General features: G+C 53.6%; 2 protein-coding genes across 2 annotated transcripts; one reads left to right on the forward strand and one right to left on the reverse strand.

The window, feature by feature from the left end:
* The first annotated feature begins 13300 nt into the window (after positions 1-13300).
* On the forward strand, positions 13301-86377 carry Arhgap23 (Rho GTPase activating protein 23). Its single transcript, XM_026387120.2, has 24 exons — positions 13301-13363; positions 38305-38466; positions 41318-41366; positions 42616-42711; positions 42892-42970; positions 43096-43150; positions 46080-47244; positions 48832-48987; positions 49196-49307; positions 49454-49511; positions 51120-51263; positions 56783-57100; positions 58331-58392; positions 58634-58764; positions 59265-59386; positions 59746-59901; positions 63698-63776; positions 67829-67902; positions 68041-68130; positions 68750-68875; positions 73783-73824; positions 74326-74422; positions 76392-76423; positions 84148-86377. Exons 1-24 carry the CDS (start codon positions 13301-13303, stop codon positions 85174-85176), a joined length of 4497 nt encoding a protein of 1498 aa, XP_026242905.1. The 3' UTR covers positions 85177-86377.
* A 9704-nt stretch (positions 86378-96081) lies between these two features.
* On the reverse strand, positions 96082-119927 carry Srcin1 (SRC kinase signaling inhibitor 1). Its single transcript, XM_077800720.1, has 15 exons — positions 119572-119927; positions 119061-119154; positions 117649-118514; positions 116523-116615; positions 116247-116290; positions 115744-115931; positions 114488-114663; positions 110042-110172; positions 109791-109938; positions 109236-109482; positions 108493-108727; positions 106398-106552; positions 105900-106052; positions 101148-101294; positions 96082-96349 (listed from the first exon to the last, which is right to left on the reverse strand). The coding sequence occupies exons 1-15, from the start codon at positions 119925-119927 to the stop codon at positions 96215-96217; spliced, it is 3168 nt and encodes a 1055-aa protein (XP_077656846.1). The 3' UTR covers positions 96082-96214.
* Between the last annotated feature and the right edge of the window lie 20263 nt (positions 119928-140190).

Raw genomic sequence — 140190 nt, forward strand, 5'->3', positions numbered from 1 at the left:
AGCTCATTGGGGGTCCAGCCTTCCATAAGAGGAAGTACTGCAAGGTTGCACACATCTACACCAAAGGCAGGAGATGATGAATGATCCCATCTCTTAATTTTTTCCAAATATTTGAGAAATATTGCTTAGTCCATTAGTAAAGTTATTCTTCACATGAAAGGAAAATATATTTGGTCTGTTTCTTTTTTTATTATTGGTTATTCAAAACATTACAAAGATTGCAGAATCACATCGGTTACACATCCACATTTTTACATAATGCCATAATAGTAACTGTTGTATTCTGCTACCTTTCCTATCCTCTACTATCCCCCCTCCCCTCCCCTCCCATCTTCTCTCTCTACCCCATCTACTGTAATTCATTTCTCTCATTATTTGGTCTGTTTCAAGAACTCAAATCCATTCCTCGTCTTTAAAGGAACTCTGCTTGTGAAGTTTCCTGTGGTGGTCCTCAGGGTATGTTGATAAAATAGTATTGGGGCTTAGCAATCCAGCCACCATGGCTTTGGCTAGTAGGAGTCTAGTCCTGAGAGCCAGCTAAGCATCTGTGAGGACAGGCTGTCCCTGACCTTGCAAAGCCCAAAACCAGAATTTAGGCCTTGCCATGCAGCAACTACTTCAGAGCTCAGCATACCTGGCTACTGTTGCCACCTCCTCTTTTCTTACACTTCCTAGGCACAGAAAGAGAACCAGGGGGAAGCCAAAGGGAAAGAATGGAGCCTGGCTTCCATAGCCAGGGCCCAGCTCTGCCAGGGTCTGGAAGAGGCCAGTTGGGGGGAGGAGGGGAGGGACAGACATGCTTGCTGGCTGGCACTCTTCTGTCTCCAGTCTCTTTAGTTCAGAACAGACTTCCTCTGAAAGGACAAAGGGCCCCATTGACCCCATAGCCTTGTGACCCCACCCAAGTCTGCCATCCTCTCCCCAGGCAGCCAGCAGGGCCCTTGGGGAGCAAACCGGGGGCATGAGGCTGCTTAGAGGGCAGGCAGGGGAGCTGAGAAAGGGTGCAGCCAGGAGGGCGGGGAAAATAGGAAGTGCATGGGCAGTGCCCACTGGATCCCCATCAGGGGTGGCCAAGTGTGAGGGACTTCTAGGACTCTTGGCTGTAGTCCCAGGAGCAAAGCTGCCAATACCTCACAGAGCCAAAACATGGGAGGACCTGAGGAGTCCAACTTCAGTCCCCAAATGAGCCTCCTGAGAGCTGGGGGCCTCGAGCCCACATTCCTGTCTTCCTGCCTCCAGCTTGCCCCCCACACCCAGCCTATAAAGCCCCCTTTGTCTGGCCTACGGAGGATCTTAACTCTCCCACCCTCTGGTGGCTAAAGAAGAGGCCAGGGCTTGGTGAGAACTGGTGAGGCCACCTTCATGCCAGCCTGAACACTGGCCTGGAAGCTCAGGCGTCCCCAGGGCTGAAGACTTCACCTCTGCCCTGGGCAGCATGCCTGCCTCTCACATGCCTGTTCATGTGATGCCCCTTTCAGTTTTGCCCTGCCCTATCAGGGGCAGGACACAGGAGAAGTGGGCAGTCAGGAGCTACCCTGTTGGGAGCTGTTGGTGGGACAGGGATGCCACTTCCTTGGACTTCATCAGAGAGGCTGCCCCACAATCCTCAAGTCAGGTTCCTCTGGGGTGGATCTGGGGGTTTAAATGCCCCTTCTCCAGTAGTGGATCAACAACAGGTCCATGTCCTCCTCCTGCTTGGCACATGACTGGAATGGTGGGCGACAGGAATCTCTGTTCTTGTTCCCCACCCCCAGGCGAGAGCCTCAGAATACATTTGAATATAAGCTGGACCCTGGCAACAAGGAGTAGCCCTCCCCTTGCTTCACCCAGGAGGGCATACAGTGTCTCCCGGCTGTGGGTGTGCCTTGCTTCTCCCAGACAACCTCTGAAGTGACCTAAGAGACAGTGGGTCTGGGCCATGGGGTCAGCTCTGCCACCCAGCTACTTGGTGACCTTGGACAAGCCCCTTTCTGGCGCCTATAAAATGAAGGGTGGGTTCCTTCTGACTCCGATGACTCTCAGGAATAAGAAGAGGGGCTCCCCTTGAAGAGAGTCTTCTCTCCCCTCCCCCCCGACAGGCACAAGGGTGGAGGCAGCAGGAGCTCTGGACATATGAGGTCGTGCGTGTACTGTGTGTGAGACTGAGCATGTATGACCCCAAGTATGTGAGTGAGTGACAGCGTGTGCTCCTGCGTGCGGGGGCCCCCCCCCCCCGCCCCGGGGTGGGGGAGGGGGCGGGCGGAGGGGCGGGGCCTGCTGGCGGGGCGGGGCCGGGAGGGGGCTCTGGCGGCTGCCACCAGGCGCTCCTTGCGCGCGGTAGCTGGTGCAGCTGCCCCTCCAGGGCGCATGGAGGGGCCGCTGCCCCCTGCGCCCCCGGGGGCCAGCGCGGCGACGACGGCATAGTCGGGCGCAGCATGGAGCAGGTCAGCGCGCGCGGGGCGTGGGTGTCTGTCTGAGAGCAGAGGGCTGCGGGTGTTGTGACCGGGTGAGGGTGGGTGCGCCGACAGCAAGGGGACCCTGCTACATGGGAGGGGTTAGGGCGCGGGAGCTCTGGGTGGGGCCGATGTGACACGGAGCTGGTGAACACACACACACACGCGCGCGCGAACACGCATACACACTCACACACACAGGTGTGTATTCCCCCATCACTGACATTCAGGGTGGCGCGTGCAGAGGGTGCACTTCCCACCCCCTCTTCCCAGAAAGAGAGCACCCTCATTTAGAAGCTCCCATCCCGGTTCGGGAAGGTCCCAGCCCCTGCGCTCCGAACCTAGGCTTGAGGTGGGTGCAGGTTCTACAGAATGAAGGGTGATACCGGGTGGGGGATGGCTACCTGCCATACAACTGCGCTGCCCTCCAGATCCCCCAGTGAGACCTCAAGACACAGCTGCCCCTCCCCCTCCACGTCAAGGGGCTTTTCCCAGCCAGGCTCCCTCCTTCCCAGTTACGGCAGCTGCAGCAGCTGCTGCCACCATTTCATGGCAGTGAGAAGATGGGGTGGGCTGGCTCTTCTCATGCGCCCCAAATACACAACTGCAGTCCCAACCAGGAGGGGGCTGCCTTTCTTTCATGCAGGCACTAAGGGTGCAGAGCTGGGCATAGTGGACCCCCAGTCAGAGTTCTCATCTCTGAAGACAAGCCCAGACAGTCCCCAGGGGTAAGAGGGGGGGGATCTATCTTGGCTTGAAATCTCCTGCTGTAGGAGGACAGCAGATGACAAGGGGCAGAGTGATCTGGCTGCTGCTCCTGGGGTGGCCTTGCTCTCTTCCCAATTTCCACTTGGAAACTGGGGTGGGGTCTGGGGTGATGAAATGGGTTTTTCTGTTACTAGGTGTGCCTTTAAATGCTGAACAGACCCACAACCTCCTCCTTTCCTTGCCCCAAGCTCTTTGAGCGCTGCTTAGCCTAAACTAGTGGCCAGGGTCCCTGGACTCTGGGACCCCTCCCCACCAGAGCTCCTCCTACACAGTGGTAGAGGGAGTTGTGTATAGGATGATAGTAAGGAGCCAGGGGATGGGGTGATCCTAAACTCTGGGGGCTTGGGGAGAGGCACCAGGGAGGCATGAGTGTTCTGGGCATCTTCCCTGAGTTGAGCGAGATGGTTGGGGTGGGGTTGTGGGCTGCTCTAGTCTCCAGGCCTGTTTGGCATCTTGGTCATTAATTTAAATGACCAGTGGCAGCTCCTTGGAATACTAGACCTGGCAGGGGAAAGGGGACTCAGTTCCTCATTTTCTGTTGTGCCATTACTGAGTGGAACACACAAAAGCAAGGGGTGGGGAGTGCCAGATGCCTCTGAGTTGCCTATTATAAAATAATTAATTTTATGTTATGTGACCTTCACCTAAATTTAAAAATCAAAAAAAAAAAAATAGTGAAGTAGGTCTAGGGGCCACCACTGTTTCCTGTCTCCTGTGCCCCGTCATTAGCCTTTACCAGCCTTCCCTACCTGTCCTGGCAGTCAGTCACTTTCCTTTCCCACAGGACAGACCAGGCCAAGCCTGCACCCCCAAGCCCTCCCCTGAGAGGAAAGCCAGGACATCCAGCTCCTGTTTTGGCTCCATCAAGAATCTCTGGGAGCCAGGCACAGTGGTGCACACCTGTAATCCCGGCAGTTTGGGAGGCTGAGACAGCAGAATCACGAGTTCAAATCCAGCCTCAGCTGGAGCTGGGGTTGTGGCTCAGCGGTAGAGTACTTGCCTAGCATGTGTGAGGCCCTGGGTTCAATCCTCAGCACCACACACACATAAATAAGTAAATAAATAAAGGTATTTTGTCCGACTACAAATATTAAATATTTTAATAAAAAAAAAAATCCAGCCTCAGCAACTGCGAAGGCATTAAACAACTCAATGAGACCCTGTCTCTAAATAAGATATAAAATGTGGCTGAGGATGTGGCTCAGTGGTTGAGTGCCCCTGAGTTTAATCCCTAGTACCCAAAAAAAAAAAAAAAAAAAAAAAAAGAATCTCTGGGAGATCAGGCAAAGTGGCTCAGGCCTATAATCCCAGGGACCCAGGAAAATGGCAAATTTGAGGCCAGCTTGGGCAATTTGAGACCCTGTCTCAGAAAAACAAAAACAAACAAAAGGCTGGGGAAGGCTGGGGATGTAGCTGTAGCTCAGTGCTAGAGCATCCCCTGGGTTTAATCCCCAGTACTGAAAAGAAAAAGAAAAAAAAAGTTACCAGGAGGCCTTGGATAGGCATCCCCTTTCCAGATTGCTGTGAAATCCCTGCCAGCTATGCCTAGGTTCTTTTTTTTTTTTTTTTAAAGTGCTAGGGATTTAACCCAGGAGTATTTTACCACTAGGCTATATGCCCAGCCCTTTTTATTTTTTATTTTGAGACAGGGTCTCACTAATTTGCTGAGAGCCTCACTAAATTGATGAGACTGACCTTGAACTTTCTATCCTCCTGCCTCAGTCTCCCTAGTGACTAGGATTACAGGTGTGGGTCACCATGCCTGACTCCCTGCATGTAAATTTTACCTTGATTTAAAAAATAAGAAGGATTTTGATTATCTACATACTTTGGTATGTATGGATGAGGTAAGGTTATGAGAAATGGCTAGAATGTGTGCAGAGGTGATTCCAGTGCAAAATCACACACAGTGGGTCTCCATCTATTCTGTGTCCATGGATTCAACCAACTGCAGATTGAAAATATTAGTAAAAAATTATGTCAGTACTGAACATTAGAATTTCTTTCTCATCATATCTTTTAATTTTTTTTTTAGTTGTAGACAGACACAATACCTTTATTTTATATATTTGTTTTTTTGTGGTGTTGAGGATAGAACCCAAATGCTCAACAACTGAGCTACAACCCCAGCCCTCTCATTATATCTTTTCTGAAAAAAAATTTTTAGTTGCCAGGTGCGATGGTACACGCCTGTAATCCCAGCAGTTCTGGAGGCTGAAGCAGGAGGATCATGAGTTCAAAGCCAGACTCAGCAATGGCAAGGCATTAAGCAACTCATTGAGAGCCTGTCTCTAAATAAAATAGAAATAGAGCTGGGGATGTGGCTCAGTGGTCGAGTGCCCCTGAATTCAATCCTCAGTACTGGGGGAAAAATTAGTTGCAGATGAATATAATACCTTTATTTTATTTATTTATTTTTATGTGGTGTTGAGGATGGAACTCAGTGCCTCACATGTGGTAGGCAAGTGCTCTACCACTGAGCTACAATCCCAGGCCATTGTCATAAACAATACAACAGCTACTTATACAGCATTTACATTTGTTAGGCTTATTTATTTATTTAGGAAATAGGAATTGAACCCAGTGAGCTACATCTCTAGACACTTTTTTTTTTTTTTTTGAGACAAGGTCTCAAGTTGGTTAAGGCCTGGATAAATATCAGAGGCTGCCTCAAATTTGTGATTCTCCTGCTGCAGCCTACTAAATCCATAGGATGATAGGTATGGAACCTCCACTGGGCTGTATTAGGTTTTATAAATAATCTAGAGATTATTTAAAGTACATGGGAGGAAGCTGGGTTTGGTGGCACACATCTGTAATCCCTAGTGGCTTGGGAGGCTGAGGCAAGAGGATTGTGAGTTCAAAGCCAGCCTCAGCAAATTAGTGAGGCCCTAAGCAACTCAATGAGACCCTGTCTCTAAATAAATTTTTTTAAAAGGGTGGGGATGTGGCTCAGTGGTTAAGTGCCCCTGGGTTCAATCCCCAGTACAAATAAAAAAAAAGTATATGGGTCAGGACTGGGACTGTAGCTCAGTGGTAGAGCACCTGCCTCACATGTGTGAGGCCCTGGGTTCGATCCTCAGCACTGCATAAAAATAAATAAAGATATTATGTCCATCTACAATTTAAAAAAAATTTTTTTAAAAGTATGTGGGTAGATATGCAGGTTATTTGCAAATACTACATATGCTCTCCCCCCCTTTTTTTTGGTACCAGGGATTGAACCCGGGGGCGCTTAACCACTGAGCCACATCCCCAGGCCTTCTTATTTTTTGAGACAGGGCCTAGCTAAGTTGCTTAGGGCTTTGCTAAATTGCTGAGACTGGCTTTGAACTTTTGATCCTCTAGTCTCAGCCTCCTGAGCTGCTGGGATTACAGGCGTGCACCACCACACCGGGATCTCTCTGGGTTCTTTCCAGAAGTCCTAGGATAACTCTGAGCACAGTAACCCAGCCTTCCCCCAGCCTGCCCCCTGGATTATGAGGCCCCACAGGTGTTGACTCTGATAATCTACAGTTTAGAGGTGCCAGGCTCCTTTGCTTAAGGCCCTGGAGGACCCCAGCCCTGCGCCTGCTGGTGTTTTCTGATTGTGCTGGCAACATGGTGTGTATGGTGTGCTCTGGAAATCAGAGCTGCTTTTCATGACACTGGGGAAGCTCCTATTTTAAGTTTCCCATGTGCTGAGCCCTCTTGTAAAGCAAAGAATCCTTTTATAGTGCAAGAGCCCTCCCTGATGCGTCTGTATGGTATGTGTGGATTTTGGCATGTAGGGTTTCCTGAAAGGGGGGTATGTCTGGAATCTCTCATGGGGGTTGGAATTGCTGGTGGAGTGGGCACTGGGATGGAAGGGTTCCCCCCATGGTTGGCCCTACCCCTCTTTTCTCCCCATCCAACTCGCATCACTCTGTCCAGGGCTGGCTCAGGGCCAGACAGAGGAGAGGGGAGCAGCTGCTGGGGATTTCCAGAGCTTCCAGGGGGAGGTGGGAGCCACTCCTGTCCTACTTCCTCCCCTCCCCTTCTCTTCCTCTCTTTCCTTCCTCCATGTCCCCCTCTTTTCTCCTCATTCTCTTCTCTCTTCACCTGTCCAGAGGGGCAAAATAGAGAATGGAACAAACTCATCCTATGTGAAGTGATGTATGGGGACTAGGCAGAGTCTGGGGAGGCCAGTAGCAGAAGCAGGAGGAATCAATCCGCACATAGAACCATAAGATCTAGCATCCAGGAGCTGGAAGGGACTATCTGGCCTGACCTCTCCCAGAGGGAACATGTTGTGGTAGAAAGAGCAAAGGCTTAACATCAGACTTTGCTTGAGTCCTGAATCCCAGGTGGGAGATTCTATACAAGTTACTTAACCTCTAAAGATGGTGACGTGTAATAGGTGCTCCACACATTTTGATGCCTTTCCTCTCTATCTTGAGGTTTCTAAACTCCTGCTAGGGAATGTCATGGTCCTCATAGGTCATCATTTAGCCTTGCCTATACATGCTTGCCCATGCAATCCGTATCACTGGCCAGTGGCACATAGGAGCCTGCAGAGATGTAGTCCAAGGTCTTTTCCTCTCTCCAAACCATGACATAGTTTCCCAAAGATGAGTGTCCTGAGGGACAGCATTCCCAAGTGGTGGGGGTGGGGCATCTCTCTTTTGCCTCCTGCCTTGACATAGGACCTGGCTGGGTGTGGCTCACTATCCCAGCTGCCAGCCCGATGGAGCAGCAATCTCTAGTTCCCATTGAGCCAATTGTCCAGAGGTTGCTGGGCTGGGGGATCCCAGAAGTTTGGCAGGTTCCAGTGCCCTTTGGCTCCAAGTAGCCAGAGGGCTACCTGGTGGGTAGGATGGGGATTTTAATTCAGGTCTTTGGACTCTCATTCCAGAGCTCTTTTGATGACACAATAGACCCTTCACCAATTCCTGGGACAGGCCTGACCCCTAACCTCTACCATGCTGCTCTTTGGGCCTTTCCAGGAGTCTCTAGTCTCCCTCTCTAAGGGGTGTTCAGGTAGGATTCCTTTCATGGGACTCTTCAGGGACCTGGCAACAAGAATGAGTGGGGACTAGCATCATCCTGAGTGGACCACTGCCCCACCTAGCACCATTAAGGGTGCTCTATGAAGAACAGTCTATGGGATGCTTGGGGCTGTGCCAGAGCCTGTTTCCTCCTCAACTTCTGACAATTTGCCAATTGGAGGCCTTCATCAAGGTCTAGGTCAAACAAGGTCCTTGCATTCTCCCCTGGCTCCTGGAGGTTTGTTCTTGTTTTGCTTAAACCTTGTACCACCATTAAAGCATCTTCCCTATTATCCTTTGTGGGATTCATTGCCACCACCACCCCCAGAATAGGGGCTCATTGATATACCGGATTCATTAAACTGTCTCCACCACACCACACAGGAATTTGCAAGTAGTAGATGATCAACAATTGTCTTTTGACTTGATTGAACTGGATCCCAACTCTTCTGGAGATGCAAATTGGAGGAGTAGTGTTGCCTTTGGGGAAACAGCAGAGGATCTTGGGGCTCTTCAAGAACAGCTCTCCCCTCTACTCTTGCCCTCCTCTCCTTCTCCACCAGGGGTTGCTCTCTCCCCTTTCCTGGAAGGACCTGTACTATGGCCAGATTTATGGCCCTGTAACCCTCATTCACACATTATAGATATCCCTGACTTACGGTGGTTCAATTTACCACTTTGAGACTTAACAATGGTGAGAAAGCAATACAAATTCAGTGGGAGCCATACTTTGAATTTTGACCTATTACAGGGCTGGTGATATGTGCTACGATCCCAGGCAGCTCCACCATCGGAATGACAAACAGTCTGTAATGTGCTGTGTAGAGAGGTCAGGGGTATTACATGCATTTGTGACTTATGATATTTTCAACTTGTGATGTGTTTATAAGTAGCTTGCAAAATTCCACTATGAAGTGGAGAGCACCTGTCTTGTTCTTCCCTTCAGCTACCAGAGTATAATGAGTCCTTTACCAAATGTGAGCTTCAAATCAGAGGCAGGCTGAGAAGGCCCAGTTGTTTCTATCTTACAGAGGGTGAAACTGAGATTCAGAGAATGTACTTGACCTCAAAGCCAGAGAGCTACCCGGGTGGGTAGGATAGGGATTGGAATTCAAGTCTTTGGACTCTCATTCCAGAGCTCTTTTGATGACACAATAGACCCTTCGCCAATTCCTGGGACAGGCCTGATCCTGACAATGGCTCTGGCCTAGGGATCCCCTAACCTCTACTATGCTGCTCTTTGGGCCTTTGTCTTGCCCACTCCCCTTCCGCCTGTGTCCTCAGGCTCCCACTCAGGTACCTGCCTCTCAACCACTCAAAGAGAAATGTGCCTTGCCTGTGGCTCACCTGCACTTCCGGCTGCCCCTTCCTGCTCCCTCTGTCCTTGGACCCGTTCTACGTCCTCACTCCTGTGGCTCTTATTGAAGTCTGACCTCTGCCCCTACTGACCAGCTGAAGGTACCCTCTCTGCCCAACACTTGCACTGGCTGCTTGCTTCCCCTGGGTCTTTTTCGGTGCTTCCTCCTCTTCTTTCTGTCCCTAAAGGGCTCATGCTCCTCTGGATACTGTCCCATAGCTGGTCTCATTCTTTACTCTCTCAGGAGACTGAGCCACAGCCCTGGTCTCAGACACCAGCGGACTTCCACAGCTGAGCCTCTAGCTCAAGCCTGTCTTCCCTCCAGTGTTTAAGTAGCCAGTTCCTACTCTACCAGCAACTCAGCCTGAAGGTTAAGTGTGGACTTGGAGTCCAAATGCCTGGGTCCAAATCCTGTGTGGACGTGCATTCTCTGGACCTCGGTTTCCTTACCCATAAAATAATATCTATTTCACAGGTTTTTGAAAGGTTTAATTGGAATAATGCATATAAGGACACATCTTAGTACCTGACCTGTTCCCTAGACAGAACAACTTAGACAGCTGGTCTACCTGATATTTACAAGCCGTGAAGTTTTTCTAGACTCTTCCATCTTCTTCCTCCTACCCAATAGGTCACCAAGTCCCAGAAACATTTGGTATTTGTTGTTCTCTGCCTCTTGCCCTGGTGAATCCCCTATCCCCTCTCCTATCTCCTTGCTGGCTGCCCTCTGTTCTGATCGCCATCACATGCCAGAGGGGGCCTGGCACATCTCTGTTTAAAGTCTCTATTCAAACCAGGATAGAATCTAAGAGCCTAGGCGCTCCATAGTCACATCCCGCCTGGCCTGTTTCCTTCCTCATCTCTCCACACTTCCTGCCCACAAGCCTGCTCTCCCCCTGCCTCCCTGCCTTTGTCCATGCCTGCTCCCAGGAGTGCCTTTCTCCCTGTCCCCACCCCACCCCTGACCCATCCACTAAGCTCCAAGGAGCTTAAGGCACTTCCCTGCTGGACCCCGCTCCTGCTTCTCCAGCCTTCCGCCACTCCCCTGGGATCTCACTATAGAGGGGTGATTTGGGAAGACCAGGCCTCAGCTAGGGAGAGAGCTCAGCCCTGTCTCTACATCCCCAGGGACAGCCTGCCCTGCTCCCCTCACTCCCTACTCCCTCCCATAGCAGAGCTCCCAAAATGCTTTCGTGAGATAAGGAGGGTGATAGGCTGGGGTAGGAATTTGGGAAGAGAGGGAATATAGGAGGGTCGTTGCTAAGGGGTATGTTCCACCTTATGTTGGGCTCTATTACCGCAAACCCCAGAGAAAGAGCACACAAGGAGAAAAATGGGTTTTGGGGTGGATGGTAGGATACAAGGAGTGGGACACAGAGTCTGAGGAGCCACAGTGGACAGGAAGGATAGAGCAAGAGGGCCTGGAGTAGATGGATGGGAAGGGCCTGGGCAGGATGGGGGTACAGGTCAAGGTGCAGGAAGAGGTGGGAAGGGCAGCAGGGTGGGGGAGAGTCACAGTTTCTGGGAAGTGGGAGAGGGTGGGGGAGGTATGTGTAGTGCATTGTGGAGGGAGGAATTGGACTGCCGGTCAGCGTGAGCTCATTTCCTCTCATCGCCTCCTGCAGGGTCTGAGGGCATCAGGCCCTGGAAAAAGTGAGCCAGGGGCCCTCCAGGGCTCCCCGCCCCTGCCCCACAACCCACAACATCAGTTCAGTCTGGCTCTCAGATGCCAACCCTCCCCCTTACAGAGACAGCCCTTTGTTTCCATTGGAAAGGACCCCTACATCCAGGAGGTGGCACACCTTGGAGCTACAGGGCAGAAACAGACAGGAACAGGTACTGGGTTGAAGATAATGCAAGAAGATCCAGTAGTGTGATGGTTTACAGTTAGATAGCAGGAAGGACTTTCTAGAAGTGGGAGATACTTCTGGCTGCATAAGACCTTGATGAAAAGGGGTGGAGAAGGAAGAAGAGTCATTAACTGCTCCTCCATCATTAGAAAATTATTTTCTGCTGACTGCAGAAGAATTAAATAAAGCATTTGATTTAAAAACCCGTCAGTATCTCCTTCTTCAGGCTCAAGGGAGGAGGATGGCCTAATTGTTGTCTGCCCTACCCACTACACCTGAATTCTAGACCCTGATCAAGGGGTAAAGGGTGGGGCTCGGGCCTGATCAGTGACCCCCGAGGTGGCGAAGCAATCTCTAAGTCTATTCCTATCTATCATTGGCTTCTGCCTTCTTTTCCTTATAACCTGAGAAAAGGAATACAAGAGACTTTAAAACTGCAAGAAAACATGAAGAGGAGGTCAGTGTAGGCTGTAGCAGGTAAGAAGGGGAAAACTGGAAGTTAGACAGCAGAAAGAATTTTCCAGTACAATGAAGGATGAGCCCCTCCCTGAACTGTCTGGGAATGAGCTGAAGGGGTCCTGTTGGCAGGAGGGGAAAGCTGGCTAAGGGGGCTGGGGATGTGGCTCATGCCGTAGCGGGCTCGCCTGGCATGCGTGCAGCCCAGGTTCGATCCTCAGCACCACATACAAACAAAGATGTTGTGTCTGCTGAAAAACTGAAAAATAAATATTGAAATTCTCTCTCTCTCTGTCTCTCTCTCTCTCTTAAAAAAAAAGAAAGAAAGAAAGAAAAAAAGAAAGAAAGAAAGAAAGAAAGAAAGAAAGCTGGCTAAGACCCAGTATGTCTCATGTCTGTCTGTCTCTCTCCCCCTCTCTTCTCTCTTGTTACCAGGGATGAATAACCTCTGAGCCACATCCCCAGTCCTTTTTATTTTTTATTCGGAGACAGGATCTCGCTAAATTGCTGAGGCTGGCTTTGAATTCATGATTCTACTTCCTTAGTCTCCCAAGCCGCTGGGATTACAGGCGTGTGTCACCTCACCTGGCTCCAGGGCGTCTCTTTGCTCTTTGAGCCCAGCTCAGAGTGAAGTCAGAAAGGGTTCCCTCGCTCGCAGGATCGCCAGCAGAGCAAGTCCGTGGGCAGTCTAGAGCCCAGAACCACAGGACTCGCTTGAGCTGGGCCAATTAGAAGAGTTGATGCACCTGCCACACCCTCTTTTCCAACTTTGTGTCCCCTGCCACTGTGGGATCCTGGCTGGGACTGTGCCTGGAAAGGGACCTTCCCTAGATTGAAGGGCACCCCCGACCAGTGCACCACAACTGTTCTTGTACCTCAATTTCCATGAATCCCTAGAGTGAAGGCTCCCTAATCCTGCATACTCAGATCCAGCGTCGCCTCATCGTTGTCTCTGACTTTGGCGGCCTCTCTCAACTGTCTTACCATTCATGCTTTCTGGATCTCTGTTTCCGTCCATCTTTGGACGCCCGTTTCTCTCTGCTTCCCCCTCCCTCCCTCCCTTTCCCTGTACTAGTTCTAGGTTCAGTGCCCTTGTCCTCTTTCCTGGGTCCGGATCACTGTCTATCTAGGCCGGTCCCCTGGAGGCCGGCACTAGCTGCCTCCCTGGGACCACTTCTCTGGGCCAGGCTGCGTCTGGCCTCTGGCTCCTCCGCCCGCGCAGACCTGGGTCTCAGCCCACTTCACCCTCTGGGGACCCTGAGGAGAGGCTGCGGGTGCGCCCCGTCGAGAGCGCGAGTGGTGGAGAGGAGGGGCGAGGGGGCGGGTTGTGGGGGGGGGAGCTGCACTCGGCCCCGCCCCGGCCCCGCCCCTCCCGGGTCCCGGCCCGCGCCCCCAGCAGTGCCCCGGCCGCAGAGCCGCCGCTGCCACCCGATGAATGGAGTCGCCTTCTGCCTGGTCGGGATCCCGCCGCGTCCGGAGCCCCGGCCTCCCCAGGTGAGGGCGCTGGGCCACCGAAGGGGGCGCGGCCGGGCGAGGCCAGGGAACGGTGGCTGGGCCGGGGTCGCTGCGCCCCCGCTAGGCAGGCACCGCCGGAGGCACACAGTGAGGGCACCGCGGGCACCGCTGAGGGAACTCCGGCTGGTGCGGGCTGGGCAGGGGGTCGGAGGGAGAGCTGCCCCCGGCAGAGGGGCACGAACCAGGGAGCTAGGCAGCGGGCCGGACGGGCCTGGGGCTGCCAGGGCAGGGGCCACTGACCCGGACGGTGGTGCCAGGCCTCCTGCGACCGGGCAGCGGGGGCGGGAGGCCCGCGCCTTTTGTCCAGGTTTTTCAGGCGGGGCGCCTGCCGCCGTTTCCTCTGCCCGAGTTTTCATTTTCCGTTGGCGAGGCCCCGGCACAGCTGGAGGGAGAGGGAGTGGGGGAGGGGGTTCCCGGAGCGGGACGTCCTTGGCCACGGAGGCGGGACACCCCCCTCTTGCTCCCTACTGGGCCGTACCGCACGACGGGCTGCCAGGCTCGGGTCTGCAGCCCTCCTGGGTGCTGGAAAGAGACAGGCCCGGGACCCCCAGTTCTGCAGGCGGGCTGCCCTCCTCTGCTCTCTCCAGCTGGCTGTGGGTGGGTCTGAGCGCGGGGTGCCAGGGGCATTACTCAGCGCTGAGTTGCTTTGCTTGGGTTCTTTCATCTGCCAGCTGCTGAGGCTAGGGAAGGGCCAGCAGGGGCCTCCAGTCCCCATCCCCCCTGTCAGGGCTAGTCCCCGGACCTCTGAGCCTGGCTGCTAGTCGTACTGAAGCATCCCAGCACACCCCCCGCGGCATCCCAAGTTGAAGGGCTGAACGCTGTAGGACAGCAGTTTTTCTGAGCTTGGGATCCAGGTTGGGTCCAGGCACGTTGTGTCCAGGCTGAGACCTCTTCCTTTTTTGATAGGGCTGAAGGCTTAGGGACCTTCCTCTCCAACGCTCCCCACCGTGTTGGCTATGGAATCTGGTGCTTTGTGAACTCTTTCTGTTTTCTAGAACTCCCCTGTTTTCTAGAGCTGTATGTATTCAAGTTCTCACTCAGTCAGCTTCTCTCTTCCCGTCACTCCAGCCGAAGTTTGTTTCCTAATTATAAACTTGAAATTCAGGATGGACAGGGGGTGGGGGTGGAGGTCATTAAGCATGAGTCCCTCGGATTCTCCCCCAACCAACAACACATACTTCATCTCCATCTCCTTGTGTCTCCACCCCCACTGGGCCCAACTGGGGGTGGATGGCTTTTGATCCCACATGGTTCTCCCTTCTGCCAGGGCACCACTCTCAAAAGTGGCCAGCTCTCACAGAGATGTGTTCATCGGTGTGTGCTTTGAATCTTGATTATATAACCAATCATTTCACCTCCCAACATGGCCCAAAATCCCCCAGCCCTGGCTGCCTCTTCAGCTTGCCCACAGTGTGGTTGAGTTTGCCCCAAGGTGGCTGGGAATGCCAGAGTCCATGTCCAAGGCTCTGCCCTCTCCTTGTGAATGATGGGTGCAGTAGATCCCCTTCGTTGAATGCTGGATTCAAGGGCCTAGAACCCCCTGTTAGTGGGCAGAGAAGGTGTTAGTGTCCCATTTTATGGAGAGGGCCTGACCCTAGAGTGACATTGCCTGAGCTGGCATCCACGTTTCCTGATAGTAGTCAGGGCACAAGATGACACCTGAGAGGGAAATTATGAGGGATGTGGCTTTGGGATACCATCTGAGATGGGGCAGGCTTTTGTGAGTCCAGCTCAAGCAGAGGGGCACTGGATCTGGAAAACAGGCCTGTGTGTGACCTGTGTGTGCACAGCCTGGTGGGGCCTTCTGTGTCCCCTTATTCAGGCCAACCCTGAATTTCTGGGGAAGAAGTACAGCATTGTTGTCATAGGTGGGAGTGGGGATAAGGGCGGGTGCTGGTTAGAGCAAGACAGTGCAGGAGTGGTCAGCAGACTGCTCTATTCTTCATTGCAGGGATGCTTAGAATGACTTCTTGTTGTGTAAAGTTAAAAGACTACAAAGCAGGAGATTGGTATAACTTACACTGTGATGGATTGTAGTTAGATACTTGGGAGAACTTCCAGGAAGAGGTTTGTGAGCTATACTTCAGGGAAGTTTCCTCTAGTGTAGTGGACCAGGTGAATTCCTGTGATGTTGGATCCCAATATAGTAATTCAGAGAGATTCATATGGCATGCAGATATATTCTGAGCATATACATCAGTGCCTGGAAAAATGTATTTTAAAGAAAGGGGAGTTGCTTTAGCAGTATAGCTGATAGCTAAGAACAGGATTTATACAGATTGCCTCATTTAATGCTCACAAGAACACCACTAGGGAGATACCATTATCCTCATCTTATAGTACACAGAAGCACAGAGAGCTAATAGCATGGGCCCAGTCTCATTGCTAGTAAGTGGCTGAGCCAGGGTAGGAACCTGAGGATCTGGCTTTAGAGTTCTGCTCTCTCCCTTACTTCCTGGGACCCTCCTTGTCCTGCTGTCACTCCCACCCTGAATCTAGATTCATCTCGGACGCAGCTCAAAATCAAGTCAACCTCTGTCACATTGGACCTTTGTCACTTGTCTTTCTGCCCATCCGTGGGGACAGCAAAGCCCTCTCTGGTTTGCTAGGTGGGGAATCAGCCCATTTACCCCTGTAGCACCCCCGTCCCACACGTGCCCACCCACAGCACTTGGGTCTGGCTCTGTTCATCAACACTTTCCTTCCAAAGGCGCGTCAGCCCTGCTCTGCTGGCCGCAGAGGTTCAAAGGTGAGGTATTGGCTTGGTCAGGGATTTGGACAAAGCCTGGTTTTAATTATCCTGCTCTCTCACCCTCCCCAGAGAACACCATGAATAGGGCCTGTGGGAGCTGGCACTGCCTTTCCCCGGGCACCCCCACCCTCTTCAAACAACCCGCCCTTAGATCCAGGCCCCCTATTTCTTGTGAAATTGTGCCAGCTTGTCAGCAGGGCAGTGCCAGTCTGTACCAGGCGGGCATCTCCTCTCCCACTGCCTCAGTGGGATGTCAGGCTGTGATGGTCCTGGGACTTGACTTTGGGGCAGGTGGGGCATACTCACCACCTGTGGCCAGGACCAAAAGGCCATCGGGTCCAATTTCCCCATGCTGCAGTGAGGAAACTGAGGCCAGAGAGCACCCTTGTCCCTCAGCCCATGGGGGGTGGAGAAGAACCCAGGTCTTCTGATCCCCAGGCTCCAAGGCCAGCCCTCTCCCTTTGTGGTTCTGTCCTCTGTGGCCCCTCCAGTACCAGGTGCTGGGACCGGGCCCTGAGAGGGAGAAGGGAGGGCAGGGAAGAAGCCCCAGTGGACAATGTGTCCTGTTCATCTCTGTGTCCCCAGTTACCAGCATGGTGCCTGGCACAGAGCAGTTCTCCATAAATGTTTGTGAAGTGCGAGTCAGGAATGGCCCCTCCCCTGGCTTCCTGGGGTGCCCAGAGCTGGGCTCTCTCTCTAGCATTGTGACCATTCACTTACATGTCGGTGTCCCCCATCAGACTGGAAAAATAGTAGTAGCGACATGTACATGGTGCTTACCACTAGGTAGGTACGTTACCATCATCCTGTTTGACAGGATGATGAAGAAACTGGCACAAAGAAGTTACATGGCTTCCTAAGACCTCACAACAAGTAAGTGGCAGAGTGAGGACTTGACTGTGCCTCTTGAATGAACATCATTCCAAGTGGCTTCCATGGGTCATGTTTGTCTTGTTGTCCACAGAGGCCTGGCATCCTCCCAGTACTCAGAGAATGTTTGTTGACAGACTGACTGACTGAATTCATGAACAATGGCTCAGTGTATGGCAAAGCCACAGCCTCCTGTAACCTAACCCTTTGGAAGTCAGTGGGCCTGGGATTCTTTTTGTTTTGTTTTTATTTTGGTACTGGGGATAAAACCCCAGGGCACTCTATCATTGAGCTAGTTCCCCAGCCATTTTTACTTTTTCTTTTGAGACAGAGTCTTACTAAGTTGCCTAGGGTGGCCTTGAACTTGTGATCTTCCTGCCTTGGCTCCTGAGTCTCTGGGATGACAGGTGTGAGCTACCGTGCCTGGGGCTGGGGTCTTGGAAGGCTGCCTGGGATGCTTCACTGAGCAAGGAGGGAGGAAGGACTCTCTCCCCTGCCCTTGTTACCTCTGCTCTCCGAGTCTTACAAAAGCCACCCAGGGCTCTCCCAGACTCCTGGCTTCTCTCTTGTTCTTCCCTCATCTCTTCCCCTGAAGTTTTCAGGAGATGGCGCTAACGAATGGGCCTGTGGGAAAAGACCACAGGTTGTATCAAAGAGGCCTTTTCCTTTTTCAGTTCTTTGATCCTGAAATGTTCAGTTTCAACGCATCGCCTTGTGGTGGAAGGTTCTGTCAAGCTGGAGTGGCCTGAGTGGTTTGGGGCAGGGCCTCTCATAGCTGTTAATTCTTTTATTTTATCTTTGTGGTGCTCAGATGGAACCCAGGGCCTTGTAAGTACTGGGCAGGGGCTCTACCACCGAGCCACATCCCCGGCTCATGCCATCAGTTCTCTGTCCTACGTCAGGAGTGCTGGATTTCCAGCCAGCTTCAGTCCTTCAGCTTTAGGCCCAGCGACATCCCCTTCCATCTCCTCCAAGTCTTAACGCACCTGGGCAGGTGCCCTGTTCCTTTTTGCTCCCCACTCACTGGTTTGAATTAACATCAGTCAGTCACTGTCCCCAGGCCACAGTTCATCTGCTGATAAAAGCTGATGGGGATCTGGCAAGGACAAAAATGGGCTGTGATCCAGGCTACCTTCTGACACAGACAGGCCAGCCATGACAGATGAGTGGCCTCCGCCTGGCATGGGAGGCAGGAACACCCTGTGGATGAGTCCTGGGGCCCTACTTCAGCCTGCTGAGGTTCAGATTTCACTCGGGCCCTTTTTCACTGTGTGGCTTTGGACAACTTAATTGTTGTAGCCTCAGTTTTCTTATTTTTTTCCCTTCAGTTCTAGGAATTGAACCCAGGGGTGCTCTACCACTGAACTAGATTCCCAGCCCTTTTAATTTTTATTTTGAGATAGGGTCTTGCTAAATTGTCCAGGCTGGTCTCAAGCTTTCAATCCTCAACCTTCCAAGTCACTGGGATTACAGGCATACGCCACCAAACCCAGCTTAGGCTCAGTTTTCTTATCCCTGAAAAATCCCTCAAAAGCATTGAGGAGCCAGACGAGGTGGCACACGCCAGTAATCCCAGCAACTTGAGAGGCTGAGGCAGGAGGATCACAAGTTCAAGCCTCAGCAACTTAAGTGAGGCCCTAAGCAATTTTAACCCTGTCTTAAAATAAAATGGGGATGGGATGCAACTCAGTGGAAAAAGTACCTTTGGGTTCAATTCCTAGTACCCTCTTCCTCCAAAAAAGAAAATTATCGAGAGGACTAAGTGAGGTAGTACAGCTAATGTGACTGATATTTGGTAAGCTCAAATATTGGTAATGACAGTATTAAAAAATAATCAAAGGATGGAAATAACATCACACTTTTGGTTAATATAAAGGGTCCTTTATGGTCAGAAGAGGAAATGAGCAGGTCCTGGGGGTAGTGAGGCCTCCATCTTTGGAAGTGGGCAAGCTCAGGCTGGACAATGATAAGGACTCTCTACAGAGAGTTCAGGCACTGGGTGAGAGGCTGGGCACAGAAACCCTGAGGTCCCTGCTTCTGACCAGCATTGTGTAATAGGCAGCTGGAGAACTATCTCCTGGTTCTTGCCATTGGGGACCAGGTGGCAAGGGGGACAGACACCCAGCCTCTTGAGGCCTTCTAAGAGTGGCTGCTTTGGTTTGGGCTGGGTGACTCTTCAGAGGAGAGGTAGTCCTAGGAGATGGGTATGGATCTGGTGAGTGGGAGAAGACGGGGTACTATTTCAGGCCTGGAAGGGCTTGGTGGCTGAGGGGCCAAGAGGAACCTGGGTCCAAACCTGGACCCCTGATCCTGAAGTTGGCCCCAAGGCTGCTTTGTTATCCCGTGGGCCCCAAGGGGTTGGGTGCATGGTGGTGGGGATGGGGAAATTAGGAGTCCCCTCTTCCCCACCCCCAGCCTCTCCTGAAGGAGGGACCAGGGCTACTCCCTATGGCAAAGAGCCCGGGCCTGTGAGGAGCGGAACTGGGGAAAGAAAGCCTTCTTATGCCCAGTGCATTTGGGGGCGTCTGAGGGTCGGGGGAACAGTGGGGCCTTTGTCCCCAGCTGCCAGGAATCTGGCCGAGGAGCCAGCCCTAGGTCTGGCTGGGCCTTCCACAAGCAGGTCCTCTTTGAAGTGACCCTTTCAAAGCTCACCCTGAATCTCTGGGAAGAGAGACAAGCTGGGGCAAGGCAAAGGGATGACAGAGCCCCGGTGCTGGCCTCAGTGAGGCCGGCAGGCCAGCAGGAGGCATATGGGTCAGAGGAATGTGGCTGCTGGGGGAACATGTGGGAGCCATGTGGGAGGACAATCCCCCGGGGTCTTGGCCACGTGGTGGTCAGCGTAGGGAAGAGCAGAGTTCATTTTGGCTCTGAGCCTGATTTCTATCAGTGTCCAGTGTGATTCTGTTGATGCTGGGCTCCTGAACTTGCAGCTGCTGCTTCTTGGTTCATGTCCTCAAGGGGCGCAAGAGCTCCTGGAGGAGTTGGGGGACTCGGAGCCCTGGGAGGAGGAGGGTGGGGACCTGGCCCATCTGGATGCTCCTCAGCACCTGGAAAGGGTGATTGAATGGAGACCTCCACCCTCCACCACAGCTTCCTCATTTTCAATGTGGAGAAACTGGATTATTTTGCAAAAGAGAGGGAGGGAAGACGGGGGTCAACCAGAGAGGCCACGTCTTTGTGTATTTCAGCTGGAGGGAGTGGAGACCAGCCTGCCCCTGTCTCCTTATTTGCCCTATAGGGAAACTGGCCCCTATAGAAAGATTAAGCCCAGGGAATGGGGCAGAGGAGAGGGTCAGGCAAAGGTGGAAGGAAAAGAGAACAGCAGGGAGGCAAAGGTCTCTCCATGCTGACCTGCTGGAGGCCAGGAAGAGGGGGATGAAGGAGTAGTTTTCTGTTGGTAGGTTCCCAGAGTTTGAGGAGGAAGGGGACCTCTGGGATTTGGAGCTGAGCAGGGAACAGGGGAGCCTTAGGCAGCCCAGGTGAGAACCCTGCTTCACCCTGATGCTGTTTTCTAGTTCATGCCCCCACAGCCCATCTCTCCTCGGCATCATGATACTGTACAGTCATGCGACATGTCACCTTTCCATCAGTGAGATAATACCGTGTTTGTATGTTGATAGTCCCGTGAGATTATATCACTTGGTGACGTTCCAGATGCCTTGTTTTGTGTAAGTACAGTCTGATGTTCACATGGTGATGAAATCACCCAGTGGTACATTTCCCAGAACATAGCCCCGTCATTAAGTGATGCATGACTGTCCTTGCTGTACTTGGGAAGAGTCTTCTAATCCCCCTTTTGTCTTCCAGAGGCATGTCCCCCCTCCACTGTCCTTCTTCCCCAAGAGTGGGGGAGGAGCTGCTGGCATGAGGGTGGAGGCTTGGGGGGCTGGGGGCTGGCATCTGCGCCCTCCTTAGCTCTAATGAAGCCTAGCCCTGAGCCCCTCCAACCTGCTGCACCTGAGGAGTGTTGCAGGGGCAGCTGAGGTTGGGCCCAGAGCCCCGGGGAGGGGGAACACAGGGAATAAGGCCATACTACCAGGCTGGGGCTGCTGGTGAGAGGGAGAAAGCTCCTCTTCCTTCCCCACTTGGCCTTTTCCTCCTTCAGTGGCTTCCAGAGACTCAGGTCCCCAATGCTAAGGAAAGATTGATCTAAGAGACCAGGTGTGGCCTGGGGGTGCTGAGAACATTCCCAGGCAGGGCTGGTGTAAGGACTCCCTCCTGCTCTCTCCCTAATTCCAGCCAGGGAGTATAGGAGGCAGCAGGGTAGTGTGGGTAAGTCAGTGCCTGAGTCAGCTCTTAGAGCAAAAGGGTCTTTAGTGGGTGGGTGACCTTGACTTCCATCCCCTCCTATTCCAGGTGCTTTCTGGCTCCTGCAGCCTGGATGAATGAGACCCAGCCCTGCCCTCACAGTGTTCCTTTTCTGCTTTTCCTACTGCCCCAAAGCCAGACAAAAACTCTCCACTCAGGCTTTATAAACATGGCTTGCGAGAGTGCTTTTCCACTACCTGCCAATTCAGAATGCTTCCCGGGGCTCCCCTTCCCAAAATGTTCATGTCAGAAAGGTCCCATCTGCCTGGGGAGACAGTCTCAGGGCTGCAGATACAGGCTGCTGTCTTCCTGTGATGTCGTGTGAGCCAGAATATGGTCACAAAATGTTGACTGAAGTTTAAAGATGGAAGCAGAGTCACTGAGTCGAATTGCCATAGAGGTTGGTTAAAAAGCATTTGGTCATATGATTAATCTCCTTTCCTCATCTCCTCTTTCCAAGTCTATATTTAATTTGAGGATCCCCCCGCTCTGTGTTGGAGATCAAACCCAGTGCATTTCACATGCTAGGCAAGTGCTCTGCTTCTGAACTACACTCCCATCCCCCAAGTTGAGAATTCCTTTTTTTTTTTTTTTTTTTAATACCAGGAATTGAACTCAGGAGCACACAACCACTGAGCCACATCACCAGCCCTTTTTTGTATTTTATTTAGAGACAGGGTTTCACTGAGTTACCTAGCACCTCCCTATTACTGAGGCTGGCTTTGAACTCACAATCCTCCTGCCTCAGCCTCCCAAGCAGCTTTGGGATTACAGGCGTGAGCCCCTGTGCCTGGCTCCACATTGAGAATTCTTTAGTGAAACACCTTCTGATCAATGTTCAAGGACCATCATGGGGTGATTACATATTTACAGACGCATGAACAAAGACCTTAAGAGGGTAAATAACTTCAATCAAGGTCATCTGAATTTAAAACCGGGTCCCAGTTAGGTGTAATGGCACACACCTGTAATCCCAACTACTTGGGAGGCTGAGGCAGGAGGATTGTAAATTTGAGGCCAGCCTCAGCAACTCAGTGAGAACTTTTCTCAAAAGGAAAAAATAAAAAGGACTGAGGATATAGTTTAATGATAGAGTGCCCCTGTGTTCGATTTCAAGTACCACAAAAACCAACAAATAAATAAATTCTAAAATGGGATAAAATGAAATAAAACAAAACTGGGCCTTTCTGAATACTAAGCCTGTCCTTGTGGTCTCTGCTCTATTCCTTGATAAGAAAGAACCTGGGAGAACAATGCCCACCCCAAAATGGTGGACCTTCAGATGAGCCCTGAAATTCAAGTAGGGGTGGGCATAATGAAGGAGAGGGGAAGATGTGATCAACGGTGAATGTAGAGTATGATTATGTTCTGCTTCTCTGTGAGTCCATGTGCAGTTTGGGGTTTGCTCTTGAGTAGTATGGAGGACCCCAGGGCTCTATCAGTCATCATGGACTGAGCCCTTCCTACTTTGAGATGCTCCAGCTCTGGGGATAAGAGACTTCACTGAGACGAAGCTTGCCAATGCTTGAGAGATGTTTGCTGGGATGTCCTAACAGACATTAGTAACTTGGCCAAGGACACAGCTAGAAATTGGGACTGAGTTGGAACTCAAACCCAGGTTACTCCTAATCCTCTTTAGGAATCCCCCCACACCCCCCACACTGGAGATTGAACGCTGGATGTCATGCATGCTAATGCGTGCTCTGCCACTGACTATATCCACAGCCCATGTTTAGGAACTTTTTTTTTTCCCCCAGCACTGGCAATTGAACCCGGGGACACTCTACCACTGAGCTATACCCCCCAACCCTCTTTATTGTTTATTTTGAGACAGTTTTGCTAAATTACTTCAGACCTAACTAAGTTTCTGAGGCTGGTCTTGAACTTGTGATCCTCTTGCCTCAATTTCCCAAATGGGCTGGGATCACAGGTGTGCCCTACCACACCTGGCTGTGTTTGGGAACTTTTTTGAGGGCAGTGCGGGATTGAACTCAGGGGCACCACTGAGCCACATCCCCAGCCCTATTTTGTATTTTTTATTTTAGGGGCAGAGTCTCACTGACTTGCTTAGCACCTCCCTTTTGCTGAACCTGGCTTTGAACTCTCAATCCTCCTGCCTAAGCCTCCCAAGCCGCTGGGATTACAGGCGTGTGCCAAGGTGCCTCGCTTGCGTAGGAACTTTTAAACACTATGTTCTACGGTTCCTTTATTTCATGCATGTCTTATCTCTTTGTTCTTTATGAAGTCAGGAGCTGCCTTTATTAATTTTTAAAGTCCTTTGTGGACTGCTGTACTAGGTTTGTTTAGTGACTGCCATGTGCTAGGCATTCAGACTGAGTCCTCTCAAAGATTCCTTTTACAGCTGAGGAGACTGAGGCTTGGAGAGGGAAAAAACTTGACCAGGGTCACCCAGGTGAGACCTGAACTCTGCCTGGATTCTTTGACTTCTTTCCCTAGTGTCCTGTCATGCCCATCCCCTGCCTAGTGCCAGGCCCTTGGTGACACCCAGTCAGTAGACCCAGAATGAGAGGAAGGGGAACATGGCTTTGACATTACTGATTTGTTTGAGGGCACACAAGAGCAGGGCCAGTCGGATTGCGTCTCCTGCTTCTGAGCTCACCGTGTGTCCCATTGTGGTCACTGATGTGGAAAAGGGACCGGGGCAGCTGTGATTTGTCAAGCGCCCAGTTGTGTATCAGAACTGGGAGCTTCAGAAAGTGAGTCTGACTCATGATGCTGGGGGCGGGGGCGGGTCAGGGATGGTGTCCTAAGGAGGCAGAGCCTACTAGGGCACTGACAGAGAGAATGAGGGGATCCCAGAAACCATACTGCATGGTTGGGATTTCAGCCATGAATGACCAGAAGAGATCTCCAGGCTTGGGGAATGCAGCCACGTTGGGGTAGCAGGGCCTTCCTGGTGACCCAGGGCTGGGCACTGCCTTTTGTTGAATGCCAGCTCTGCCCACGTTCCAGGACCGGCAGGGATCCTCCAATCAGAGATGCCTGCAGCTCTTTATTTGTGTCTCATTTGCATGACCACACCCTTCATCCCCCAGCTCAGCTCCGGTCCCCAGAAGTGCGCTTCCTAGGCACCCGGTGCAAAGCCCGCCTGGGAAGGTGGGGTGGGGGCTGCGGGAAGGGCGCCCTGGGCTGGGAGCCTGGCGGCACTATTCATAGCTCAGGGGCCGGCGTACTTCGCATACTTGGCGTTTCTGCCGTCTGGGCGGCTCGTCCTCCTCCCACTCCGCTCCTCTCTCTTCTTTTCCCCTCTCCCCTCCCCGCCGCCACCTTCTCTCCCACCTTGACGCTCTCAGCCAATTTTCTTGAAATCTCAAGTCCTAGCGGCCACATCGTGGCTGAGTGCGCATAAGGAAACCGAGGTCCCAGAGAAGGGAGTGCCTTCGGGCCCCTCCTAGAGGGAGAAACTGGTAGCAGTGAGGCATGAGATGAGGTGGCCAAGAGCCCCGGCCCTGCCAGAGTACCGCACGGAGACACACCTATGTGTCTTCTGTGTCACTAGCTATGGGACTCTGGCAAATTCGTCAGTTTGCGAGTTGGGGAAGCTGTTCAGAAACTGTCAGGCTGAGCGGGTAGGAGATCAGCTAAAGGCAGAGGGGAGCCTGGATGTGGTGGGCAAACCCCGAGTCCCAGGCAGGGTGTGGCATGTTTGAGACCCAGCAAGAACGGCCAGGTGGCTGGAGGGGGCCCCTGGGGTGAGGCACAGAGCTACAGGGGAGAAAGCAGCGGCTCTTCTCTCCCTTGTCCTTACTCCCTCGTTCCAGAACCCCTACTTCTGAACAAGTTCCTGCTGAGGAAGGAGTGGGGGTGCAAAGAGTGGAAGCTCCCTGCTCCAGGTAGACCCTCCTGGGTGCTCCAGGTAGACTCTCCTGGGGAGTCACCTCCCACTGACCGGCTTCTTCATTCCCTTATGTTCAGAAACAGTGTGCTGTGCCCTCCTGTGCTCTGTGCTGGGTCCTTGGCAAAGCAAGCATGGTCCTGGCCTTCCAGGACTCACCGCTGAGGGGGAGATATTGGTCAAATAGCCTCATAAATGCATAAACACTAACGGACATGGTGGCACACACTTGTAATCCCAGCTACTCAGGAGGCTGAGGCAGGAGGGACCATATGTTGAAGAGCAACTTAAAGAGACCCTGTCTCAAAATAAAATAGAACCAGTGCTGGGTGCAATGGTACACACCTGTAATCCCAGAGTCTTGGGAGGCTGAGGCAGGAGGATCACGAGTTCAAAGCCAGCCTCAGCAAAAGTGAGGCACTTAGCAACTCAGTGAGACCCTGTCTCTGAATAAAATACAACATAGAGCTGGGGATGTGGCTTAGTGGCTAAGCACCCTGGGTTCAATCACTGGCACCAAATAATAATATAATAATAAGTAAAAAATAAATTAAATTTAAAAAGAGGGGCTAGGGATAAAACTCAGAGGTAGAGTGCTTATCTAGTGTGCTAGGCTCTGGGTTCAATTTCCAGTACTGGAAAAAAATATGTAAACACTGATAATGAGAGGGTGTGCCAGGACCTAACCTGGTCTGAGGAATTATATCTGGGATGTATTTTTGTATCTCAGCTGTATTTTTGCTGAGAGTTCTAGGTTGGGCAACAGTTAGACTGCCCCTTGGTGAGGTAGGGAAGGAGTTCGAGAAGGTAAAACAGCATTCCAGAAATAACATATGCAAAGGACCTGAGGCTGGAAGGTCTGCCTAGTCCTCACAAGAACTGGAGGAAGCCTGGGTGGCCAGAGCATGGAGGAAGGGGGAGTAGTGGGTGTGGAGGCTGGAGGCGTGTCCCACAGAGCCTGGTAGTCATAATAGTAAAAAAAAAAAAAAAAAAAAAAAAAATCATTGGACTGTCAAAGACCAGAGGGTGTCACACACAGCAGCTTGGTTGGAGTAAGGTGGTGAAGTAAAGAAATACGTGGGCTTGGGAGACATTGGGAAGCAGAGCCTTCCTGATGCTGGGACATAGGACTGGCGCTGTGAACCTCCTCATTTATTAATTCTTAGAATATGTTCCTGGTAATTTGGCCAGGCTGCTGTCCCTGCCTTTATTTGTAATTGAACAAATAAGAAAATCCGTGTGAGCTTGAGTGATGATCTTGATGTCCCACAACCAGAAAAGGAGCAGAGCCAGTAACACTGGCAAGTGTGGCCCTTTCTCAATGCTGGGACAGCAGGCCTTAGCTGCTTCCTATCCTCACCCCTCCATCCCCTGTGGGTGAGCCTGGTGTTCTTACCTAGCCCTGGACTGGGTGGGGGCCAAGAGTTCCAGGCAGTGGGAAGGCTGTTTTAAGAGCCTTCTGCTGTTGACAAGGTAGTGCCTGATACATAGCAAGCACTCGGTTGTCTATTTCTTCTTTTTTGGGGGGGCGGGGGGTGCTGGGATTGAATTTAGGGGCACTCGATCGATCACTGAACCACAGCCCCAATCCTGTTTTGTATTTTATTTAGAGAGGAGCTCACTGAGTTGCTTAGCACCTTGCCATTGCTGAGGCTGGCTTTGAACTTGGGATCCTCCTGCCTCAGCCTCACAAACTGCTGAGATTACAGGCGTGCGTCACCACGCCCACATCAGTTTTCTATCTCTATTGTGCCAGGTATGGGACCAGGCAAGCTGATGCAGGGGTTTGGGTGTGGGCCAGAGATGATGTGTCTGTCCTTTTCTGACGACAGAGCCTAGCCTAGAAGCCATCCCAGCTCCCACCTGCAGAACCACCATCCCCTTTATCTTTTCAGCTGCTTCTGCTGCATCACAGTTTGGATTAGGGGGAGGTTCAATTTATAGGTAGGGCCATGTGTGAAGGGGAACCTGGGCAGGTCAGGCAGAGCTAGGGTGAGGGGGTGGGTGGTTTCAGGGGTGGGGCTGAGAGCCTCTCCCTGCAGGGAGCCCCATGTGCCCTGGGGGAGACTTTCGGAATCTGCTGAAACCTGCCCAGGGAGGGAATGTGGTCTCTGCTTGACTAGGACTGAGCTGAAAGAAACCAGTGGGTGCACCTGTTGCTTCTGACCAGGTGGTCAAATAATAGGAAGAACTTCTCGAGGGGGACCAAAGCATGCTTCACATGCAGAGTTCCCAGTCTCCTCTGAAATGAGACGTCCAGCCTGGGGAATGGATGTGATGATTTTGGATAAGCATCATCACAAGCAATCTCCTGCCTCTGGAAATAACTGCCTCTTGCTCCATCTAGTCTAGACCCTAACAAGGGTCTTTGGCTTCCTCTTCAGTATACCTGGACCAAAGAGAGACCCCAAGTTTCTACAGTTGATCTATGCTTCTGCAGGGGACATATCTCTGTGGGAGGTGGGGAGAGGAGATGCTGGGGCTGAGGGCCTAGAGAATGCCATGTGTGGGGGAAGCACACTCAGGAATGAGGATCCCTTGCTGGAAGGGCAGAAGGTGTACCAGAGTTGGGCCAGCAGGGGGCTCTGTGGCCCACAAACCTGCCCGCCCTACTGGCTGGATGACAAGAATGTATCCTCCAGTGTATGGCAGTTTCCTTGGAGCCTGTGAGGACAGGGACAGGTCTCTGCTGGCACACCCTTTGTGTATAAGGTACAATGGTAACTAAGCTTGTGGGGGGTTGAAACAGATGTGTGTGTGCGCTCCGTGGGTTAGGTCAGGACATGGAAGAGTTTTTATCTCCCTCCACCCAGCTGATGGGTGGTAGGCCCCCATCAGTCCATAGACCTCCTGTGCAGAAGTTCAGATTTCTCCCAGCCTGGGAGCTTCTCCTGAGCAAGGATCCCTAGGACCCTGAAGATGACAATAGGGGCAGTGTGAAGGTGCAGACTGAGGGGTGGGAGGGACAGGTCCTCCAGGCAGGCAGTGTTCAGCTATTCTGGGCAAACTCTGCAGGCAGTGTTCAGCTATCCTGGGCAAACTCTAGGCAGGGCCTGCTCCTGGTGCCAGGCGGAGACCTGTTCATTTGTTCCTACTTCTCCTCCCCCCTGCCCTTTAGTGCTGGGGATCGAACCCAGGGGCACTCTACTACTGAGCTACATCCCTAGCCCTTTATATTTTTTATTTTGAGACAAGGTCTCACTAAGTTGCTCAGGCTGACCTCAAACTTGTGATCTTCCTTCTTCAGCTTCCCAAGTAGCTGGGGTTACAAGTGTGCACCACTGTGGCTTCCTGATTTTTAAAATTATTTATGAATATTTTCTATTATTTATATATTATTTATGAATATGGAATTTACTATTTCACACACACCCCTTTATTTTTTTTAACAGTGCTAGAGATTGAACCCAGAGTCTACATCCTGAGCCTGTTTTTTTTTTTCTTTATAATATATTGTAGTTGGGCACAATACCTTTATTTATTTATTTTTATGTGGTGTTGAGGATTGAACCCAGGGCCTCACATGTGCTAGGCAAGCGCTCTACCACTGAGCCACAGCCCCAGCCCTGTTTTTTTTTAAAAAAAAAAAAAAAAAAAAAACAGGGACTGGGGATGTGGCTCAAGCGGTAGCGTGCTTGCCTGGCATGCGCAGGGCACTGGGTTCGATCCTCAGCACCACATAAAATTAAAAAATAAAGATATTGTGTCCACCTAAAAAAAAAAACTAAAAAATAAGTATTTTTAAAAATTCATTTTTAAGTGTATAGTCATATGGCATTAAGTATATTATGTCATTGTGCAAATGCACCACCATCCATCTCCAGAACTTTTTTTATCTTTCCAAACTGAAATTCTATAACTTTTGATTAGTAAGTCCCCATTCTCCCTTCTCCCAGTCCCTGGCAACCAGCATTCTACTTTCTGTCTCTGTGGATATAAATGTCTCATTAAGTGGAATAGTACAATAATTGTCCTCTTGTGTCTGGCTGATTTCATGTAGTATGATGTGTTCAAGGCTCATCCACATTGAAGCATGTCTCAGAATTTCATTCCTTTCTAAGGCTGAATAATATCCCATTGTATGGCTCTGCCATGTTTCTATCATGTGCACATAACATTTTTGTTTATCTACTTCTCCTTAGAAGTGGAATGGCTGGATCATATGGCAATTCTATATTTAATTTTTCTCCATCCACAGATAATTTTTGAAAATCACATACCACTAGAGCATATCCATTTTTTTTTCTTTTGCAGTACTTGAGATGGAACCCAGGGATGCTCTACCCCTGAGCTATATCCCCAGTCCTTTTTATTTTTTTATTTTAAGATAGGGTCTCGCCAAGCTGACCAGATTGGCCTTGAACTTGTCATCCTCTTGCCTCAGCTTCCTGAGTGGCTAGGATTACAGGTGTGTGCCACTGTACCTTAGCAATCCATTTTTGAAAATCAAACAGCTGTTGTCTTTAGAGATCTGTCGGTACAGTGGAGGGTACAGAGGCCATGCCCTGGAGTGGTCTCCAATCTGGGGGAAAGACATAGGCCATGCATGCCCTCCAGGAGACCCAAGAGTGATGTTTGGTGAGTTGCGAGAGCTCTCATTCTTAGGGAACTCCCAGTCTGAGGGGGGAGGCATAGCCTCTTCCATTTGGGGAGTGCACAGACAGGCCCAGAGACTGAAATTGACATACAGAGGGCCTAAGATTTCCCAGAGACTCCTGGGTGGAGTGAACTGGGGTGGAGAGGGTCTGGGGCGGGCTCTGTCCCATGGCCGCCTGTGGTTGCCCAGCAATGACCCTGGTGTTTACTTTGTGGCTGGCTCCAGGCTCACCCTCTCCTGCAAGTGCTCATTTCCCACCATGAGCAAAGATGCTCCCCTTTGGTCTCCCCTCCCTCGGCGTCCTTCAGGCGGCCACCAGCCCTCCTGTTGGGTGGAGGTCCAGCCAGTCTGGCACTTTTGCCATGCTCCTTGCCTGCTAAGAGCAGCCTTATCCTGAGTTCTCATGTCAGCCCACTCTTCCCACGCTCCCCAAAGGCCTGTAAGCCAGGACTCTGGGTTTGCAGAAGTTCTACTGCTCTGAACAGGAAGCTCCTGAGGATCCGGGTGCTTGGGAGGCATTGGCATGGCAGGAGCCTGTGGGAGCCTGGGATTGGAGGGAGGTGTGGCAATGTCTGTGCCAGTGACTTTGCCTGGGTCTGTGAGTGCCTGGGTGTCTGGATACAAGTGTGACTGGGTGTGAGACAGTGATCATCCAAAAGGCAATCAAAACCCCTGGCATTTGTTAAATCCCTACTATGTGCTCTGGGCCTGCGTGATGGCTTTGACTTAATCCTCCCAATGACCTTTGAGGTGGAAGGCAGCACCATTGCCATTTTATTGGTGAAGAGTCAAGGATCAAGGAGGTTGGGTAACACACCAGGGTCTCACAGCTAGAAGGTGGAGACTGGGACACAGAGACTGGGACATAGGCCCTGGGGTCTTGGACTCCAGAGTACTCCAGAGGCCACTGCTAACCACTATTTGGGATTGTCTCAGCCCTGCCCCAAGATGGTGATGGGATGTCTCACATGATAGGTAACCCCTGCTCAGCCTTCTTTGGCTCTGACCCACTTTGAGGGAGAGGGAGTGGAATGTCACATCCTATCCTAACCCAGGGCAGGAGTAGCCCCAGAAGGGGAGAGCATGGGGTCTGTGGAGACCATTTGAACCATCCACTGCCCACTGGTCAGGCCCAGAGCAGGGTCTCAAGCTCTCATGATGCAGGGTTTTGTGCACATTGAGGCTGCTGGGGAGGCAGGCTTGCTTGGCCGGCTCATCAGCTTGGCCTGTTGGGGCATGTCAGGTGGGAGCCTGTAGCCAGCAGTGCTGGGAACCAGGCATCTGAATGGGGCTAAAGGGTGGAGGAGGGCTGAGGAGGCGGCTGCCCTTGAGGGAGGAGACTGGGGCAGGGGTCAGAAGCGTGGGCAGGAGGGCATGTGCTGGGTATTGCAGGCCTGCATGCTTGGGATGGCACAGCCGGTGGGTTTGCCCTGTCTGTGTGTGAGGTCATGGGGTGGTTAGGAGTTGGTGTTTGGTGGTGTTGGAGACCAGTTGAAGCTTCACCAATTCTGGGTGATTCTTTGGGGATGGGAGTATTGTTGGTCACCTTGTGGTTTGGGGACTACATTCTAGGAGAAGGCGCTGAGCAAGCCAGAGGAAGGAAAAGCAGGCTGAGTTAACCCTGAACCCCTCTCTTCTGCTTCCTGAATCACACTCCCTGTGGCAGTATCAGTTTCCCTTTTTGTCATATCCCTGACCCTCCGGCTCCAGGATGTTCTCCTCCCCTTCCCCAGTTCCCTGTAGCCTGGCTCCCCATGGCAATTGCAGGCTTTGGCTCCTCCAAGCCCCCCTCTCCTGGGAGGCCTGGGCCCACCCTCACACTCTTCCCAGAGGGAAGAGGCCCTGAGCCTGATGGAAGGACTCTCTTGGTGGAGGCCAAAGCAGCTGGCTGGGAGGCCTGAGTCTGGAACTTAAAGACCCCTACAGGTTTTAGGACCTGGAAGACATTCCTGAAAGAACTATAAAAAACTATAAAAAAGAGGGCAGGGACTGAGACTGCCTTAGTCTCCAAGATGTCCCAGCTTCTGACAGGAGCAACACCACTCAAAATGTGATTGAAAGGATTAGCAAGAGGGTGATGGAAAGAGATCTGGGTTAGGGGTTAGAACCCTGGGACAGGATCCCAGCTTCATAAAAGTGAGGCCTTGAACCAATCACTTGTCCTCTTTGAGCCTCAGTTTCTGTAACTAAAAAATGGGTATTAAGAACAATCCCTGGAAATCCAGTGTTTAGAGTACAGGTCAAATGAGAACAAGTGAAAGTAGCTTCCAGTATTAAAGGGTGATATCTCTTTGGGAGATAGGGAAGACCAGCATGGGATGCCTTCCATTTGGGGGTGCAGCCTCTAAGCCACTTCCCAGGGACCCTTAGAAGAAGAGGTTGAACATATTTTGCAAGCTGGACAAACTAGAGGGGGATGGGAGAGACTGCTCAGCTGGATAGTTCCTGATGGGGGGGAGGAAGCTGGGCAGGGTGTGGGGGGAGGACTCGCTGGGCAGGAAGGCTTGGAATAGAATCTCAGCTACGCCTGGTATTTCCCAGCCCTTGGCCCCCTCCCCCATGGCCCTCTGGGGCCCACCCCACATTCCTTTCCCAGAGGAAATGGGGGAGGGAGCTGGCTCCACAGCCCTAGAGGATCATTTATTCAAACCATGTACCATCTTTGAGGCCCTACTGTGTGCACCCACACCCTCCAGAAGGAAGTCCCTGCTGAAGCAGCTGGTTGGAGGAGGTACGGTGCCCTGGGGGAATCTGTTGCTTTCATCGCCAGGCCTTTCTGCCCCTGCCAACTCAGAGGGCAGGAGGTGGACATGGTATATGGCTCATCCGTTCAAGCTCCCCGTAGGCATAGCACAGAAACCCTAGGTCCCCTTTCCACCTCTCTCCTTCCTGCAGCCCCCAGAACCCTCTGCAGTCTTGATAATGTTCTCTAATCTTGAGGCATAAGCAGCACATGTTGGTGCATGGGTCACAAGAGGCGACAGTCCTTCACTTCCTTAGATCTAGGGAATGGATTGCAGCAAGAGAAAAGATGACTGAGGGGCAGGGAGAGGGTGGGGATGGAGATCCTGTGTCTTTGCTGTCCCTGACTACCCTCGATGTCCCTGACTCCGGTCCTTTCCCGCTTGCCCCCTAAGTCTCCTGACTCAGCTGTGGGCAGCCTTGCTCTTCCCGTAGGGCTTCCGCCAGGGTGGGGGTGGGGGTCCAGCTCCTGCATGGGGCCCACAAGCAGCAAACAGGAAACAGGAGAACAAAACCGCTCCCTGGCTGACACAGGGACCGCCCCAGACCTCACCCTCACCCTTCCGCCTCTCTGTCTCCCTCAGTGATCCTACCCACCCCAGGGTCCTCCCTCTATCCCCCTTCCTCTCCCTCCACCTCCCCTCTGCTCCCTCTGTCCCCACTCTCCTCTCTCCCACTGCTCCAAGTTCACCTGCCTCCTTCTCCTCCCTTAGCCCCTCCACCTCCCCTTCCCTTTCTAGACCAAGTACCTCTCACGTGGGCCACCATCCTGGCAGGTCTTCCCTGGAACAGAGGATGACAGGATGGGGGTGGGAAGAGGGAGTCCGACTCTTGGGTTTCCCTTCTGGTAGCTCCTCCCAAAAGGCTCAAGCCTGTGACTCTTCCTCTCAGACTCCTCCTAGATTTGGGAGCCGGGATGGGTTGGAGCCATATCCATTCCCTGGCCATTGGCTAGGATTCCCCAATAAGGCCCAAAATAGAAATGAGTGGCTTTGGGGTTGGTGGCCCTGTACTGTCATAGCAAACAGTGTTCTTGGTTCTTGTTTTCTTCTCTACAAATTGGGCCACAGCAATGGCCCTGGGCCACAGTGAGTGGCTGTAGTGCATGTTGTTTATGAACAGTCAAGTGTGATAGAAATGGTGGTGATGATTCCACACACACCAGCCAAAGCCCCTGCCAGCCCACCCCAAAAAGGGGAAAGGGCCTGGGAAAAGAGAGAGAGCCAGGACAGGGGAGGAGGCCAGGGCCTGGCATTCACATGGGGCTTCTTGTCTGACACATTTGGAAGGTGGGCTAGGGGCCAGCTTGGAGTCCATTGTAGGCTCAGTGGTGGTCCCTCTGCTACAGCTAATGGGCAGGGGTCATAGGGAAGATGCATAGAACAGTTCCCCATGGAAGTGAGGGGGTGGGGGCTCCACTTGTAGCCTTAGGGTGTACCTAATCACTTTGGCATGGGGTGTAGAGTGGGCACAGTGCTCTGTGCTGGGCAGTGTATGTGAGAGACCTGAGTGAAGGTGACAGAGATGCATGGAGGAGTGCGCTCTGCAGGACGTGCCTGTCAACCGGCTGACTGCATGGGGTGGGTAGGTGGGGTCTATGGGGTCTGTTGGGGTCTGGTGTATCTTCAGGAAAATAGTGGGTATGCTGACCAGTGTGTTTCTGTGGGGTATGTGGACAGAGGATATCAGGGGGATAGGTGCGTGGCTCGGCCTGTACGAAGAAGGGAGGATGTTGACGTGTGGTGTGTGCAGCTCTGTGAGGCACCTGCAGTGCACGTGTGAATGTGCTTCTCTTCTCTGGGAGTATGAAGCTGGCTGTGCGTGTGTGTTCTGAAGTGTTCAAGGTGTGTGGTTTGGGTAGTGTGTGAGTTTTTGTGTGCGCGGGAGAGTGTCGACTGTGAGTACGTGCATGCCTGTGCGGGACCGTACAGTGCTTTTGGCGCGTGTGGGTGTGTGAGTGTGTGAGTGTGTGGGTGTGTGGGATCAGGGCGGCCGCGCACAGGGGCCGCCCCGGAGGGGGAGGCGTCTGCCCTGCGCTACTCGCCGGCGTGTCCCAGCTCCGGCGCCTTCAGCGAGGAGGCGCGGGAGGCGCGGCGCCGCTCCAGCCGTCCTGCCGCCATCCGCGCGGGCCGTTCGTCCCCTCGGGGCTCCGGGGCCCCGGGCCCGTGGCTCCGGGGGGCAGGCAGGGACCCCCGGGGTCCGCCTGCCGCCCGGGGGGCCGAGAACGCCTCCCGCTGGGCGCCGAGCAGCGGCCGTGGGGCCCCGCGCGGCACGCCCCGCTCCGGAAGCCAGGCCCGGGGCTCGCTGGGGCCGGGGCGGTGGCCCGGCACGAGGGCCCCCGCTGGCTGCGGCGCTCGTGGGCAATGCCGTGTGGCGCGTGGAGCGCGCGGGGGCCGGGGGCTGGCGCTGGGAGCGCGCCGTCGGTGTGGACTGCAGCGCCCCGGAACCGCGCTGCCTCTGGCTGCCCTACCTCGGCCACAGCGACCGCCGCGCGCCCGGTTCGCGCGGGGCCAGGGTGAGCAGGGTGGGGGACCGGGGCCAGGGCCGATCTTGTCAGGGCTGAGGGGCCAGCGGGTCACCCCCTTCCCTGAGACCTTACAGAGGTGTGCGCCCTGCATTCCGGGATTGAGGTCCTTGGACTGGGGAGTGTTTGAAGAGTTGAGAGATCGGGTGAGAGTGGCAAGGTTAGTGGCGTGGAGCTTTTCCAGAGGTGCTAGATGAGAATCGACAGTGTGGATGGTGGCCTCCAGTTGTCTCAGCCCTTTAGGTTTGCAAGCAGTGGAAGGATGGTAAGGACCTACTTGTCGTAGCGACTACGGGGCATCTAGGAGCGGTCAGTTAGGCACCGCTAACAGTGGTCACCACCCCAATTTCCCCCGAAGGAACCCTGAACACGGGGCACACCGGGGTTTCCTAGTGGGCAAGGAGGTTGAGGTGGCAGAATGGGCCCCAGCAGGTAGTGAGTGCTGTCGGGTGTGAGGCCGGTGGGGCTGGGGGCAGTGTTTCTGATGTCCAGGATCTACCGGGCTGGTAGGGCATGAGTCACAGTGGGCACCATGCCCAGCCTGAATACTGTGCTTTCTGCAATGACCTCTTTATGCTCCTGGGGGGAGGAGCAGGACTCCTGGGTTCTAGTTCCTAGTGTTGCCAACCCACCACTCTTGCACTTGGGTCTAATCTGTAGCCTAGGGCCATCTGCCTTTCTATCATTAGTTGGTATTTCTAGATGTCTCTTTCCTGACATGAGGGTGGCTGTGTTTGGAAATAGATTTGAGCCAGGGGAATTTAATCAGTAGTGTCCCTGGGCCCCCTGAGTGTTTCCCTCTTCTTCTCCCTTGTCTCTGTGGCTGCATTAGAGAGATAGAGTTGGGGTTGTTTGTGAGCAAATTCAATCGCCTTTCTAATTTTCATTGCTGGGTCTTTCTGTTTTTATATCTATCACCTCCCTTCCCCTCAGGATGAGAGCAAGACCCAGTGTTATCCCGGGTCAGAGGGCAGGAGAAGAAATATGTATGTATAATGCATGAAGGATTGCGGTTAAATCTAAGGAAGAACTTCCTATAGGGGAGTTGCCCGTTCTAGCTGGGTCTGTGGTGTCTCCTCTTCAAGCTGGGGTGTGGCAGGGGGATTACTGACATTCCCAGGGGCCTAGTTGGAAGAGGTAGAGGAAGGAGGCCTGGAAGGAAAGAACAGAGGAAAGAGAGAGGCAGAGATAAGGGAGGGGGTGCCAGTTCTGCTTGGGTTAGGAGGGAACTGTGAGAGGAAGGCAAGCCCACTGTCCTGGATTACAGGCAGGTGCCCCCAGGGAGTGGCACCCCCAGGCAGCTGGCAGCTCCAGGCAGGATATGTACAGGGGAAGGGGGGGGGGGCGTGCGGGGACCTGTCCCAGCCACTTCTCATCACCAGGGCAGCTGGTGGCTTAAACCTTAATCCAGGACACTAGCAAAACAATGGGCCCTGCAAACAGCCTCAGCTCTGAGCCTGGGTGAGGGGTGGGCAGGGGGCCCGCCCACACTGGGGAGGAACAGGGGTTTCTGTAGGAGGGGCAGCGAAGGGGCTGGTCCCCCAGGTCCTCTTCTCTCCCTGATCAGTTCCTTGCCAGCTCAGCAGAGATAGGAAATCCAGGGGATTTCAGACAGCAGAATTTCCAAAGAATTTTCTCTTTGTTCCCTGGACCCCCATGGGGTGTGGGAGTCAGTGGAGGAGACCGGGCTTTAGTGACAAGTAGGAGCTGATGGGACACCATTGGATTTCCTGTCTAATTCTGGCTTCCTGTACTGGGGTGGACCAGTTTTTGCTTGGACTCTTCTGGGGATGGGGAGCTCACCACCCCAAGTCTGCGCCAGACTGTATCACATCTCGTATTAGATCACGTGTTAGAAACTCATCCTCCTCGTACCTTCTACCTGGCTCTGTCATCTGGGATAAGGGCTGGGTAGGAGTGCTGGCTGGGCCTCATGGGATGTGTGAACAGGAAGGTGGGTTGAGGCTTGGATGAACTTCTTAGCATACCTGCACTGGGGTAGCAGGTGTTTTGGGGCTTCCTCCAGCTATTGGAAGGGGAGCTTTACAATGAAGTGCAACCTCCTTTCCCCAGAACTGGGGGGCTTCTTTCCTCAGTCCCCAGGCCCCCAGTCTTTCTCCCCTTAGCGCAGGCTCCTGCTAGAGCCAAGGACTACTGAGGATGCTGAGGAGGTCGAGGGCTGCTAAGGGTATGGGGGAGGCTTTTTGCTATTTAGGGCTTTGGCTGAGGGGTGACAGTCAGTTACGGCTGACTGACGAGGGAGGGCGGGCCGGCAGGGGGAGGCCTCCTGGCTTTTCCTGTGACAGCTTCTCCTCGGCTCCCTTCATCTCCATTTGGTCACCCTGTGCAATTTCTCTAATGCTCTCCCATCACCCACTGGTCTCTGTCCAAGAAGAAGACCTGAAGGGAGTCTTTCTCAGACAGTCTGTCCTCCTCTGCCTTCTGCCCCAGAAACAGCCCCTTGTGCTCCACTAAAGCCTTGATTTCAGATCTTGGGGAATCCCAAGTACTTTAGCAGGTTGGAAGAGGGAACCCCCCCTCCGCCTCCGCCACTTTCCTGTGAATAAGCCAGGCCTGTGGGCTGGACTCTGGGACTTCAGGAAGTCCCTTCAGTTGTCTGATGTCCCGTCTGCTCTCTTGCAACTCTTGGTCCTCATGTGTTCCCGAAGCATATGTCTGTGTGTTTGTCTGTGTGTAGGTGTGTCTCTGGGCTTTGTGCATGAGTAAGACTGTGCTTATGTGCCTGTGTGTGTGTCCATGTAAGCATATATGTGTGCTCATCCACGTGTGCATTTGCAAGTGCGCTTGTCTGTGTGTTTGTGGCATGTTCTGTCTGCACAAGCGTATGTGACAGTGTGTGTAGGTGCATGTCTGTGTGTGCCCATGTCTGTGTGTATGTGTGGGTGTGTGAGAGTTGCAACTGTTCAGAGAGCAGCAGACCTCTCCTGCATGGGAAGGCTGTGTGTGCAGCACCTGGTACATAGTAGATGCTCATCAAATGTTTGCTGAACTGAAAGAAGGCCTGGTTTACAGCCAGTTATTCCCCTAGGGGTAAAGGCATCAAGAGGAGGCTGAGGTGAAAACAAGGAAGAACTCTTGAGCTGATGATGGTGGGAGGGGAAGGAGTCAGGGGTAGGAAGAGGTCAGGCAGAAAGGCTCTCTGGGGCTTCAGACCCTGACAAGTCCCTCTCAGGTCCTGGGCTGGAGGCAAGGTGCAGAGGTCTGAAGGCTGGGCATGCAGCACTCATCCTGTCTCCCTGTGCTCCCACAGCTGCCTTTGGGCCCACGAGATGGGTGCTCTCCTGGGCGCCCCCTCCCCTGGCAGGGGCCGAGGACACTGCTGCTGCACAAAAGTCTCCAGGATGGCTTTGGTTTCACCCTGCGCCACTTCATCGTGTACCCACCCGAGTCTGCCGTGCACTGCAGCCTGAAGGTATGCCTAGCTCTCCACTGTCCTCACTGTCCCTGGGAAGCTTGATGGGGGAGAGTGATTCCTTTGCCCACTAGTCCCTCTCAGAGAAGAAGTCTTTCCTGGGACTGCTGACTCCCTTCTGCTGAGGCCTGGGAGGAAGGCTGCTGGGAGGCCGAGCCTGCTGGGGCTGGGACATTTGTACCATGGGACAGTGGTCAGAGCTCCTAACCACTGTGGCCTGGGTCTTCTCAGGAAAAGGGATGGTGGGGAGCCATAATGCTCCCTGTCCTACCCCCAGACCTGGTCTCTGGAAAGTGAAGAAATGCCTTGGGAAGACGGAGTTCCTGGGATTCTTGTTTCTAACCTGGGTCTGCTGTCCCTGTTCCCAGTCTGTGCCATCAAGGAACCTATCTCTCAACACACTTCCTTTTTTGAGGGGGTGGGAACCAGGGATTGAACCCAGAAGTGCTTAACCACATTTGGCCACATTCACATTTTGATGTGGCCAAAGAGCCACATCCTCAGCTCTTTTTTGCATTTTATTTAGAGATAGGATCTTGCTAGTAGCTTAGGATCTTGCTCGTACTTAGGGCTTCGATAAATTGCTGAGGCTGGCTTTGAACTCGTGATCTTCCTGTCTCAGCCTCCCAAACCACTGGGGTTACAGTTGAGTGCCACCATGCTCGCCTGGCTCAACACACTTCTGAGACCCCTCCCAGAGTGCCCCAGACCCATGTTGGCCACAGCTCTATATGCTGGAAAGGGAAGGTGGCACAGGATTTTAGTCCTTGTACAACTCCCAACTCATTGTGGGGTCCAGGCTGTCTCTCCTCCCTGGCTCTTTCTCCTGCAGTAACCTTAGGGCATGTGTTGCCTTGATCACTAGGAGCCCTTCTCACCCTAATATAAATGTCAAGTTCAGAAAACAAGCCCTCTCAGTCCAACCCAAGGCTGAGGACTGAGAGGGAAGGGCCTGGAGAGTGCACAGGAGTGGGGGAAGAGGGTAGATGGTGATCTAGGCAGCAACCAGGGCTCGGCACCAGGGCCCTGCCCCTTCTTCCTCCTCTTTTCTTATAGAGGGGGAGACAGATTTATGTCCAAGTCAATGAACCCCTTTCTCCCCTTCCCCCAGGGCTGAGATCAGCCTGTACAGCTGTTGGGGGCTTCTCCCTTGGGGACCTTGGTCCCACCTGCCAGAGAACTAAGGCATTAGATTTCACTGTGTGCTTCCATGTCTCTGTGCACGCGTGTGAGCATGGTGTGCTGGGCATGGACTTGCACGTGTGTCTCTTGGTATGCGTGTAGGATCTGTGAATCCATGGCATGTGCACATGTCACTGTGTAGCTCTCACTCATGCCTGAATCTGGGGTGCCTGCAGAGCCATTATTGGCTGAAGCTGCGTTGGGCACAGAGGTGGGGGCAATGGTGTGTGGCACTGCTCTATACTTTGAAGCACAAGAACACCAGCCCTGTAATTCCCCAGAACCCCCATCCTTCCTTCCCTTCTTCTTGGCCCCTGCCACCTTCTCCCAGGGGACCCTGTTGAGGGGTGACAGCAGCAGAAGCATGTGCAATAGTCCTTGTGGTGAGCTCTTCCTCCCCTGGAGGAAGACCAGGGGCAGGACCAACGAGGGAGGGCTCCATCCTTTTTCCAGAACCTGCACAGGGCTGGGAGGGGCCCTTGGCCTGGAGGCAGGAGGAGGCCGAGTGCTCCCAACCTTCCTGCTGCTGGCCTGGGAGCCCGCAGGGAGCCCAGCCGTCCAAATGCATCTGTCTGCCTTTGCCACCGGCCCTCTGCTGTCAGCTCACATCAGCTGGCATGCACCCCACCAAGGAGGCAGGGCAGAGGACCTGCTCTCCAGCAGCACCCAGTGGCCTTCCTGTGGCCCACTGTGTCCTGGCTGGGTGCCAGTGAGTCCTGAGTTCCGACTCTGACTCTGCTAGTGAGTTTCTGATTGGCCTTGAACAAGTCACAGCCTGTTGTCTGTCAAATGGGTGTATCTGTGGAGAGTCGGACAAGATGGGGCTGAAGGCTCAATCCAGCTCTGAAATGCCATATTTTGCTGGTTTGGCCTTTCTGACCTCCTTTCCCTCAGTCCTAATTCTTCCCCAAAGCCACTGCCCTGTCACCTCCACAGAATTTGGTTCCCAGGGCCTCCCAGTGGACCCCCAGCACCTAGCTACCAGAATTCTCTGCCCTGCTGGTACCCATTCTCTTCCACAAAAGCACCCTCACCAGTTCCCTCTTCTCACCTTTCAAACCTGAATGTTTTAGTCTGATCTCTGTCACTTGTTGGTATTGACCTTCTCCTTTAACCTGGTGGATCCAGCCCTCACTTGCGCTTGTTGATTCCTGCCACCAAGCATTGCACACTCCATTCCCCTCCCCCAGAACACTTTCTCCCTGCCACTCTCAAAGCTGTCTTAAGATCCCCTCTCCCAGAGAACTGCTAATCAGTCCTTCCTGCTCATTCTGCCCCATTCTCTGAGAGCGATAGCACTGTTTGCACTTGTAACCCCCACTTATCTGTGTCTGCCTGGGTCTTCTGTGTTGAGTGAGTGGAACCTCCTCCCTTGACCTTGGATTTTCCCAAGGGAAGGGGACATGGGTCCCACGTGGATTGGGGTTCCCAGACAGCTAGGATGCTGGGGTTGTGGATTGGCCAGTGCTGGTTTGGCATGTTTCTGGGGAACTTGGCCTGGAAATTGGCGCTCCAGCTGATAGCCCTCCCACCCCCTTGCTGCTGGCTAGTTGAAAGGAGATAAGGGGGAGCTTGGAGGGGCCCACCCAGTGAAGCTGGCCTTCCCCTGTGCTGCTCCTGCTGCTGAGGGCTAAAACCAGGGCCACACCCATTTCTCTGTTCCTTGCAGGAGGAAGAGAATGGAGGTCGAAGACGGGGAGGAGGAGGAGGAGGAGGAGGTAAGGAGGCCTGGGGGCGGGGCTGGCTGGACTCAGCCTCCAACATCTATTTCCCTTCTGTTCCCCGCAGTCCCCCCATCTGCCTCACTTCCACTAATGTTCCCGTCTTTCTCTTTTCCTGTGTTCCTGGCCTGGCCTACTCTGGGTCTCTTCTCCTCCCCCTCTGCCTTCTCTCTTTCCTCATGCTCATCTCCCTGTGGGTCTGTCCCTTCTGCAGACGTCTGATACCGTGGATGGCAGATGGGTACCTGCCACCTAGTCCCTGTCCTCCCTCTAGTTGCTTTCAACACAGACAAAGGCCCAGGTGGGACTGCAGGACCTGGGGACCAGTGGTAGGGTACACCAAGAAAAAGTGCTTCCTTGTGGATAGAGTGAGGTCCTGGAAGGAGGGGCGGGGGGTGAAACCTTTGTTAGATGGGGGCTGAACTCCCTTGCTGTCACGCTTGCTACCCCAAGGGTACCTTGCCAGATTCCAGGCTCCCCCCAGTATTTAAAGCACAACTCCCTAAGCAGGCAAACTTCCTGCCCTGCCCTGGGCTTCTGTGGGCAGCCGTGGGGACACTGTCTTCCTGAGTCAGAAGGAAGACATAGGCTGTGGGGGAGGAGTCAGCTGCTCTAGAACAGGCCTACAAACAGCAGAGAGTGTAGCTGCAGTGCAGCGCCCCCAAGCCCCCAGGGTTCCCAACCCTGGGGAAGGGGTGGTTGGGTGGGAGATGTGTTGGTGTGTTCCTAAGCCTGTGGTGTGGACATTTCTCTGTGTGTGTGTGTGTGTGTGTGTGCGCGCGCGTGTATGCGTGCGTGTCTCCCCTGCCCATATCTTCAGGACCTGATGATGTGGGCCTTTTACACATCACCCTTTGGTTTGTCTTGTGACGTGGGTGTGCGCATGCGCGCGCTGAGGGGAGAGACTCTGTCTCCCTAAGTAGACAGTAGACAGTGGGCTCTGGAAGTTCAAAGACTACATTTCCACTTCCTAGGTAGCTTGGTTTCTAGAACATGATAGAGATGTGGTGGGCATTTAAGGGACTTCTCTATGTGTTCGTGAAAGTTTTCACTCTCCTGCTGCGGCCTCTTGTCTGGCTCTGCATCTGTGGCCCTCTTCACAGTGTCCTGTGGATGTGTGAGTCTGTGTATGCTTGTGTCCATGTGAATGTGATCATTCTCTGAGTGTGTGTCCCCTGTGTGTGTAACTGTGCATGGGTGTGACCTTCAGCAGCCACCCCCAGTTAACCTGGCTGATGCCCACCAGGACCCTCCTCCCGGCACCGCCTGGAGCCCATGGATACCATCTTTGTCAAGAATGTGAAGGATGATGGCCCTGCCCACAGGGCAGGGCTTCGCACAGGTGAGCTGACCTAGTTCCCTGGCTCACTGTACCCTCACTGTGGTTAGGGTGGGATTCTTGGGTCCAAGTTGTTGGGGAGGCCCTGTCCCCCCATTGTCAACCATACCTTGCACAGAGGTAGTCAATGGGGCCATTGATACCCCTTGACTCCTTACACAAGTCCCTACTCCTTGCCCACAGGAGATCGGCTTGTGAAGGTGAATGGGGAAAGTGTCATCGGGAAGACCTACTCCCAGGTCATAGCTCTGATCCAGAATAGGTGAGCATCCCCCGTCTTCCTCCTTCCATAGGAGATTCCAGCCCACCCTACCCCCTTGGTCCTAGTGGGCTAGGAATCCTGTTTTCCCAGATCGTCTTGCCTGACCCTCTGCCCTGTCTCTGTAGTGATGATACCCTGGAACTGTCCATCATGCCCAAGGATGAGGACATCCTCCAGCTGGTGAGTCCTGTGGCTGTGGTCTGCATGGAGGCATCTGAGGCCAGAGGCAGCATATGGTCCTTCTCCTTGGGCCCTCACTCCTGCATTGGCCCCTGTGAAAGACAGAAGGAAACATAGCCTGACATTGCCCAATTGGGGCTGCCAGGCCCATCCCTGGGCTGGGGCTTGTTGTTGCTTCATTCAGGGATGCTCTGAGTAGGGACAGGGGAGGTGCTGGCCTTGGCAGGCAGGATTGCTGCCAGGGTATCTGGAAGGAGGGTGGCCTGGCGGGCTTTGCCAGACTGGCATGTTCTCATTAGCTCCTATGAGAGACGCCTGTTGCCCATGTCCCTCCCTGTCTGGCCCCAAGTGAGAGTATCTCTGTAGGCATTTACACATACACACACCAAATACCCCCCCCCCCCAGTGCGCTTATCACACTCCACCCTTGTCGTGGGCACCATTCATACTCAGGCAGAACATACCAGGTACACAACACAGCTGCACAGTACTACCCTTCCTGTAACACACCATACTTTGCAGTATGCCGTGACACACATGCACCCCTCCAGGCCCAGGCCACAATACAGACAATCCTCAGTGCCACCTCAGTCCACCCTCAACATCACTATCTGCCACAATCCCTCTGCCTAATGCTCAAGACCTCACGACACACTTACTAGCACCTCTGTTCCCTGCGGCACAAACACTGCTGATTATCACAATGTATATATTTGGACTTCTTGCCACCATGACACAAATGCCCACTGGCGTGTTATCACAACATGCATATCCACGAACATGCCCAGCCCACCTCAAGCAACCTGTGTTCAGCAATATTGCAGGATCCAAAATTGACACGCTGAGACTGCTCAGTGGTAGAGTACTTGCCTGGTGTGCTCAAGGTCCTGGGTTCAATCCCCAGCATCTCCCCCTCCACAAGAAATAACATAAAATAAGAAACTCAAAATTTGTACACTGGGGATGTGCATTCTGACCCGTCCCCACCTCAGCGTACCTGGAATGAGTACAACACAGAGCTGGTCACCGTGGGAGATGCTACAGATGCTGCATGGAGCACACCTGGAGTCCTGTGCCCAGAACCCAGGGCAGTCCTCTTTGTCCAGTGCCCAGTTCCCTGGTCTTATGGGTCCCAGCCAGATGCCAACTTGCTTGCCCCTGAGGTCTCTGCCCCCCAGGGGCGGCTGAGGGCCGAGGGCCAAGCTCCAAGGCCTGGGCGCCGCCGTGCTGGCTTCTGCCCTGGACGTGCTCTTATAATCACTGTAATCACAGTGTCACATTTGGCATCATGCCCCTCCGGGAGCCTCCACCCCTGACCTCAATTGTCCCCTTGCTTTTCTTGGGGAAGGGGAGAAAAGAATGGGGTCTCAGAGAGACGGGTGACTCACCCCAAATCTCAGTGGTCCAGCCTCCCCCAGGCTGAGGCGAGACCAGTTTTGAAAGGGCCACAGGGAGGGACCTAGGGGACACCCCCCACTAGCTGGCAGGGGCAAAGAGTGGGAAGTCTTGAGCTCCGCTATCCAGGCTTCAGTGGGCTGGCAGCCCCAGATGTCAGCATCTGGGGGCCTCCACTAGCCGCCCCCATCTCGGCCAACCAGAGGGTGGGGCCCAGGCATTCCTGTGGTTGGGAGCCAAGGCTGGAGGCCAATCAGGCAGCGGCAGCTGCTGACGCCACAGCCAAGCTCGGCCCCTCCACACCCATCCTCCCTCGCTCCCTCCTCCTGCCAGCCCGCCTAGAGAGCCGGTGGGGGCCGGGGAGCCGCCGGCCGGCTGGGAGGGCAGACAGAGGGGACCAGAGCAGCAGCTGTGTGTGTGTGTGGGGGGGTTAGCCAGCCGGGGGGGCGCAGGGCGGGCAGGATGCTGCCGCTGCCGCTGTGATGCAAGGAGCCCCGGGAGCCGGCAGGATGGCAGGAGGGAGAGGTATGTGTGTCCCCAGCCCTGTGTGTGCCGGCTGGAGGGGCTGAGTGTGCGGGGGTGTGGTTAGCTGGTCCTCATCACATGATGTTTGTGTCTGGGACTGGAGGGGTAGTTATGTGTGTGTGTATCTCATTGTGTTGGCTGTGCGAGTGTCTCGGGGTGTGTATCTTCCTGTGTCTCCTTGTGGTGCCGTGTGTGTGTTTGGGTTTGTCCTCCTTTGATAGTTCACCCTGAGATAGGCCCCTGGTCGCTCATCCAGGGCTGGGCTGGGCCAGGGCCACAAGGCTGCTGTCCCTGGGGGCCGCCTCCTTTTTTGGTCGGGCCCAGGCGCCAGCCCTGTCACTCCTCAGCAATGCAGCGTCAGCCTCAGCAACCAGCGCCAAATTCCAGGCCTAGGGGTGGCAGAAGGTGGCCTGAGGCCCCTTAGCCAGTCGGGCTTCTCCTCCAAGCTGGCCTTGAGGGAGCAGGAGATGGGCAAGTTCATCTTTACCCTGGTGGCTTAGGAGCCTTTCCTAGCTCCCCATCCATGGGTTAGAGGGACCTCAGGCTCTCTAGCCTCCACCCACCCGCAGCCCACCCCACCCTGGACACACCCCTCTGCCTGCTTTCTTCCCTGACATCTGCCACCTTGACTAGTGTCTACTGGGGCTTCCCAGCTCCACCCAAGGGGCTGTGGGCATCACTGAACATAAAAGAAGCCGGGAGGAGGCAGTGGCCAGGCTGGTGGGAGGACCCCAGGAAACAGTTTACGGCTAAAGTCTGTCCTCGTCATAAGTCTTAGAGAAATCCCAGCTCTCTCTCTGGAGAGAGTGTGTGTCTCTGTCTCCAAGGCCTCTTCTTTGTCCTCCCTGGGCTCTCAAGCCCACCCTCCTGCTCTTACCCACTCCACATGCCCCTGCTTAGTTCTCTCCCTTCAGTGCCCTTCTGAAGACCTGGACCTCCTAGAGTTGCAGGAGCCCTGCCTAGTGGGACCTGTCTGGCTGTGCTCACCTGCTTCTGTGTCTCTGGCCAGGCCTACTCCCAGGACGCCTACCTGAAGGGGAACGAGCCATATTCTGGAGAGGCCCGAAGCATCCCAGAGCCACCCCCACTCTGCTACCCTCGAAAGACCTACGCCCCACCGGCCCGGGCGTCTGCCTGGGCCACTATGGTGCCTGAGCCCATCTCAGCACTGCCCAGTGACCCTCGGAGTCCTGCTGCCTGGAGCGACCCAGGGCCCCGTGTCCCACCTGCCACCCGTGCCCATCTGGACAACTCTTCCTTGGGGATGAGCCAGCCCCGCCCCAGCCCTGGTGCCTTCCCCCACCTCCCCTCGGAGCCCCGGACATCCCGTGCCTTCCCAGAGCCTGGCAGCCGGGTGCCCCCCAGCAGACTGGAGTGCCAGCAGGCCTTGTCACACTGGCTGTCGAACCAGGTACCCCGCAGGGCGGGGGAGAGACGGTGCCCAGCCATGCCACCCCGGGCCCGCAGTGCCTCCCAGGACCGGTTGGAGGACGTGACTACCCACCGCCCGTGGCCCTGCTCCACCTCCCAGGATGCCTTGAGCCAGCTGGGCCAGGAGGGCTGGCATCGAGCTCGCTCAGATGATTACCTGAGCCGGGCCACCCACTCTGCTGAGGCACTGGGACCAGGAGCACTCGTGTCACCTCGCCTTGAGCGATGTGGCTGGGCTTCCCAGCGTCCATCTGCCCGTACCTCTGCCTGCCCGACTCGGGACCTGTCGGGACCCCAGGCTCCACCCCCACCTGGCCTGCAGGGCCTGGACGACATTGGGTACATTGGGTACCGGAGCTACAGCCCGTCATTCCAGCGCCGGACTGGCCTCCTGCATGCACTCTCCTTCCGGGACTCACCCTTTGGGGGACTGCCCACCTTCAACTTGGCCCAGTCCCCTGCATCGTTCCCACCAGAGGCCTCAGAACCACCCAGGGTTGTCCTGCCAGAACCCCACACCCGGGCCTTGGAGCCTCCTGCTGAGGATCGCCGTGATGAGGTGGTCCTGAGGCAGAAGCCTCCTACGGGCCGCAAGGTCCAGCTGACTCCCGCCAGACAAGTGAACCTTGGATTTGGGGAGGAGTCCCCAGAGCCAGAGGCCAGTGGGCGAGGGGAGCGCCCAGGCAGGAAGGTGACCCCTTTGGCCACTACTGAAGACTCCCTGGCTTCCATCCCCTTCATTGGTGAGTAAGGGTGCGGGCGGCTGTCCGTGTGCTGCTGTACCCCACCCACCTGTCAACCAGGCACAAGGCTCTGGGCTAGGTGCTGATAGGATGTTGTGTTTTCCTGTTCCATCCGTCCATTCAACCCTCTGTCCATCCACTCTTCTGTCATCCTTTTTTCCATTCTACCTCCCATTCATTTATCCTTCCAGCCACAATTCCATCCGCTCTCCCACCTCCCTCCTTCCTTCCATCTGTCTATTATTTCCTTCCCTCCCTCTCTTTCCTGCTCTCATTCATTCATTTGTTCCTTTCTCCTTTTTATCCACTCATTTGCCATTCTTTCCTTGCCCCTCTCTTCCTTCTTGCTTCCATGCTTCCTTTGTATCTTTCATTCTTTGTTCCTCACCTTTACTTTCCAACGAATATTTGTGTCTGGCCCTGAGCTAGGCTCCAGGGTCTCCTGGGGGGCTAGAGGGTCAGACAGAACCAGCCAGAGGTGGGATGGGTGTGGTCTAGGGAGTCCAGGAGGACAGGGAAGGGCTGTGTGGGGTGTGGTAGGCACAGAGAGAATGTTGGAAAAAGGACCTTTTTTTTTTTTTGTACCAGGGGTTTTGAACCCAGGGGCGCTTAACCACTGAGCCACATCCCAGCCCTTTTTTATTGTTTATTTTGAGATTGGTCTCACTAAGTTGCTAAATTGCTGAGGCTGGCTTTGAACTTGAGGTTCTTCTGCCTTAGCCTCCCCAGTCACTGGGATCACAGGTGTGTGTCACCACACCCAGTGGAAAATGGACATTTTGACTAAGATTTGAAGGATGAGGAGTTAAGTGTATGGACGGATGTTCAGGGAGAGAGACGGGAATATGCAAATTCCTCGGGGTGGGAGAGGCAGGATGCTCTTCCTGCAGCCTTCTGGTTCAAGATGTCTTGTCAGTTGTCAGGGCTTGGACTTCACCTTGAGAGCAGGGGAGACACTGAAGTCTACACCCCCATATTGGGAATGGGGGGCAGGAAGAGCAGGAAGTCAGGGACTTTTTGGATATGCCGGGTTGCAGCTGAGGGAGTGAGGGATTAGCGGCCTGAGGCAGGGTGGAGAGATGCCTTCTGTAGCTGTCAGCCAGGGAAGACCGAGGGACTGAGGGCAGCTGTCATATATTCTGGGTCTGATGGAGAGAGACGGCCTCTGCCCTGAGGAGCTCCCAGTATGAGGGGTAGACACACCCCTGACCTGGGGGAGGCACAGTTCATGCTTTCAGAGAGACCCTTAGTCTGATGGGGAGACAGAAGTCCCTGAAGCTTCCACTATGAGAGGGGAATACTGGCTCTGCCCTCAGAACCTGTTCTCAGGAAGTGGCTCATTCCCACCTCAAGGTGTCCTCCATATGAGGCAGAGGCTCAGCCCCTGCTGAGGAGAGAGAGTCCCTAATCGGTCTTGTGGGCCGGTCACCCTGGGCGGTGGGTATGGTGTCAGCACGGCCTGCAGTGCTTGCGGAGCCTGTGAGTGTGCTCTGAGCCTGATGCACAGGGTGCCGGGGTTGAAAAACCAGGGTGGGACAAGCAGGTCAGTCTTCTGCCACCTTCACATTTCCCTTCCTTCATGCACAGATGAGCCCACCAGCCCCAGTATTGACCTCCAGGCCAAGCATGTCCCCGCCTCTGCAGTGGTCTCCAGTGCCATGAACTCAGCCCCTGTCCTGGGCACCAGCCCGTCTTCACCAACCTTCACCTTTGCCCTGGGCCGCCATTACTCCCAGGATTGCAGTGAGTGCTCCCTGCTCCCCGACACCCATCTCCCCAGCTGCTCAGTCCTCGGAGGCCTCTGCTGGGCCTGTGGCCTGGTGTCTGTTCTCTTCCATCTGGGGCCCCATGGGGAGAGTCACCTCCTGGCCTGGCCCAGAAGGGAGGGCTCTAGGGACACTCCCGACCTGCTGCCCCTCTGACCTGAGGCCCCACGTGGGTGGCTTTGCAGGCAGTATCAAGGCTGGCCGCCGTTCCTCATACCTGCTGGCCATCACCACGGAGCGCTCCAAGTCCTGTGATGATGGGCTCAACACCTTCCGCGACGAGGGCCGGGCACTGCGGTGAGGCTTTGTCTAGGTGTGGGTGGGCCGCCACAGCCACCCTGGCCATCTTCTCCTGAGGCTAGACCTTGGGGTCTGGTGGGTGACAAGAGAGCCAGATCCTTCCTGTGCTTCCCACACCTTCACCTTCGATCCTTGTTCCCCAGGCGCCTGCCAAACCGTGTACCCAGCTTGCGGATGCTTCGGAGCTTCTTCACTGATGGGGTGAGCAGCAAGAGTGCGCGTGCGTGTGCGAGGGTGTTGGGGAGGGCTGGAGGCCTTGGCATGGGTTCCAGGCCTGTGCCTCCTGTGACCTGAAATGAGCCACTCTGGTTCCTTGTTCCTTGCTTCCTGCACCCCTGACTGTCCCAGCGCTCATGTGACCCACCCTCCTCGAGCAACGTCATCACTTAACAAGACTGCACCTCCCACCCGAGGACACTGCTCTTGTCATCTCCCTTCCCCCAGAGAGCCCCTTTCTCATCTCCCCTTAACTGTGTGACTCACTTTTTCACTCTCCTCCAGATTTTTTAGGCCTGCTCTGAACTTTCAGCCTCCGCCCCTGGCATTTCACGTCTCCCCTGGTGATACTGTGTTCCTCAGCACTGGGGCATTACCAGTCCCCCCTGTCTTCTTACCTGCTGGGCTCCCAAGCTAGAACACGAGCTCCCAAGGGCAGGGCTTCCTGCTGGGTCCCCCTGTTGCCTGCCACTGTGCCTGCCCAGAGGCACTGCTGTTGTTTTCGTGGTGTCTTCAGGCGACCCAGTGAGATTGATGGAGAGGCTGGAGTCGCCACCCTCTACACCCGGGAAGACAAAGGATCTGGTCTGTTGTGGCTGCTTTTTTAAAATTTTTTTTTATTTTTTGGATACCATGGATTGAACCCAGGGGTGCTGTATCACTGAGTCACATCCCTGGCCTTTATATATATATATATATATATATATATATATATATATATATATATATATATATATATATATTTAGTCATAAATGGACACAACACCTTTATTTTATTTTTATGTGGTGCTGAGGATTGAACCTCGTGCCTTACATGTACTAGGCGAGTACTCTACCACTTGAGCCACATCCCCAGCCCCGTTTTTATTTTTTATTTTGAGGTAGGGACTCTCTAAGTTGCTTAGGGCCTAGCTAAATTGCTGAGGCTGGCTTTGAACTCTTGATCCTCCTGCCTCAGCCTCCTGAGCGGCTGGGTTTACAGGTGTGCGCCACCGTGCCTGATTGTTTATGAACTGGAAAAGCCATTGTGATCTCAAACTCTCGTATCTTTGGTTAGTTCAACACCTTGCAGATATTGCCACCTGGCTTTACTCTTTTATCACTTCCTCAGCTTACTTAACTCTCCCTTGACATGTCACTTCTGATGCTGGAGTCCTGTTGACACTATCGCTTCCTCTGTTTAACTCCTTGTGGACATGGCAACCTGCTCCTCTCACTCAGTTCTTTGTTGATGTTCCCACTTCCCCTGTTTACTTAACTCCTTGTTGACACGATCTCTTCCTCTGTTTCCTTAATTCCTTTTAGGCTGTAAAGTTAAAGGAGGTTCCAGATTGGCTTTTTTAGCGTGGTAAGGCATGTGGTCTGGTGGCGTGTCACACACAGCCTTTCCTCCTTTCTGGCTTCTCCATTACGTCTCATGACCTCAACACAAATGGCCCAGAGAGAGAGGAAGCAAGGCCTCTGGGGTTACAGCACGTCAGAGTGTAACCCGGACATACGCCAGGCCCTAGTGGCTGCAAGTGCTGTATGGGGTTCCTGAGATGCTGGTACTGTGGGAGCCACCCTAAACTGCCCTCTGTTGTGTCCTTGCAGTCTCTGGATAGCTGGGGCACTTCTGAAGATGCTGACGCCCCTTCTAAGCGACACTCAACCTCTGACCTCTCAGATGCAACCTTCAGCGATATCAGAAGAGAAGGCTGGTTGTATTATAAGCAGATCCTCACCAAGAAGGGGAAGGTGAGATGGGCGGAGGAATGAGCTGGGGGCGGATGGAGGCTGGCTCCTGTGGAACTCTCCAGCTCCTCGACACCTACCTGCCCTGCACCACCCTTGGAGCCAGGAAAAAAAAAAAAAAACAGCTTAGATTGTAGCATGAAGGATGAAGGTTAGATGCTGGGAAGGATTCCGGGTGTGGGGGGGTACTTAAAGAACTCATAAAAAAGAGATTAACAGGAGAGGAGGTCTTTGTTGTGGGATGGATCTCATCAAATGATGTACTACCAAAACCATCCTGAACGATCCTTGGTTGGCAGATAACCCTGCAAATGGCCACTGGGGCTCACGAAAAATGAGGAGCCAAGGCCAAGGTGATCCTTATAGGGAAGTTGAGGTCGAGAAGAAAACAGAGGCCAGCCTTTTCAGGGCTTCCTCGGACCTGCAGAGGGTTCAGTCTTTATCTTAAAGGCAATTGAAAATCCCTGGGGCTCTTCAGGGAGGGAGTTGCAGCTTTAAAATGACCGTTTCCTGGGGACAAATAATAGAGGGGCCACCCTGGAGGCAAGAAGACCATTAAAAGCCAACGCAGAGATCCAGGTGAGAGACAGGGGGATACGTACTGGGGGTCTTGGGGAGGTGGTGGGGAGAGTGCTGGAGGGAGAACAGGTAAGAGCCTGAAGAGAGAAGGTGGTTCCCAGCTCCCTGGGGCATGAGCCTAGGTCGGTGCCCTGAGCTGGGAAAAAGCCAGGAGGGAAGGTGGTTTCTGCAGCCCTTAGCTGTCCCTGTAGTCTACCTGCTCACAGCCAGCAGAGTGGTTAGGACAAACCTAGTTTTGACTCTCGATGACACTGCATATTACTCTGAGGGCTTGGGACTCACCCACCTGTGACTCAGTGTCCTCATCTGTAGGTGGAGTTGACAGTAATCTCCACTCCTACATGTGTCGCTGGGGATTAAATGAGCTGATCGAAGTTACGGGTTTACCCAGCACCTGCACCTGGGAGCTGCTGTTCTGCCTTCCTGCCATTACAGGCCTCTCGGTGTCAGAGGGGAAGAGTCCAGGGCCTCTGTGAGTGCCAAAATCCAGGGGTGTTCAAGTCCCTTATATAGAATGGAGTAGTGTCTACATATAACCTACACACATGCTCCCAAACACTTTAAATTCCCTCTAGATGACTTATACCACTTAATACAATATAAATGCTATACAAATAGTTGTTATACTCTAATTGTTTATGGAATAATGACAAGAAAAAAGCCCATACATGTTCAGTATAGACACAGGTTTTCCTTAAATATTGTTGATCCACGGTTGGTTGAATCTTTGGGCATGGAACCTGTGGATATTGAGAGCTGACCGTATTTGAATTTTCCACCCTGCCCCTGGGGATCTTGTGGTCCCTTGGAAAGAGCATGAGCTCTGAGACAGACAGACTCTGAATTTCTGCCCAGCCGTGTTATCAAGCATATGGCTTTGGCACCCCTTTAACTACCCTGTGCCTCCCTTTTCTAATCTGGAAGATGGGGACAGATTATTCTACTCCAAGGGAGATGGTGAGGATGGAGTGTGACGTATGGTCCAGGCAGGTCTGATACTCACTGCCGGTGAGCACTAAGCACCCTCTGCTTGGGGATCTCTGTTGAAGTTCTAGAAATTTAGGGTGAGGGAGCCCTCCCAGCCCTGCCCTCCCAGGGTTCATGACCATCCAGCAGAGAAAACTCATGTTGCCAAATAGTGACAAGTGTCTAGACTGTCAGGATGGGGGGTGTAGAGGCCTCTGCAGGGCAGGGTGGGAGTGGGGGCAGGTTTCCAAAGGGCTGAGACATGAGACATGAATCCATGCTGCAGAGACGGGAGGAGTGGCCTGGGCTTAGACGCCCTCTTGGCAGGTCTGGGGGAGAGGCGGGAGGTGTGCTGGAGCAGGCTGCCTGGAGCGCCCAGGGCAGGAGGTGGGAGATAAGGTGGGGAGTTGGGTGGTTGCCAAAGCACATGGGGCCAGACACCCAGGGAATGCCTGTCTTGGGTTTAAGGTGGGCATGGAGTGGGGAGATAGGGGACATCAGTTGTGTCTGTGACAGGAGACAGTGTTGTTACTGTTATCTAGGTGAGCAAGGGCCCTGTTCGAGTCCAGACATTGGGTCAGGAGGAGGTGACCATTTAGAGAGAGATTCTAAGGGAAGGGTGGCCTGGGCTTGCTGATGGCCTGGATGTGCAGAGGAAGGAGGAGGAGGAGGCAGGTGGCTCCTGGCTTCCTGGCTTGGGCTGTGGGAGAGGTGGAGGGTGTTAGGACCCTCCCCTGAGACACTGGGCATTTGAGGAGCAGGTTTGGGGAAAGGGGTTCTGTTGAGACCATGTGAAGTCTGAGGGCCCTGGGGACACACCCTGGCCGGCCAAGGTATCCTGGGCACAGATGTCCTGGGCACAGAGATTCTTAGGAGACAAGTGACACTGGGGAGGCTCCCCTGGAGAGGGCCTTTGTCTATCCTGTGTACACAGGTGCCTGTGGCAGTAGGAACAGGGAAACAAGGCAGTGGACCCATCTGAGCCTTGAGAGATAGTGGGCGGGGGAGGTGGAGCAGGCCATGGAAACCAGAAAGAGCCAGCAGGATGGCAGTTAGACCAGAGGGGGGACCTGGGAGGGGGCAGGGGCAGCTGTGTGAGGTGAGCAAGAGGAGCTGTGGCGACAAAGCCTTTCAGAAGCCACTTGAGTGTCCTCCTGAAAGCAGCTGGCTCCTCCTCCCAGGTGCTCTGTCCCCAGCTCCAGGGCCCCTGGCAGCCCAGTTTCAGAGTTTCCTGGGCAGGGCTGGGAACTGGCCCCTTCTTGTTCACTGACCAATTCTAGAGGATAGGGGCTTCTAGTCCCTTGTTGGCAAAAACCCAATGTTGCTTGTCTCCTGGGTGTCATGACCTAGCAGTTAGGGGAAGGGTCTTTGAGTCAGCTTCAGGCTTTCCGTCTCTCCGGGGCCTGATGCCATCTGCTCCAGCAATCCCAGCCTCCTCGTGTACCCTCCACCTCACCCGCTCACCAGTTCTCAGCCTCCTGCAGAGACCACTGACTGTCAGTATGGGGAGGGTGTGACACATCCTTAAGCCCTAGAGCTGACATTTGAGCTGGATGTGGCCATGGAGGCTTGTCAGCATAACCCTCAGGTATTCTCAGGGTCACTGGTGCCAGGGAGGGGGCTTGACTTGTCCAAAGTCATCCAGCTGGTTTAGTCCCCTGGTGATGGTGTTGGGGGCGGTCTTGGTTCCACCTCATTCTTAACACTAAAATCCTTCTTGGAGGAGAATTCTGGTAATTTTATTGTTAGGACTGCCATCTCTACTTTGAATATCCCTGTCCTGGCCCAGCAGTGCTGGATGTTGGGCAGGCTTGCAGCTTGGGATCAACCCTAGGGGAGTCACCCTGCCTTGGTCTGATGGAGCACCTGCCCTCAGGCTGTGCCAAGGACCATTGATTTGGTAAATACTGATGAGCACTTGCCCTACATCAAGCCCTGGGCTCTGGGCTCTGGGCTGTGAGGCATGGAGGTGAGGAGTCAGAAGAGCTCCCTGCTCCTTGGAGCTTGCCATTTACCGGAGAAACTGGAAACGAGAATGAGCTGAGATCGGAGTGGGTGCTCAGAGAAAGTGAGTGAGGGGAGATGGTGTGTGTGGGGTGAGTGCCTTTAGAAAAAAAATGGCCAAAGGCGGCCTCATTGAGGAGGCGATGTCTGTTATCTTGGAGCTCAGATCTGAGGGGTGAGAAGGAGGCAGTGACATATGAGAAAAATGAGAAGAAGGGGCCCAGGGAAAAGGAGCTGCCAGTGCAAAAAAGTCCCCCCAAAAGGAAACCAGGACGGCTCACTGTCGAAGCCCTGTGTCTTGTGAGTGGGTTTGGGGGGTGGTAGGACCACACTGCAGAGGACCTTCAGTTTGGTTCAATGCTCTCAGGAGAGAATGTTTTACAAGGAGAGACATCCTTTCCTTCACCTTTGGAAACGACCATGCAGCTAAGGACTACAGAGTGGGCTGAGGAGGTGAGTAGGGCCTGGAAGGTCTTTGTTATGGTCTAGAGGAGAGTTGTTGATGACGTGGACACAGTGGTTGTGGCAAAGGCCATAGCACAAGTCGGGCGCAATGGTGCACACCTGTAGACCCAGCGACTTGGGAGGCTGAGGCAGGAAGTTTGCATGAGCCCTGGAGTTTGAAACCAGCCTTGGCAACATAGTGAGAGCCCCATCTCAAAACGAAGCAAAACAAGCAAACAAACAAAAAAGTGGCGATGTGTGACACTCTGGAAAGCTGAACAGTCGTTCTGATGAGTTGGATGTCAAGGGCGAGGGAAAGGGAGGAGTCAGGGGCAACTCCCAGGTTTCGAGGCAACTGGGTGGATTGACTGAACTGGAAAGATGGGGGCGGGTGGAGAACAGGTTTGAGTGTTTGGGTCACGTGCCCTGTCATAGTGAGCAGGGAGCGTGTGAAGTGCCTGTGGGACTTGTAGGTGGAGACACTGAGTAGGCTGTGGGAAGTTCAGAACCAGGCTGGGGCAGACAGACGGCGGGCCAGGGCTAGACATTTTGGAACCACCATCAACAGATGGACTGGGTTTAAAGCCAGGGCATGGATAGTGGCCCTGTGAGCGGCTTGCAAGGAGAGGAGGGCCCAGGAGAAGCTCAGGAGCTCCTCGTCTGAAGGGCAGGTCTCTACCTTCCATTCTGCTGATATTTGGGCCAGAGACAATGCTTTGTTGTGGGGGGGCTGTCCAGTGCGTGGTGGGGTGCTTAGCAGCATCCTTGGCCTCCACCCACTGAGTGCCATGCCCCTTTCCCCCATATTTGTTCTCCAGACAAATATCCCTGGAGGGTGTGTGATTGCCTTGGTTGAGAACTGAAGGTTTGGAGGATGTGGGGAGGGCCATAGAGGAGCATAAGAAGGAGCCAATAGAATCAGGAAGAACCAGGGAACTTGGTGGTCTCGGATGCCCAGAGAGGCCTTGAGAGGGAAGGCGGGGCCAACAGTGTCAGATGTCACTGACAGGTTAAGACAGGGCTGGCCACAGCGACTGACTGGCCACTTGGTGGTCCTGGGTGACCCTGAGAGCAGCTTTTGGGCAGCGGATACGGAGTGAGGTCTTGAGTGAGAGACAAAGAAGTGGGAAGAGCAGCTCCCCAAGTGTGTGGGCTGCTCTGGACCAGTTTTGCTTTGAAGGGCGGGTGTAAGCGTTGGGGTGTGGACCAGGAATGGCTTGACAAGAATTTTATTTGAGGGTGGTGCTGGGTAGGGGCCTACGTGTCCTTACAGAGCCTGGTATTGGTGTTCTTGTTTAGAGAGGGGGGAGGTTGGGGTCCTGCGAGGGGCTGAGAGCGCTGGGCAGGTGGAGCTGCTGCAGAGTCGCGGGCTGTGGGCGGGAAGCTGCGCAGAGGCAGGCAGGTGGACGGGCCTCCTACTGGGGGTGAGTCGGCCTCCTTCGCAGTCGGCAGCCCCTGCGGCTAGGGGCCGAGGGCAGGCCTGATTCTCACATTTCGCCATCTCTCTCCCACCCCGTGTCTCCCTGCAGAAAGCGGGCAGCGGCCTGCGCCAGTGGAAGCGGGTGTACGCCGCGCTGCGGGCGCGCTCGCTCTCGCTGAGCAAGGAGCGGCGGGAGCCCGGGCCGGCGGCGGCGGGGGCTGCGGCGGCCGGCGCAGGTGAGGACGAGGCGGCGCCCGTCTGCATCGGCTCCTGCCTGGTGGACATCTCCTACAGCGAGACCAAGAGGAGGCACGTGTTCCGGCTGACCACCGCTGACTTCTGTGAATATCTCTTTCAGGCTGAGGACCGGGATGACATGCTGGGCTGGATCAGAGCGATCCGGGAGAACAGCAGGGCCGAGGGCGAGGTGAGGCCCGGGCGCCCCCGCCGGGCCACGAGGGCAGGGCAGGCTGCTTTTCAGTTGCTGTGACCTGGGGTGACCCCTCTGAGCCTCATTCCCTCTCCTGAAAGAGGGGCTAGCAAGCGTCTTCCCCTTGCCCACCTGGGTTTTGGTGTGAGAAGGGCACCAACGGTGGCTCATAGCACCTGGCGTCCTCCTGGGCAGTGACTGGCAGTAGGGAGACTAACAGCAGTGGTGATAGTAATTACTATTATTGTGGGGACCCCCTTGGGCAGCCCCTGGCACAAAGAGAGCAGCTCCCGGCCAATCGCAGCCTGTCTCAGTCGCCTGGGGGCGGAGTCTTATGGAGCGTAGCAGAACAGGTGCTCCTGCGCCAGCAATCGCTCCTCCGCTCCTCCGCAGGGGATGAACAGAGCGACTTTCCATGAGAGGCCAGGAAGCTCAGCTTTTGGTTGCAAGTGGAGAGGGGTTGAGCCTAGCACTTTGGAAGGGATTTTGGGAGAAATCTTGGGATAGCTGTCCTGGGTAGCTATCACCTCTCTCCATGGCCCTGAGCTGGGTCTCCATTCCCCTTGCACCCTTGGGCCAGGTGCCTGGACACTCCTGCCTAGTTAGGTGGGGTTTTAGGCTTTGAGGTAAGGCTAGTCTCTGCCAATACAGAAGTGTGCCTGGAACTGGGTCCAAGTGGCCGTCTGCTTTGGTCATGGGAGAGGGGCATTAGTGCAGAAGGGCCACAGCCTTTCTCACCAAGGACATGTCTTCTTGCTGATTGGCCCTATCCTCCTCAGGAGAGCATCTTTCCTCATGTAGGGAGGGAAGTACCTGGAATCTGGGCCTCTGTTCTGGAGGCCTGGTTGGGCCATCTCCAGCAGGGCACCGTCGGGGGCCCTAAGTCATCTTCATTATGGCAATAGCTGTGCCTCATGGGATGCTGCCTCTGTGCCCACCAGGACTGATGAGTGCCATGTGCACAGTTCTGCACCCAACCCTGATGTGCCTTGTTAGTCCCTCAAGTTTATCACTGAGGTGACTGAGGCTCAGACAAGTGTCATACCCAAGGTCACACAACTGATAGGGGTACCCAGCAGTCCAGCCCTGGTCTTTCTCACTGCAGGGTCTGTGCTGTGTACCTGGAGATAGAGGAGGGGGATGCAAAGCTGAGATAGGGCCAGGAATAAGCCCTAGGGTGGGTGGGCTGTGGGCACTGACGTGGCTACTCTCTCCTCTCTTTCTTAGGACCCTGGCTGTGCCAACCAAGCTCTGATCAGCAAGAAGCTTAATGATTACCGCAAAGTGAGGTGAGGCCCACCCCTCACAAAGTGGTCCCTGCCGGGGTTGGGGTGGGGAACTCCAGGCAGAGGTCATTCTCTGGGCCTACCTCCAAGTTGCAGGCAGGGCATTGAGGGTCTCCAGGGCCCAGACAGGCATGGGTGGATTGGCTCAAATGGATGGGAGGTCCCAAGTGGCCAGAGGCCAGGGTGGGTGACATGCTGGGCCACCCCAAATAAAAATCCCTTATTTTCCCCTTTTCCCTTGCAGCCATAGCTCTGGGCCCAAAGCTGATTCCTCCCCAAAAGGCTCTCGGGGCCTGGGGGGCCTCAAGTCTGAGTTTCTCAAGCAGAGTATGGCACGTGGCCTCAGGACTCAGGACCAACCTGCAGGGAGCAAGGGTAGGAAGGTGGCTGCTGAGAGGGGTGGTGTGTGTGGGGGGCCTGTGGGTCTGCAGGGAGGGGAGGGTGTTCCACGTGTGTCTGAGAGGGCCCAGGGGCTCTCAGAGTTTCAGGGCTGGATCGGCTTGGGCCTCCATAACACGCATGCTAGGTGGGCCTTCCAGCCTCTGCCTGTGTGCCTTTGGAGTGAGAGGCTCACTCTTTCCAGAAGCGGCTTTGGCCATCTTTTTACACTTTTGGGTGTTAGGAAGTTCTTCCTTTGGTCATAACAGAATCTTTGGTTCTTGGTTATACCTCACAGTTTGGTCCTGAGGCCCACAGCAGTCCTTACATGGCCCGGAGCCTCTCTTCTGTGGAATGGGCCTTCTCATCCCCCTCAGCATCCTGGCTGCTTCTGTGATGGAGTCTTCATCATGTCCCAATGTGTGAATGTGACTCTGAGGGCATTTGATCCCCCCTGTGCTCTCCTAGCTCACCCTCTCTCTCTCTGCCTCCCCCAGATGACAATGCTGCTGCCCCCAGAACACCCTGGGGCATCAATATCATCAAGAAGAACAAGAAGGCCACCCCCAGGGCATTTGGGGTCCGGCTGGAGGAGTGCCAGCCAGCGACAGAGAACCAGGTGAGTCCCTTTATGCTTCCAGAGCAGATGGGCTGGGGCAGATCCAGACATAGAGGGCCAAAGTTGCAGGGATCATGAGACCAGCTCTGTACCTCACACAGACATGGCTGGAGAACGGCCCAGAGAGGTCCCCTCCCCATCCTTCAGGAGGGTGCAACAGAGCTAAGGCCCAGCCCTGCTCCTTTTTGGTCTATGGCAAGGCTCTGGCATTACTTCTGGCCTCCACACTGGAGGCAGGAAGGGACTTTCCTCCTGGGGCTCCTGGCAGGCACTCTAGGTCTTGTGCTGCCTCTATTTTAGCTTCCCCATCCCCTCTGGCCACATCCACCCTAACACCTCTGCCATATCCATGTGCCCAGCGTGTCCCCCTGATTGTGGCTGCCTGCTGTCGCATCGTGGAGGCCCGGGGACTGGAGTCCACAGGCATTTATCGGGTGCCTGGCAACAATGCAGTGGTGTCTAGCCTGCAGGAACAGCTCAATCGCGGGCCCAGTGACATCAACCTGCAGGATGAGGTGGGTGCGGATAGAGTGGGTGGGAGTGCTCTGCTGGGGGGTCTGTGGTCTACTGGGCTGTGTTCACTGTACCCTGCCATGTGCCATGGTGGCAGGAGAGGAGCTCCACACAGCTAGCCCTGGGGGACACCTGCCCAAGGCTGAAGCCACACAGAATGCAGTCCTGGCCTGGGAGGCTCTGAGTCAGATTTTCAAAGGTGGCAGTTTTGTCTGAGCCTTTAGGTTTCACTAAAAAGCAGTGAAAACCAGGCAAGGGACATTTCGGTAACAGTGTAGAGTCAGCATTTGCAAGTAACTAGCAAATTCCCTGGGGAGGGGGCAGCTAAGTAAACACTGTAGGCTTTGGTTTCCCTGTCACATAGCTTCCTCCTACTTCTCTACTTCCTCTCCTTTGCAATTTTTTTTTTTTAGATTTCTTTTTTAGTTGTAGATGGACATTATACCTTTATTTTGTTTATATATTTTTTTATGTGGTGCTGAGGCTCAAACCCAGTGCCTCACACATGCTAGGTGAGTGCTCTACCACTGAGCCACAACCCCAGCCCCTCCTTGCAGTCTTTTTAACAATGTAAAAACCATGCTTAGCTCAAGGACCATACAGAAAGGCTGCTGGCTGGATTTAACATCTGGGAGGTGGTTTGCAGACACCTGGCTTAGAGGAAGGGGACCCTTGATGTTTTCAGGATGGTCACTTGGGTGGCTACACCATGGGAAGAGAAGAGAGTGATCTGATGAGATGAGATCAGCCCGGTGTGAATATGGGCATCACTAAGGGTCAGGAGGAAGGGTATTGACAACCGTGCTTAAGAGTCTGTAGCAGGACTGGCAGTTCTCAAATGGTGTTCCCCAGAGTCTTAGGGTTCTTGGAGGTGCCATGGGAGGCCAAGAGTATGTCAGGACCCCTTGTCCTTGCTAGAACTAGAGCTGCCATGCTTTGCTCTGCCTGTTATCTTGAGTTTTCAGGTATGAATTTATTTGACATAAGGAGCTCTGGTAAAAAAAAAAAAAAAAAAAAAAAAAAAGACTTTTTGGAAAACTCTACATCTGGCCAGTGAAATCCCATGAGTCATTTACCTGAATGTCTCCTGTCATACATAAGAGTAGATTGTGGACAAGAGAAAAGGGTGATCTGCCATCGAATCAAAGCATGTGAACAGAGGGCGAAGCTGCTGAGGGCTGGAGCAGGGGCTGAGTCTTCTATCATTTTGTGGTGGTACTGGAGATTGAGCCTAGGTCCTTACACATGCTAGGCAAGTGCTTTACCACTGAGCTACACTCCCAACAATTTTATTTTATTTTGTTACTGGGGATTGAACCCAGGGTGCTTAACCACTGAGCCACCTCCCGAGCCCTTTTTGTATTTTATTTTGAGACAGGGTCTCATTGAGTCGCTTAGAGCCTTGCTAAGTTGCTGAGGCTGGCTTTGAACTTACCATCCTCCTGCCTCAGCCTCCAGATCCAGTGAGATTACAGGTGTGTGCCACTGTGCCCATTCCTTCCCTGGTGCTTAAATTGGGAAGGCACAATTGAGAGTATAATCTGAGCAAAGCCAGTGCTTCAGGACGTGTCTGATGGCTACAAATGTGGAAGACCTGGAGCAGGTGGACAGGGGAAAAGCCCTGATGAGAATGTGGGCATCACTAAGGGTCAGGAGGTCTTGATGGCCTATTTTAGTCAGCTTTTTTGCTGCTGTGACTAGAAGACCCAACCAGAACAATTATAGAGGAGGAAAAGTTTATTGAAGGGCTCACGGTTTCAGAGGTCTCAGTCCATAGACAGCCAGCTCCACTCTTCAGGATTCAAGGTGAGGCAGGACATTGGAAGAGTGTAATGGAGAGAAGCAACTCACATGATGACCTGTAAGCAGAGAGGGAGACTCCTCTCTACAGATACAAAACACACACCCGTAGCCACGTAGCCACGCCCCAAGGAACCACTTCCTCCAGCCACACCCCACTGCCTCCAGCCTCCACTCAGTTAATCCCATCAGGGATCAAGCCACTGATTAGATTAAGGCCATAACCCAATCATTTCTCCTCCAAACCGTCTTTCATTCTAACACATGAGCTTTTGGGGGACACCACACCTAAACCATAATATGGCCCCAGGGGAATGGGGATGAGGGAGCAACTCTAGGAACCGGCTGTGCGAGGGGAAGGAAGGATGACCAGGAATATTAAAAGTTTGAGCTGGGGGTGGAGTCTCTGTCCCTGACAGAAGTGAGCGATGAGCAGCTTTAGACTTTGGAGAGAGGTTGGGTCAAATATGGCCCCATTGGCTTTGGGATGGCAGTAAGTCACCTGCATGGAGTGTCAGCATCATCAGTCCATAGGCTGAGATGGACTGGGGAGTGGCCTGAGTTTATGCTGGGACTGAGTGGGGATGACTAAGGGGACAGGGTGGGCAGCAGGAAGTCTGGGTCTAGCTGAGTGGGGTGGCAGGAGGGGGATGCCCAGGAAGCTGGGGCCGGGGGCACAAGAGGAGTCCTAAGCATCAGCTAAGCTCTTAGACCTGGCAACTGGGAGATGGGAAGAGCCTGCACTCTTATCCCTCCTGGAGCTTGGAATGGGGTGGGCAGGAGCCACGCTGGGTGAGGGTGGACATATGAAAAGCACATCACTCTGCCTCAGCCAGGGAGAGCCGCAGGGCGTGCTGTTTGGTCTTAGACACCGCTGGTGGTGGGGGGTGCTGGAAGTGCCTTGTGTGGAGCTGGTGGGGCGTGTATTGTTTGCAGGACTGTCCGGCATAAGCTGTGGGTCCATTGTGACCAGTGTGTATATATTGTAATGATTGAGTTGTGTCTGTTGAGGGTGCTTTGAACCAGCCCCAGCGAGGTGTGGCTCCTGACTCTGCCGAGGTACAGGGTGATGCCGCCCCCCTGTGGACAGAAGGGGTTGAGACCTCTCCGTTCATTCTATTCAACCATGATCCATTTAGACCAGGGTTTCTCCACCTTGACACAGTTGGCATTTTGGGTAGAATAATCGTTTGTTGGTGAGGTTTCCTTTGCATTGTAGTAAATTTATCGATGTTCTGGGCTTCTATGCACTGGATGTGAGTGGCCACCCCCAAGTCATAAAAACCAAAATGTCTCTGGACTTTGCAAAATTTCTTCAGGGGGCAACATTGCCCCCTGTTTGGATTCCTGTGATCTAGTCAGCTGCTTCCGCTCATTCTTAAGAATAAGGTAGACAGGAGTCCTTGCTCTCACAAAGGACACTGTCCATGGGGAGATAGGCTTGAACAAGGGAGCAAAAACAGAACAATGACAGATTTGGGTAAGTACCATGGGAGAAGCAAAGGTGGGGCTGTGGTCCAATCAGCATGGCAGTGGTGTCCGTGGCTACTTTGGCTGCAGCAGGTAGTCAGGATGAGGAACCAGTCACATACAGAGCAGAGCTTCCAGCTGAGGGAAGAGCAGGTGCAAGGGGCCTGAGGCAGAAAGGAGCCAGGCATGCACTGCTGTGCCATGGATGCTTACCCTTTGGGGAGGAAGGGGTGTCTGAGGATGACTCTTCAGTGGATGGGGGGAGCACTGGGAGACAGGAGCTGATTGGTCCAGCAGGGTGCAGAGAGCAGGCTCTTGCTCACTCTGTTCCTCATGGTGCCTGGCCCAAAGAAGGCCCCTGGTCCTTTCCTTGATGGGCAGTGCTGGTGCAGTGGGCTCACTGGAGCAGGGAGGAGCTGGGGCCAGGTGTGTGCACTGGTGAAAAGGTGTGGGCAGCTGGCCTGAGGGTGTGGGTTTGGGTCCCTGGGGTGGGCCCTCCTGTGGCCTGACATCTTTGCCCCTCCCCAGCGCTGGCAGGACCTCAATGTGATCAGCAGCCTGCTCAAATCCTTCTTCCGAAAACTGCCGGAGCCTCTTTTCACCGATGGTGAGTAGGAGCAGAAGCGGGAGTGGGGGGCAGCAGTTCACCTGCCCTGGGCGCTTTTCAGTTAGAGCTGTGGGTTATAGTCTTTTGATTTAAAAAAAAAAAAAAAGGAAGAAGAAACATGTAAGAAACTTAGCTAGTGCGAAGAGAATCAAGTAACCAGCAGAGGTCCCTGTCCTTCCTGCGCTGCTTTCCCCAGAGGTCACAGCTGATACCCCTTCTGGGCACTTGCTGTGTGCCCACTCCCTATGACAACTCCTGAGCCAGGTCCCGTGGACCGCTTTACACAGGAAGCAGAGGCTCAGAGAGGTAGAACGCCTTCCCAAGGGCACACAGGCCGTCAGGGGCGGAGTCTGCCCCAGCCCAGCTCATGGTCATGAGTCTGTCGTGTTTCCTTCCTGATGGTCTTACTCACATGAGAAAACCCCTAGGCCGCCCTGGTTTTGGAGTCGGAGCTCAGTGGCGTGCTGGTAAGAGTTTCACATCTGGCTTTCCAGGGAAAAGCCTGGGTGGGTCGTATTTTCCTATTACCATGGTGTAAATACTCCCACTGCGGCTCATTTCAAGCCACTGACATGATGTCACCAACAGAATTAGGAAGAGAAGCTCACAATTTGGTCTCAGGATCCGGTGTGAACAGCTGCAGCACACTGTTGATTGAGTTGTTCTTCTTTCTTTTCTTTTTTTGGGATTGAACCTAGGGGTACTTAGCCACTGAGCCACATCCCCAGCCCTTTTTATTATTTTGAGACAGGGTCTTGCTAAGTTGCCTAGGGCCTCGCTAAATTGCTGAGGCTGGCTTTGAACTTGCGATCCTCCTGCCTCGGCCTCCCAAGCCACAGGGATTACAGGTGTGGGCCCCCACACCTGGCTTGAGTTGTTCTTAATAAAAGTAGGGTTGTAATTTGGGGATGCACTGGTGTCACTGCAGAGAGCCCTGCCTCACTCTCCTCCTAAACTACATAGTTTCACATAGTCCGAGTAAACTAAATTCTCTATGGACGGGTAGAGGCAAATATTGTCTTCAAATATTTGCTATTACAAACCCTGCTTCAGTGACTCCTTGAACATGTCCTTGCATGCCTAGATAGATTCCTGGACACAGCATTGCTAGGTCAGTGTCCCTAAAGAGCATTGCAAGCTGATGTGAAATTGCAGAGGAGCCCCTAGTTCCCACCACCACATCCCCACATCCCCATCAACATTGGGTGTTATCAACTTTTTAGTTTTTGTTTTATTTTTGGTAGCACTGGGGATTCAGCCTGGGGCTTCACACATGTTATTATTATTATTTTTTTTAATATTTTATTTATTTATTTATTTATTTATTTATTTTTTTCGGACACAACGTCTTTGTATGTGGTGCTGAAGATCAAGCCCGGGTCTCATGCATGCCAGGCTAGCGCGCTACCACTTGAGCCACATCCCCAGCCCCTCACACATGTTATTATTAATATTTTAAATTTTTGCTAGTCTACAGGAAATAGCATTTCTTTATTCTCATTTTTATTTTCCTCATTACTAGAGAGATTAAATAAATCTCTTCTGTTTTCTTTCTCTTTTTTTTTTTTTTACAGCCCTGAGGATTAAAACCAGGGTCTCACATATTGCTAAGCAAGCACTCTACCACTGAGTTACATCCCTAGCCTTTTTTATTTTTATTTTTTTAAAAGGAAAGGTCAGAAACAATTTATATATAAATACGATTTATTGAGGTGAATCTTTTTGGTGGTGCTGGGGATTGAACCCAGGGCCTTGTGCGTGTGAGGCAAGCACTCTACCAACTGAGTTATAACTCCAGCCCTTATTTTTTATTTTGAAACAGTGTCTTTCTCAGGTGCCAAGGCTGGGATTGAATTTTTGATCTGCCTCAGCCTCCTGAGTAGCTGGGATTACAGGCATGTGCTACTGTGCCTGCCTAAATCTCTTTTTATTAGTTTATTGGCTTTTTTTTGTTTTTGTTTTTTCTGTAATCACTTATCCATATTGCATGCCCAGTTTTCTGTTGGGTTCTCTTTTTTTGGTATTGGCCCATGGGGACAAATTCTTCATATCTTTAGCTTAATCTAATGGGTTTTTGCAAATATTTGCTCTGGTCTGCCATTTCCCTTTAAATCTTTCAGTTTAGAAGCGGGGCGCAGTGGTGCACCCCTGTAACCACAGAGGCTCAGGAGGCTGAAACAGGAGGATGGCAAGTTCAAAGCCAGCCTCAGCAATGGCAAGACGCTAAGCAACTCAGTGAGACCCTGTCTCTAAATAAAATACAAAATAGGGCTGGGGGTGTGGCTCAGTGGTTGAGTGCCCCTGAGTTCAATCCTTGGTACAAAAAAAAAAAAACAAAAAAAAAACAAAAAAAAAAACCTTTCAGTTTAGAACTGAAAACAATTTTTTTTAAAAAGTGTTGAAATCATTCATCTTTTTTAATAGATTCTGCATCCCATGTTTAGGTCTTATGATTGTAAAACTATTTTATTTTTTTTCCTCAATGATCTTTTAATTTACATATTTGACTTTATCAAATAACTTCATTTGTATATTATGTGAGATAGAAATAGACCTCCCCCCAACCGATGATGGCCACTTGTCACGGGGACATTTGTCAACCCCCATCTGATTGCTGCCTTTGTCATGTGAACAGTCCTCCACTGCCTCCTCATCTCCCTGTGTTTTCTGCTGAAGCCCAAAGCTTGTGTACCTGGGATCCACAGGGTGCCTCTGGCCCTCACCATTCTTTTAAAAATTATTATCCTTGGGGCTGGGGTGTGGCTCAAGTGGTAGCGTGCTCACCTAGCATGCATGAGGCACTGGGTTCGATTCTCAGCACCGCATAAAAATAAAATAAAGATGTTGTTTCCACCTAAAAAAAAACTAAAAAATAAAATAAAATAAAAGTTATCCTTGGCACCGGGCACAAGGCTGCATGCCTGTAGTTCTGGCAACTTGGAAGGCTGAGGCAGGAGGATCACAAGTTCAAGGCCAGCCTCAGCAACTTAGGGAAAGCATTTTTTTTTTTTTTTTTTGTCTCAAAAGAAAAAAATAGGGCTGGGGATGTGGCTCAAGCGGTAGCGCGCTCGCCTGGCGTGCGTGCGGCCCGGGTTCGATCCTCAGCACCACATACCAACAAAGATGTTGTGTCCGCCGAGAACTAAAAAATAAATATTAAAAAAATTCTCTCTCTCTCTCTCTCTCTCTCTCTCTCTCTCTCTCTCTCTCCTCTCTCACTCTCTCTTTAAAAAAAAAAAAAAAGAAAAAAAGAAAAACACCTGGGGATGTAACTCAGCATGCCCTTGGGTTCAGTCACTGTTAACACACACACACACACATCTTGTTCTTATCTAGGTGAATGCTATATTATTTTTTGGAGCTAAGGAAGGAACCCAGGCCTTGCACCTGCTGAGCATGCACTGTATCTCCGAGCGACGCCCCTAGCCTCCCTGATGAATTTTAGAATAGACTCACTATGTTCCATTTTTTAAGGTTCCCCATGGACTCTGGGAACTTCAGGAGTTGGGGGACTCCTGATACGGTTTGGGGTGTCTGGAAGCCTCCTCCCCTTTCTTCTGACCTGCTGAATCTTGGTGTCCTTGTCCTACAAACTGAGGCAAGGAACCCTTTCTAATATCAACACGTAGTTCAGGTCTTTATTTTTTGTATTTTGGGGGTGCAGGAGATTTGAGCCCAGGGCCTCAACATGCTAGACAAATGCTTTGCCACAGAGCTACCTCCTCTTCACTTCTTATTTTTGAGACAGGACCTCGCTGAGTTGCCAGACTGGCCTCAAACTTTCAATCCTCCTGTTTCAGCCTCCCAAATTGCTGGGATTATAGGCAAGTGCCACACATCCGAAGCTCAGGTCATATTTCTTCCCACACAAACTCACATGGGCTGTCAGGTCAGTGCACACCTGATTTGGCCCTGGAGCCCCAAGGTGGAACCATGGGCGCAGAGCACGGCCCTCGGGGCAGGGCCTTCTCCGTGGGCTGAAGCAGCTCCTGTCCCCCCTGGCCTGGGGACCGGCCGCCTCCCACCTCTAAGGAGACCTCACTCTTTTCTAGACAAATACAATGACTTCATTGAGGCCAATCGCATTGAGGACTCGAGGGAGCGGATGAAAACCCTGCGGAAGCTGGTGAGGACGGGCTGCCCTTAGGCCAAGGTGACCAAGGGCGGGCAGGGGCCGAGGGGAGAGTCCAGCCTCCCTGGGGTGGGGACAGGTGGGGTGGGGGGGCTGTCACAGCCTGACCCCGGCCCTTCCTCTCCTCCCCAGATCCGGGATCTCCCGGGGCACTACTACGAGACGCTCAAATTTCTCGTGGGCCATCTCAAGACCATTGCGGACCACTCGGAGAAAAACAAGGTGGGCGGGGCTCCAGCACGGCCTGGAGAGAAGAGTAGGACTTCTGGGGTCCCCTGTGCTCTAAGTCCTCCTCCCTACGGCCCTTCTATCCCCCATGCCATCCACTGTATGCCAGCCAGGGCTTTTTCCCCAGAGCGCAGTTTCCCGTCTCTGCAAGTCTTCCAGAAGCCGACAGCCATGGCTCCCCGGGTGTGGTAGAAATGTGTCCTCTAATCTAGCTCAAAGCCTTGCATTGCATTTTTCTAATCAAATTCCTTGTCTTTTGGTTCTGCAGGGGGGAGAATGAGGGGAGTAACAGGATTTTTCCTATTTCTAAAATACCCTTGGGATCTCCCGACATGTCTCCTACTCCAAGGTCCCCCACTGCTGCACTAACCCACTCTGGGTGACCCTGTATAGATGTTCAGGTTGACATTGCTCATGGCTGTTAGGCCTGGGCATGAGTGGGACTGAGATCTGGCCTGCGCGCCACCTGCCAAGCTCCTGTAAGCCCATGCAAGGAGATGTCTAGTCTCAAGATGGGACAGCTCAGGATGGGGCTTAGAGTGAGAGAGGACTGAGAGGTGCTGGGTTCAGAGCTCAGTGCACTGATCCCGGTCTGCTTCCCTCCTCTGCCCAGATGGAGCCCCGGAACCTGGCCCTGGTCTTTGGGCCAACGTTGGTGAGGACATCTGAGGACAATATGACAGATATGGTGACCCACATGCCTGACCGCTACAAGATCGTTGAGACGCTGATCCAGCACGTAAGCAGCCTGTTCTGTGCATGTGCCCTGACAGCGTGGGGACCCGCCATGTCCTGAGCACCTTGCACCTGCCATACTCAGTGGCTGAAGAATATGCGGCTGGGGTGGCGCATGCCTTACCAGCAACGGGATGCAGAACAGGAATGAGTGGTAGAATCCCTACCATTCTGGGTTGTCTGGTCCTCAGCAGGAGGACCAGGAGGCCCCCAGGCCTCCAAGATGCAGTGAGAGGGAGAGGGAGGAGAGGTACAAGGGCCTGGAGGGTACAAGTGATGAATGCAGGAGGGCCTCAGAGGTGCCTGGGAGACACAGGTGCAAAGGCCTCACTTGGGCATCAGAGGCCTGGTCTCTAGTGCTCCAGACCCCCACCGGCCCTGGGGTAAATAAGGAAGAGGCAAATGGGGCAGGGCACATAGGCTTGAAACAGGACCCTGCCCTGGTGCACTGTGTGTTTCCTGCTGACTGACTTCCCTTCTGGCTTCCTGGTGACACCTTGAGCCTGGCCCATGCAGGCTGAAGAACCCAGAGGGGCCAGCAGAGGGCGCAGGAGGCCTTAGTCTTCCACAGCCAAACCCAGAGGCAGCACCACTGGCTTCTGGGGGCTCAGGGATGATTTTATGAATCACTGAAACCAGTGGAGTCTCTGGTCCCTTCTCTGTGCCTGCGCCCGAAATAAGATTGGCAGCTGGTTATCAGAGGAGGTGCAACTAGAACATTCCTGCACTCATAGACACTTTTTGGCTAGGGTCTGGGGTAAGGGGGTGTGCTGGGGATTGAACCCAGGGGCGCTTAACCGCTAAGCCACATCCCCAGCCCTTTTTTATTCTTTATTTTGAGTCAGGGTCTCGCTAAGTTGCTTAGGGCTTCACTCAGCTGTTGAGTCTAGATTTGAACTCCTGATCTTCGTATCTCAGCCTCCCTAGCTGCTGGGATTACTTTAGAGAAGAAAAATCCAGGTCCTGTTACCCCCCATTTAACAGATGAGGAAATGGGCTCAGAGAGGCAGTGCCTGGCTCAAGTTCACACAGTTAATAAGTTTTGGTATTGAATAACACCCCATTGTCTGGATGCACCCTAGTTTGTTTATGCATTCACCTACTGAAGGACATCGGATGAGTCAGCTTTCTGTCACTCTGATGAACATCTGAGATGATTAACTTAGCGAGAGAGAAGCGGGCGGCTCTGTAGCTCCAGTTCACGATGGAGTGGCCCGGCCTGCTCTGGGCCTCTGGCAAAGGCTGGAGAGCTGGGGGCGCAGACTCCCAGGAAGCCAAGAGGCGGGCGAGGAGACAGCCTCCTGGGCTCACAGTCCCCCTAGGGCAAAGCCAGTGACCTAAGGACCTCCCACTAGGTCCCATCACTCCCAGTAGGGCCACCTGGGACCAAGTGGGGACCTCTGGGGGAGGCTTGTCCAAACTGTAGACTCATGGTTGCTTCCAAATTTTGGAAACTTCCTGAGTCTCTGAGATTACAGGCATGCGCCTCCGGCCTGACTTCGTTTGTTGTTGTTTAATATATATATTTTGATTGCCAATGGGCCTTTATTTTATTCATTTATTATGTGCAGTACTGAGAATTGAACTCAGTGCCTCACACATGCTAGGCAGGCGCTTTAACCACTGAGGTCCAGCCCCAGCCCTTCATTGTTGTTTGAATTTGGGTTTCTCTGAAGACCATGATGTAAAGCATCTTTTCACAGCTTATTTAATGTTTTTTTTTTTTTAAAGAGAGAGAGAGAGATAGAGAATTTTAATATTTATTTTTTAGTTTTCGGCGTACACAACATCTTTGTTTGCATGCCAGGCAAGCGCGCTACCTCTTGAGCCACATCCCCAGCCCTTTCACAGCTTATTTACCATCTGTCTTTCTTCTTTGATGAGGTGTTCAAGGTCTTTGGCTAATTTTTTGATCAGGTTGTTTGATTTCTGATTGTTGAGTTTTAAGAGTCCTTTGTTTGGACGACAGTACTTGATCAGATGTAGACTCTGCCGATAATTCTCCCAGTCCGTGACTTGTCTTCTCATCCTCTTAGCTTGTCCTTCACAGAGTTGAAATTTTAATTTTAAAGTTTTATCTCATCAATTATTCTTTCATGGATTATTGTTATATCTAAAAAGTCATTTTATATGCAAAGTCATTGAGGTTTTCCCCTCCACAGATTTTTACCTGTAGCGCTTTCATTGTGATTTAGCTCTAGGTATTTTATAATTACACTATAATTTCCTCTTGAATGCAAAATTACTCCATGGTATCAGTGCTATGTTTCCAGACATGGGAAGTCTTGAGGGGGTGTTTAGGTTTTTCTAACTGTTGTTATTTCTCATTTTATCCCATTATGAGCAGAGAACATAGTCTGTATGATGCTGATTCCTGAGGAGCTATTGAGAGTTCCACTGTGATTGGTTTTGAATGATTTATGTGTGTTCTAGAAGAATATGTTTAGTCATTGAATGAAAGAGTCTAGGTGTGTTCACTAGATGAGACTGTTCATTGTGTTGTCCAGAGCATCTTTCTTCTTATTTTTTTTACCTACCATATTAATTTTTCTAGTCCTTATAGTTCTATGAATTGTTTTTTGATATATATAAAGAGATGTTAGCCAAATGCAGTGGCCCACACCTGTAATCCTAGCAGCTTGGGAGGCTGAGGCAGGAAGTTCACAAGTTCAAAGCCAGCCTCAGCAACTTAGTGAGGCCCTAAGCACCTCAGTGAGACCCTGTTTCTAAAAACAATTAAAAAGAAAGGACTGGAGATGTGGCTCAGTGGTTAACACCTGATATCAATCCCTGGTATGAAAAAAGAGAGAGAGGGCTGGGGTTGTGGCTCAGCAGTAGAGCGCTCGCCTAGCACATGCGAGGCGCTGGGTTCAATCCTCAGCTCAACATAAGAATAGATAGATGAAATAAAGGTATTGTGTCCACCTACAACCAAAAAAACATTTTAAAAAAGAGAGAGAAAAAGATGTTAGATGCATACATGCTATGATTTATTATATTTCTTGATCTATTGTTCCTTTTACCAGTATAGAATATTCTTCTTTGATTCATGACTTTTCATACTTTCTGTGTTGTCGTGTTTAAATGTCTCTTGTAGACTATATGTGGGTATGTTATAAACACACACACGTACTTAATTTAAAAATGTAACCCTTGGTCTCTAACTTTTTATTTATTTATTTTTTTGGTATCAGGGATTCAACCAGGAATGCTTAACCACTGAGCCACATCCCCAGCCCTTTTTAAATTTTTTATTTAGAAACAGGGTCTTTCTCAGTTGCTTAGGGCTTCACTAAATAGCTGAGGCTGGCTTTGAACTTGTGATCCTCCTGCCTCAGCCTCCAGAGCCGCCGGGATTACAGATATGCACCACCATGCTCAACAGTCTCTCACTTTTGATCAATGAATTTAATTCATTTATTTTGTTGTAATTTTTAGACCATTAGTATTTATTTCTGCCATCTTAAATTTTGTTTTCTGTTTACTGTATTTTCATAGTATATTTGTTCATACTATATTTGTTTCTTTACTTGTCTGTCCTTCCTTGTTTTGGATAGACTGAACTATTTATTTTCCTGATATGAAATTATACATTCTATTTTTATTCAGGAAATTACCACCTACTTGTAGAAACCTATACTTAGACTTAATTGTCACTGTCAATTTCCAAAGCTTATCAGTGTCTATGGCTTTCAAGTATAAAAGTCAAGTGCATTACTGTCTGGTCTCCCTTCTGAATTTGAATTCCAGTTGTTGTGCCTGCATTTCATGTGTTTGTATATGTATGTGGATTTCACTGCTTATTTTGATAACAGAACTCTTTTCTATGCTGTTTATTCATCTTTCTCAGAGCTTACTTCTTCAGCCAGGATTTATTTCATTACTTGCTCAAGTACTCAAGAGAATCTTTGTGTAGTGAACTCCCTGATGTCTTAGAATAGCTTTATATTCATGCAAATTTAAATGAAAGTTTGGCAGGGTATAAAAATGATTTTCCTTTAACACAGAGGAAATATTATTTCTTTGTTTTCCTATGTCTATTGCTGCTGAAAGCTTAACATATAGTTGGTCATTTGTAAGCAATCTGATTTTTTTCCCAAAAAATACTTTTAGAAGTTTTTTCTTTAAGATTCTCAAATTTCCCAAGATATATTTAAGTGTGGGGGCTTTTTTGTTTGTTTTTTTCTTGCTAAATGGCCAAGGCTGGCCTTGAGCTTGCCATCCTCCTGTCTCAGCTTCCTGAGTGGCAGGGATTACAGGCATGTGCTAACCAGCTTTTTAGTTTGTTTTGGGGTTTTCTGGTTTGGGTTTTGTTTTGGTTGAAGTGCAGATAGAACCCAGGTCCTTGCATATGCTAGCGCTCTACCACTGAGTTACATCCTCAGCAGGTGTGAGGCCTTTACTTTATCCTCCATCCTGTTACTTGTGAGAAAGCTCTTGCTTTCTTTTTCTGGTCAGGGGACTGAGTTGTCAGCATAGCCTCAGATGGTGCAGGTGGTGTTGGGCACACTCAGCTCCAGCAGCCATGTCTGGCCTTCTACCCCCAGTGGCCCTGGCTGCCACTAGAGGGCTCTGTTGCCCCCCACCCTGACTTCAGGACTGTGTTGAAAAACAGGCAAAAGCAGTGTCCAGGGCCTGTCACCTGTCTGTGGTGGGCCCTCTTCCACCCAAGTCTGAAATTCCCTGCCTGATATACGGGGGTCCTGCCTTTTCTCTCCCTAAGGGTTTCTCACAGTTTGTAGGGTTAGTTTCCAGGATCCACCAACCTCCCTCTGAGCCCTCTCGAGCAGCCAGGCCAGAGGGGCACCTTGCACCAGGTGGGCCCTCGGGCCAGCAGATTGAGGAGCCGGCGTCTCACTGTCTTCCCTCTCCCCATGTTAACTTCATTCCTTCCTTCTTCCTCCTCTGCAGTCAGACTGGTTCTTCAGTGATGACGAGGACAAGGGGGAGAGGGTAAGTGATGTAGAGGGTGGTGGGGCTGCTTTGAGGTGGCCCTAGGGGCTGGGTGGACAGCAAGACTCAAGCAGGGGAAGTGCCTTCCCTGGGGGAATCCCTGGTCTGAGGGAGGAGGCACAGTCCTTGCCTTGGTGAGCCCCCAGTCTGATGGGGGAGAGAGGCCTTGCTCTGGGGAAACCCAGTCCTGGAGCAGAGGTGGTCTCTGCCCTCCAGTCCATTGTGAAAGACTTAGGAAGCTCCAGTCCCGGGGGTGGGGGGTGGGGAGAGAGCTCTTGACCCCAACTGATGGAGCCTTTGGGATTCCACCTTGTTGGCGAAGCACAAAAGGGTCCTGTGGGGACAATAAGGCCTGCTCCTCAAGGCGCCTGCCTAGTGAGGGAGACCCTCCCAGCTGTGCAGAGCCCCAGTCTGATGGGGAGACCTGGGCCCCACCTGCTGAGGGCTCTGAAGTCCAGCCACCTGGGGGCCCGCTGGCTGACCCCTCCCTTCTGTTTACAGACCCCTGTAGATGACAAGGAGCCTCAGTCAGTGCCCAACATCGAGTACCTCCTGCCCAACATTGGCAGGACAGTGCCCCCTGGTGACCCAGGTTCAGGTGAGTGTGGGGCCTGGAGGGGCATGGGGGGTGGGCTCTGCCATCCTGAGGGTCCCAGAAACCTGGCCAGATGCCCCTCTTTCCTGTTCCCACCCTGGAGAGTGGGCTGTGGCCGGCCTTCTCCCTTCTGGGGGCTCCAGCCTCCTGTCGCTCAGCCGCCCCACCGCGGGCTGTGCAGAGGCCGCTCACCCTCCTTGCTGGTCTCTTTCCCGAGCCTTTGATTCCTCAGGGGCCAGCTGTGTGCTTCTGGCAGGTTCCTCTTTTTAATTTTTCTTCCTTTTCTCCTTGCACCCTGCCCCTCCCTCCTCTTTTCCCACACTCTCCTCCCACCCCTCCATCCTGCCCTCTTCTCTTCTCCCGCCTCCCTCCTCCAGCGGACCTGTTGGAAATTTAAAGGGTACAGTGTGGTTTCGCGGCCTCGGTCACTAACAGTGGCGGGTGATTATAAGAAGGCTGGGCAGGCATCGGGGCGGGCAGAAATGACCCTGGCAGTGAGGACCCTACCCCACACACCAGTTGCCCATGCTGGTTCCCAGCCCACCCGTCAGCCCCCAACCCTGCCCTTCCCCCGCTACGCTCCTTCTCTGGGGGAGGAGCTCACCGGGTCAGGACCCTGGCTCCCCCTTACCTGGAAATCTGGCCATCAAGTGGCTGCCCTTCCCAGCTCAGACTGTGGCTGTCTCTCTGTTATCCAACATGAGGGAGACTCGACTGAGGACCCAGCCCAGGGGCCAGTGATGCCCCCAGAAGCCTTTCTATGACTGTAGCTTCCGCCTCCATTTAGGGCTCTGGTCACTTGGTCCCTAAGTCCTGTTTCAGGGCCTCTGTGCCCCTCCTATCAGAGGAGAGATTAATTCCACGCTCAGAAGCAAGTGCATGGCCACTCTCTTCTTGGCTGCAGCCACTGTCTATCTCCTCAACACACACAGCATGTCCCATTCCTGTCCCAGGATGCAGCCCACATAGTCCCAGTTGGGAGAAGGAGATGGGAGGGGCCGGAGGACCTGGTAGGGGGATGGCAGAGGAGCCCCCTGTCTCTTCTAATCACCTGCTGCCGCCGCCCTGTGTGTGTCGCGTGTGGTCAGCCCATCCTGCTCTTCTCACCGTGTGCAGGGGGAGGGGGCTGGGGGACCTCTAACCTGCCTGCCAGAGAGTGTGGATTAACCGCACCTGCCCTCTCCCCACTTGGACCCTGGGAGGCCCTTGGATCAACCCCCTGGCTCTCGCCTTAGAGAGGACACTGCCAGGACTTGTTTCTGGTTTCTTCTCCCCCCCCCCCAGTGATATTAAGGGAGTGGTATCCTAGTCACACAGACATGACTCCAGATGTCAACGGAGACCTTGCCCCAAGGGCAGGTGCACCTTGCACTGGAGGTGGAACCTATCGGGACCTTTACCACCAGCCCATTGTATCCCTGTGTCCCACTCACTTCATTTGCACCCCTTTACTTGGTCATTTAAATGGTCCCTCTTCCTTCTCATGTCCTGGGGGGTGCGGGGCGAAGAGTGGATGTAGGCCCCCACTTTTCTATGCACCGTGTGGTCTCCATTTCTCCAGAGCATCTGTGATTTGCTGTGTTTCTCTGTTGTGGTTTCCATGGACTGCATCTGGTGTTTGGCATTTTCTCTCCAGTGTTTTAGAGTAACAGGGACAGGTGGGGAAGGGGAGCGGAATCGGGCAAAGCACCCCTTTGCCCTTAATCCTGGGCAAAAGAGGAGGGTTCAATGGATGGAAGCCTGATGTCACCTCCTTCCTCTGAAGGAAGTGGTGACTGATATCATTTTTGCTTCATCCTTATCCCATAGAAAATGCCATCAGACTCCATCACACTCCTAAGGCCTGGGGAGATCTCAGGGTTCTGAACTCCCTGGGTTCTGAAGCCTTTGAGGCAAAAGAATTGTGTTCACAAGGCTCGGCCTTCTCTTGCCCCCTCCAACTTTCAGTTTTCTTTGTGTCTCTCACCAGCAGATTCCACCACCTGCAGTTCAGCCAAGTCCAAGGTAAGTGCCCAGGCAATTCTGGGACTTTGACCGCCCCCCACAAACCCATCCGCTGTCTTTTGGTTAAGAGAATTAGAATGGCAGTTAGACCAGGAGGGAAGTGGAAGGTTTCTGGGAAGGAGGGAGGGAAATCCTGAGAGTCCAGGGTGAGCAGAGTAGCCCCACTCCTTGCCATGTTCGGCAAGGCATCTGGTGTAGTAGAAAGATCCGGCTTGGGAGTCCAGCGGCCAAGAGGCAGCGCGCTTCAGTGGTTAGAAGCATAGGCTCTGGATTCAGACAGTCTTAGGTTTTTTGTTTGTTTGTAATATTTTTTTTAGTTGTAGTTGGACACAATTCCTTTTTTTTTTTTTTTTAAGAGAGAGTGGGGGACAGAGAGAGAGAGAGAGAGAATTTTAGTATTTATTTATTTTTTCTTAGTTCTTGGCGGACACAACATCTTTGTTTGTATGTGGTGCTGAGGATTGAACCCGGGCCGCACGCAGCCAGGCGAGCGCGCTACCGCTTGAGCCACATCCCCAGCCCACAATTCCTTTATTTTATTTATTTTTATGTGGTGCTGAGGATTGAACCCAGGGCCTTGCACTTGATAGGCAAGCGCTCTACCGCTGAGGCACAATCCCAGCCCCAGTCTTGGGTTTGAATCCCAACTCTGCTACTTGGTGGTATGGGGATATTAAACAAGTTACTTAATCTTTTTGTGTGTGTGTGTGTGGTCCTGGGGATTGAACCCAGAGCCTTGTGTATACAAGCCAAGATCTCTACCAACTGAGCTATATCCTTAGCTCCTATTTAATCTCTTTCTGATCTTTGGTTTCTCATCTATAAAATGGGCTTAGCAATAACTATGTTTGCTATGATAAATATTCCTTAAGGTCTCTGGGGAGCCTAAAGCAAGCAAAAGGAAAGAATTAACAAAACTAATTAAGAGCAGAAATCAATGAAATTGAAAACAATTGAGAAAAATCAATGAATCCAAAAGTTGGAAATAAATAAATAATTAAATAAGATTAGTAAGCCTCTAGCCAAAGTGACACAATAAAAAGAGGAATGACAGAGCTGAGGATATAGTTCAGTTGGCAGAGTGCTTGCCGTGCAAGCACAAGGCCCTGGGTTCGATCCCCAGCACCACCAAAAAAAAAAAAAAAAGATGAATGACAGAAATTACCAATACCAGGGGTGACATAGGGACATTCCTGCAGACTACCCAGTCATTAAAAGGATAATCAGAAAATACTGTGAGCAACTCTATGCTCTTAAACTCAAAAACTTAGAATAGACCAATTATTTGAAAAATTCAAGCTACCAAACAAAACTCACATAAGAAGAAAGAGATAACCTGAGTAGTCAGACAGCTAGCTTATTAAAGAAATTGAATATATAATCAAAAGCCTTCCAACAAAGAACACTCCAAATCTGGACATGATGGTGCATACCTGTAATCCCAGCAGGGGACTGTGAGTTCAAGGCCAGCCTGGGCAACTTAACAAGACCCTGTCTCAAAATACATTTTTTTTTTAAAAAAAAGAGGGGCTAAGAGTGTAGTTCAATGATAGAGTGCCCCTGGGTTCAATAAAATTGGTCAACCTTTAGCTAAACCAATCCCATACATACATACAAAAGTATAATTTAAAAATAAAGATGGGCAGGGTGGCCTGTAATCCCAGTGACTAGGGATGCTAAGGCAGGAGCATCACAAGTTCAAAGCCAGCCTCAGCAACAATGAGACACTAAGCAACTCAGTGAGACTCTGTCTCTAAATTAAAAAAAAAGGGGGGGGGGTGCTGAGGATGTGGCTGGGTGGCCCTGGGTTCAATCCCCAGTACAAAAAAAACCCCACAAAATAATGCATAATGACATTTTGGTTGACAATCAAATGTAACAGTGGTCCCACCCTGCCTAAGTGTGTAGTGGGCTGTACTATCTGGAATTGTGTAAGTACCCACTGTGGTGTTCCCACATCGATATCATCACCTAATGATAGGTTTGTCAGAATGTATCCTGAGATAGATACAACTATAGTATAATATTTAAATTATAATTACTTAAATGTCATTTAAAAAATAACATTGGACTGGGAATGTAGCTTAGTATTAGACTACTTGACCTGAGTTTGATCCTCAGCAACAAAAATTAAAAAAAAAAAAAAAAAACTATTCTCCCCAACTCCTCCAGAGAATGGAAGAGGAAGGAACACTTTCCAACTCATTCTGTGAGGCCAGCATAGCATTAGCCTGTTAGCAGAACCTAACAGTGTGTCTCAGGATCAGCTTATTCATTTAGTGACACCACAAATACTTACTGAGCGTCAACTGTGTCTTCACTGTGCTGGTTACTGAAAATAGAATACTGAGCCAAGCAGATAGGTTCTGGACCTCACGAAGCTTACCTTCGAGTGAGGAGAAGACAGTAAGCCAATAAGCACATGACTAGCCACCCGGGGGCCTCGGGTACAGTGGAGGCAGAAGCCAGGTGGAATGAGTCCATACACCAGCTCCCTGGTGAGGGAGGGAAGAGAGCATGTGCAGACAGCTCTTTGAGAAGCCTGACTGTGAATCATGTTGAGAGCAAACAATGCAAAGCTGAGAGGTTGAGGGGAAGCTTGGGTTAAGAGAGTTGGAACCAGAGCCCCCAGGCAGGAGCCAGCCATGCTGGAGAAGGCACCTCCCCAGGGAAACGGAGAGGGAGGAGACAGGTGCACAGCTGGTGGAGGGTGGCTGGGCGCTCCCAGCGGAGGGCTGTCCTCAGTGAAGCAGGTGAGTCCTCAGCTCAGAGCAGAGGAGGTGGGAAAGGTTTGAGCAGAGGGAGGGAAGTCTGACATGGATCCCAAGAAACTGGGGAGTGTCTGGGCAGGGAGGGGGCCTCTGAAGGCTGTGACCCCTTCTCTGGAGTCAGCTCGTAGCCCAGCAGCCCTATCCTGCCATGCTAGGTCTGGCCTTCCCCACTCCCAGGACAGCCCCCTAGCCAGAAGGGTGACCACACCCTGAGTGCAGTAGATACAGCACCAACCTCCCAGCAGCTCACAGACCACTTCACTAGAGGTTCCAGAAAATGTGATTCCTGCCTCCCCAGGCACAAATAGGTTCTGGGCCTATCTGCCTCCTGCATTCTCCTGGGGACCCCTTAGAGGGCCCTCTTTTTAGTCACCATGCCTTTCAGAAAGTGGGTCTTTATTGTTATAGACTTACTCAGTCTTCACTGTGACTCTGATGAGTTACTCAGAATCAGTAGGGTGAGACAAGAAGTGAATCCACATTTCTTGAGCACCTGCTAGATGCCAGCAGTTATGCAGAGAACTTTATACTAAGGTCTATTTCATTTTATCCTCACAAAGGACCTGAGTTTTGTACCTTCCCCATTTTATAGATAGGAAAACCAAGGCTCAGAAGGTTCAAATAACTGGAAGTTTGGGCGTGTTCTAAGGCATCGAGGCATAGGGAACTGGTTAAATGGTCTCTTTCCTTGGAGAATGCTCTGGGGCATGAGTTCTGATTCTCCACTTTTGGGCTTGGGGTGATTCTGGATTTTCTGGCACAGAATTAGATCTGTTCTTGGCCTTAGCCTAAGTCAGCCAACCAAGCCCCTGAGAAACAGAGGCACAGATGGCTGTCGGGTTGTTAAGTAATAGAGAGGAATAGCCGTCAAGGTGGCAGATGTTGAGTTGTATGTGTAGCGGGTGGTCTCAGTAGTCTGACCCATGAGATGCTGGGAGTCAGAGTCTGGCAGGAGCCACCAAGCATCTAAAAACCTGAGGTGTCTCATTTCAGCCATCAGGAAGGGCTGCCTTGGGCACCAGGGCCTGGCCCCCACCAGACTGTGAGCCTCCATGGGTGGGAACGGGCTGGAGACACTACAGTCTCTGATTCTGTTGCCTGACTAAGGTGGGCGTTGTCAGCTGCATTCCTGGGAGCCTCTGTGGGGTCTTCGCCACCAGCAGGTGCACAGGAGGCCATGGGGCTGACCGGGCTGCTCCTGTTTTTGTTTCTGACTCAGCTGAGATTCTAGGGAAGATTCTGTTGGAATAGGGGGCTCCCAGGCCTATCACATACCACTGCTCTAGACGTAACAGCCCTGTTTCTGTTACGGACACCCAGTTGGGTCAGTGCCCTAAATTACAATCGTGCACTCATGCTGCCTCCCTGTGAGGATGGTCCTGGCTGTTCCTGATGTGACAGTGGCCAGCACACATCACAGGCCACTCCTAGTTCCACCGTGGTGGCTGGGGCACACCAGCTTAACACCAGAAGGCTCCTCTGTTACCTTAATTCTTGGGGAAGGAGCACCCTTTTGTCTTCTCTGGTGGTTCCTCACTCCTGTTCAGCTCTCTGTGCAGCTCAGTCACCGGCCAAGGTCCCACTGGCACAGGGGGAAGCTGGGCTCCTGGTTTTACCCTGTCTGGCTTCTCCCACTGTTTCAATCCATTTCACCACAAGTTCCTCATCCTGTCCTAAGCCCCACAAGTAACCTCCTCATGACCCTGCTCCCGAAAGAGAACTATCTGGCCCCATGAAAATATTTGTGCTAACCACAGACAGTGGAAAGCAGGGATTCCCCTCCACTTCGGGTTTTAAGGCACCTTCAGAAATCACAGGACAGGTGATGTAGATCAATGGTAGAGAGCTTGTCTGTCATGCACATGACCCTGGATTAGATCCCCTTTACCCCCCCCCAAAATAAAAATTGCTGTGTAAGCTGGGCATGGTGATGCACACCTCTAATCCAAGTTACTTTGGAGCTAAAGCAGGAGGATTGCAAGTTCAAGACCGGTCTGGGCAATTTAGCAAGACCTTGTCTCAAAATAAAATTGGAATAAAATTGTGTGTGTAGGGATGCAGCTCAGTGGTAGAGAGCTCACCTAGCATGTGCCGGGCTCTGAGTTCAAGCCCCAGCACTGCCAACGAGACACACACCCCTGCTCCGGAAAGACCTTCATACAAAAATCCTGTAGCAAATTCTTTCAGAGCCCTTCTCTGGAGGCCCAAGGCTGATGATTAGCTTGCTGGTGAAGGCAGCAATTCAGCTCTCACCAGTGATGCCCCCTGTTTTCACTGATTGCTGAGTTTAAAATCCCTAACAATATCAACAGCTGCCATTTTTTGAGCACTTGCTACATTACTGTGCTCAGAATTATTAATCCTATCAAGTGCCCTGTGAGCTAGAGATAGCATCAGCCTTATTTTACAGTTGAGGAAAGAGGCAGGGAGAACTTTGGTAAACTGCCTCAGGTCTCAGAGCCAGCTAGTTGCCTGCTCCAGTACCTGCCCTCTGAGACAGAATCCATTACAACAAGCCTGCCCCAGACAGAACCTTCCCCCACCGCAAACCCCCACCACCACCCCCTACCCACAACTATTAGAGTAGAGCTGACGGCCAGGGCAGGTGTCTTGGCTCAGGCTGCTATAACAAAATACTGTGGCTGGGTGGCTTCAATAACAGACATTTCCCCCAGTTCTAGGGGCTAAAAATCCAAGATCAAGGAGCCAGCATGTTGGTTTGTGGGGAGACTCCCCTTCTGCTTTGTGGAGGGCCATCCACCTTATCACTGTATCCTTACAAGGCAGAGGAAGAAAAAGGGAGAGAAAGAGAAAACCACATGCAAACTCACTGGTATCTCTTCTTGTAAAGGCATTAATCCCACCATTAGGGCCCTGCACTCAAACCTCACTGAAGCCTAATTTTTTAATGAAGGTTTCATCTCCAAATACCATCATATTGGGGGTTAGAACTTCAACATAAGTTTTGGGAGGGACACAATTCACTCCATAGCAATGGGTAAAAACAGCTAGCTAATCAGTAGCTGGTTAAACTGGGCTCATTTCTGCTTAGGTCTCGCAGCACTGGCCAGGTTCCAGATACACATGTGTGATATCTAGCAGGTGCTTGGCATGGTGAATACACTGGACCAAAGAAAGGCTGCTGGAGTCTGGTGCAGGGGTCTCCTTTACCTCTCCAAGGGAGCCGCTGCTTGTACACCTTAGTGACAGAGGCTCACTCACTCATAAGACCACTATGGCAGGGGAGAAGTTGATTACCATGACTTACATCCAGCTCTGAGATGAGATCCATGGCTCTGAGATGAGATCCTCCTGCCTTACCCCAGCTCTGGTCATTGGCACCCATTGCTTCTGCTAGCCCCAGTTTCTAGTAGCCTCCCCTCGATTGTCCCCGTGACCTCTATGTGAATGTGCTGGCTCAGCATTCCCTGAAAGAGATCATTCTGACTTCACTGTGCTAGAACCAGATTGCATGAGAGGGTAGTTTGATCAGATGATCTACCAAATAGGGCCAGGGGACATTAATGGTTGCCAGAAATGTTAAAGGGCATGTGACTCAAAGGGTTGGTAGGGCAGTATCACCAGCGTAAAGGCTGGGTTGGGTCCAGGTCAGGGCACTATCCTGGGGAGGTTGGGGCGACTGTGAAGGGCCCCGTGTGTACCCCAGGAATTGTCCCAATGAGGGTGGGGCCATGCAAGTCTGGAGCAAGCTGAGAGGAGATCAGATTCTTGCTTCAGAGGGCTCTGGAGGAGGGGAGATCAGGTGGAGCAAGGATGGAGTCAGGAGCCCTATTAGGAGGGGAAGAATGGCCTGGAAAAGGCAGAGTGAGAACATACAAGAGGACACTGAGGATGAGCTGGCCATGGACCCTCCTCAGGAGAATTGAGAGGAGCAAAGAGAGGGGGGAGTCACAAGGCCACCTTAAGGTCAGGAACAGGAATGGAGGCAGTTTGGGGCAGGCAGAACAACATGGACCCAGATGGGTGAGTTTTGAGGTGCCAGGAGACACCCAGGTAGAGATGGGTTTGCAGGTGGAAGAGGAATTCTGGAGCTCAAAGGAAAGAGTGGAGTAGGACAGTGCCGCCTTGTGCAGTGTTGTTTTCTAACATTATTTTCCAGGAGAGTGGAAAACAGAGTTCTGGGAACTCCCCCAAAAGGAGCAGGAGGCCAGAAAGGGAGGATGAAAAGCAAGGTCCAGGAGGCTACTATGGTGGGCAGCATAGGTTACTCTGGGAGATGGTGGGAGGCCCTCACCAAAACCCCCAGGGTTCAGCAGGTGGGCTGGTGGAGGAGAGGCTAGTGGACCCAGCTGGGGGTGGAAGGAGAGGCTCCCATGCAAACTGTCCACTGTACAGGATTCTTCAGGCATTTTTGGCAGCCAGCTGGCAGTTGGATTGATCTGGGGCTGGGGATTGGCTGGGTGGGAAAAGGAGAAAGTGTATTTGAGCCCTGTGTAGGTGGAATTTGCTGTGTAGGTGGAATTGCAGGTTTCCAAAACGGGGTGATGAAGAGGGAACTTGGGTGTTTGCTTGGCACCGGGATTAGTGTTCAGGGAGCTTTGGTGATTCCAACCAGGACTGTGTATGTGAACTGGGCTCCAACTGTCAAGTGTTAGGCACTGTGGGGAGACTATAGCAGGGCTGTGTCTAAAAAGGTTTATCTAGGGAAGAATATAGAACTCGGAGGCGGGTGGGGGACCCGCCCCAGTTCCCTGAAAAATCTGCGAGCTGGATTAAGGTGCTGGGAAGGCCTCAGGATGGCGGAGGGGCTGGAGTGGTCTCCGCAAGGATGGTGACCATTCAGCTAACACAAGGATGGAGAAGGAACGTCTTACATGCCTTTATGGATTCCGATTTGGTCTGGGTCTGTTGAGGAGGGTGTATGGTGTGAGTGTAGAGGGCGCTGAGGCCATCAAGCCCCGACTCCTCACCTTGACCTGTCTCCCCTTACAGGGCTCGTGGGCCCCCAAGAAGGAGCCATATGCCCGGGAGATGCTGGCGATCTCCTTCATCTCGGCGGTCAACCGCAAGCGGAAGAAGCGGCGGGAGGCGCGGGGGCTGGGCAGCAGCACCGACGACGACTCGGAGCAGGAGGCACACAAGCCCGGGGCGCCGGCGCCGGGACCCCCGGAGCGGCCAGAGGGGCAGCTGCCTAGCGCCACTGCCCCCGAGGCCCCCGGGCGCCTCAGCCCCCCGGCGGCACCCGAGGAAAGGCCGGCCGCGGACACGCGCTCCATCGTCTCGGGCTACTCCACCCTGTCCACCATGGACCGCAGCGTGTGCTCGGGCGCCGGGGGCCGGCGGGCGGGGGCGGGGGACGAGGCGGACGACGAGCGCAGCGAGCTGAGCCACGTGGAGACGGACACGGAGGGTGGCGCGGGCCCGGGGGGTCGCTTGGTGCGCCGGCCCTCCTTCAGCTCGCACCACCTAATACCCTGCGACACCCTGGCGCGGCGCCGCCTGTCCCGCAGCCGCCCGGACGCCGAGGGCGCGGGCACGGGCGCGGGCCGAGGAGTCGCCCGCGTCCCGGAGCTACCGGGCTCGGCCTCGTCCAGCAGCCAGGAGTCGCTGCGCCCCCCGGCGGCCGCGGCGGCGCTGGGCTCGCGGCCCTCGCGCATGGAGGCGCTGCGGCTGCGCCTTCGCGGTACGGCCGACGACATGCTGGCGGTGCGGCTGCGGCGGCCACTGTCGCCTGAGACGCGGCGGCGCCGGAGCAGCTGGCGCCGCCACACGGTGGTGGTGCAGAGCCCTCTGACCGACCTCAACTTCAACGAATGGAAGGAGCTGGGTGGAGGTGGGGGGCCGGAGCCCACGGGTGCGCGGGCACACAGTGACAACAAGGACTCCGGCCTCAGCAGCCTAGAGTCCACCAAGGCGCGGGCCTCATCGTCCGCCGCCTCGCTGCCACCAGGAGACCTGGCGGCCCTGCAGAGCCAGCCCCCACGCCGTTCGACCGCCTCCCGCCTCCATCAGTGTCTGTGACACCCTTTTTCCTTTCGCACGCCCCTCGGACTCCAGTCCTCCCCGAGCCCCTTGGGGAACTGGGTTCTCCTTGGCTTGCACTCATCTCCTGTAGCCCCTGGGCGCCGCCCCGGGCCGCAGGCGTCTCTGGTTTGTGTGCTGGAGTTGAGGAGCGGTGGGCAGGGGAGAAACCCCAGCTGGACCACTGGCGGGAGCCGGCGGTGGGGAGAGGGAAGGGGCTGCTGAGGTCCGTGTGCCCTGAACATGTGACTTGAGTGTGCCCTTCTGGGCTTGCTATGGCTTCACCTAGAGACCCTTGTTGACCATGGGGTGTGGATTTAGTCCGAAACCCCCAAGTTTCAGACTAAAGGAAAGGTCGCGGGTGACACTGGCTTTTTGCTTCTTTCCTCTGCCCCTCCAGCCAATAGCTCGTAGCTAAGGGAGCGGCGTGTATGTATGTATGTCTGGGGAGAGGAGAGGGGTGCCCCTGGGGGGAAATGGACGTCTGTGGTGTGTGTGTGTGTGTGTCACTGTCCAAAGGTGTTTCCAGTAGCAACTTCTGCCCTCACTCCCACCTGTCCTCCCATGTGCCCCCAGGGTCCCTGCCTTTGGTGCCCACAGGGATCCTGGCCCTGCTTCTCAGAGCCAGAGAAGGGATTGGGGCCGTTCTGCAAAGACGGGACTGTAAACCCTCACCAGGGGTCACATCCCCTACACACTCTTGCCAACCTCTTAAGTCACCCCCACAAGCTCTTTTACCACGGGGAACTCCTTGTTGCCCAGTTTGAGGAGGGTCCTCGGGCCCCTGCTGGTACCTCCCTCCTTTTTGTTCTTCCAGCTGTGCCTGTTCCTTCCACTGCTCAGGCACGCAGACCCCACTTTCTCTTAAGGAGGGGAATATTCAAGAACACCCCTGGTGTCTATATCACTGATTTTTGGGTTCTGAACTGAGCTGTTCCTGCAGGATGGGCGGGACCAGCCCTCACTAGCCCCTTTCACATTGTAAATAAACCTCAGATCACCAGGCCCCCCACACCCTCTCTCATTCCAGGGAAGCCCAGGTGGGGTTGTGAACCCCTGCAGCCACCTCGGTCAGTCCTCTTGTTTTATGCAAAAATTTGCTGTAAAGTAGATTTCTGTCTCCTCCCTCTCCCAGCCTTTTATTGTAAATATTGTCTCTAAATGTGTAACATATTATAAAGAATTTATAAGGATTTTTAAAGATGTTTTGCTCATTTAAAAAAGTGTTGTAACAGTGTTGGATAAAGCCCTCCCCCCACCTCCGCATGGGTCCTTTCACTGTGTCCTTGACACACTTCTCTAAGCAACAACTAAGATTTCCTGCTTCTGAAAAGTCCTGTCTTAAAAGTACAGTCTATATCTTGGAAATAAATGACCTTCCTTGAGGCACAAGTCATCAGTGTCACTTGTTTTGGAGGGAGGAGTGGGACAGAGCAGGGCTTTCGATGGGGGACAGGTGAGTACCAGGCCCAAGAAAGGAGGGAATGGGCTGGACCAGGTGGAGGCAAACCTATTTCTCCTGATGGCTTTTGCAAGTGTCCAGGGAGACGAGTATGAGCAGTGACATAGGCACAGACACAAGTTGGAGGGGCAGCAGTTTTCCTCATTGCTGCCTCGAGCGTCTGCTCTTTGTTTCTGTAGATTATTTCTCAGGTTGGCCCAGACCTTCAAAATGGTCTCAGGTGCTGCCCGGCAGACAGGAGGTTTGGTCCAGCTGTCATGGGCACCCCGGGCCTGGATTATATTGGGAAAGGACTGTGGGGCTTGCCGGTTGTCCAAATCACATGTATAAGCTTATAACATGGGTGGCTTTCTTCTGTCATGGCTCTCTAGTTGCCCTGCCATTTATTCCCAGGCTGCCTCTGAGGAGCCCGGTGTCCTCTAAGGGAGGAAGAGCAGGAGAGGGAATGTAGACTGGGGGAAGCTCAGTCACTGAATCCCCTTGCCCTCCCCCAACACCCCAGGGCTTTAATGGTGAAACCAATCCCCAACACCCCTGAGCTCAACACCATTGTTATCTCCGTTTTCCATGTGAGGAAACTGAGGCTCAGAGCAGTGACTTAACCTGCGCAAGGTCACTCATTCTTCAAGGAAGTGGGTGGATAAGTCTTAAATCCAAGCTGAAGACACTGGGGTGCTGTTACCTCCCACTAGGCCAGCTTCTGCAGACTGTGGTAGGCTTTGAATGAAAATAGTTCAAACCCTTGTTCTCTGTCTTTTGAAAATAAAGGAGAAATGAAGACATCTCGTAAGAATTATTGCTGGCAGGTCTGCCATATAAACATGGTGAGTGAACCTTTGAGCTAAAATGGAGCTACCAGAGAGTAACTTGAATCCACATGAAGAAATTAAAGAAAAGAAAAGAAAAGAAAAAAAAAAACAGTAATGGGGGCTGGGGTTGTGGCTCAGTGGTAGAGCGCTTCCTAGCATGCATGAGGCACTGAGTTCGATTCTCAGCACCACATATAAATGAATAAATAAAAAATAAAGGTCCATCAACAACTTAAAAAAATTTAAAAAAACACATAAGGATAACTTCATAGATATTATGAAAGATGGTATATTTTTGTTGTAATTCTGTGTTCAACTATGTCTTTAAAAGACGATTGCATAAAGCAGTAGTTATAAAACTGTGCTGTCATGTAATGGTGTAGTTTGTAATGACAGTATGAAGGAGTGGGGACACAGTGCAGCCAAAGGAGCAAAGTTTTTATAAACTATTAAAATTTACTATTGGGCTGGGGATGTGGCTCAAGTGGTAGCACGCTCGCCTGGCATGTGTGCGGACCGGGTTCGATCCTCAGCACCACATACCAACAAAGATGTTGTGTCCACCGAAAACTAAAAAGATAAATAAATATTAAAATTTACTATTAATCCAAGCTAGATTATTTTAGAGTTTAACTAGAAATTAAGATGCTAATTGGGATCCCCAGGGCATCTACTAAGAAAATAATTAAGAAAACATTGTAAATGAAACAAGAAGGGAATTTAAAAGATACATTAGAAAATATCTATTTTAGGGCCAGGTGTGGTGGCACACATCTCTAATCCCAGCAACTTTGGAGGCTGAGGCAGGAGGGTCCTTGAGTTCAAAGCTAGCTTCAGCAATTCAGTGAGGCTCTAAGCAACTTAGACTCTGTCTCTAAATAAAATATTTAAAAAGCTGGGGATGTCGCTAGGTGGTAAAGCATCCCTGAGTTCAATCCCTAACACCAATAAATAAATAGGTAGATAAATATGAATTTAAAAGTAAAAATAAATATGAGCAAATGATTTAAAAAGATACTTCTTCAGAGAAGATACACATAATAAACACATGAAAAGATGCCCAACTTCATTCCTTATAAAGGAAATGCCAATCAAAGCCACAATGAGCTATGAGGTCACACACTAAAGATGGCTGAAGTGGAAAAGACAGACAATAACAAGTTTTGACAAGGATGTGGAGAAATTAGAACCCATGTACATAGGTGGTCAGACCACAAAGTAGCAGCTGCTTTGGAAAACAGTTTGGCAGTTCCTCAAAATGTGAACTAAGAGCTACTCTAAACCCAATAATTCTCCTCCTAGATATGGACCCAAGAGAACTGAAACATGTCCACACACACACACACAAACATACACACACACACACAAAAAAAACCACCTTGTACTTGAACATTCACATACTAGCAACCTAAAAGTCCATCAATTGACGAACATAAAAGAAAAACAACTTAAAATGGAAATCCATACAATGGAACATATTTAGCTGCAAAAGAAATGAAGTACAAGTCGGGCATAGCAGCACACCCCTGTAATCCCAGCAATTCAGGAGGCTGAGACAGGAGGATCAAAAGTTTAAGGACAGCCTCAACAACTGGGCAAGGTCCTAAGCAACTTAGTGAGACCCTCTCTCAAAATAAAAAATAAAAAAGGACTGGGGGCGTGATTCAGTGGTTGAGCACCCCTGGGTTCAGTCCCTGGTACTAGAAATAACTAAGTAAATAAATAAGGAGTGAAGTATTGATTCATGCCATGACATTTGAAAACATGCCAGAAAGAAGCCAGTCTCAGGAGCCAGGCACGGTGGTGCCTGTCTGAAATCCCGCAACTTGGGAGGCTGAAGCAGGATTGCAAATTGAAAGCCAGCCTGGGCAACTTAGAGATCTGTCTCAAAATAAAAAGGGATGTGGCTCAGGAGTAAAGCACCCCCAGGTTCAATCCCCAGTACCAAAAAAGAAAGAAGAGAATCACAAAAAACCATATGTTGTATAACTCCATTTGTGGAAGTGTCTGGAATGTGCAACTCCAGAGAGTCAAAGTAGATGAGTAGTTACGGAGGCCTGGGGGTAGGGACCAGGAGGGGGCAGAGAGGAAGGAGCTGGAATGAGGAATGATTGTTAAGGGTCAAAGTTTCTTTTGGGAACGTTGAAACTGTTCTAGAATTAGATCATAGTGATGGCTGCACATATCTGAGAACATACTAAAAACCACTGAACTGTAGGTTTTAAATGGGTGAATTTTATGGTGTGTAAACTATATCTCAATAAAGCCGCAAAAGACAAACAACAGACTGTGCTCTAAAACCAGCTCTGCCTGTCCATCGAGGTTCGATGCTTCAGGGGAAGAGTTTTTTTGTGGGGGAGGAAATTCCAAACCTACTAGAGTTGAAGTAAAGGACTAAGGTGTTCTCCTGACCTTCTGGCAGAAACCTATAGAGGAACCATAACTATCAGCCTGAGCTAAAGCAAGGTGGGGGCATTTTGAGATTTCTGGGGTGGTGACCAGGGTTGTGGGATGGGGCCTCCTGCCAGGTGTGCCGTTGTAGTGTCAATCTATCAACATCAGTGACCTTCAAGGAACCTGTTGCCTGTTAAGTGGCATAGAAGCCACAGGCCCAAGGCTTTAACCCTGTGGATAGAGCTCACTCTGAGTTCAGGGATTGCTTAAGACACTCAAATATCAAAAAGGGAGAGACTAGCCTGGGTGTGGTAACTACACCTATAGTCCCAGCTGCTCATGAGGCTAAGGAAGGAGGGTTGCTTGAGCCCAGGAGTTGGAGGCCAGCCTGGGCAACATAGTAAAACTTTGTCTCTTAAAAATAAAAAAAAATAATAAAGTGGCACATGCCTGTAATTCCAGCGTCAGCAAAAGCAAGACGCTAAGCAACTCCGTGAGACCCTGTCTCTAAGTAGAATACAAAACAGGTCTGGGGATGTGGCTCAGTGGTTGAGTGCCCCTGAGTTCAATCCCTGGTATTAATAATAATAATAATAAACAGGAAGAAAATCCTGAGGGTGGGTCCCAGGGGAGATGTACCCAAGATGAGGGCCTTCCCAGGCTCCTATTTTTGCCCAGCCCATTAGAACTGGAGCTCTGAGGCCTATCTGATCTCGCTCCAACCCTTGCTTTGCTCGGCCTTCTCCACTAGTAAAATGGAGATAACACGATCTCCTGCCCCAATCATTAGATTAAATGAGCACTCCCTAGACGGCCGAGATTAATACCATACAGTATTATTAATGAAGGCCAGCTGTGGGGAGGATGCGTCCTGGGTTGCATTCTGGCTCCAGTTGCTTTAGATCTACAACTGACCCTCTCTTTGCCCTTCCTCAGCCCCGGGGTTGTCAGCTGCAGGGTGGCTTCCTGCTTTTACCTGCTCCTCCTCTCCATCGCTGTAGCCAGAGGGAACTTCTGAAATACTTGGTCAGATAGAACACTTTCCTACAGAAAACCCTCGGAATGCTTCCCATGGCTCTGAGATGAGATCCTCCTGCCTTACCCCAGCCCACAACCAAACCTGGTGGGGCTTCGACCCACCCACCCGACCTTCCTGCTTGGCTTTTTGGTTCATTTTCTTAGAACCCATTCCTCTCCACCCTGGGGCCTTCAGCCTTGGACAGACCCTCAGCCACCAGCTCCTACAAAGCCACGCCTCATTCTTAAGGTCTCCACTCAGATGTGACCTCGGCCTGGTCATCCTGAGGACGTCGCCACCACTCACTGCCACAATTGTCACAGGCCTGTTCCTTGCAGGCCACTGCTTGCCACCTGCCACAATTGGCTAGGTGTGTTCCTGCTTTCTGGCTGGCTCCCTGTAAAGACCCCATGGTTCCAGGGAGCAGGGAATTCACCTGCAAGGGCATCTGAAGGCTGAGTGAAGTGTCTGGCATAATCCCTGGCCTGCGGCTGAGGGTTCCATTTGTTCTGTGATCTTGAACTGTCCATGCATGGCGTGATGATTTGGGGAGATCAAGGAGGGAGGCATTGGTTACTGTCCCAATTTTCTGGGAATAGGATAGAGAAGGAAGACAGGGTCTGCTGACATGCTAAAGAACACAGGGATGAGCCGGGTGTGGTGGCACACACCTGTAATTCCAGCAGCTCGGGAGGCTGAGGCAGGAGGATCAAAGCCAAACCTCAAAGCCAACCTCAGCAAAAGCAAGGCACTAAGCAACACAGTGAGACCCTATCTCTAAATAAAACACAAAATAGAGCTGGAGATGTGGCTCAGTGGTCGAGTGCCCCTGAGTTCAATCCCCAGTACCAACAACAACAACAACAAAAGGGATGAGCTGTGGGTAGGAAGAGGTCTGTAGAGCTGCTGGGGGCCTTGACAGGAGGGGTCTCACGCAGTGGGCATTCCCAGCAGACAGCAGATTCCCAGCCCCTGGCTCCAAAGGGGACTTTAGCAAAAAGAAAAGACACTGGGGCTTTAAGGAGCTCAGGATTGCAAGACACTGACATTACCTTATGAGACAAGTCATGGGTTTTTTGTGTGTTTTTTAATATTTTTTTGGGGGGGTGGTGATGGACCTTTATTTATACGTGGCACTGAGAATCGAACCTAGTGCCTCACACAAGTGAGGCAAGTGCTCCTCCACGGAGCCACCACCCCAGCCCCAAGTCATGTGTTTTTTGTGTGTATGTGTGTGTGTGTGCGTATGTGCATGGTTTTTTGTTTTTTTGTTTTTTTTGCGGGAAGAGGCAGGTAGAAGAGATCCAGTAACTCCAGACTGCAGCCAAGTGGGACAACACCTAGAAAGGCAGTCTCCAGGACACTTAGAACATTGATGCAACCTCTGGAATCCCCAAAAAAACAAAAACAAAAACCCAACAACCCCAAGTAGAACATTCAGGTAGTTGACAGTGTTTGCTCACGCATGCGCACACCCGCAGCATGGAGGTGGAGATGCAAGGCGCAGTATTCATGTTACAAGTACAGAAGTCTGAAAGCTGCTGCTCTGGAAAAGATGGGGGAACCCCATGAAGGGTCATCCCACCAGAGGACAGGAGGCTGAAACCCACCCAGGGGTAATTCAATCCTACTTGGTTTCTTGGAGAAAGCACTGGGTTTGGGAACAGGCAGAGCTGGATTTCAATTCTGAGCCTATGTTTTCCTATTGTGTGACGCAGGGCGAAATGCCCAACAGCTCTGAGTGCTGGCTTGGTCAGCACTGGAATGTAAGGAGCACCCAGAGCTACTTTACTGATGGTTGAGAGGATTTGGGGGGCACCTCCTGGATTGCTGAGCCAGGAACTGGCCCCTAAGTTCGTAGGGTCCCTCTTCAGTATCTGAGGTGGTATTTGTTCCTATGGCCCTTGGGGCAGTGCCAGCCCCACGGCCACTCCTCCTTACTTACCCACCTGCCAACTGTGAGGGCTCTGGCTGCCCAGAATTCCTACCCTCTGCCCGTTATCCCAGCTCCTTCTAAACCCTAAGGGTGAGGATGAGAAATAACGAGGCAGCAGCCAATGGGCAGAGATCCAGGAGAGGAAAAAAACAAGTTTTATTAAAGCCCCAAACACTTGGCTAGAAAAACCAAAAAAGAAGAGCAGGGAGGTGGGGAGAAGAAAAAAGGACATTAAAAAAGAGACAGAAAACACAGCAACCCTTTTCCATTTAAAAATTGTCAAGTTACACCGACAGAGGTCACAGAATATCCACAGAAGCCATCACTGCTACACCAACACGGGCCCTACGGGGAATGGGGCAGGTGCGGAGCTGGGGCTGGCCCCGGGGGGGCCCCACCTGGGACCCCGCTCAGAGCTTTGAGGCTCTTGGGGAAACAGCATATTGTGGAAAGGGCAGGAGAGAAACCCCCCCATGCGAGTAACACAGCACAGTGGGCAGGGGCGGGGACCTGGTACAGGGTCCCCCAGACAGCTTAGTTTCTCTTGGTCAAGCACACACTGATGGACAGAGAAGCAAGGCGCATGCAGCTGGGGGGGGTGACGTGCGGCGGGCATTGAGGGGCCAGTGGGGACGGAGGGCTCTGGAAGGGAGCCAGGGAGAGTGGTGCAGGGATGAGGGGACACACACACGTCTCCACACACACACACACACACACACACACACACACACAGGTACTCCCGCACTCCTGGGTCTGCACCAGCACACACATGTATACATATGCACCCACAGGCACAGGTCACATGCACCTCCATGTACACACCTCTGTCCATATGTGGCCCCAGACAGGTCTCTTGCAGCCAGGAATGTCCACACAGACACTACACATGTGCCCACATGCAAAGCTCCTCTCACACTAACGTGCAGACAGGCGTGTGCTGATGCCCAAACAGGTTACCTGTACCTACGTGTACACACCTCCCTGTGCACACAATAGGCCATTCCTGTGCATGCACGTCCCATGCATCTACACACATGGGTAAGTCAGTTTGTGCCAGCGCGCACACGCACACGCACACACAAACACGGAGGCTGCACACAATCCCACACAAATGCTTCCCAGCCCATAAATGCACAGGAACCAAAGTGAAGAAAGGTGAAAATCCCACTGGGTTTTACTGGAACGGGTGGGGTGGGACATGGCTCCCTCCATCTGCCCCTGCATGGATGGACACTTCCCCCATCTCCCCCTCCCCCCACAAAGGGACATTCAACTCCGGACAATGACGGTGGGGCACACACTCAGGTCACAGGCTGAGGTGGGTGTGGGGACAAGCGAAGAATAGCAAGCAAAGAGTAATGGAGTGGAGGGAGGAGGGGGCACCACTCCCCCCTCCCCTCCCAAGTCAGGGGGTCTCTGTACAGCCAAATCAAACCCAACCATGTCACTGGACCACAGAAGCCAGGCCAATGTGCCCACCCCACCCCCCTCCCCCGCCAAACAGCGGCCAGGGAGAGAGGGTTTTCTTTTTTTTCTTTTTTTAAATATTTATATATATTTATATTACGTATATTATATATATATAATATGTAAATATATTTTTAAAACAATATAAAATGTTAAGACACTTCACTTAAATGTAAAGAGTTGCCTGCAATTAAAAGTAATTGCATCATTTATGAGGTCCTTTTTTTCCCCTATTTTCTAGGTTGTTTTTTTTTTTTTTTTCCGGGAGGGATATATTTTTTTTTTCCTCTTCTTTGTTATTTTTCAAAAAGGCTTGCTTGCCTTGGTACAAAAATGATCCAAAGCTAAAAAACAAGGATGAACCAACAAAAACAAAAACAATGAAGAAACACAACCCAGTTCCCCTCCCTCAGAAGCTCCCCCCGGCAACCCCCCCCCCCCAGCGCTGACCTTGCCCTGCCAGGCCCCAGGGTCTTGGGGTCTGTGCCCTTCAGTGGCTCCTTCTTTCTGTGCTTACTGGGGACGAATCCCAACGCCCCCTCCCTGTGCTTACTGCACTTTGTGCTCCAGATCCGAACCCTGTGCCCTAGGAGCCGCCCCCCTCCTCCCTCCCCTCCCCAGTCTCCCTGCCAGCCCTTTTCTGTGCCCCCTGGGGGGCCAGGACTGAGAACCCAAATCATCAGCCTCTCCTCCAGTCTCCAGGGCCTGGCCAAAAGCCAGTCTTCACTGCCCAAGGCCTCTGCGGGTCAGGGCTGTCACAGGCAGGGACACTGGCTGGCTGCTCAGGACTTGGGGACCCTCAAACATCTCACCAGTGGTCACCAGATCCCCATGGAGAAAGCACATCTCATCCTCTCCCTGAAAACCCTCAAATCACAATGAGGATGGTTGAAGGGCAGATCACCCCACCTGAGGGGTCAGAGCTGTCCTCACTGCCCCCCACCAATCAATCCCTTCTCTATTCTCCCCATTTCCCTCACAACCAGTCCCTTCCCACCCTCCGGGCCTTCAGACTTAATTTTCTAGGCCCTTCAATCTTGCCCTCCCCACCCTCATTAAATAAGTTAATGGCATTTAAAGTGCTAAATTAGGAAACTAAAAGTACCAAATGCCCCTCCTGGGGCTGCCCTCTCCCAAGGTAGGGCCCCAGTGGCAGGCCTCCCTCCACCCAGCCTCCACACCAGCAGTCTGAGGGCTTCCTTCCTCCATTAGCACAGGCCAGCCCCTACCCAAGCAGGATGCTATGTGGCCTTGGCTGTCTGGCCTCACATCCTGCCTAAGACTTGGGCCTCCTCTCTGGCTGGTCCTGTCCGTCTTGCCTCCAGGCCCACTGGGGGCGAGAGGAAGGGAGCAGAGTAGCAGCAGTGTTCAGTCTCATGGAGGCTGGACAGGGAGTGGGGCATCTCCAGGGCCAGGACCTCCCTCGTCCCATCTTCCAGCCTGATGCCGGGGTTGGTCCAATGTCCACAGGTTCCTCCAGGAAGGTTCGGAGGAAAGGGAGAGGGACCTCTCGCCGCTCCAAGTCTCCGTGGCTCAGAGTTTGTTTGGAGTGTTCTTGGGAAGTTGGGGGGAAGGTGGGGAAGGAGGCAGGGAGCAGGAACGCAGGATGGACTCGGGAGGACGAGTGGCGAAAGAGAAAAGGGAGAGAAGATGACAGGAAGTCAGCCGGGAGAAGGCCATCTGGGAACAGGAAGTCAAAGGAAGGTGGTGTGTTTGGTTTTTAATTGTACTGTTTTGTTTTGTTTTTTTTTAAAAAAAGATAATTAAAAGTGAATCATTTAAAAAACCAAAAACACCAATTGAGGGATGAGGACGGGGAGCTGAGGAGGGCCACACCCATGACAACCCTTCCCAGGTCTGGAGAACAGGGTGGGGGGATGGAGGAAAGCAGAGTAGGGAGAGATGACGGGAGCGAGGGAGAAGACAGGCTGGGGTGGAGGCGTGAGGGGCTTCTAGAAGGAGATGGAAGAATTCCTTGCCCCAAAGGAAGTCAATACAGGGATGGAGGTTCTGGAAGCCGAGGGCTTTTCTGAGACTGGGCTTGAGGTCTCATTCGACCCGCTCATCTCTTTAGATGGTTTAGTGGCCTGGAACAAAAACAGGGGTCAGGGGTCAGAGAGAGCAAAGGAGAGCCTTCATGCTGGCCCCCAGCTGAAGTTTTGAAAAAAATGGAAAACCTCCACAAATCCAAGAGAAAATGAACTGCAAAAGCAAGAAACCAGAGGGGCATCTGGAGATGGCAGTCGCCTGAATTGAGTGGCAGGGGGAGGGCTCTGCAGGGGCAGAAAGGTGGGGGAGGGGCAGGGGTTGGAACAAAGGGCCCAGAAACCAGAGTGGGGTCCGTTGTGGTTACTGATAGGAAAGAGAGAAGGCAGGAGAGAGACACCAGAGGAGCACAAGAGAGCCCGGGGTAGGCGAGGGGATAAGGGGGTAGGAGAGGGTTGGGGGAGGGGAGGGAGAAGAAGTGAACCGTTAGCTGCGACAGGGGTGCAAGCCCTCCAGAGTGGGAGGCAGAGGGGGCCAGCAGCCCAGCCCAGCATTCAGGGACCCTCTTGCACCTCAGCAGGTGATAGGTACCAAGCAGAAGGATCCTGGTGGAAACAGGAATCAGCTTGTTCTCTTGGGGAACACCTCCCCAAAGAACCCCTGCCTGGGACTCTGGGAAAGAAGGCACCCAGCACCCAGCACCCAGCCTCCCTCTCAGCACTGGAAGACACCCCGTCCCCCGCAAGTGGAGAGGCCACTCCGTCAAGAAGTGTCCTGCTTTCACTGGCCAGCACTGACGGGCAGAACCAGCTGCTCACCCTCCTCCCACCTCCCAGAGACTCTGCGTCTCTACTGGTCCTGGAGGCTTGACCTCCGAAATTGTGGTCTCCATAGGGTGGTTCAAGAACCATCTGCATCATCTCTAGGACATGTGTCACAAATGCAGATTCCTGGGTCCCCCTCCAGAATGTTTCTGATGTGGGTTTGGGAATGTGCATTTTAAGCAGGTGCCTGGGTGTTTAATTTTGGAATCCTCTGTGAGGACCACACAGACCAGGCTTTCTCCCCGCAACTTCTGGACTCGCTTAGCTACTAACAGCTTTGATAGTTTAAGAACGTGACTGAAAAGATAAGACTGAAAACAAAGTCCTGTGGCTTATCACTGGAGACCTTCCTGAATTTATATCTGGGCACGGTCGGTCACGGTCGGTCACGGTCGGTCACTCTATTTCCCAAGGACCTATGTTGTCCCCAGCTGTCGGACAGGCTCTCCCAGGTGCCTTGCAAGTCTCAAGCAAGTCCTGCCTCCTGCAGCCAGCAGGGACACAGGAGGCCTGGTCTTCCTGGCTCCCAGGGAACCACCCTGTGGCTGGTGATCACCATTTGTTCTTCCACGAGCACAGAAATGGCCCTGGCCAGCAATTCATCCGGGCTTTATTACACTGCCGTTTGCAGCCTGCATTTCCTCTTTATGAAAGCTGAGGCTACAGTGTGGGTTTCCTGGCCCTCCTCCTCTTCACTGTGATTGGTCTTCCATTCCTCAAAGGTTCCAGGGCAGCAGCCACAGGGTCGCTGGATTCGTGCATCCTTTGCCCACTGCCATGAGACAAGCTGGCCCACACCAGGCTCCAGAATCTGATCTCAAAGTCACTCATCTAAAGGCGACCAGGAGCTCTCTTACCATCTGTCACTTACCTTGGGCTAAGCCCCCGCCCCTGCTCTAGCCTTCCCCATTAAATTTCTTTCTGCAAAGCAGGGAGGGGAGAGAGCTTCTCCACTCCCTCCCTGGAGTCTCTTCACATCTCGCCATGTGCCCAAGCAAGGTGCTGGTCCCCTCCTGGCTGTTGGCTTTGTTCTAAACTCTGGTCTTTCTAGTTAAAAGCGCTTTCTGTTCCTTCCCTTCAGCATTTTCAAGGGCCTCAGTCTTTGCAAGCTTTGGTCTTTGGCACACTGCCTTCCGGGAGCGTGTTGCCGCCCAGGAGCGTGCCGCCGCCCAGGTGACCTGTCCTCACCCAAGCACTGTGCCCTTCTCCCCACTACCCCACCCCACCCCCGCCACAGCCAGTGCAAGGCCTTTAGACATGTTTTGTTCACTGGTTAACTGGGCTCCTCTTCATGGAGACGATTTGCAGTGGCTCTATAAGCATTTGTTTTGTGACTTCCTTGAAGGCCATCTGGCTTCAGCCCCAACTGAACTGTTGTACTGAAGCGGAGGTAGCAGGTCCGACTGTGCCATCCTGTGTTGCTCAGAGTTCTCCAGTGACACAGCTGCTGTCTCTGAAGGGGTCTATCCTTCCATTTTACCAGCTAGTCCTGCCCTGTGGGTCCTGATTTTGTCCAGAGAAGCAAAACTTGGTCACTTTTGTGGCAAAGCAGAAACCTCATAGGTGTCCGCCTTTCCACTGGGGAGGTTTGGAACTCTCTGGGCAGAGGCCTGCTCCCCTCCCTGGTCTGATTCTAGCACGCTGCCCAGCCCTCAGCTCCAAGCCGGAATCTCCTACAGAAGCAGATCATCCTGAGCCCGGGTCTGTCTTGTCTCTGTCATTCCAGGGCCACACAGGGAGCAGCAAGAGCCAGAGTGGCCCCCTGCTCTTCCCCCCAGGGAGGTCCTATGTCCTGCTCTTGCCAGCCCCTCCTGGGAGCCTCAACATCCTGTCATTCCCTGGACTCTCTAGGGGGACAGTCCAACAAGGTCTCTTGACTTGAGCCACAGGAGAAGAGAGAATAGGTGGTCTTCAGACTTTATAGTCCTAATAGAAGAGGGCATGTTCATGGCTTCAGGTCGGCACCACGTCTTGATCCTTGCACCCCTGGGAATCCAGATCCCATCTCCTCTTGGATCCTGAGCCCAGCACTCATGGGCTCTTTCCCAGTCATTTCCTGGGGCTTCTCTGCAGTAAAGCGCTGTTCCAACGCACAGCCCTCTTGGAGACCCCCACCCCATTTCCTTGCCTCTGTTCTCGGCACTACTACTCCTTCCAGCTTATCGTCCCAAGGCAGGCGAGCTCCAAGGCTCAGCGTCATCCCTGACAAGTGCACACTCCAACCCGGGGCCGGCCCTGTTGCCTGTTTTCCTCCCCACTGTATAGAAGAGGGTTGGGGTCAAGGCCACAGACTGGGTGGTGGGGACCATGTGTTAACAAGGGTAAGGGGAGTAATGGCCCAGAGGACAGAGCTGTCATGAAGAGCCCTGGCTGGGCCACACTGCAGGGGATTCTGTTTGGGCCAGAAGACACAGGTTTGAACTGGTGTGTGTGAGAGAGATCATTAAATCTGCATTTTACAAAGTCCCTGCAGGTCTTAGAAAATAGGTCAGAGGTGACAAAAGTGTAGGGCGGGCAGAGGAGAAATGTCCATAAAAGAGCCAGGTTCCCGTGAAGCCTGAGGAAGAGGGTGGATGCCAAGGAATGGTCTACCAGCCCCATGGGTGAGCAAGCAGGTCTACAAGGCCACACCCGATGAGAGGTGAGAGAAGAGGGAGGAGAGAGCTTGCTGGTCTCCAGACTTTATCACGCCCTGAGGCAGGAAGGCCTGAGGGGCTGAGGAGCCAGGGAGGGTGGGGAGTAGAGTGTGCAGCTGGCCCAGAGTCCCTGGAACCCAGAGCAACAGGCAGAGGGCTGGGCTCTGGGGAGTCAGGAGCAGGGGACAGCAGGTGTGACGACAGCAGGGGGCTGCTGCTGAAGAGGCTAAAGCACATGTGTGTGGGGGAGGCCTGTCAGATAATGTGGGTTTGCATCCCGCTTCCCAGCCTTGGTCTCTCCACCTGTCCAGTGGGCATAACAAGGCCCTTCATCAGAGCGGCAGGTGTGAAAGGAGACCATGGACGTGACCGACACAAGTGAGTGTGCCATTAACATCAGCTACTCTTCTTGGCACAAAGGAGGGACCATTCTGGACAGATGGGGCACCCATCTTTGGTGGTGGCAGGAGAAAGAGCTGGGAGTGGGCCTTAGAAGGTGTGTCTGGGGACCATGAGGAAGAAGGTAAGGAGAGACTGGGGGAGGGCTAGGTGCCAGGGCTGAATCAGTGCCATGTGTGGGAAGGACTTTGGGAAATCTGGGTCCAGTCCTGGCTCTGGTGCCATTGCTGTGCATCTTCGGGAACTCCCTTTCCTGCTCTGAGCTCTCCCCTCTTCTGTAAAGAAGGTGGCTGGACTCACCCATCTCTAACCTCCTGCTTTTGAGCCTAGAACTTTCTGGAAGTCAGTATCTAGACAGAGCAAGGCCCACCCTGTCATCCAGAATGGGCCTGGCCTACGGGAGCTGCCCAGGAATTAGCGAACTGACTGGGCCTCATGGAGGCTGCAGGGCTGCAGACACCCGAGGGCCAGGCTGCTAACCCTAGCCTGTAACTCCAAGCCTGACGAGAAATCCAGAGGCTGCAGAGGCCCTGCAACTCCTGCCACACCCCATCTAATGGGGCCCAACCTCCTCCCCTTCGCCCCCACTCCCCACCTTATACAGATCAGCAGTGAACCAACAGACCCGGACCCAAGGCTGAATGGGAGGTGCAAGACTGGCTTGTCCCCCAGCTGAGGGTGGCCTGAGAGTTAACAGGAAGGCTGGGATGAGCATCAGGGAGCTGAGCACAGGGAGGAGGAGGCTAAAGATGAGCAGAGAAGGGCAGGAGGTGCAGTGGCCCCCAAGAGGGCTGGGCCTTACCAGGGACAAAGGACAATATGCAGATGGGGAGCAGGTCTTCTCTGTCCCTGAGGGGACTCCTAAAGGGGAGGGGATCCAGATACAGAGCACTGGGACTGAGTGCAGGAGGGAGACATTCCAGGGCCGGGGCAGTGCTGGCAGGGACGACCTCACTGGTCATGGGAATAGCGGCACATAGCGGATGCTCCGTGCCCAAACCCAGGGGCCCTGGAGGGGGCGCCCGCCACCCTGCCCTCACCTGCTGCTGGGCCTGGATCCTCATGTACTCAGCCCTCTGCTTGCCGTGCTTTCCTTTGTCAGGGCTGCTTGCTTGGCCCTGGGTCGCCTTCAGCCGAGAGGCTCCTGGAGTCACCACCTTCATGGGCGGCACGCTGCCACCACCACTCTGCAGGAAGAGAAATAGGGTTGGGGTTGGAGGGTCCTAGTGGAACCCTAAACACTAGGTGGGGTCTCCTCACACAGGCCCCTGAGAACCTGGAGACCTCTCCCTGGCTCTGCATCCCAGGCCAGAACTTGGGCTACTTTCTGAGCCTAGGTCTAAGGCCTCTGTGCTGGAGAGAGACAGAACCCCAGCCTGGATCCCAACAGTTCCTGAATGAGAACTCTGGGTGGTTGGTGGCCCAGTGGCAGCTGCCCCTCTTGGGGAGGTCACTTCTAAAGTGCAAGTCCCCAGCACCACACCCATTCCCAAGCAAAAGGGGCACCACCCCGGGCCTGGAGTTTGGGGTTAGGGTCAGGTTCTCTAGTGACAGAGCGGGACTGACGGTCCCAGCCCACACCTTCCTGCTGAAGTCTCTCCAGAGATGGGCAAGTCTGGCTCCCTAAGCTCCTTAGCTACCAGGCCTACCCAGGAGGTTCCGGGTAGAGAACAGAGAGAGGCACGGACAGAGAAATGACAGAGACAGAGATCTGAGTCCAAGACAGGAGTGGGGGAAGCCTGGAGTGGAAAAGGGGGAGAGAACTTTATTTCTTGGTTTACAGATACAGAGCAGAGAGAGAGGGGCCTCTGGATCTTGCCAAGGCTGGGAGGGCCGAGTCCTGAGTGGGCTGGCTTCCCAGCCTCCCCTGGCTCAGCCTGAGAGCCCCACCCTGGTAGCAAGCTCCCAAGAGGGTGGTGAGCTGAGAAAAGGAGAGCGGGAGGAGGGGCTGGCTCTCGCGGCCCCCACTCCCTGCCCTCCGCAGGCCCAGAGACTAGAGTGTGAAGGCAGCAGGGGTGGGTGGGGGTGGCAGCCACCTGGGGACTGCGGGGCTGGGGTGAGGGGCTGCCAGGGGTTCCCACGGCAAGGGCTGTGCCCATCTCGCTCAGGGTGGCTTCTAGTTCCCGGAGTGTCTCTTCCAGGCTGTCCGTCCGCTGGGGGGCGACACCTGGCACTCTGCCGCCTGGGCCAGCTGCAGCCTGCCCGCCACTGCAGGTTTGAGTGTCACTTCCAGAGTCCTTGGGAGTCTCCTCTGAGTGGGTCTCAGCAGCTGAGGGCTCCTGAGTCTCATTTGGAGTTGGTCCCCAAGGACAGGGGACTCTGGCTCTTCCATCCTCTGAGCTAAGGCTTCCCATGCTTGGGCTCTTCCAAGCTGTCCCTTCCTTCTCGGGCATCCAGCTGCCCTTGGGCCAGGCAGTCTCTGCTCTGAGCCCAGGCAGGGCCTGGGGGCCGTCCCAGGTCCTCCCATTGCCAGCCAGGGTCCTCGGTCTTGGAGTGGGGGCTGTCCCGCGACCTGGTTCCTCCAACCTGGCCTCTGGCGGGGAGGGAGGGTTGGGGGTGCACTCTGTCAAGATGATCCGTGGGATGCAGAAGGCCCTGGGACCTGGGGCAGCCTGGCGGGGAGAAGGAACGTGAGGAAGGATGTGATCCTGGCAAAGCAAACCCCGAGTTCGGATGGGGGTTAGACACAGGTGAGTTTGGCCCCTTCCTCTCACAGATGGGGAAACTGAGGCCAGGGTGGGGGGATGTTCCTGACTGAGAGAGGCAAAGCCCTATACCCCACCTGATGGTTTGCTACCTTCTGGTAAAGATGCCTGCTTACACAGAGGCACAGGTACACGTTCGTGTCTTACTACCCATGCCAAGCCTGGGAGCCAGCCTCAGAGAGTCTACCCACCATGCAATGGGAAAACAATAACAGAGGGGAGGAAAGAGAGAGAGTTCATGTGGACAGGTGCACCTTAGCACAGAGCCTGGCACGTTGTGAGCGCTCTAGAATACAAACTTAACTGACCCACAGAGACCTTCAGATCTGCTCAGGCAGAGAGCAGATGTCCCTTGGCCTCTGAGGGCGGGGCCATGATCCTCATCTCTAGCCAGATGCTTCTGGTTATTGCCCCCACCCCCACTCCCACTTTGTGAGTGCTCTCCAAGGATTTCCAGGGGGAGGGGCTGGCCGGGTCCTCTGCCACACACACTCTCAGGACAAGCTCCCTCTGGCATCTGCTTCTGTGTGAGTGTCCAGCAGGGATGCAGAGAGGCCCCAGTCACCCTCCAACCTGAGCAAATCCTGGTTTAATTCTGAGCACCAGTCTGTGCCAGATGCTGTCATATGTCCCCATCTTTAATGCTCACTGTAACCTATGAAATGGACTGCCACTCTCAGTCCCCTCTGTACAAATGAGAAACTGTGGGCCAGGAACAGTGTATGATTCCCACTGTCACTGACCCACAGCTGGTTAGTAGCAGAGCCGGGATTTGAACCTAGATGGTCTCACTCCAGTCTAGTGCTCTTTCCACTAAAAAGCCATGGGGAGCCAGACTCGGTGGTCCATGCTTGTAGACCCAGTGGCTCGGGAGGCTGAGGCAGGAAGATGGCAAGTTCAAAGCCAGCCTCTGCAACCTAGCAAGGCCTTAAGCAACTTAGTGAGACTCTGTCTCTAAATAAAGTATAAAAAAGGGTTGGGGATGTGGTTTGGTGGTTAAGTGCTCCTGAGTTCAGTCCTTGGTACCCAAAAGAAAAAGCAGATGTGTGCAGATGTGTGGGGGCAGCAGAGACCTCAACCACCCCCTCCCAAGGCAACCATCCAGCCCTGCCACCTGCTTACCTGGGAGTGGGGTGCAGCCTTGGAAGGCAAACAGGTGACCCATGCTCGCCCAGCTCCATTGCCCGACGGCACCTCAGGACGCAGAGGGTCAGCCAGGCCTAGGCGGCCAGGGAAGTGGCCCTGCCCGCTGGACCCCTCAAAACAGGTCTCCAAAGCCAGAAAGGAACAGGAGCTGGTGCCAGGGGCACAGCCAGCCCCAGAGGCACCCCTTCCATGCTGCTTATCCCCTGATGGCCCCTCAGACTGATCCAAGCCATCCCCTGCCCAGCAGACAGCCTGTCTGCTCCCACTGCCAGACCACAGTGCCATTAGACCTCAGCCAACCCAGAAGTTGGGGGCAGCCATCTCGGAGCCCACTACAATCCAGGAAGAACCAAGAATGGGAGGTGAGAGTGTGTGCACAGGAGGGCTGGCCCTCCCCAGAACAAGGCCCACTGGCCCCAGTGTGGCCGGGCAGAGGGATCCCCAGACCCTCTCCCACCCGCCTCCCCAGGCAGACCAAGGAATGCAGATAGCAGATCCACCTCAAAGTCCCAAGAAAGAATAAAGGGGAAATCAGTGCAGCAGCACAGCAGCAAGGACTGAAATTAGAGAGAAGGAAGAACTTCCCAGCGCTGAAAGACAGAACCAGCAGCCAAGGAAAGGCATAGGTTTCTTACATTCTAAGCTCCTTGACCAGGGGGCGAGATAGGACCTGAGTCAGGGGAGGCTGTGGGTGAGCCAACCCCCGGGAGTGTCTTGGTCCCAGTGCAAGGCATAGATTCTAGTGGGAAAAGCATCTTCTCCCGGGCACAAGCGGCAGAGCAGGGCATGGGGGAGGCATCTAAGCAGAGGCTCAGGACACTCAGATTTTGAGCTGGACCCTTAAGTCATCTTGTGAGAAGATCCAAACTCCAATCTCAGCCTAAGGCAACACCTGGGCTTCGGGCCACACCAAAAGTCAGGCCGCGAACTGGACCAAAATGCCCGGGCTGCCAGCGCCAGCCTCGGGACGCAGCCTGTGAGGGAACGCAGATTCGGGGGCCACCAGATACCCAGGCTGCTGGGGTCTCCAGGGAAATCCCACCCAGGAGGCCAGAGGAAAGGCTGAGTTTTGTGCGGTCCTTGTGAGGGCGGGGCAGGTGAGGTGTGAGAAGCTGGGCAGTGGCAGGGACGTGCGCGTTTTAGCAGGTTAGCGTGAGAGGTGGGGGGCTGTGGAGGCACAGGCAGAGAGAGCTGTGAGAGGTGGGGCAGCCCGTTACCTTCCATGTGGGGCCCAGGGCTGTGCCCCCGGGGGGCCCCAGGTCCTGGGGGGACACCAAGGTGGGGATCGGCTGGCGACGGGGCGTGGGGGGTAGGGAAGACACTGAGCTTCTCTCAAACACCTGAGGAGCAGAAGGTGGGGGCAGGTTTGGAGGAGGGGGCATCAGGAAGGATGGGGGTGCTGCTGGCCAGTGATGCAGGCGCCCATGGGGAGGATGGCCTGGGGTGGCATGAGTCCCCAGACAGCCTCATCCCTTGGCCCCTCACCGTGGCCCCTGGCCGGCTCTGCCCTCCGTTGTGTCTCCTCTTCCAGGGACCCCTGGTGGTCCAGGGTTCCAGGCACTGGGGTGGGAGGGATGGGGTGAAGGGCTGAGGACCCTTGAGTATGGGTGGCTTCCAGCACCAGGAGAGCCTCAGGGCATATGGTCCTTGGGACGCTTGGGATGGAGGTCTCAGCACTGAGGGAACTCAGAATATGCCAGCACAGGGCCTTCAGAGTATGGTGGGTTTGGGAAGTAATTGAGTGGGTCTCAGAAACCACCATAAATACTCAAACCTGCAGGAAGGGGCTTTAATAGACTCCCCATTTTACAGTGGTGAAGAAGTGGGAGGCAAGAAGGATGGGGTCCAGGGGCTCGCCCTGGTCCTGACACCTCACCCTAGGGACTGGCAGGGGACCAGGACTGGAAGAGGCCTCAGAGGCCACATATGCCCCTGACCCACCTCCAGCTCAGCGATGATGCGGTCCTCATCGTCCTCATCCTTGATGGCAGAGGCCATGATGGGTGGCGTGGAGGCAGGGCGGGCCACCTCAGACACAGCCCGCCGCAGCTTCACTTGGGGCTTCTGCACCTCCAGCTCCTCAGACTCAGCCTTCTGAAAGGCCCAGGGCCCCATCAAGACCAGAGTCTGTCCCCTCCAGCACCAACTCACCTCCCAGGTCCCACTAGTTCTAGATCACCTCCCACCTCTCCCGGCTCCGAATCTGTAACTTCCTTTGTCCCCTTCCAGGAAGCCCCACCACAGGCAGAGGCCTGGGTGGAATTAGAGCAAATACTCATAACCAGGATCCCACTACAAGTCCAGAGTCCCACTGTCCAGTGGTCTTCCCACCCACTGCCTCTGAGAAAGGGCTCCCTCCCACTCCAGAGGGTGCCCAGAGGTCGTCTCAGGCTTCCCCCTAATTCAATCTCTGGGCTTCTGCCCAAGGGGAAGTGGTACCTTGATGAAGGCTGAGTCTTTCTTGCTGGTGACCACCACCTCTCCAGTGCGTGTGGTGGTCAGGCCATGGGAGGAAGGGAAGCTCCGGCGGGGAGGGGGTGGCGGGGGTGACTTGGAGGGCTTCTCCGTACGGTATCGGGGCACTGTCAGCTCATCTGCAGGCAGCCAATGGGCTGGGGTCAGGGCTGCGGCCCTGTGGTCAGCACACTGCATCTGACCACAAGTGTAGGATAAACCTTGCTTCCTTCTCCAGGAGGAGGGAGGAAAACTAGGGGGCGGGGAGGAAGGACACAGGGCCCCTCCTCTGTTTACTCCCCCATGCCATCCAGCCCCAAGCCCTGTCATTCTTCCAATAACAGCACTCTGACCCCTTGCTACTTAAAGTATGTCCTGGGCCAGCAGCATTGGCAGCACCTGGGAGCTTGTTGGAACCACAGTTCAGGACCCGGCCCTGAGCTGCTTAACCAGAATCCTGGGTTAAGCAAGATTGACAGTCACATCCAAGTTTAAGAAGTATTACTCTAGCCAGGCACAGTGGCACGCGCCCATAATCCCAGCACCTTGGGAGGCTGAGGCAGGAAGATCTCAAGTTCAAGGTCAGCCTCAGCAATTTAGCAAGACCTGTCTCAAGATAAAAAATTAAAAGCACTGGGAATGTAGCTGATTGGTAAGGCGCCCTGGTTCAATCCCCAGTACCAAAGAAGCAGCACCACTCTAGTCTCCTTCCCCCCAGCCCTTGCCACAGGTTCTGAGCACAAGCCCCCCAACCCCCAGCCTGGCCCCACTCACCAGTTTTCTCCCTTCCCCCCAGTTCTTCCTCCAGCCTGTTACCAGGACAACATGCTGAAAGGTCACTCCTGCCTCTGATCTTCAGAGGCTCCCATTACCCCAAACTACTCCAAGCTCCTTAGTCCAGCACCCTCTGCACCTGCCAATCTTTCATTCTCTGCTCTGCTTGTTACTCCTGGTGTGGGCCCTGGGTGGACCCTGGGTGAATCCCGTCAGGCAACAGCAACAGCAAGAGCGCATCTGCTGGCACGGGTACATGCTGCTCCCCTCTCCCTGGCATGGCCTCTCACTGGCCAGGAAGTGACTAATCATTTTCAGACAGTAAAAACTCCCCTCCTCTGGGAAGCTGCCCTGGCCGCCCAGGGCCTCCTCTAGGTCTGCACGGCTCCCTCCAATGGCTGCACTTAGCCCCTTAAGGTTTACATGCTGGGTAAGGCCTAGGGCCAATTACTTAACCATTTTGAGTTTTAGGGTCCTCATCAGTAAAGTGGGAATAGTTACTACATCTGCCCCCTGGGACTGTTGTGAAATTATAAAAATGTCAAACACAGAAAGCAGCTGGAACAGTTCTTACTACATAGTAACTGCCTGATAAACACGAATGTTAGTATTATTCCCCTGATAAACTCTGAACTTCTAGAAATTAAGCACCCACTTATTTCCATCTCCCCAGCACCCAGCACACAGGAGGTGCTTAATAATATGCGCTGCAACGGGGCTGTGGATGTGGCTCAGCAGTACAGCGCTCGCCTAGCACATGTGAGGCCCTAGGTTCAATCCTCAGCACCACATAAAAATAAATAAATAAATAAAATAAAGGTACTGTGTCCAACTACAACTAAAAACAATTTTAAAAATAATAATAATATGCATTGCAGGAATGAAAGAATGAAGGAAAGATGACTGACTGCCATTTCCCCTTCAAATTTCTGCCTCTCCCCCATTTCTCAGACTCGGGGAGCACAGGATCCCTGTGGGTATCTACCTCTGCACCCTACTCTCAGCCCGCCTGGCTCACAGCGGGTGCTCAGTTCAGCCAAGAGGGGCAGGAGGATCATTCTGCGTGCATGCAGGGTCCTCCCTGCCTCTCAGCAGCCCTCGCAGCAGTGGGAAGGGCCAGAATGGAGTCCAGCTTACCCTGCCCTCTGGGTCTCCCTCTCCCTTCAGTGGTCTGAGGCCTGGCCACTGATGGCCAGCGCCCCCTTCTCTGGCAGCCCAAGCACCACAGTGCTCACTCCCCAGTACTACCTCTGTCAACCGAGAGCCCTGAGAATTGGGCTCCTCACCAGCCCCTCCACCTCCATACCTGAGCCCCTCCTCCCGCTGGGCTCTGTTCGGGGGGCTGCCTTCTGGCCATGGGGTGCCTTGGGGGGCTTGTGGTCCGGGGTGGGGGCTGGGCCCGGGTGGGCTTTGCTGGCACAGTCCAGGTCCGGGATGGCCTTGAGTAGCTCTGCCTGCGTCTCCTCCAGCAGCCGATTGATATCCTTGGCGCTATACTGGGTCAGAGCTGCCCGCTTCTCTTCCCAGTCCCGCTCTGCAGCCTTGGGGTGGAGGGTCAGCGTCAGTCCAGTGCTAGACCCTCCAGGAGCGGTTGCCCTGACCCAGGACCTCCAGGGCTCAGTCCCTTCTCTATCCACACATGCAAGGGATAGAAAGGAAGCCTCCCATTGATCCAGCCCCCAGGGGATCTCACCCTTCTCCTTGGGAATTACATGCCATCCGTGTGGGTCACGAAGGTGGCTTCATTATATTACATCCTGTTACTACCTTGTCATATGATATCATGTTTCTGGACATTCTATTCTATTCCATTGACCACACAGCCTATTCTTAGGCCAATACCATATTGCTTTGATGATTATAGTTTTATAATATACTTTCTGTCTAGAAGGATGAATGTTACCCTCATTATGCTTCTCAGATTTCCATTAGAGGACTTACTCTCCTCCCCCGAGACAAAGGACCCACTTGCTTAGAGCTTCCTACTCCAGGATGGTGCAAGCACTCGCAGATGCAGCTTGTGCCCCTCGCCCGCCCAGGCCTCCGCACCTCAACAGACACAGCCTTGTCCACACTTCTTTTGCCAGAAGTATCCAGGCCTTTGGTGGGGTTGCTGCCCTTGGGGGTGAGAGGGGCTCCCTCGGTCGGTCCGCTCAGCTCATGGAGGTTCAGTGGAGGACTGGGGGGTGGCATCTCAAAGTCCAGCCCCTTGTTGAAGTCAGTCTCAGCTGTCACCTTCTTGGGGGACTGACTGAGGAGGTTGTTGGGGGGTGGCCACACACCCTCATCCACTTGCCTGGGTTAGGAGAGTTAGGAGCAGCTGTGAGGCAGGGTGGGGGCGGGGGTGGCCCCAGGGAATGTGCCTAAGGGAGGTGGGGCACAAGGAGGGCTCTGAGATTTTCAGGAGAGATGGGAGGATCTGGGGAGGAGTGAGTGCACACAGCATCAGGGAAAACTGAGGCTGCAGCTCGGGAGGGGTCACAGGTCAGAGGCGAAGTGCAGATGCAGTCAGCACTCTGGGGGAGTCGGGATAGGGCTGGGCATTCCTATGGATCTAGGCCCAGTGTGTGACCCTGTGGGCAATCAGGCCAGGGAGAGACTGACCTGCGGATCTGCGCCAGGGTGTCTGTGACCCCACGGCAGCGCTTGAGGAGCCCATCCAGGCGCTGCGGCTCCTCCTTCAGGAACTTCACTGCCTCCACCTCCACGCGCAGCACCACCCGCATCTTGCTCTGCAGGCCAGGGAAGTGAGCTGAGGGGACAGGAAGGAGTGAGCTGGGAGGGAGAGAGCACTGAGGACCGGGAGGACAGCGTAGTGGTGGGAGCACGGGCCACACCGCCTGGCACAGACTCACCCTTGAGCTCCGTCAGTGTCTCCCCAAGCTGCTTCAGCACCAGCGCCTTCTCCTCCAGCTCAGGGCCGGGTACCAGCCGGTGATTGTGGGACACATCCCTCTGGATCTTCTCCACCGACTTCTCCAAGTCACTGCAGCCACAGAGATACCCTCTTAGCCCCTCTGGCCCCAGCCAAGCCCCCTGAAATTGAGCAGCTGGAAAGAAATCAGGCCACTATTAAGATCAAAATTGGAAGTTATTCACCAGGCCACATGCCCAAGTAAAACCAGAAATGCCAAATCTCAGAAATGGGGACACTTCCAAAGAGCTCGCACAAAGCCAACCTAGGCCCACCTTGCAAGCTCTGATCTTTAGCAACATCAGCCCAAATCTCCCTTGCTGTAACTTGCAGCCTCTGATTTTTATTCTGCCAAAGAAGCAGTAGAGAATCTGGCCGACTTTCAGAGAACTGGAGGCAGCAGCATGTACCCCTGAGGAGTCACCTGTCTGAGGAGACACCACCGTGCCCATCTACCTTTAGTTAACTGATCAAGCCACTCAGCCTCTTTCCTTGAGGCCAAAACTGCTTTAAGTTTTCAGCTGTTTTATATTGAGCTCATGTCATCCAAGGCCCCACACTTTTCTAAGATGAAACTCAGAACAAGTCACCACCCCTTGCCTCAAGATCCCTAAATGGATCTTGAGACTCAAATCCAAATTTCCCAAAGCAGACAAGTGGTGGTTGGAAACTTGACTCTAGAGTCAGCAAGACTGAGATCCAATCCCAGCTCAGCCTTCCCAGCTCTTGAGCAAGTTACCTAATATATCTGGGCCTTGATCTTCTCATGCAAGAAATGGGGGTATCCAGCAAGAGTTCCTCCCACGAGGACCATGACAAGGATGAACTAAGCTAATGTGAATGGGCTGGTCCCTGGGATCTGCTCTCCCTCCAGCCGCATTCCCCACCCCATCCAGCTTACTTCTGTTTAGGCCGTTTGAAACTTCTCTGAGGTCCTTGTATGTGCAGCCCTTTCTAATCCTTTAAAATGCCATGGTCTCTGCCTAGAACATTCTATTCACTTATACACACACACACACACACACACACACACGTTAATTTCCCCTTGTCTTTAGGACTCAGTGAAAAACTCTCCCAGGCCCTCCACTTGAGGTCAGGATTTCGCTTCCTGCCCCACAAACCCTTGAAGCTCCTGTTTGCTGGGTTGTACAACCTTCTGGACCACTAACCCCAGGCAGACTATGTCTTCCAGGTTTACCTCCAATTCCCAGCACCTGGCACAGTGCCTGGTATGGAGTAGGTGTCTGGTAAATAACTGTAGAATGAATAAACAAGTGAAAGAAAGAATTGCTACAAGTAGGTCATCTCAATTCTGTACTTGAGTCACTGACATCCCACATGTAAAGCCACATGTGGGACTTTACATACATTCCTGTCAAATCCCATCTGTTGGATTTTAGCTCAATAATCCAGGTGCAAACAACTTTTGAATCCCAGTTCCATCATCCCAGATTTGCTCACCCTTAAAGCTGTGTCATCCGAAGTCTTATCAGCATGACTAGCAGATAGATGAAAAGATGGACCAGGCTGGAGCCAAGGGCAAAATCCTATGGCTCAGCACTGCTGGTTAAGGAGCGATCTTGTGTTAAAAGCTTACTGCATGCCAGGGGTCACACCTAGCCTTCAGTAGATACTCATCTTACTTCAGCCATTGGTTCTGTTGTCACGGTGGGCTTAAGTCACATTGTCCTGACTGGAGGGAGAGCAGATCCCAAGGACCAGATCCTAGGCCTGACTCTGCTACATGGGAAAGCAAAACTTTCCCCTATATGTGTGTGACACCTGACTGGTTTAGGCTGGGCCAGTTTTATAAAATAGTCACTTCCAAACATCAATCAGAGAAGACACCCTCATTTAAAGCAGGACTCAGGGAAGCCTTCAGGGAGGAAAGGACACCACAATTCTCAGGCAGAGGGGGAACAAGACCCCCTAGGCTCAGTCTTGTCATTAGATTCTCCAAAGTTTTGAAGCCCCTAACTTGGTCAGGTTCTGCAAATGAGTTCCAGATCAGTTTGTCTAGACAGTGGATTAAAAAGTGGCTGAAAACCTGGCATGATGGTACACACCTCTAATCTCAGTAGCCTGGGAGGCCGAAGCAGGAGGATCATGAGATCAAAGCCAGCCTCAGAAACTTAGCGAGACCCTCTCTCATAATAAAAAATAAAAAGAGCTGGGATGTGGCTCAGTAGTTAAGGGCCCCTGGGTTCAATCCCTGGAATAATAATAATAATAATAATAATAATGGCTGAGGGCTGGGGTGCAGCTCAGTGGTAGAGTGCTTGTCTAGCATATTCAAGGACCTGGGTTCCATCCCCAGTACCTCAAGAAGGAAAAAAAAAGTGACTGGGTGTTTAGTCCTAGAAGGGTCCAGAGGGGAAGGCCAGTACAGAACCAGAGAAATAATTTGCAGGGCCCACTGCAAAATGAGAGTTTAGTTCCTAGTTCAAAACTTAAGACTTTCAGGAGGGTGATGGCAGAGCATTACACTCAGCATGGGGCCTGTGTGAGCGAGGGCCCTGCATAACTGTTCATCTCCAAAGGTGGGTTAGGCAGAGGCTGAGTCCAGGAGTCAACAGGTCTCAGTCAGCAGGGCAGAGTCCCGGCAGAGCTTGGCTAGACAGACACATGAGTGAGCCAAGTTGATGAAACAGAACCAGCCTAACTGTTAGCAAGATGCCAGGAAAGAGGAAGGGTCACAGCAAAATGAGGCAAGACAAGCGCATGTGCAGCAGAGTAGGGGGTGGGGAAGGGCTGCAGGGCTAAAGCCTCGGGAGGCTATGGAAGGTGTGCAGGGAGGGCCTTCAAGGCTGGGCCAGAGCCACAACAGGGCTGGCACACAGTTTGCCCCTGTCCCACTCAAAATAGGCAGGAGGCCCATTCCAGAAGGATGGAGAATCCTGACAGAAGCAGTTTTTTCAGGTCATTTGAGAGCAGTCTGAGCAATGGGTCCCACAGAGGGCAGGGGTGAGGGGCCTGTATGTTCCTGGAGAACAGAGGCCCCCAGGAAGACAAGGACCAGACACTCATTAATGACCAGAGAATAAATCCATCCTTTCATCTCTTCCACCTCTGTGCTTTTATATTTCCTTTAATGTCTCAGTAAAGTTCTTTTGAAAATTCCAACCCAGCTCTGCTGTGCCAAATGGAAAGGAACAAGGAAAGGACAGGAAAGTCCAGTAAAGAGATTTCCCTAGGAGAGGGGGATGGCAGCTGCTCGTCTAATGGAAATCTGGCTGGAGCTTTCACTAAGCCATCGCACCTGAGTGACAGGCAATGGCTGCTGGCTTATTTCCACATGGGGTGACCCCTTACTTCATATTGGTCATATGATGTTATATGAATCTTTGCCTCCTGCCTCTTTAAGGCATGTGTCACCAGGCTGCGTGGACCCCAGGTTGATAGAGCAGGAGCCTTTGCAAAGGCTCCATATATGACTTAGGGAGGAAGTTGAGCTTCTGTGAGCAGCTCTCCTGGCTCCTGGGCACTCCTGAGTACAACCCAACCCCTATCCAGATAATGCAAAAATCTTAATACTGGCACAGATGAGGGCACTGAGGCAAGAACTGCCCTGAACACATAGCCCCTCGATGCTGGAGCCAGACCCCAAATCCCCTAATGCCCTGTGTCACCAAGAGGGAGGGACATAGGGAAGAAGCAGAAGTCTTTGCCTCAGACTCAGTAATTGATAAGGGAAAGCTGCAGTGGGGTGGGGTTGCTCCCTCTGAATGGGCAGCAAAAGGTGCCCATTTCAAAGGTGCCAGACAATGGAATTGTGGCCAGACAGCCATTTGCTAAATTTGGATGGAGACTGTCTTCTGTTAACCCTTCAGTGTCCAATCATTTGGGGTGGGATGTTCCCTATTCTTTCTTCCTTCCAGAACACTCCAGCTCAGTTCCAGTTATACCAAGCAAGGAGGGTTTTCCTTGGCTATACCTGGTCTCAGAGATCAGTGGACAGGAGTGGTGACAATGGTGGCTAGTCATCACCAAGCTGGAGTGGGGGTGGCCCCTGAACACTCCACCTGCATGCTCTGCCCTAGGGTCAATTTACATGGGTCACGGGCCAGAACAAAAGCAGGCAGAGGTCAGAGAGAAATCAGGCCCCAGCCACATGTGAGTGAAGTTGCCAAACTAAATGATGAGGAAGCAAGACCACAGCAAAAGCAGGCACCAAGCCAGAAAAAAGAAATCGGGAATTATGCCAGATGGTCAAAGGTTTGTGGGTCATAGAGAAATCAGGCCACAGAGGAGGATGAAATCAGGCCCCAGAACAAACCAACGTCACCTGTGATTCCGAAGGAAGGGAGCTGTGCCTCCCAGGGAAAACAGGCTGCCTTGGCCTCGGCCGCGCCCCCCACCCTCCCTCCGCGGCCGGGCCCAGCCTCACTTGAGCTGCTGGGTGATGAGCTCCTCGTCGTTGAGGTAGCGCAGCCTCTCCTCCTCCACCAGGGTGCGCTGCCGCTGCAGCGGGTCCTCCTGCCGCCGCGCCGCCTCGGACACGCGCATGCTCAGCTCCGCCTCTGTGCGCTTCAGCAGCGCGCGCACCGACTCCTGGTTCTGGAGCTGCGGGATGCAAGGATGGGCGCGTGGACCTGGGTGGGAGGGATAGGAGGCGCGCGGGGCGAGGGAGTGCAGAGGGCAGCCCTATGCGGCTCCAGCTCCACAGAAGATGCGGCTGCTTAGCTGTGGCCACGAGCCGCCACGGACGGTGCGGGTAGGGGCCGAGGGCTAAATTTGGGGGAAAACGGAGGCAGGAGAATGGGCAGTGGACAGTGGAGGGAGCCGTGCTGTACTGGGCGGTGCTATGCTGGGCAGTGCAGAAGGTGCTGTGGCCATGAGCAGCAGCAAAGGGTTGAGGCGGTGAGTGGCGCAGGGGAAGGTTAAGTTCTGGGAAAGTGTAGGGGCAGAAGAACAGGATGAGAAAATGTGGCGCGGGGCGGGGGTCCTACGCTGGGCCCTGCCTAGAGTGCAGCTGCGTGGCTGTGGCCTTGAGCAGCCCTGAATGGGGACGGGCCTGGCATGAAGGACTCAAGCGCTGGGGTTGATAGTTTCCGTGACTGGGACGGGAGGACCAAGTTAATGCTAAGTTAACGGTCGAACCCAGTTCCAAGCCTGACTGGAGGGGTGTGGGCGAGACCTTACCCTTGGCCCAGATGGCAACTCTCTGCCCCCTCCCCAGCCTGTCTCTGCGCATTATTCTCGCCTGACGGGTCCTGGGGCCCTCTCGAGTAGCCGGCACAGGGATGCCAGGCTCCTGACTGGTGGGACCATCTGCCAGGAAGGACGGAGCAGACTGTCCGGGCTCAGGAAGGGAGAGCTGAGGGGACGTGGGGAAGAGGTATGCAGGGCCAGAAGGAACTGGAGTTGCCCCCCACCCGCAATGATATCTATGGTGAGGGTTGGCCTGGGGCTCTAGAAGAGCCATGGGAAAGAAGGAGGGCTAGTGGGGGAGGCATGGGCCAGGGGTGGAGGTTCAATGAGTAGCAGGAGCTCAAGAAAAGGGGAGAAAGGGTTCAGGTGGTAGGGACCTATGAGCAGCAAGGGATTCCCCAGAGCTCCATGGGGAAGGGTGGGGCACTGGGGGATGGACAGTACTTGTGGAAGGAGTTTGGGCTAGTTGGTGGCGCTTGAGGGGAGCATTACCTGGAGCTTTCGCAGCTGCTGAAGTTGGCCACGCAGGTCACTGGTGCTGTTTTGCAGGCCACGCAAGTGCAGCTGCATCTGCAGCCGGCTGATAGCTGTGGGCTGCCCTGCAGGGGTGCTGCTGGCTGAGGGAGGGGGAGGGCCAGACACAGGGGTTGCCCCACTGCTTCTGCTGCCTGACCCGCATGCTACAGGGAGGGACCATGAGGATGGGAGAAAGGGAATAAAAAGTGAGACTGAGAGGCGCTGGTGCAAGATCCTCCCCACTTTTGACCCCACACAGTAGCCAGAGACACATGACTTTGCTTCCTGCTCTAAGTGATAATCAGTTCTAACAACGAGGAACAAAGCACCAGTGCAGTGACATCTTGGGTTAAGGTGAACACTCATGTATCCATCGAAAGTCCAGTGATGTAGCTATTGTTTGATCCCTAGTTTACAGATTAGGAAACTGACTCAGAGAGGGAAAGGCCCTGTGAGAAAAGAAGGGAAGGGTCACTCACGTGCTGATGGGGTGGCTGCTCCATTGGAGCCTTCAATCTTCTCACTGTAGCACAGGGAAAAGAAGATGGTCATCAGAGGTCCAGGCCAGCCCCAGACCATCAAAGCTGAGTGGGACCTTAGATGTCATCTCTTTCAGCTCCCTGATCATGGAATGGAACAGCAGAAAAGGGAAGGGACTTGCCCAGTGAGACATTGGCAAAGTCAATCTCAGGACTTCTAATGCTCATTGCCCCTTCTTCCTGCCCCTGGCAGTGGTGTTGGGAGAGGGACCGTACCTGGGTGTCTCAGGCTCTGAGCCTCGAAGTAGGGCGCTCTGCACCAGGCCTGTGAGGCTGGCAATCTGCTTCTCCATGGCCTCCATTCGCTCCCTGGGGAGGAAGGTGGTTCTGAGCAATCCCTGCTCTAAGCATGACTCCTGCCCAGCCTCTCATTTCTAAGATTGATCACCAGAGAAATAACATTCTTTCCCCAGCTGCAGTTCAGGCACACAAAGAGACCAAATGCCTAAAGAACAAGCCCACCCCCTACTGCATTTCTCACCTCCCTAAGCGATCTGTCCTGACCACTCCATGCTTTGCTTATGCCCCTCTATGCTTTTCTCCCCACCTCCTCTCTGAGGCCATCCCAAAGTTCCAGTGGCCTTAAGAAACCTCTTCCCCAGACCACTCAAGGGCAATGCAAGGATGTTTTAGTGTGTCTCCTCACTAGACCAAGCAAGAACTGGGTTTGCCCAACTTGGCATCAGGAAATGGTACAGTGCCTGTCACAAAGGCCACAAGGTTGCTGTGTGAAGACAGGTGGCTTCTCACCAGTCAGCAGTGCTGCTTGAGGGCAGAGGTTACCTCTCACCCTGGCTACCTCCTTCAGCCCTGCACCCTTAAGAGGGCACTGAGTGGTGGTTCAGGACGCCCAGGCCTGAAGACTAGGTAAAAAAAAAAATGTGTTTCTCTCCCCTCCCTATTTCTTACCAGCAACCCACTCCCCAGTGAAATTCAGCTGACCCTATGCTGGACAGCTCTCATGGTTACAAATTCTGTGTTCCAGCTGGAAATTGACTTAAAAAAAAAAAAAAAGGCTGGCTCAGCCCTTGAATTTTACAATTGTGGAAACTGAGGCTCAAGGAACACGTGCAAACTCACATTTCTAGAGTCCTTATTTGGGGCCCTCTCACCCACTGTTTCAAGATTTGCACACAAAAGAGATAGCATGCCCATCTCTTCAGTGCCCTCCCTGCCATATCCAAAATGCTCTCTGGCCACCCACTTAAGATCACTGTAGATCTCAAAGGACTCTGGGATCTCTTGAGTTCAGCAAACACACCTGACAGGGCCTCTGCGGGGTGCCTCGTCTTCCCATCCCACCCCACTCCCATAGTCCTGAGGCCTTGCAAGTGTCTCTCACCTGGTCTCCGTGTCCTTGGCTGGTACTGGTGGCCCGAATCCGACGAGCGAGCGCTCCCCAGGCCCAGGGAAGAGCTCGGAAGGAGGGGCTCCGGCTGTCGAGGAGCCCGCGGTGCTGCGGGTCTTGCCTCCGGGACTCTCAGCGAAGACCGAGGAAGAGCCCGAATCTTTTCGGAAAGACTGACGCACCGGCGAGCCCCGGCTAGGTGGCCCTGAGTAGGGGCTGTGAGGCGGCGGGGGCCCTCCGGGGGGCGCTGCCACGTCGGCCAGTTTCTGTGGTGAGGAGGGCGGCAAGCGGAAACCATAGCTGTCGCCGTAGATCGGGCCGCCACCGCCGGCCGCCTTGTACAGCGAATCCTCCAGGTCCGACTGCAGCGCAGCGGCCGAATAGGTGCTCAAAGAGCGCACCGAGCCGCGTTTGTACAAGCCGCCTGCGCCGGGGTAGGCGAACGGGTCGCCGGCGGCCGCGGCCAAGCTCAGGCGGCCCTCGTGCAGCAGCCCATAGGGATCGGCGTAGAGACCCTCGCCCTTCACCAGCACCATGCCACCCGCTTTCCCCGCCAGGTCCTCGTCCGGTTTGACGTCGCGACGCTCCAGGATGGCGCTTGGACTGGGGCTAACGCCCTGGGTGGCAGGGGCACCTCCCAGTCTCTCTGCCGCGTGGTGCACGGGGCTGCCAGCGTAGGAGGGCGGGCGCCCCCCAGCGTAGGAGAGACGCGAGCGCGATGGCGAACCCGACGGCAGCCCCGACGGCAGCCCAGATGGTAGCCCGGGAGGCGGCGAACCAGATGCCAGGTGCGGTGCCGGCGACAGGTTATTGAGTCGCCGAGTGGGTGATGACTCCCGCGAAGCATACACCATCTCTCTCTGTGCAGAAGACAGCTCCGTAACCCCACAGGGCTAGTCACAAAGGGAACCCTTTTGCCCTTGCTTGAGAAGCCAGCATCAAGTCCCCTGACGCCCAGCAAGTCCCTGTTCTCTGCCTTTCCTCTCTCCTGCAGTGTATTTTGGGCCCCTTACCCATCAGGGCTCCCAGCACAGGTGTGTGAGGGTGTGTGGCAAAGTTGTAGATGGAGAAGCAACAGAGGGGCACCCCTCAGCCCGCCCCATTGTGGGGGTGGGGAAGTCAAGGAGAATAAGTGGCTCAGAAGAGAGGCCTTAGAATACCTAGAGGTCTGTGAGAGAAGTCCTGAGTGCACAGGACTGGAGCAAGGGTGGAGTGGTGAGAGGAGAGGGCTCCTCCATTAATTCCATAATTAAGGGGTCAGCCCCCTTAATTCTCCTAGTCTTTCCTGGTTCCCTTGACATTTGCCCACATTTTACCTGCCTGGGCCACTTTCTGTCAGCCTCCCCAATTCCGTGAGCATCCCCATTCATACCCCAAGGTCCCCCCCTGGGTATCCCCATTCATACCCGAAGGTCCCCGTTCGTGAGGTGTGAGCCAGGGAAAGCAGCATACAGTGGTTCCTTCCTATAGATCTTGATAATACTGCGGTCCTGGATATCCCTGGGGGAAGGGTGCAGAGGGTCACTATGCATCTCCCAGGCATGCAGTAAGGAGAGGCAGCTACTGCCCACAGAAAAAAGAGGCGGCAAGGGGAACAGGACCCCAACCCCTTCCTAAGTCCTTTGCTCAGTGGATCTTGGTGTCTTGGGCTGTCTGCCACCAACACACACCACAGCCTCCACCCGGACCACTTCCTCAGCCTGTGAAGCCATTTCCAGGTTAAGTCAGGGCGGTGTCTCTCAACCCGCAGGGCTGGGAGATTTAGAAGGGAGGGGGTGAGGGGACCAGAGGATCAGGCCCCGGAGGAGAGGGGAAGGGCAGAGGGAAGGTCTAAAAGGAGCTGGGGAAGGGCCTTGGGGGTAATCTCCTGGGGAGGAGTATAGGGAAGCCCACCCATCCCCCTGGGGCCACGCCCACCGAACGTCCTCCAGTTCGTAGAAGACGTTGCGCGCCTCGTCTTTGATGAGGATGGCGGTGTTTGGCGACTTGAGCATGCCCATGGTGAGCTTCTGCGGGAACATGTGCGCGATGAGTGCATGCAGCGTATCCAGGCTGCTGACCTCGTGCGTGATGTGCACGCGCCGTGTCTCCTCCCCAAACTGCAGGAACAGCACCCCTGCGAAGGAGATGCCACCTTCGTTGTTATTGCCCCCGCTGCCAGACCAACCGCCCGGAGAGCAAGGGGAGCCTTCGGGAGCTGAGCCGGTCCCACAGAGGCAGGGTCTGAGGCTGGATGCGGCCCCTGAGTGCAGGTGCACCCAGGCACTCCTCATGCTGCCAGGGCTGGCCTCCCGGAGCACCACGATCCCAGGCAGCTGGACCGGGAAACGGGGGTTGCGGGCAGGAGAAGGTAGGGCAAAAACTGGGAAGGGGTTAGGGAAGGGTAGAGAGGTGCTGAAGGAGAGAGAGAGGGGGGGAAGAGAGGTAAAAAGGGAGGGATGAAGGAAAGAGGGACTGCTCTATAAGAGAAAGGGCTAAGAAGCCCAGTAGGAAAAGAGAGGGTTGAGGTAGAGAGGAGGGAGGGCGGGAGAGGAGAGAAGGGAAGGAAGGGGCAGGGGATGATGAGGCAGAAGGAGGGGTGGAGAAAGAGAGCAGAGGGGCCCTGACAGGGGTGGTCGCTGGGAAAGAGGGATTTGAGCTCAGGAGGGATGTAGTGGTGCAGGGGATGAGGAGGGCTGGAGGAGACGAGCAGAGGGAGGAGCCTGCCTGTCCGTACCTGGAGATCGCAGTTTGGTCTGACTGGCTGAGCGAGAGAGGGGCAGGCTCTGTCGGAAGCGGTTCATCCTGCTAAAGCCCAGGGGCAGCTCAGCCTCCGACATGGTCTCCAGCGACTCAGCTGAGGCGTAGGACAGCTTGGCTGCCTGGTCTGCCAGCCCGGGCTGGGCTCCCTGAGTGTGACGCGAGCTGCGGGTCTGCAGGGACAGGGCAGGGCAAGAAGAATCAAGCATGATCCCCCGTTGCTTTGCCACTGCCTCAGTCCAGGCCCAGGGAGCTCCCACCAGCCAGACAGCGACACGTACACAATCACAGGAGGGTCTCCTGGATTCCAGACCCATTGTATGGCTGCAGGAAGGTCCCCCCACCTCTTGGGGCCTTGACCTCCCTGGGCCACCCAACAGGTAAGCAGTGGGCAAAGGACTCAGGCAACTTGGGAAGTCAGACAAGAAGCCATCTGAGCTGGAGCCACGGGCACGCCTGCTATTTTAAGCTTCCAAAGAACAACAACAACACAAATTTGTCACCGAGGTGAGCAGCAGAATCGTTGAGCAAATTGGGGCATTAGTTCCAGACATTAATTAAGCGGCGGGTTTGTGAGCGGCGAATTTATTCTTCCTGGTGTTCAGAGAGTTGGGGGTGGTGGTGACGGGAAGTAGGGCCCAGGGAGAAAGTAACAGCAAGGGACCCAGTATTGGGAGGTCTGGGCTCTCACAGAGCTGGGCATGGAGAATGTCCTTGATTTAAGGTGACAAGAAAACTATTCCAAACCCCTCAGTGCCAGTTAGAACCCAGATTCAAACAAACTACATGCTTAGTACCCACTACACATGTGAAGTCCAGTGTGGTACACGTGACCACAGGGTGTGTGTGCCAAGCCTGGGCCCCTCTCTGTGAGGTACAAGCTGCCATGTGGCCAGACAGCCTGGCTGGCCTTGTCCCAGTCCCCAGAATGACAGTCCCTTCCCTGAAGCTATAGTTCTGGATAATGGCTGGGGGTAGGGAAGGACGTCACAGACAGCTGGATTGCTCTCTCCTTGGGGGTGGGGGTGTCACACTATGATTTCAATTGTACTTGAAGAGCTTACTATTAGCTGAAGCCTGGGGTTGTCATCCAGGGCCACCACCCCTGCCATTCTGCCCCAATTCTTCCCCTCAAACCAGGTTGCTGTACAAAAGCTCATTTATTTAAGGAAGTAAGAAAATTAATCAGATCTAGATCATTCCATGTTATGTACATTATTACGTATATATTATGTATGCATTTGTTGTATAAAAGTCATGTTCTCTGATTGTATTTTTCTATAAAATAAATTGATATTTTTAACAATAGATCACTCAAAATCAGTAATACAGGCTATCTCAGTGTTGAAAGAGAACTATTATTTTTAGTTTTATACACACTTCTTTAAAATTAAGTGAATTTTGTACAATCAGGATATCTTACTTTTATATTTTAAAGAGACAACAATAATAGTATCTCTGAAAAGAAATAATTTATTCCCCACGTCAGCTCCCTCTTTCCCAAAATTCTGATTAACCCCTAATTAATTTCCATCTTTCTATTAACTCAATTTAATGTTCTAATCAGATTAGCACTCTTGATGAGAGAGCAGCTTCCTCTGATGGGCAACGTGCCCAGCTGTCCCCAAGGTGCCCTTAAGGGCTAGGGGACTTGGGAGGTCAGATTTGGGAACTTTGAGGGGCAAGCACAATGTCTCGAGCAGTGTGCAGACATAGGTCTTGAAAGTGGGGAAGCAGCACAAGGACTGGGCCCACTTGGGGGGATCCTGTGTGCAGGCTTTAAACCCTGTGGCTCAGCTCTGGGTTGACAGCGACAACCAGCACCTGGTTCTCACCTTCAGCTCCTGGGAAGGATGGGAGCTCTGGAGTAGGGTGAGGAGTAGGGCTGGGCTGGCAGTCTTGGGGTTGCCAGGCTTGTGAGGGTGAAGGGGTCACCAATGCAGACAGAATGAGGCAACTGGTAAACATAAAAGTAGGGGGTCCACAGGGCTATGGTGGGGGACACAAGTGAGATGCCAGAAAGAGAATGGAACGGGGCAGCATGGAGGGGGCAGCATTCCTGGGGGTGGCTGAATACAGAACAGGAACCCTAGGAGAAAAAAATTGCCACATTCCTTGTTTCACATGTTCCTGTCTCTGTTGTGACCCCAGGAATGCCTTTCCATTCTCACAGACTTTATAGATAACCCTGCCCCAAAGAGGGAAAGCCCATCACACTTTTCTTCATCCCTGAGCTGAGACAACAGGGCAGAGGAAAGTGAGATATCTAGAAGGACTTTCCAACCACTAAGGAGATGGCAAGAGGACAAAATAGTGACTGCAGCAGAGCTCTCCAAAGACGGGAAAGGGGTTGCTGTGGAAGGCAGTGAGCACTGTCCCTGGAGCACCTTCGGGGAAGATCATGACTTCTGGTCAGAGGCCAGGCAGAGGGCATCAGGGGTCGGGTGGTCAAAGCAGGATCGGAGCTTCCCCAAGGCTGCCTACAGCCTGGGGCAGAAACACTGGGAAGCATTTACAAACCTCTTTCTTGGACCCCACAATCAGATTTTGGAATCAACCAGGATTTTGACAGCCTTTGAGGTTGGCCACCATATAAATCTTGCTGTGAGCCAGACACTGCCTAGACTGGCATTTTCTTATTATATCTTTATAACAATTTAATGATGCAGACATCCTTCCGCTTTACAAAGGAGAAACTAAGGCCCAGAAGACTGGAATGTACATTGCTCTGGGTCACTAAGCTAGTTAGTGGCAGACTGGAATTCACTACCAAGTAATCTGGCTCTCAGGCTCATGCATCTAACCACTACACTCTCGTGCCTCCTTCAAAGAGGCTATGCTTAACACCAGGATACTAAGATCCCGGGACTCTCTGATTCAAGGACTCCTGGCAGTGCTCTGGGAGAATGCATGCAAACAAGACCCCTGGGATTCGGGATGGTGGCCTCCCATCCCATCATGATGCCTGAGAGAGGGCCTGAGACTCCAGCAAGCAGGCAGTTGTCTAACTGGTTCTGGGCCTGGGCGCTCGGCTCTGGGCCTGGGCACCAGGGAAGATGGATGAGGGTGCTCCCATAGGGGTCAGCAGGATGTCCTGGGGAGGGTAGACAGCTCCCTAGCTTTGGGTAACTCCAAGCTCTCTAAGTGGAGGCCCTCCACTTAGAAAACAGGTTTTAGGGGTACAGGACAGTGTCTTGCTTGACAGTCACTAGCTCCTTCACAGGGGGGAGTAAGAAAGGGAGTCACACGACCTCCCCGGGAGGTGCAATCTGAGTTTGAGGAACGAACCCACCCTCAACAAGATCATGGGTTCAGGGCTCGACTCAGAGCCAGCAGATTCTCTGGGCTGGGGAGACCTTCTCATTCCAAGATGCCCCTTGTGGACTGGGGAAGTCTAGGGACAGAGCACCTCCAAGCCCAGATCTCCAGCAGAGGTGGCCCAAACTCCCAATCAATCCACAAGCCCCTGGCAGGTGAACCCAGACTTTCCCAAAGCAGCAGCCACAGCCTGCAGCCCCAAAGCCCACGCACCCACACCAGAGGGGGCCCTGCAGACTCACACCCAGGTGCAAAGCATGTGCGAGGGAGGGACGGGGCAGGGGAGAGACAGCACATGCAGTTGTCATGGGAGCGGAAGCATCACACACTGACCTTGAAACTCCAGTAGTTTGGCTGCTGATGGAAATAAGAGAAGAGATGGTTATGAGGGGGCAGGGAGGAAAAGGGCAGCAGGGGGCAGGTAGAGACCCTTGGAGCTCAACACTCAGCCCTGGGACATGGGCCCTCCACCCCCTCAGGAGCAGGAAGGAAGTAATGCCCATTACATCCCATTCTCTTCTGAGACCTGAACACCTTGGTGCACCCAGGATGCGAAGGCTTCAGGTTTGCTGGTGGAGGCAGGAGAGAGCATTCCAGATATTTACTAGGCACAACTCTAAAGTAACAGCCCTCAGAAAGATACATGTAGGAAAAGGCACAGATGATCATGATATAGGGACCCAGGAGAGAATTTAAAAAGATAAATCTGGGCCATAGGGTCAGAGAGATGGCACCGGGATGGGTTGTAGCAGGCCAGGGAAATTTTCCCAGAAAAGATGGGCATTTGAGCTGGGTCTTGAAAAATGAGCAGCTGGAGATTGGAAGGAAAGGTGTGTTGGGTGGAGAAGAGCATGGGCGGGCGCCAGGAGCAGGCAAGGAAGAGTGTGGGAGAAGAGTCCACAGTCCAGGATGCTGGGGCCGCAGATTGGGCTGCAAAGGGGGCTGAGGCCAGACACCAAGTGACCTTCAATGCTGAATATGTAGACTCAAGTCTCAGGGGTGGGAGGGGGCAAGCAAAAGGCACATTAATGGAGCAGAGCAGGATCAGAATTGGACCCCAGCAGGGCACAGAGCTGAGGGTGGAAGAGGGCAGCTGGGTCCCAGGACAGGGCAGGGAGGCCTGTGTGACAGGATGGGCCTTGACCATGGAGGACAGTGGACAGATGCCAGTGACTCCTAGCACTGGGCAATGAATAGGGAGCTGGGGAGGCTGGGGACTGGGCAATACCCTGGGGCTGGGTAGATAGAGGGTTCCTCACATCCCTAGAATGGGGGGATTAAGTCTCCCCTCATTCACAGCAACTCGGGTCACCCTGCCTTCCCTAGAGACCAGAAGGCCCTTCCAGATGGCTGGGAACAAGGAAAGAGCCACCCTGAGGCCGGGCTGGTTCTTGGCAAAGCTGAGGGCACCCTGCTGACCGGTGCCAGCCTCAGCAGGAAGACAGAGGCAGCAGATGGCCTGGCCCTGGGGTGCCTGGCACAAACAGGCAAGAGTCCCCGGCCTCAGAGCCATGGCAGAGAAAAGGGGCATTGGGGCTTCCTGATGGGGAAGGACACCAGGCTTGAGTATCCTGTACCACCCAAAGGCCGTCATGGCTGGGAGGAGTTGGAAAGGGGCTGAGTGGAAGGGTGCCCTGCCTGACGGGCTTTACTGAGGCAGCCCTTTACGGTGGGGACGAGGCTAGCAGGGACTGGGATGAAGAGGTTCATTTGCCAGGACTGTCCCCACCAGATTCCTGATGGCCATCTCTCCCTGTAACACTGGCTCCAAAAGATGAAAAACTAGTCACATACCAGGCAGAAGAAGGCAAAGTCTGTACCCCAGCCAACGCCTGGACACGCCCCCCCCCCCGCCCCGGCCCCCACTGGTGCTAGGGGATGCTCACAAGCAGAGAGGGGACAGGCTGAGTAACAGGCTCTACCCACAGCTGCTGTGGCCTTGGAAGAGGAGGAGAGGAAGAGGGAGTGGAACCGTAGGGGGCAGGCAGAGCCAGGCAGAGGGCACTGGAAGGTTTATGAGAGTCAGGTCTGCAGACTGGCTGTGATGGACGGCTCTGCAGAGAAGGCCTGCGTCCCTCACTCCCCAACCCAGGCACAGACAGTGTGTACAGGGGCCACCCACAGCTCCCCACAACACACAAGCTCCCACACAGCCTCACACAGACTCTTACATCCTTAGATAAGGACATCACCAACACACCCAGAGCAACAAAATACACCCACCGAGGCACACAAGCACTTAGAAGCTATCAGAAATAGCCCCAGAAATAAACAGAAACTCAGACCCGTACATAGGGGGGCCATCCCCACTCACACACACACACATGCCCAGGACCCCAACCTGCTCACATGCAGGATCTCACAGGCACAGAAGACAGAAGCACTGACACCATTCACACCACCCTCAGTATACGCAGAGTCCCCATCACACATGACACGTGGACACCCATTCTCTCTCACACACACACACACACTCTCTCTCTCTCTCACTACAGAAACACAAAGCACTGAACACACAGTACACACACGTGGCCTTAGAGAAAGAGTCATTACTCTCTTTTGCTTTACTAGCTGGATCCAGGTGCTTCTGACAACCTTAGCCACTCTCCCATGCCTATGATGTCCCAAACATCGAATGTCAAGGCAGTGATCTCTTGAATTAAGAGAGGCAAAAGGAGCCCCACCCCCACCCCACCACCAGTGTCTGAGCATTGGACTCAGGGTACCTTATGAAGATGACTGGGACCCACTTTGTATCCCTGAGAGGGAGATGGGGCAGGGCCTGGCTACAGCCACACTGGCTATGCCCTCAATGTGGGCCTGCCCCAGGGTCCCAAGACTGGCACATCCATGGGGCAGTCTTCTAGAAGGAATGGATCATAAGCATGGCCCAAAGGAGAGGATAGGGTGGTGGCATCAGTGCCACAGGAAAGGTCAGCCAGTCCCCAGGAAAGGGTACACACGGAAGAGGAGCCACATTTGTGCCTGGGGAACAACTTGGGTATCTGAGTGATACTATGATCAGAATCCTGGGGCTTCTGGATCTGAGCTGTTAGAGCCTCTTTGAAGTGAATCCTGCTTCTTCGCCCTCTGAAAAGTAGGGAAGAATGATCCTCTTCCATATTGAGCTCCCAGAACTGAGGCCTCTGGTTTCCTGGTAATTCACTGTGTTCCGAGGGGGAAACTGCAGTGGGAAGAGGCCTGAGGAGACAGCCCATCCTCTGTCTCCTCCAGGGTTTGACCCAGGGGCAGCCTGGGGTGAGCAGAGGCTCCTTCCCTTTTCTCCAAGGGGCACACTCCCAGTCAGTCACTCTCCACCCAACTCCAGCCCCCTTTCCCCTGTTGTCTATTCCCTCCTGCTGTGCCAAAAAGTGCCCAGCTTGTAGCAGGCCCTCAACAAATAGGTGACAGAGAATAAAAGCCAACAAAATAGGACCAGCCCACGAGGAGGAGTGGCTTCGAATACTTTGGTCAGGCCCCACTCCCTCCATCTCCTGGCACCCAGCTGCTCAGCCTTCTGGGCCTATTCCCTGGGAATTTCCCAGGACCAGAAAGCCCCCTGGGAAAGAGGGCAGAGGACAGGAAAGGCCCAGAGGTCCAGCTCCCCACCCCTAGCACAAACCTTAATACTAAGGCAGAATGACCTCCCTCCACACTCTCCAGGAGGGGTCTGGACTTCCCAGAAGGCAGTGAGAAGGCAAATGAAGAAAGGGCTGTGAAGGAGAGACCCGGCCAGGGGCAACCACTGGCAGGAAGGATCTTGCAGGAGTTGGGGCAAAATAAGAGGGGTTCTAAGAGGTTAAGAAGGAAACCCAGCATCCCTTGGGACAAGGCTTTCAGAAATAGGGAAAGGGGCTCTCCAGAGACCTAGGGGAGCAAACCAACTCTTTGGTGAGCAGAGAAAACAGCTTGTGCCCGCCTGGAGCTGAGGGTTAAAGCCTCTCCCTCTCCCACTCCCACTCCTTAGCGGCTGGTGAAGGGGAGCTGGCCATTCCCTCTCCCCAACCCAGGCCCTGTGGCAGGGGCGGGTCAAGCCTCTTGGGAGGCTTAGCTCAGCCAGCTGAAATCCCCCACCATCCCCTGGGCCCAAGTCCCCTGTAGGTTAGGTGAGTGCATGAACCTCCTTGACCTCAAGCCGCTACGACGCAGCCTCCCCCAGGAAGGCCAGTCAACGGGTCGGCACCCCCAGCCCCTTAACCCCCTGACTCGGCGGCGTGCACGGCGCACACACCCACCTCTCAACTCCCTTGAACCCAGGTCCACGTAAACACCCGCCCCCAGCCTGGGGCGACGCAACGCGCCCCAGCGGGCGCCAGCTCCCCCAGCCACGCGCAGGCACCCTGCCCCCAGGTGTGCGGATCGCCGCCCACACCTACCCCGGCCCGACGGGGAGTGCGCGCGTGGAGGGGGGTGCTGCGGGATCCGCCGCGCCGCCGGGGGCGAGGGCGCACCCCGCGAAGGTCATGACTTTCCAAGGTTGGGGGAGGGGGTGCCTGCCGCATTTAGGGGTGGGGGCCGTCCCGCGCGGAGGGCACCTAATGCGGTGGGGGAAGGGAGGGGGCGTTTCTCAGAGACTGGGAACCCGCAAAGGCTGCGCGCTCCCCAGCCCGGGATCATCCCTGAGTGCCGCAGAGCGGGACCCCCATCTCCGTGTCCCCGCCCCCTGACGAACCCAAGGCTGCGACCCCGGCCCCACAGCCGCTCCCCCTTACCTGTGGCTACAGGTGTATGCGCGGGCCCCAGCCCCGGATCCCGCGTAGGGCGGGGGAAGGAGGGCCGCCCCCTACTCCCACCCGCCTGGGCTCTCCCCTCCCCCGGCCGCCTCCGCAGCTGCCGCCGCCGCCGCCGGTGCCCTTTGCTGCAATGCGAGAGCCGCCGCCGCCGCCGAGCCGGCCCGGGCCCTGGTCGCCCCGGTAACCGCGACTCCACCTGGCGCGGCGCGGCGCGCCGCCGTGCACATCCCCTCTCTCGGCCCCCTCCCCTGGCGCGGCCCCGCCGGCGCAGCCCCGCCGCGGAGCGGCGGAGGCTGGTGGCTGCGTCGCCGCGGTCACCCGATACGCCGGTCCGCCGCCCGGGACTCGGGTTGCAGCAAGAGGAAGGGAGGTTAGACAGCCTAGTGGAAGCGGGGGGAGGGGCTGTGGCTTGGTCTAACCTCTAGTTGCTTCCCGCGGTCCTCTTCACTGTGTCCACCCCTAAAGGTCTGACCTACCGCCGCCTTCCAGCCCACAGCCTCCCCTCACCAGGGTCTCAGCTGTGCACTTTGCCTTTTTAATTCTCCTATGATTTAATCCCTAGCCAGTCTGGAAGGCCTGTGACGCCTAAATTTCCTTGTTGGCCTCTGATGGATCTTGCCCTGCTGTGTGACTCTGGTCCTCTGCTGAATGTCTCTGTTCCTGCACTTTAGAAAAAAAAAAAAAAAAAACAACCCTTAGACTCAGTTCTGGGGGATAAGGGGTGTGATGAATTCTAAGTATCAAGTGATTACAAGATCTTGTGCACAGCCACTTTCTCAGGTAATTACAAAGCCCTGGGGGCAAAGGTCCCCTCAAGCTCTCCTTTCTCCACAAGAGCAGATTCCAGATGTGGACAGACTAGAACTCCACCACCTGAGACAACTGAGCTTACCAAGTCCAGCCTCACTCCTGTCCTTCATCCTAGCCTTATCACAGCCCAAGATGCTCCATCAGGGGACCTCTTGGGGAGGGGGACAGACACCCAGAACCTGCCTGTGCATGTCACACCTGTCCTCTGCCCCATCATCATCTCTTCTAAGCCCCATTTGGCCTCCACCACACACTTGGTCACTCAGGACAAGTCTCTCACTTGCTGTCTAGCGTTGGGAGCAGACACATCTCTGTTCCCCAAAGTTCAGCCAAGATGGGACAGAGAACCTGAAAGGAAGTGGGCAGAGTGCCCTGAGTGACGCCAAGCACCAATCTGTTGCTAGATGGAGTTAGCTCAGCTCAGACGGCCATGCTCTGGAGGTTTGTGTCCTATGTGATCACAATTTCCTTTCATTTAACTTTCAAGCCCCGTTGCTCTTCTCCATGAGGCATGGCTGTGTGAGGAACTGGTACACCTTCCCTCCACTGGATCTGCGACCACTATCCCTCCTCAGCTTCCCAAGCTGAACATCCTCAAGCCCAGCCCCTCCTGGGCAGTCCCCTCCCTATTGCAACTGACTCCCTGGTCCTTCGTGCCCCCTTGGGCCTCAGATATCTCCCATGTCAGTGTCCAGGCTTGAGCTGGAGCCCAGCCCTAGTGTCCTAAGTGTGTTCCATCAGGGAAACTGAGACTTGATGAGAAACCTGGGAACAAGGACAGAACCAATGGCAAGATGCCCAGGTGTTCTTAAAAACTTGAGATTAGGCCTTGAGCATAGAAAGGAGGGTGGGAGAGAGACATCCTGTAGCACTTCCTGATGGTAGATCATCAGAGGAAGGTTGGTGGTGCTCAGAAATGGAAGAGTGGGGTGTGGATAAGGGAATAAGATGATCTCCTGAGGGGGGTGGAGAATAAGAGACCTCTGGAAACGCAAGGAGCAAGATGGGATATGGGATTCTCCTGTTTAAAGGAGAAAGAATGTAGAAGTGTGTGTGTGTGTTAGTCCTGAGCATGGTCCCTCAAAAAGCTCCTTCCTCCAAACCTGCTAGTTTGGGGAGGTCATTGTAGGAAATTAGATAACCAGGGGAGTTGCAGGTACAGGCCATAGATGTCTCCCCCAAATGGGGGGTCCTACATAAAAGAGAAAGGATTGCAAAATTAAAATTCTGGATATCCCCCCTCCAAAAGAAAAAATTCCTCCCCAAAGCCAAGCTCTGCCATGGGTTTGGGTGGTGGTGGCGGTGGGTGACTCACCTGGGCAGGCTGGCCAGCCCCGGAGGGGGCGGAGTCGCCATGGAGGTGGGAGCAGAGGGAGCTGAGGAGGCACACAGGGTCCACGGTCCAGCCGCCAACCTGTGTGTGTGAAGCGGGGGACACCCCATTAGGGGGAGCGGGCAGGAGCCGCTGGGGCTGTGACAGGGCAGGGAAGGGCATGGCTGGGGCAAGCCTTGGGGCACAGAGGTCACACCACAGAGGAATGGAGGGTCTCTTACATCGGCTGCATCTCTAACTAGTACCCGGGGCCATTTCTGGATGTTTGTCTCTCCTGTGGGGAGGAGGGTTCCCTGAGCCCAGAGCAGGGGCTTCCCTACTGGATATTCCTGAACTAAATCCCTGTGTCCTTCCTGACTTCCTCCCAGTGCCTGCCTGCCACATATTCCACAGGGAGTTGCTCCTGGCCTCTCCCTCCTCCTGAGGATGCCACCTCAGACCTCACAGACATGGGGACACTGAGTAGGACCGACTTCACCCCACTTGTCTCTGCCCTGACAGCACATCTCCTTTCCCTGTTAACTCAGTGGAAGTGACTTCCTCTCCTACCCCAAGGCCACCAGACCTGATTCCTCGGGGACCCATCCTCACAACCCTCTGGGCCTCAGCATCTTCAGCTTCAGACCTCCCTTCCCCTGAGGGCCACTGAGCCAGCGTCATGCTTAGGCCCCCAGCACCCTGTGACAAGCGAATTGGCCACTTAGACTCTGAGGGAGGGAATGGACGTTCAGAGAGTGGTTGTGCTTGGATTCACTCCCTGTGAACATGCCAGCTGCCTATGAGGCCCCTAAACATGGCCACCTCCTATCTCCCAGGCCTGCCACCCCTGGAAGCTACCACCAGGATAGTTTCATCTTTTTCCAACTAAACCTTCCCAGAAGGTCCGTGGTCAGGGCTCTGGTTCCTCACCATCTCCGATCTCCTTAACCCCTGAAATTGGCCATTACGTCACTAGGCCAAGAGAAATGAGCCCTTAGCCCCCTCTGGGCCCATAACTCCTGGCTGCTCCCCACTCACTCATCTGGACTTCTGAAGTTCAGGTCCTCTTCCAGCACCTGCTCCCTAGGGCCTTCCTTTTCTTCCTCATGGATGCAGAAGTTTCCTGGTACCCTTCCCTGACTATCACAAGCTCTCTTCTCTCTGCCTTGATGGCCCTCTTATGTCCCAGGACCTACTTCACAAGTCTCTCCTGAAGCTGTGGTTGCTCTGAAGTTGGAAGCATCCCCCCTGAAGGCCCCACCCACTCCTCAACTCCTCTTATATTCCTCCCCCCCAGACATTTCCTCCCCACCCTCCTGATCTCTCCAAGGCACCAACATCTCTCTGTCACCCCATTTTTTCCCATCATGGCCTCCTAGATCCAGGCAGCAAACAACATATGCTTAGTCTCCCCTCCCATCGCCACCCCTTCTTTTCATCCTTCCAGGTATACTCCTCCTCTTCTCCTTCCCTTGCCTCCAGCCCCCTAGGGGCCCTCCTAGTCACCATTCCAAAACAAGCATGACACCACGCTCTCTGGTCCCAATTCCCAGCCTTCCATCGTATGTATATCTCGCAGCTCCCCAACCCCCTGAGCCTCTGGCACCAGCCAAGGGGAAATCTGCGCCACTCCCCAAACCACCTCTGGTATATGCTCATGCCTCTGCCCCCCACCCCCGCACCTCCAAGGACAGCATTCTCTTCCTCTCCTCAAACCCTTTCATCCTTCCAAGCAGCTTTTCCTCCTGGAAGCCTTCCCTGATCAGGTCTGCCCACCTGATGTCCCCTCCTCTGAACCCTCTCCAAACGGACTGTGTCCCTCATACAAAGTTTAACCATCCTTCCTCCCCTTTCCCCCCATTTGTCATCAAATGCCCCTGTTCCCACCAAGCTAGAGCACACAGGGCAACCACGGAGGGCCAGATGCTCATCTGTAGCTCTTCTTTATCCCAACCTGACCCTGCTCCCAGGAGGACTCTGGAGCTGGGCGAAGGCAAAAGCCAGACAGAACTAGAGGTGACCTCAGGGGGGCAAACAGGGTACCAGAAATGTGCCAATGTGTCCTTGTTCCCTGCAGTGGGGGTAGGGACAGAGACGATTCTCCCCAGCCACACCCAGTACTACCTGGATAAGGGAGACATAGCAAGACAGAGCAACACTCCCCAAGTATTAACTGAAAGGATTCTAATTTGATGTCCCAGAGAGGACAATACCTGAGGCTCAGCAGTTAATGTGCAGCAATCATTAAGGCACCCCACAACTTCAGAACTGAAAGCAGAATACTAGTCCCAAGAAAGAACTTTCTTACAGATCAGAAGCTCATGCTTGGTGGAGGGGTGCAGTCGGGAACCCAAGGATTGGGGGAAGGTTGAAAAGGGAAGCGTTGGGCCTGGGGCTTGGTGATGGAGCCCTGGCCTAGCATGCATGCGCCCCTCCCCAAATGGAAAGAAAACGTCCAGTCCAGAGGCAGAGGCAAAGGCCCCAACTCCCTCTGTAAGCAGGAAACAAACAAAGCAACACAGAGAGAGACCTCCAGCTCAGAATCACTCAGTGAGTCTTGGGATGAATCCGGGAGGAAGAGGTAAAAGACCCCAGTTGGGGCTCTACTCTTGAAGGGAGTGTGGACACATCAGATCCACCCAGCTGAGAATTCACAGACCCCACCTCTTAGGGCCCACTGGGGGTGCCAAAGCCAAACATTCCAACTCCACCACTGGGCAGACCCTTGGGCTCAGAAGCCTCAGTCCCCATGGCTGTCCCTTCCCTTCCTCCCAGCCACTGCTCCACCTCCAAGGCACACCTTCCTGCCCTTCTGCCCAAACAGCCTGAGGTAAAAAGGCTGGGTTCTCTCTACTCCATCAGTGCTCCAAATGCCACGACAGCCGAGCCCCCAATCCGCTTCCCCAGGCTCCAGAAAAGGCCAGCCAGGGCCACTGCCCTGGGAAGACAGTTCCCCAGCTCTGCCCTCCCGCCTCCCATCTGCCCCAGACGCCTCTCATTTGGATTGAGCCTGGGGCACGGGAGCACCAGCACCGGTCCTCCCTCCCCGCCCGCCGCCGCCCCAGCCCGCAGCAGGGCTCCCACTCACCTGCTCGCGCATCCTGTCCTGCTGGCCTCGGAGGGCCAGGGCGTGCTGGGGGTACTTGCTCTTCAGGTGGTCCATGAAGGCATCACGCTTGCGATCGGCGTCCGCCTTCTGGAGCCCGCTGAGAGCCTCCAGGCTCTGGGCGGCGATCACCGTGTGCCGCCGCTCCGACGTGTGCACCAGCCCCACGTTGGAGAAGCGCCGGCCCCCGCCGCCCCCGCCGCCCCCTCCCCCCAGGGTCCGGTACTCCCGCGGGTACTCGGCATCGTCCGCAGACAGCATGGGGGGGCTGCTCCGCTCCGGATCTGCGAGAGGGGAGAGGGGCGCAGCGGGGTCACGGCGTGCCTGGCCTGGGGCTGCCACCCCCACCGGGGGTCCCTGCGGGGCGGGTCGCAGCCGGCCTAAGCTTAGGGGCAGAAGGGCTTCTGGGGTGCGTTCAGAGTTGCCGGTCCCCCGTGGGGTACTAAGGAGGATAGACCGGGTGGAAAGTTCACTTAGGGAGGTGTGGGTGGGGAGCAAGGCCAGGAAGTGTTCCTCCTCCTGAGGCTGGGGCGATAATGACAGTGGGAGGTGCTGTCGTTGAGACCAAGGCATGAGGAGTGGGGGCAAAAGGTGGGACACCTTTCTGGTCACACACCCCTTCCCCTTTCTAAAACTGGTGTACACAGGAGCAGGAAAAGGAGGAGGTGGCTTTTCTATGCTCCTGAAAGATGTAAAATGGAGCCTGCGCAGTGCACCTTTCTAGAGCGTCCTCTAAGGAGAGGCTGGAGGCTCTAGCCTTCTCCTTCAGACCTGCATATCCAGGACAGAGTATCCTCAAGGTTGGGGGCTGCCTGGAAAAATGGCCAGGACTGGGATACATTGGGGAGTGAGAGCTTCCAAGGGGCTGGAAGCCCAAGGTCTGGGACAGAGGGACCCCCATTTCCCTCCCTTCCCAGAGACAAACAGATAGACAGACAGGAGAGGCTGGCACAGAGAGAACAGCGAGAGATGGATTTGGGACAAACTTAAAGAAAAAAGAAAGCAGACAGAACAGCTCAAGCCCCTACCCCACCACTTTTTCAGTCTCTCCTCCCAACACACACACAACCTCAAGACCCATAAGAGACGCACAGGGGACAAAGGACAGTACAGAAGCAAGAAACAAAGAGAAGGCCGGGGGTTGAGGTCCCACGCAGAACTCTGAATCCCTTCCCAGATGCCCACCAGCCCTGAGCTCCTGGCCTCTCCTGCCCTGCTGTTCCCTACCCTTGAGCTCACATGACCCATGGCTAGAGGTTCCAGAGGTTGTCCCCACCCCACACTCAGCCATATTCCTGGGCATACAACAGAGTTCTGCCCTTCCTCTCTCCCAGAAATCATCCCCACTGGGAAATAAGCAACCTCCCCAGCACCCACCTGTCCCCGCAACCCACCACCCTAAAGCAGCACCCCTTCCAAGTGTAGCCTAGGACTAGGGTCTCAGGCCCTGCAGGCCTGCACTCATATCCCCACACTGCCTGATTGGGGTAGGGGGACTTCTCTAAGTGCCAACTAGGGCAAAAAGGGCTGAGGCTGGGAATTCTGGAACTGGGCCAGATTCACCAGTGCCCCGCCTCCCTCCATGCATCCAGTGTTCATCAGGCCTGCGGCCAAGCCTCGGTTACCCTCTGCCAACCACAGGAGGAAAAGGGGGATTTAGCTGCATTTTAAGAAAAGCCACCCAGGCCACTGAGTCAGACATACACACTCCTCCCCTGGCTGTGGCTAAAGCATGTACATCTGGAGCTCACAGCCTGAAAGGATCCAGAAACTCCCACCAAAACCATGGGAAGAGCATCTCCTGCCGGCACGGAGATCCGCAGCCTACCAGGGCCTCCCCACCATTATCATGGCCCAAGAGCCCCTATCTCCCTCGTTAGGTGGGTGTTACTGTGGTCATTTCAGAGATGGCTATAGAGACTCAGAGGTCTGGTGACAAGCCCAAAGCCACCGTGAGTGGTAGAGGCCAAATTTGATACCAGTGTCTTAGGTTGGCACGCCACACTTCCCTTTGCAGATGACAGTTGTATTGAGGGTGCATGGCCCTGAGCAGGGTGGGCTTCCTTGCTTATCTGCCAGTCTCCCAGATGCTAGGCATCAGGGTCACCCCCTCCCTTCCTAAGGGATCCTTCATCCGTCACACCACAATCACTGTCCCCTGCTGTGCTCCCCTAGTGAGGTCCAGGTACAGAGATGACTTTGAGAGGAACATTGCTTTATATTTTAATAATTGTACCTTTATTTTATAAGGATGAGGGAAAAAATCCCAATGAGAAGGTCCATCTACTGGTTTCATAGATACTGCTCCTTTGTGATCGCAGTGAGATAACGTTTCCTCTAAGTAAATGCATTTAAGTTTAAAGTGAGTTAACAAAAACTATATTGAGTTAATACAATGCCAATGGTTCCCTGATATGGAAGAGATCAGGGAAGATGGCAGCTGACTGGGTGAGGCTGGAGATATTGGGGCCATCTTCCTGAGAGCCCAGTCCCATGACTGACCTCCCTTTCCTTCCTTCACCCTCATTCTCAGCTGGAGATCTGGAGCCCCATTTGGGTACTGTTCAGCAGGAGACCCTCCTCAGCCAAGGCTCCTAGACACTGGACACTCCAGAGCACTCTCTTTGCCCGGCCTTGGACATTCTGCCCATGGCCTTGCTGGAACCCGTTCTAGAGTTCAGCCCTAGCCCTGCCCGAGCCAAGACACCTCCCCTTGTGACAGCCAGCCTTGTTCCTCTGCCCTCCTTGGGTTCTGAACATACATAGCTGCGGCTACAGGTTTCTAAATTCCCTCTTCTAGCTGCTAGCCTCCCGGCCCCAGAAGAGACCTTTATCTCCTCCCTGTCCTCCTTCATGCCCTCCCTTCTCTACCTCCTGGGGGGATCTTGGGGGACACGTCTGGAGTGGGCAAGCAGAGTATCTGTCTGAGACGTGCAGTGACTATGGGGGACCCCCAAGACTCATCTGGCTCTTCCAGGCAGATGATGGCAGAGTGATCCCAGAGCAGGCAGAGAGGGGGCAGAGTGGGAGCCCCAGGCTGTGCTTTGTGACCACAGTCTCATCTTCCTGGGGAAGGGCTGGGTAGTGGGGAGGGATACGCTGAGCAGGCCTGAACTGAGACGGGAGCAGGATGAGTCTCACCACCTCTAGAGGCCAGGGCTCGCCCACCCCTGGCATTGAGAGGACAGTGCAGACTCTGGGGGGTGGGAGATGGGGAGGGAGCTGGAGAGACAACCTGCTAACTCCAAGGGGCAGCAGCAAGGAGGGACTTTGGTTTGAAATGCTTTAGAATCAATTTAAGAACTTTTGAGATTCTTGGCTTTATTTAACAAAAAGAAGCTGGAGCATCTGAGTACCTGAGTTGTCCTGGCTCCCCTCCCCGTACACACTCAACTTCTTTCTGCAGGGCCCAGTGGAGCTGGGAGGACCAGCGGGGCTCCTGGTGGGGGAGCCATCTGGTTGCCCTTAGGAGAGAGGTTCCACTGCCGGCCTCCAGGCAACCCTGAAAACTCAGACATGACTTCATCTCCTGGGGCCTCCCAAGCACCTCAAGTCAGAGCACTGGGAGAAAAAAGCCCTGCCAGAGAGGCACCTGGGTTTAGTCACCTGGTCCTCCAGCCACCCCGGGCTAGCCACTCATTTAGTTATCCATTCAGTCAGCAAATCTCCCCTAGGGAGCCCCAGATCTTAATCTGTGAAATGGGGATGTTAACTCCAAATCCTGTCCCACACACTGAGTGGGAAGTTCAGTGGAAGAGAATGGAGAAGCAAGGACATTGTTGTCAATGAAAGACATTCCTGACCTGTGGTGTATGGGTCCTGGCAGGATGACCTCCCGATTACCCCTGAGCCTGTTCCAGCCACCACAAGTTCTCAAGCAGCCCTAACCCTCCCGAGACTGAGCAGCCCAGGAAACGCCAGGAAGATCGATTCCAATATAGCAAGCAGCAGGCTGCAGGCTGGCGGCCCTGGGCCAATCGATACTTTCTGTTTAGTGGTGGGGCCCTGCTGGGGGACCAGGGCAAGTTCTACTGGGAGGGATATGGGGGCTGAAGGACCCTGAGCCAGGGAACTCTAGGGTGAGGGAAGCAGAACTGGGGTGTGCTGGGGGAGTTGGTATGGGAATGAAGCCCCCCACCAAGGGATGCAGATTAATGCAGATTAGGGGAGCCAGGGAGGTATGGAGGCTGCAGGTCTCCCTTCTCTCCAAAGCCCTTTAACCATCAAGGCCTACTCTAATTTTTTTTTTTTTTTTTTTATTGAACCCAGGGGTACTTAACCACTGAGCCACATCCTCAGTTCTTTTCATGTTCTATTTTGAGACAAGTCTCGATAAGGTGATTAGAGCCTCACTAAATTGCTGAGGCTGGCTTTAAACTTGCAATCCTCCTGCCTCGGCCTCCTTATTGCAGGGATTACAGGCTTATGCCATCATGCCCAGCTTAATTCTTGAATCTTGAATCAGAGTCAAGGGAAGATGCTGGGGACTGGCGAAACTGAACATTACAATGAGGGAAAGCAGAAGGTGGGAAGGGGGAATGCTGTCCGGCTCTGCTCAGCCTGGTAAATGAAGGAAAGTGAAAATGGGGGAGGCCTGGGTGACCAGGAAGCAGTGGGCTCCCCCCAGTGGCCAGCTGAAAATAAAGGCACAGGTGCTGGAGAAGAGAGCGACAGTTATTTGTTCCGACAATTCCAAATTCCACGTTTATTTATGGGCCTGACTTATTTTTATCCTCCACAGCTTTCTTTTACATGAGATCGCTGTAACTCATTATAAAAATTAAGATCGCAACATCTTAGTGACACCATCTCATAAGCCGTTGGACCCATCCCCACCTGGCGTCTTCACCCTGAATGTCACCATCTAGTCTGTCCTCTGGCTGCTGCTGGGCAGCAATCACACATGACATCATCATCAGAGGAAGAGAATGGGGAGAGAGGAGGGTGGGGGAGAAGGCGGAAGGGAGACAAAGGGGGGAAGTTAGAGGGAAGAGCAAAACCCTAAGCCTCGGCAGAGAGAGCGCAAAGGACTCTGGGGGCCAATGGGGCAGGCCTCACCAGACCCCCAGCTCTGGACCCCGTCTCCCTCTCCCTGGAGAGATCAAGAGGCCAGGCAAGGCTGTCCCATGTGTGCCTCGGATCCATTGCCTGGGCAGAGGCAGGCTGCAGGCCTGGCAAGAGGAAGAGCAAAAGGCTCTCTGAGGACACCTGCTCGGGAGCCTCCAGGGCCCCCAGGGCCTCCAGTACTAGGCAGGGCGAGGGGAAGTGCTCACAGAAATTGGTAGGAGCATAGAGGGCCTGCCTCTGACCCCGAGCGCCTTGCCACACACACAGGCAAACACCTGCAGCACGAGGCTCCCTCAGTCCCCCCTCTGCAGCCAAAGCAAGAGGAGCCCAAGGTGCCCTGGAGGAGGCCCGAGGTGCTGCCACCATCAATTCTACCTGATGACTCCATCCTGCTGGCACCTAATGCAGCAGGAAGCACACTGTGCCTGGAGGTGAGAGGCCAGAGGACAAAGGTCAGCCAGGGATGGATCTGTCTCCAGCCTGGCCGAGGCCTGGGAAGCTTGCCCCTGCCCACCTAGCAAAAAACCTGGCCTCTGTCTTGGGATGCCTGGCTGTTTTCCCTCTGTGCCTGTGCCCCACACCCCACTGTCTGTCTGTGGGTCTTTGGAGCAGAAGCCCATCTGTGTCTGTTTTCTAAAACCAGCTTTTCCGCCCCATACCACAGCAACCAAAGTCATTTTCCGGGCAATTGCCTTTCTGTAAACATTCCTGTGTAATATCCCCCCAAATTGCTAATGCCCAGCGCCCTGTTGAGTCTCCCTGTCACTCCAGCCAGAGCCACAGAGGCCTGGGCAGGGCTGGGGGGGAGGACGTTGGAGGGAGGGAGGCCACGGGACTGGGTATCAGAAACAGGGGCTCAGCTTGGCTCCAGCCAGGGACCCCCAGACCTGCACCCAGGGCCTCCCTGTTCCTTGCCAACCCAGTAACCCCCGCCCCATCCCCACAGAGTGTCAGGCCACCTCAAGAGAGGTGTCTGGTGTGAGAGGGAGGACAGAGGAATGGGATGGGGTCCTTGGGGAGGGCCTCTAAGTAACGGAGCTGAAAGCATAGGGGAGGTTAGACGATAAAGGTGACTTCACGTGACAGGATTCAGGCGAAGGCAAGGCCAGGCAAGCTGTCATCATTGTGTCCCCACGGAAGGCCAGCGCCCCTCCCCCCAGGTATGAGAGGGAAGACAGAGAGGAGGGAAGAGGCCACGCAAAGCCTGTTCTCCCAAGATGGGCCCTGTCCACTATGTGGGCACCGCAGTGGGGAGAGAAGGTGAGCAAGGCAGGAGGGTATAGAGGGTCCTTGGCTGGTGACATCCCTGGGCCCTGTCCCCATCATCAGCATGGAGCTCCAGAGTCACCATGGGGAAGAGCTAGGGCAGGCATGTCCAGCTAGGGCACCTGAGGCCAGGGAGGCTGAGCCTTTTAACCTGAGTCACCGTATGGACTCCCTGCCCAGGGCTG

This window comes from Urocitellus parryii, chromosome 7, assembly GCF_045843805.1.
Source record: "Urocitellus parryii isolate mUroPar1 chromosome 7, mUroPar1.hap1, whole genome shotgun sequence".
NCBI lineage: Eukaryota > Metazoa > Chordata > Mammalia > Rodentia > Sciuridae > Urocitellus > Urocitellus parryii.

Bases quoted from the DNA above. Each gene is read 5' to 3' on its own strand.
- Arhgap23 (XM_026387120.2), top strand. From the start codon at position 13,301: ATGAATGGAGTCGCCTTCTGCCTGGTCGGGATCCCGCCGCGTCCGGAG. The intron at 13,364-38,304 runs GTGAGGGCGCTG...GTGCTCCCACAG, and splicing joins CGGAGCCCCGGCCTCCCCAG to CTGCCTTTGGGCCCACGAGA. The intron at 76,424-84,147 runs GTAAGTGCCCAG...CTCCCCTTACAG, and splicing joins GCAGTTCAGCCAAGTCCAAG to GGCTCGTGGGCCCCCAAGAA.
- Srcin1 (XM_077800720.1), bottom strand. From the start codon at position 119,927: ATGAGGAGTGCCTGGGTGCACCTGCACTCAGGGGCCGCATCCAGCCTC. The intron at 118,515-119,060 runs GTATGAATGGGG...TCTTCTGCACAG, and splicing joins TCACGAACGGGGACCTTCGG to AGAGAGATGGTGTATGCTTC. The intron at 106,053-106,397 runs GTACCACTTCCC...TGGGCCTTTCAG, and splicing joins AAGACTCAGCCTTCATCAAG to AAGGCTGAGTCTGAGGAGCT.